The sequence below is a fragment of the Sminthopsis crassicaudata genome, chromosome 3, assembly GCF_048593235.1.
Source record: "Sminthopsis crassicaudata isolate SCR6 chromosome 3, ASM4859323v1, whole genome shotgun sequence".
NCBI classification, from domain to species: Eukaryota; Metazoa; Chordata; class Mammalia; order Dasyuromorphia; family Dasyuridae; genus Sminthopsis; species Sminthopsis crassicaudata.
The window spans coordinates 119,235,473-119,379,651 of NC_133619.1; the positions used below are offsets into that span (position 1 = coordinate 119,235,473).

General features: G+C 33.9%; 2 protein-coding genes across 8 annotated transcripts in view; one reads left to right on the top strand and one right to left on the bottom strand.

The window, feature by feature from the left end:
* The window catches only part of COMMD6 (COMM domain containing 6), a 9,789-nt gene extending 292 nt beyond the window's left edge, over positions 1-9,497 (bottom strand). Inside the window, exons 1-3 of one of the 3 annotated variants that reach the window (XM_074299267.1) lie at positions 9,180-9,497; positions 9,072-9,083; positions 1,092-1,244 (exon numbers count right to left, since the gene is read on the bottom strand). In XM_074299267.1, the coding sequence (XP_074155368.1) occupies positions 1,092-1,244; positions 9,072-9,083; positions 9,180-9,257 (243 nt within the window). In that variant the 5' untranslated portion in view covers positions 9,258-9,497. Of the gene's footprint in view, positions 1-1,091; positions 1,245-9,071; positions 9,084-9,153 lie in introns of all 3 variants that reach the window. The other 2 variants (XM_074299268.1, XM_074299270.1) reach the window with 2 other exon arrangements.
* Positions 9,498-28,322: 18,825 nt separating this feature from the next.
* Positions 28,323-114,321, top strand: UCHL3 (ubiquitin C-terminal hydrolase L3). 5 transcript variants are annotated; one of them, XM_074299271.1, is made up of 10 exons: positions 28,323-28,492; positions 56,518-56,646; positions 66,301-66,457; positions 67,393-67,478; positions 71,241-71,288; positions 77,116-77,229; positions 98,986-99,177; positions 103,265-103,340; positions 111,110-111,168; positions 114,080-114,321. In XM_074299271.1, exons 2-10 carry the CDS (start codon positions 56,572-56,574, stop codon positions 114,161-114,163), a joined length of 891 nt encoding a protein of 296 aa, XP_074155372.1. In that variant the 5' UTR covers positions 28,323-28,492; positions 56,518-56,571; the 3' UTR covers positions 114,164-114,321. The 5 variants fall into 5 exon arrangements, with proteins under 5 accessions (XP_074155372.1, XP_074155374.1, XP_074155373.1 ...); XM_074299273.1 differs by lacking the exon at positions 98,986-99,177; XM_074299272.1 differs by lacking the exon at positions 98,986-99,177 and having other exon boundaries at positions 28,323-28,481.
* Positions 114,322-144,179: the final 29,858 nt, after the last annotated feature.

Genomic DNA, 144,179 nt, shown 5'->3' on the forward strand with positions numbered 1-144,179 from the left:
CTGAAACTTAGGTAGGGACTTCTGCTAGTCTAATCTGATAGCATTAAAATTACATTTTCTGATGATATTTAACCTAAACTTTAACTTAAGGGTACACAAAAACATAATCTATTATCTTAATCCAAGGATTAGTCTTTTTTTAAAAAGAGGTCAACATTAATAAAAATGTATTCTTGATCAGGATGTTTTGTTTTGAAATGGATCTATAAGATAAATCCATACTATGAAAAACATGGTTTATAAAAAGTAATTAAAGTGACATTGGAGAGTATGTGAAAACTTGTTCTTGAAAACAAACCTTTGGAATCATTTTTCTTAGTTTGATTTGTAATACTTCAGTGACTTTAGTTGTTTTGCTCAGAATTACTGATACATTTACAAAAACATATACAATGTCAGCAAATGTTGCTAGAATATGATCTTTGCATTTACCAAATGGATTTTTAGAAATTAAATCTTAAAGACCAGTGGTAAATTAAAAAAAAAAAAAAAAAGCCATCCAAACAGTTGAATGTTGATGGGAAGTCACTTCAAACACTTTGAAAGCATATCCTCAAATTCATAGTGATCATACAAGTATTTAATAAAAAGCCACTCAGATTTTGATGCTTGAAATTGGCACAAGCTCTATCAGAAAAATGTTTAGTCGGTACAATTTGAGGCGAAGTTGAATTCTGCTTAGATTTCCTGCAGAAAGTCTGGGAGGAAAGTCAATCTTTGGTATATCTACCCCATACAAAAAATGAAAATTAGTTAAATATATCCACAAAAGATGAAAGTGTTTCAAATTTTGGCCAGATGTCAAAATTCAATTAAGACTTCTTTCATATAGCACATCGTTGTAAATATATTTTGTCAAATCCCTAGTTAAAAATATTTTGGAGATTCTGTATATTAATATATCAAATATATTTTAATGAATACTTTAAAATAATAAACATTTATATATATATATATATATATATATATATATATATATATATAAATCAAAACAATACTTCCTTTTAAATGAAAAAAAAAAAATCCTGTGCTTTTTAAAAGCAACAACATCCTGGAAGAAAACTCAAATTCAAAATAATTTAGTGACAAACCTGAAATTGTGGAATTGTCATTTCAAAGGACTTGTTTGTAATCTGGCCTGATTGATCTGCCACTTTAAGTGTAACTGCAACATAAGGAGACTTAAGAGATTTGCAACTGTCTGAGCTCACTGCCATACCCATTTTCCACTGAAGGTCCAGAAGCTGTAACAAAAACAAGTACATAGCATCAACAAGACTGTTTTGAAAGCTGCTTAATTCTATTTCTCCCACAACAACTTTTTTTAATTTCAACTCAATATTTATAAAAATATGGAAAAATTAACCAATGAATAAACTTGAAACTTTATATTACACAAACATTTACACTCAAAAACAATCTCCTTTTTTGAGCTAGGAAAAAATGTAAATTCATTTATAAGCCCCCAAATGCAGAATTACTATTTCAAACAACTTACTGATTATTATAAAGCTTTTTCCTCTTTTTAACTTAATTAAAAAAGAATACTGTTCAAATCAAAGTAAAAATCTGGAGAGAGGTGATAAGAAACATAAGGAAAAATCATTGATCTTTTTAGAACTTGGTCATTACTTTGCCCAAAGCTTTCATTTTACAGTTGAGGGCATGGAGTTCCCCAGAAGAGAAGTTGCATGAGTTAGTAGCAGAACTGGAATTCTCTGACAGCAATATTGTCAAAAACAGACACATACACACAAAAGCCTGTAGTAGATGCATTAGTAATTGAGGTGGGAAAAAGGAATAGCCTTGCCAATTTTTATAATTTGAGCTTTAATTTTGCTTTTGCATTTGAGTATCACTTAAGCTCAAGGCGTTACAATGGGAAACAGGAGAGTTAGTTTTGGATTTCTCTTCATTGAGAAAGTCTCATTCTTTACCAAATTTTTATCAGTCATACTATGGCATTCCCTTAGTTACAGTAAGCCAGGGTAAAATGTAGTTCTTATTCCTGGGTACATCAAATATCTCTGCTTGCTTGATAGACAAGCACTATTTCTGCATAAAAGGAAGTAACACTCCTTTTCAGTCCAGCCATTGCCCCTGCTTTCTCTGAGATAATCTGAGTCAAAGCTACTGCTGAAGTCCTGGGTCCTATTCCAAATCTACTCATTGAGTTTTATGTGGACTTGAGGAAAAAAAAAAAAAAAAAAAAAAAAGAACATTAGAGGTGTCATATTTGTTAGAATATAGGATCAATCTTATCCCCAAGTACCAAACTAAGATAGCATTCTATATCTCATTATATATTCCTGTTACATATTGTAATAGTTATTTGTTGCTGTCTTACCTCAATGACAGTATTCTAAACTCTATAAGGTCTGGGACTGTTTGTCACTATGCAGCAATAGTATCTTGTAGAATGTCTTGCACATAGAAAGCAGATGTTCACCCAAATTTTATTGCACAAACTGGCACCAAGAACTACCAGAGGTGAGCTGTGGCAGTTGCTGACAACAATGTTGACACCAAAAGTTTACAGATAGTCTCCTAAACATTCAATTTAATTAATATTTTACCTATTATATTCATAGCACTGAAGATAAAAAAGATGGGACATATAGTCTGTCCCCATAAACTTACCATTTAATAAGAAAAAAGACAGTTTACTACAGTATTAAAGTTATCCAACAGACATTTAGATATATAGCATTAGAATTACTTGTAGAGGTTGAAGATAGAAAGTCATCTTAAGAGATGGTAATTGAAACAGGATAATTGAAGGAATGGATGAGATCCCCAAAGAAGAAAGTATAGAAAAAAGAGAAGCCAGTTTAAGAGAGAACTTTAGACAATGCCCACTACATTTCAGCAATAGAATAATGAAGAGCTAGCAAAAGAAGATAGTGAAGGAACAATCAAAGAAAAATTCTAAGAGTACAATATCATGGAACTCAAAGGATGTATCTTCCAGAGTTAAATGCTGCAGAATTATAGATGAAAACACAAAAAGAGATTGCTGGATTTGATAAGAATGGTACTTTTCTTGGGAAGATAGCAGTTTCTTTTATTAATTTATATCATAGGGCTCTAGTTATAAAAGAGAGGGCTTTACAATTTTGGACTATCCCCAAAGGGCTAAAAACTGTATACTCTAATCCAGCAGTCTCATTCCTGGGTTGGTACCTCCAAAGTGATCATAAAAAGGACCCACATGTGCAAAAATGTTTGTAGCGGCTCTTTTTGTGGTGGCAACAAACTGGAAACTGAGTAGATGCCCATAAGCTGGGGAATGGCTGAATAAGATATAGTATATGAATGTAACAGAATATTACTGTTCTATAAGAAATGATCAGCAGGATGATTTTAGAGAGGCCTAGAGAGACCAACATTAACTGATGCTGAATGAAGTGATCAGAACCAGGAGAATGTTGTAAACAGCAACAAGTTTATGTGATGATTAACTATTACTGACTTAGGGATTATTACTGACTTAGGGGCAGCGAGGTGGTGCAGTGGATAGAGCACCAGCCTTGAATTCAGGAGGACCCGAGTTCAAATCTGGTCTCAGACACTTAACACTTCCTAGCTGTGTGACCCTGGGCAAGTCACTTAACCCCAGCCTCAGGAGGGAGGGGGGGGAAAAAAACCACAACTATTCTGACTTACTGACTTACTGACTTAGCTCTTCTTAGCAATACAGTGATCCAAGACAATTCCAGCAGACTTGGGACAGAAAATGCCATCTCCATCCAGAGTTTTGGAGACTGAATGCAGATCGAAACATACCATTTTCACCTTTAAAAAAATTTGTCTGCTTTTTGTTTCGTGGGTTTTTTTTTCCCTTTTGTACAGATTTTTCTTTTACAATATGACTAATATGGAAATATGCCTAAAATTAATGTATATATACACATACACATATATATGCATAGATGTATATTTATGTATACACACATATACATAAATTTATCCATACATAAGCATATTTGTGTGTGTGTGTGTGTGTGTGTGTGTGAGCAGGGAGGAAGGAAAGGACAGGGAAAGAGAGGGATTTTGTTTTTCATTTTTGAAGAAATGCTCTAGTAGAGGGGCAGGGTAGCAATGAGAGGGACAGACTTATTGTTATTTGAAAATGACAATAATAAACTTTTTTTAAAGGTTAATTGCTTCACCCCACCCCATATAGGCTCTCATTAAAGAATCATCCCAGGACTCTAAGTATCCAAATGGATGGCTCCTCCTGTAACTCTCTATTGAAGAAGTGAGTTATTGTTTAAATCACATTTCTAAGCATGCTTAATTAAGTTTGATAAGCACGATAACAAAATTATCCTATTTACAATCAGAGGCTTTAAAGATTAAAAAGAATAGGCTTTAGCCAACAAAACTTACCAACAAATTCTTCATACAGCAGTGAAAGGAGAAGAGAGAGCTTTATTGTGATATAACTGTACACATCCTATTTTCAGAAACACTACCCCCACCAAAGGAGCTCAATTATATCTAAAATTATTCTTAATGCAATTTTTGTCGGAAGTTGTGCTGAAAACAAACCCTAACCTATTTTAAAACAGATGATATCATACATTAATGTAATCAAATATTTCTGTGCTATAAGAAATCACAAATACACCTTTATCCTGACATGAAAAGTTAAGATTCTGCCCCTGGAAAAACTCTGGATTTTGACAGGTGAGCTTTTACCTTATCTTGCTGGGCCCTTGAGGCTGCTCTTAATCACTTCTCTACCTTCTACTCTCTCCTTTCAGAATTCATTATGCCTTGCTTTCCCCCATTAGAATGTGTCTTAAGGGCAGAGGCTCTAATTTTTCATTTAGCACTTCCTGGCATATATCCAATATATACTCTATCAATCAATCTACTCTCTATATTGAGAAAATACAGAAATGAGGGATGAAACATGAAATGATGCATAGAACCAGGAAAACAATAACCAGAAAGACATGAGAGAAATAGTATGATGTACTTGAGCACTAAAGAAAAAAAATTACTTCTAAAGTATATCTCTGTATATAAGACATGTCCATAGTGAAAGAGAACTTTTACTATGTTCTTCCTTATGTCTGCTTTCTCACCCTTCTCTAATGTACTCTGAAAAACTAGAAAAGATCATTAAAAAAATATATTCTTCATCTTAGTAGATCCATGGTTTTGCAGTTGTAGGAAAGTGAGGAATCTATTCTAGAAATAGAAATAGTAATAATTTTTTTTGAAGTAGATACTTACATAGTTTTTGTTTTAGGCTCCCCTAATATTAGCTTGTGTGTAACTTGTATGGTTCTTTTTACATAAAAAGAGGATAAGAAGTAGGAAAACAATAGCAACATTACACAAAAAATGAGAAAATCTGGGTTGCAGTTTTGATTTCATGAAGCATTACTGGGACAAAAAAAAACTACACAGAACTGATCTCACACCAGCCTTGGAAATCTATGTTCATCAAGTGATTTAGGAAGAAGTAGCCTTAGTAGGAGAATTTGAGGGTCCAAAGATGATGCATAAGCAGTTGGAAGATAGAACTGAAAGATTTGTAAAGGAGGTGGGTATTTTACTCTTGCTGTATAAAATCTGAAGCTTCAAAAGCAGAAACATGTCTGCCATATGTGACCTAAGTGCTATGTGATTTCCTGAACAATTTTAAGACATATTCATGATTCAACAATTGTAAAAAGAACAAGCTCCTTTTAACATTCAACTTGGAACTCTGGGGATATTAACTGTACACAAAGAAAAAAAGATCCATTTAATTAACAACCTTATCACAGTACATGCTATCTAAAAATTTTATAATATTAAAAATATAAGAAAAGAAAGTTTCAAATTTGTAAATGGAAAGGGGAGAATAAGCATTTATACAGCACCTACTGACTGTGTGCTAGATAATGTGCTAAGTACTTTGCAAATACTACATTATTTGAGAAATACAACTAAGCAAAATATTGAGTTATATAACTAGGCTTAGCTCTGATAACAATATTTTATAACTTGTGAAAATGGCTAGTGGCATTCCAAGAAAGTGACTATCATTCTTGTAATCATATACTATCAACATTATCAAGCTCAAAATATCACCTTCTACAATAATTACAAAGAAACTTAAACCAGTATTTGACAAATTGGAGCCATGGGTAAAAGGGCATTACTTTACTTCAAAAAACATATAATATAGTCAGATTATTATATTATTATATAAATGTCATTATATTATTATATATTATATATACTATTATATTATTACACTAATATATATATATTATATATGATAATATAATTATATATACATAGAGCATTATATTATTATAGTATTATAATAGAAAGAACATTGAATTTCATCTAACTTGAAATTAGTATAATATATACTAAGTATACTTAGTATAATATATACTAAACTCACAAGACTGTTGTGAGCAAAACATTTTGTAAACTTTAAAGCATCACAGTGGGAATTACTATTATAAAAAGGACATAGTCAACTTTTCTACAGTCAATATTTGCCTATGTAAACATGTTTGATAAAGAGAACAGAGAAAGCTACTGTCTGTCTAAAGCTATTCTATTACCTAAAGAAAGTTGCATAGTGGGAATGAGCTCTGGACTAAGAACCTGAAAACCTGGGTCCTAATCATGACTTTACAATTAAGTAGGAGTGACAAATAGTCATCTTGTGCCACAGACGTTTGCTACCATTTTTGGCAAACATTCTAGGAATGACTGGCTTTTTTAAGACTATGCAGCAAATAAAAGACGTCATTTATTAGAGAAATAAAATTTGTAGCCTTTTCTAAAAGACCTATTCAGATGCTTTACAAAGTAGGTGAATAAAAATGGAGAGTAGAATATTTATTAAATATAAACTACAGGATGCTCTTCAAATATAGTAGAACAGATGGCCAATTTTCCTGGAATTCTTCCTATGCTACAAGGTCCTCAAAACAGTTGAAGGACAGGCCCGGGATCATTTTATCCAGTGCCTTTATTTTTTAGATGACAAAACCAAAATTCAGAATTGAAATATTTATCCATGAGTCACACTGATAGTAATAAGAGCTAATATTCTATTGTTCTGTAAGAAATGACCAACGGATGATTTCAGAAAGGTCTGGAGAGACTTACATGAACTGATGCTAAGTGAAATGAACAGAATCAGGAGATCATTATATACTTCAACAACAATACTATATGAGATCAATGGACGTGGCCCTCTTCAACAATTAGATGAACCAAATCAGTTCCAATAGAGCAGTAATGAACTGAACCAGCTGCACCCAGAGAAAAAACTCTGGGAGATGAATATGAACCACTACATAGAAATCCCAATCTCTCTATTTTTGTCTGCCTGCATTTTTTACTTCCTTCACAGGCTAATTGTACACTATTTTAAAGTCTGTTCTTTTTGTACAGCAATACAACTATTTGGTCATGTATATATATATTGTATTTAATTTATACTTATACATATTTAACATGTGTTGGTCAACCTGCCATGGGGGGCAAGGAGGGGAAAAATTGGAAAAAAGGGTTTGACAATTGTCAGTGTTGTAAAATTACCCATGCATATATCTGGTAAATAAAAACTATTCCTACTCACTTCAAAGTTAGTGCTTATAGACAAATAGGCACAAACATGGACACTGTAAGGAGTCCGGTGAATTCTTAATATTTTCCTTATCTTCCTTCATACCTGCCTTCAAAATGGAGTACCTTCTTATGAGTAGCTTCTGTGAATTCAGCTAAGTTAATTTCTTAGAAAACAGACATGATTTGCCACTAGGACTACATCTGATGACTTCACAGTTTGGTAAGTCCTGCCAGAACTCATGAATTTATTTTCATATGTAGCCTTCCAAGACAAAATGGGTTATGTCACCATGTAAGAAAGAAACTAAGCCGCATGGAACTCAGTCTTACTAGGATGTGAGATAAGGACATCAAAGGCTTAAGAAAAATCACAGTCTTGCCTGTTCTGTTTCAAGTCTTGCTCTCCTATGAGTCTCACATTAAAATGAAACAATGAAGGTACAGAAAAACAAACAATTGTGCTGTGCTGACAGGAAACAAGAAAAACTATCAATAAATAAGAGAAATTCTGCTAAAAAACAAGGCAAGGAATGACAAGTTACTTTCCAGTATTACACACTAGAAAAAGTTTGTAATAATTTCTTCCTGTATGAAAGGAGGCAGTTGAACTGGATAGTCTTCAAGGTTTCTTCCAGTTGTCTATCCTGTTAGCCTATGATCTGTGCTAAGATCAAACTCACTTTAAAAAACCCATCCGTGTGTGCCTTTTCAAAATTTAAAAAATAAATGTGCAAGATTATAATCACAAGGCAAGTAATTCCAGAACATTCCAGAATAGATAGTTCAATTTTACTTCAGATTTTATATTCTGGAATCCAATAGGTTATTCGATACAGCCCAATAGTATTTTTAAATTTTACTTATATGCAGAATAAGCTGCAAAATCAGAGCTAGAATTAAGATTGTCCCTAGCCCAACAGTATTAAAGGAGGTGTCATACACTAAACTAAGAGGGGTGGGAGAGGGCATTTTAATCAGAGTGTAATTCTAAATGAACTCTAAATTGGGGGGTGGGTTATGAATTGAGATGAGAGTAACTACATATTAAGGCAGGAAGAAATATCACAGAGGTCTCCACTGGTAGTCAATGAACAAGTGCTCTTTCGTGAGAGGTCCCAAGCTATGGGGATACAAATAAAGAAAAGCGCGAGTTTTACTGGGGGAGACAAGATGTCAATAATTTAAACATCCAAGGTGCAGAATAGATGGAAGAGAATTTCGATAAGAGGATTCTAACAGGTGGGGGGGGTAAGAGAAGGTATGGGAGCTAGGGCTTGGAGGAAGCCAGAAAGGAGGGGGATGGGGCACAGCGAGGGTAAAGGCTCAGAGGCAGGAGACAGAGAGCATGGACTTTATAAAGGGAGGTCGGAAGCCAGAGCGAGGCCTTAGTCGGACTCCTAGGGAACGGGGATGAGAGGGGAGGAGACAAGAGGGGAAGGCCCGAAGTGGGTGGGGCCGAGAAGACTACTCACCTGATTAGTCACCTGCAAAGGAAACAAGAAATAGTTTAGAGATAACCAGTCCGATTCCCGAGCCGGCCAGGCTCCCCCCCACTCCCCTATTCCCAGTCCGGTGCTCACCTCGGATCTGTCCTCCTGCGCCGGCTGGCACGACCCCTCCATTGTCAGTTCTAGGGGGCTCTGACAGTCCGCAGCCATTTCCGCTTTCGTCACGGCTCTGGACGGACCCAAGATGCAGGAGGAATTCAACGTTCCTTGTCCAAAAGTTTTTCTTTTTCTTTTTTTTCCCTCAGCAAAATCCCAGTGAAAAAGAGTTAGTAATTAAGTGTGTGTGAAAGAAAAACACTTAGGCGTTATCCTCCCGATAAAAGGAGAAAAAGGAAGTATTTGAATGGGGTCCCTCCTCACCCTTCTTTATCCTTGAGTACCATACTTGAATTCGTCCTACTCGGGGAAAAGAAAGCTGATCCTGCGCCTGCGCAATTGAAGAGCTCCTGTGAAAAGACTGGTACAGGCTTCGTTCCCCTGCTTCTGCCGTCCTCCCAGTCGTGCTCCCTGAAGTTGGCGCAGCTCTCGCCGTAGGGCTGGTGCCCCAGACACGGCTGCGGAGGCGCCCATTTCCAAGGCTCATCTCTCCTAACCTAGTGCCCATGCGTAGTTTCCATAATGTTCTAAATCTGTCGCCGAGAAAGAAGTAGTAGATTTCCTGGAAGTTTATTTCCTAAACTATTTACACGTTAGAGACCAGTTGCCTAGGCTCAGTGGGTGACCTTAGAGATCATCACTTAGACAAAGTCCACTTTTCGTGGCGAGAGGTAAATCACTATCCCCAAAGTCTAACAAGTTGTATGTAGCAGTGCAGAGATTTCTGCCTAGAAACGAGAGCAAACAAAAGTTTGGGAACTAACCTGCTCCATATATAGTCAAGACAAAACAAGTTTGCAAGGCACTTTATAAATGTTAACTCATTTTATTCTCAGAACAACCCTGGGAATCTCCATTATCCCCATACCCTCAACCCTCTAGTTAGAGATCTTCACTCAAAAGACGCTTAAATGTTTACTGACTGACTTGCCTCTTGCACACAGCTCTTATTTGCTCGGCTATATTTGAATTTAGGACTTCCTGACCCCCCCCCCCCCAAGTCGAATGCTGCCATCTAGCTTCCTCTTTAAGCTCTCCTAAGTGGAGATTGCAGTTTTCATGTACCATTTTTATTTTCTGTTCCTCTTTATGTATTTCCATACTTACGTTTGCTGGTATTAGTAAAGTTTAAAATAGCAAAAAAGATATAAAATACAAATTTAAAAATATAGTATTTTATTTCCCTCCAATTACATGTAAAAATAATTTTAACATCCTTTTTTTTTTTTTAATTTTGTGTTCCAAAATCTTTCCTTCCTAACCCCTTCATTGAGAAGGCAAGCAATTCATTATAGGTTATACAGGTATAGCCATGCAAAACATTTTCATAATAGTCATGATGTAAAAGAAAAGACAAAAAAAAAAACTCAAGAAAAATAGAATTAAGAAAGTATTCTTCAATCTGTACTCATATACTATTAGTTCTTTCTCTGGGGGGGTGGATATCATTTTTCATCATAAGTCTTTCAGAGTGGTCTTGGATCATTATATTGTTGAGAATAGATAGGTCATTGGTAACTGATTATCTTGTACTCTGGTACATTTCATTTTGTATCAGCTCATGGAAGTCCTTCCAATTTATTCTGAGAGCATCCTATTCCAGCATTATGATATAACAAAAGTTATTCAAGTTATTCAACCATTCCCCAAGTAATGGGCATCCCCTAATTTATGGGCAGCCCCCCAATTTCCAATTCTTTAGCCATCAGAAAAGTGCTCTTATATTTTTGTACATAGAAGTCCTTCCTTTTTTGTTATATATTTCTTTTGGGATAGAGAGCCAGTAGTGATATTTCTAGGTATGCATAGTATTATAGCCCTTTGGACATAGTTTCAAATTGCTCTACAAAATGGTTGAATCAGTTCACAAATCCAATAAGGATACATTAATATATCATTTTTCCCACATCTCTTAACAATAGTTGACATTTTCCTTTTCTGGCCTGTTGGCCAATATACTAGGTATGAAATAGTATGTCAAATTTTTAAAATTTGCATTTCTCAATCAATAGAACATTTTTTTATTATGGCTATATATAACCATGATATATATATATATATATATATATATATATATATATATATATATATATATATAATGATGCCTCTATAATTAGCTTTGATTACTTTCTATATATTTGAGAAATGAAACCTAAAAGAAACTTGCTTCAAAATTTTTTTCACAGTTACTATTTCTAACTATTTCCCTTCATACTATTCCCACCCCTCCCCCATGTATTCTAGTCACTCTCCTTTTAACCAGTCCCTCCTCAAAAGTGTTTTGCTTCTGACTACCCCCTCCCCCAATCTACTCTCTCTTCTATCACCACCACCTGTGCTCTTATTTCCTTCCTAGCTACTTTCTTGTCAAGTAACATATTTCTATACTCATTTGGCCAACTGTTTGGCCCCCTTAATCTGGGAGCTGAAAGCTCCCTATGTTTATAAAGTGCTGTTGATGATTCAGGGGCTCTCAAAGCCTACCTCTGGTTTGTCTGGTTAGTGCTGGACTGTGCTCCATTCTTATTCTGGTGTGACAGACCACTCCTACTGACTTAAATTGTCTTTGACTGGAAAATTATTTCACCCCGTCTTTTTTTGGTTCTTCTGCTCTAGGAATTGTTTTATAGCATTATTTAATGGTGTTCAGAGGGATTTGGGGGAGAGCCTATTAGGATTCTTACAAGGTGCTAAGTCAGTGGAATTGATCTAATTTAGCCTGGTGCTTAACAGTTCTCTAGGTCAGTGCATATACTTAGTACTTACTATAGTTCCACAAAATTCACGACTTTAAGAGAGCACATATAAGAGCTAGGAGCCTCAACCAGGATTCAGTCAGGGAGAGAACTAAGGAAGACAAAGAAGTGGTGGCAGCCTGTCCTGTGGAGAACACTGAAACTGAGATCAGGAAGGCCTCCAGAAAAACTAGCTGAGCCCCCAAGTGAAGGAGACAAGACTTTGAAGGAGACAATAAAGGATGTTTAAATTATTTTTACATGTAATTGGAGGGAAATAAAATACTAAATATATTTTTAAATTTGTATTTTATATATTTTTTGTTATTTTAAACTTGACTAACACCAGCAAATGTAAGTATGGACATACTTATATGGAAATATAGATATAGATATAGATATAGATATAGATATAGATATAGATATAGATATAGATATCTATCTATATATATATATATGTAAACAAAAACATTCTTTCCATAAATTGTATTGCTGTCCAAAACTTGCCTTGCCACATGGATACTGGTACTTGTATTCAGTTTGGAAAAGTCCAATATAAGAACTGTGACTCAAATCCAAGGCTTTCTCCTCAATTGTGGGGGGGAAAAACAGCAGAAAGAAGCAGAAAAGGCTATAGATAAAACACAAGTACTGGACTAAAAGTCTTTATCTTCATTTTTTTTTTTTTAGATTGCTTATTTCTTTCTCCAAGAATAGATGAGTGATCCTGATTTGGACATTCCCAGTCTTATTGATATCCTTGTGGATATGGCACGTCAGAATCTCCGGGTCCCTTTATTTGGGCCAACCAACAGAGGAAGAATTTCCTGCTTGACGAGGGTGGTCACTGAACATCAGCTCTAAGATGATTGCCCAGAATCCTTCAGAGTTGCCATTCCGGGGCAGTTCCTGACCTTGTTGACTATGGTGAACTAGCTAGGGGACAGGGGACACTCTACAGCAGCCAGTGCCAGGAAGTCAATGCAGAATTAGGCCCCTGCATTAACAACATACAATCCCTAGCAGAGGAAGGCCATGGCAAAAGAGGCCAAGATAAAATTGATAGGTCTTGATGAGATTGAATATGAAGGGTGAGAGACAATGAGGAGTTAATGCTGATAAGTGAAGGTTCAGACTAGGACGATGGTGGTGTTCTCAGCAATAATAGAGAAGTTAGGTGGAGAAAGGTTAGAGTTAGTGAGTAACCATCCTAGACTCAATTAAGTGATGGAAAGTCCTCTATAACTGGTACAAACTAAAATAGAAACAGGTGCCTCAAGCTTCCTTAGAAAACAATTGACTTTGTGGTAGTGTAACTTTATTTTTTAAACATTTCCCAATTACATTTTAATCTGGTTCTGGGTAGCAATGAGGACTATGTTTTCCTCTATTCTAAATCATAAGGCCCTTACCCACAAAGGATGGAAGGTAATGGAAATAATGACCTAATCATTTCACTCATGGAAGCTAGGCCAAATTTTCCTTAAAAGGTATTGTAGCTATCCTTGACTTGATTGGCCCAGGCAACAAAAGACTCATGCTGTTTGAATTCATTTCCTGACTACTTGAATACAAAACAGCCCCAAGGCACTCCAGATGCTCTTTGATGCTTGTAGAAAACAAGGGAGTGGGAACTTTCTGCTGAATCACTAGAGCATCCTTTTTATACAACCTTCATTTTTGTTTGTTTGTTTTTATAAAACTTTTTATTTTCAAAACACATGCATAGATAGTTTTCAACATTCACCCTCGCAAATTCTTGTGTTCCAATTTTGTTTTTTCCTTGCCTTCTCCCCCTTCATATGGCAAGTAATCCAATATATATTTAAACATGTGCATTTTTCTACACATTTTCCCACAATTTTCATGCTGCACAAGAAAAATCAGATCAAAAAGGGGGGAAATGAGAAAACGACAAAAAAATGAAAATGCAATGCTGTGATCTACACTCAGTTCCCACAGAGCCTCTCTCTGGCTCTCTCCATCATAAGAACATTGGAACTGGCCTGAATCACTGAAAAGAGCCATATCCATCATAATTGATCATCGTATAAAGTTGTTGCTATTGTACAACATTATGATGCCATGTCAAAGTAATTCTCCTTTTTACAGCTGTTTTATCTTCTTCCAATATTGGAACTAAACTATTAGGAGACTGACTTGAGTCAGGTCCATCCTTAAACACTTTTCTTTGGAAAAACTTTCAGCAGCTAAAGTAAAGTGAAGTGAGAAAAATCAGGAAAATATTGTACACAGAATTAGCAACATTGTTTGATGATTAACTATGATTGATTTAGGTCTTCTCAGCAATACAATAATCCAAGACAAGTCAAAAAGATTCTGAGATAGAAAATGCTATCTACATCCAGAGAAAAAACTGATGGACTCTGATTACAGATTGAAGAATACTGTTTTCACTTTATTTATCTGTGTTTTTTCCTCTTCTGTTTCTTCTTTCACAACATGACAAATAGGGATATATATATATATGTGTGTGTTTTACATGACTGAATATATATGTGTGTGTGTGTATATATAGATATATAAATTTATATATCAAATTACTAAGGGAGACAGAAAAATGTACAACTCAAAATTTTATATAAAAAATAATTTTTAAAATTGTCTTTATATGTAATTAGAAGAAAATCCTATTTAAAAGAAAAATAAAAGGTAATATAGATAATGAACAAAACAAACAAACAAAAAAAAGAACCCAAACCCTACAACTTTCAGCAGTTACCCATTGCCTCTGGATCATACATAGATTCCTTTGGCTTTTAAGATTTCATAAACTGGCTCCAAGTTTCCTTTCCATCATTAATTCTTATTACTCCCCTTCACATACTTTACATTCCAACCAAACTAGACTATTACTATTCCTGGAATTTCATATTCTCTCTCTCACATCTCTACTTTTATGAATTCTTCTTTTCCTTCAAATTCTTATTTTCTTCAAATATTCAATTTTCCTTTCCAGGTCAGGTATCTCTCAGGTCCCAATGCTGACCTTACTATCAGGTAATCCAGGAACCACTCATCCTGATCTATATTTTACCACTGGACCCAGATGGCTACTAGCCCTCCCTAACTTAAATCTCATTGATTTTCATGTCCTGGCATAGCCTCCTTGATGTCATGGCCCTTTCTCTTTGCCCCATAAAAGTAATTCCCTCCCTCATTTATCCTTCAGCTGTCAAATTTAGTTGTCTCCTATCTGATTGACATTGTTGTTTTTATATGTAGCCCAAAAGTCACCATCTTCTTAGTCAATCAGAAACTATTTTTTATATGCCATCATCAGTCTTTATTTAGTGACCCTTTCAAATTAAAATGCATTCCATTTATTAATAAGGAAGCAAATATTTTAAAACTAGCCATATTTGTTAAAGTCCCTGTCTCTTGACATCTTTCCTAACTTCAAGAGCCTGTTGTGATTGAATTAAACTGTTTAGCAACTAAAAAAAAAAGAATGAAAAACCCTTATCTGTCTTGAATGACTTTTTATTTGCCTTCAAAAATAAAAAATAAATAAAATTTGACAACTAAGATAGGTAAGAAAAATATATGCATATGTTATATCCACACTTTATAAAAAGTTTTTGTACAATTTTACGGGAACTTTTTCTATGCTGTTAAAATACTGAATGTCTTGCACATGAGTTTTTCATTCTTCCTAATTAGTTCTTGCTTTCTCAGGACAAAATCTATCTTAAGGGGAAAAAAAATGTTTGTGTCTGGGCTTGTTTTTTGACCAAAACTTGCTCAGTGTGGAATTACTAAAGTATACAGAGAAATTTTACTAAGATGTTAATTATTTAAACAAACTTTATTTTATATAGTACCTGCTTTGGCCTGCTTTTACTCTTTTCTTCCATAATTTAGCATTCACAAGTTTGCTAGTTAGGTTTCCCTAGGGGCATGCTAATCACAAGATCTAGACTTTCCAAAACTATAGCTAATGAGCCCCTATCAGTGACTTTACCTTTAATAGTTAGGAACCAGCATCAGTTCAAAGCAAAGGCATTTATTAAGATGATACAGTGAGAACAATAGATTAAATAATATTTCCTTCATAAACCTGTGGCATATTTTCCTATAAATATACACAGCATTCATGGGACGATTAAGTACAAACTTAGAATCTTTTTATAGAGCTTAAGAGTTTTTTAATAGCTGCATTCCATGGGGCCAGAACCAAATTAAAATATAATTGGGAAACATTTAACAAAATAAATAAAAATACAATAAAACAGACATTTAAAAACTAAGTCAATGGGTAGCCTAGAGGGACTGTTATGTTCTGAGTAGTGGCTATTTGCCACTATTTTTGTTAGACACCACTGGAATAAGCCATATGGAGGAGAACATAGGTGGTAGAAGGTAGGATGGTCATTATAATGACTGTTATTTGCACCAGGAGTCAATAGAAGCATATAAACAGGGAAAACTGGACTGAATAAGAGGTACTATAAGGAAATCGTAGTCCCAATGGAAGCAAATATATCAGGAGAATGGGAAAGCAGAGACTTTGGAGAGCTATTAGCATGGAAATGGAAGAGGTCATGCAGCTATGAAGTTGTCATTTTGAACATGTCTGGGTAGATTATCTCTTTGCAAAATTCATATGGAGAAAAAACTGCTGATTTCTCATTTCCTTCTTCCCCATCCCTCCTTTCTGGAAAGAAGTATACTGTCTCCTAATTCTCCCTCTCCCCCCTCCCCCAATCTTCATTTCCTAATATTTTGTTTGCTTTTTTTTCCTTTTCCTTTTCTTTTTCTTTTCATTCTTTTTTTTTTTTTTTTTTTTTTTTAGTATATATGGTTACTAGTCTATGTGTTTCATTACTCAAATGAAACAAAGAAAGATAATGAGGGAAAAGGGAAACCTGACAAAGAAATGAATTTTTTTCAACTGTAATACACCTTCATCAGGGCAACTTTTCCAGCATGAGTCCCATTTGGGAAAATTGTTGGTTCCGTTTTATCATTCACCTGAAGTAATAAGAGAAGACTTCAATCTAGATATTTCTAGAAAAATAAGTCAATTTTTTTTTTTTGACAAAGGAGGCTGTGATGAATGGGGGCTGGTAGGAGAGATGAAACACTTTTTCTTTCTAAATCAACTGAAAGGAAAATCAAGCCAATCATGAAAGACTGAGACAAGAAATAACATACACAATAAGAAGGAGAAACAGTGACTGCTTGCAGCACAGCATAGCAACACCCCCTCACCCCCCTGCTAGACTCCTGCCATTTGGATTCCCAAGTGGCTTCCCTGAACTCCATGAGAGTTTTTTTCTTTCCTTCCTTCCTTTTTTCCTTCTATGTGGAATAGAGAGAAGGTGAAGAACTTACAAGAATGTGTGAATTCTTTTTCTGTATTTTATTTTCATTATTTCTGTGTTTCCCTTATAACCTATATAATATGTGCAGGCCCATATTTACTTGAGCCTTGGCCAGCTATAAATATATTTACTTAACCTGAGCTGATGATATTTATCAGTATTTGATATTTATCAATATTTAGTTATTAGCTTGACCACTGTCTGCTGAATTATCTGAAGCTTGAAGGCCTGATTTTCTGTTTCCTAGAAATCGGGTGATTTTGGGGAAACAGAAACCTTCCATTCCAATCTCTCCGGATAGCAACAACCAATTAGATGCTTCCCCTCCCCTTCTCAATGCTCTCTTACTTGTGATGTAATCTCTTGTATAAAAGCTGTGTATCTTTACTATTTCTTTAGCCCTCCTACCATGAGCTTTCTCTTTCCCTTATCTTGTGATGGGACAGCTCATTCTCTGGAGATTTAATAAACAACCTTTCTGCTTTTATCTCTGAGTAGTCATTTTGGGTAAGGGTCTTCTACATCTCTCACAGTTGGGGGCTCTCCAGGATGGGGTCTTTGGGTGAGGTGGTTGTGTGCACCCCAGACAGGGACAGGGGCCCACAGTAGTTTTCTTTATGGTCTCTGGCTCTGGGTGAGCATCCTCCTTCCCCTCTTGGACAATGACCTGAAGCAGAGATACTCAGTGGAAAGCAGAATTGAAGACTGAAGGAAGTAGAGTCCTGATGTCCGGCATCACAGCCTGAAAGATATTTACACATGTACTCAAGATAATGCTCTTGGTGATCTGGGGGTCCATTGGCTGGTCAAGGGAGACCCTCCTAAATTTGTTTTTGTGTTGGGACTGCTTTAGACCCCAAGGAAAGGACTTTCCTAAGGAAGGTTTTGGGTGGCTGTGGGGCATGAGGGTAACAAAGGGCCTCCACCAACACCTGGATTGGGTCCAAGGTGGTAAAATGGGATAGAAGGAGTCCAAGAATTTGTATTAGCAAGTTAGCTAGGGAATTCAAGACTGGGATGAACTTCCCAGATATAAAAGGGAAGAAAACTGGGAGGATATTCCCAAGACTATTTGGGTATATCAGACTTAAATCTGTACATGAAAGATGGAAATAGCATGTGTCTGTGTGTGTGTATGTCTGCTTTGTTCTGTGTTCTGTGTTCTGTGTTAAAAGTTAGCAAGCTTGTAGAGATAAACAATTCAGCCTCTGTGTTACAGGCTTAGAAAAATATCAGGCTGAATTATTGGAATTGGAATTCATTCAGAGTAAAAACTCCTGTAAGCAAGAAGCCTGTTATCAGAACTCAGGCTTGTGGAATCCTGCCAGATTAAAAAATCTCAAGGTAAAGCAAGGATTGGTGCTTCACTCTTTCCTGGCTTACTAAAGAAAAGAAGTTTGAATGGAATATCTAAGTAGATTCTAGGAAATTTCACAAACTAAAGTACTGGTTAATTTTAAAATAACTTTAAATTGGTATGTATGTTAAGAATGGAAACTTAAAATTGGAAATAAGAAATTGCAGATATTGAAAGGTAGAATAAAAATAGAGTAAAAGAGGTAAATAGCTGAACATGAGGGCTCTCTGACTTGTTGGATCTGTGGAAAAACTAGGCATGCTTCTAAAAAGAAAAGAAAAAAATTGTCCCAGAAGACAGAAAAAGACAAAAAAAAAAAAAAAAAAAAAGACAGAAGAAAGAAAAATCATTATTAGCAAGTTTGCTTTCATGGAATTAGAGAACAGAAAGTTTAAGAAGGCTAAACTTGGTACTTGTTGGTCTGCAACATTTGATTAAGAGTTTTGGGAACTTACTATATTTTAAAGAGGTACTATAATTTTGCAATCGGGGGAAATAATTTTACTATTGCCTTGCACATGTTAGATTTATTATGAGTATAAAATCTTAAGAATTGTTTGAATATTGTGGCCTTTACAACTGAAGAGAAAAACTTTTTTTTTGCTTTATTATTTGGTTGGACTTCAAATTAAAAATATAGGTTAGTAAGCAAAATGCCAGTAGCTTACCTTAAGGGGGGGTCGTTTTTGTATCTCCCTACTTAAATGGTATGTTGCTTTCTAGAAGTATTGGGTAATTTGCAAACTATATTATAAGTTTTATGAAATTTGGTTTAAAGTTAATTGTGAATCTTGAAGTTTAAAATTTTAAAAATGTGATTTAAAGGACAGGGAAAAGAAAGATTGATTTACAAAAGCAATTAATAGTTTAAAGGGAGCATGTAGTCAGAAGAGTTATTGATTTGGGAGTGTTTAAAGTATGTCAGAGAAGGTTTGAGCAAGTAGGTATCTGTAGGAGAGAGACAGAAAGATGGAACAGGAGAATGAAAGTGATTTAAGAAGGATTGATTAATAGGAGCAAATGATTTCAAGAAGAAATCAGTGGGAAAAAGAAGGAACTGGTTGGAAAGGGCAGTCACAGAGAGACAGCTGTGAAACAGGATGTGTTTTTCAGGGGAGGGGGGAAAGGAGGAAGAGCAGCAGTGAAAAGATGCTGCAGCTACTTGGTTCCTTTGGCTGAAGAAAGCAAACTGTGATTTAAAGGAACAGGCTGCTCTTACAAGATGTTAATTGAATGAAAATTTGTTTCTTTAGATACATAATGGTTATCAATATTAAAGAATATAATCAGAAATGTGATATATAGTTTGAAAGTGTTATTTCAAAAAAAGTTTAACTGATGTTTTCAAGAACTTTGCAAATTCTTTTATGTGAAAATAGGAAGTTTTAATTAACTATTGCTGCCAGTTATCTGAAAGGGACTCCAAGAATGATAGTTTTTGCCTTCGTCCTTTTGAAAATATTTTTGTTAGGAACAATATGTAGTTTGGGATTTTTCTGTGTATTGGATATTTTAAAAGCAAGATGATTGGTATAATATTCAATTTATTCAAAATTCAACATTTACTTGGATATGTAAGAATTGTGTGAATTTTCTGGGATAAATTTCTTACTGTTACCGATATAAGGTCATGGTAAATAACTGTTTGGGATTTATCTGAAACTTTGGAGACAAAATTTCTTGGGCTTATAGTTAATACTATTTGGGAGTTTTAAAGCTCCATTCTCTGATGTGCTAAAGGTTGAGTTTTAACTGCTTATGTTATGTTATAGTTATGTTCTTGCATTTTTTCTTCCTGTGACTGATTTCTATGATCAGAGCAATGGTCAATAGAAACTGTTAATGCAATTCAATTATGTTATATCTTGTTGTTTCCAACCTGGTTATATGTAAGCATTATATCCTAAATGCTTAGGCAAATGAATACTGTTACTGGATAATAATAATAATAATAATAATAATAATAATAATAATAATAATAATAATAATAAAAATAAATCTGTTACTGGATATTTGTGTTTTGCTTTTAAAAGGTTTCCAACCAATGAAAGGACAATTAACAATGGTCTGTGAAATCTAACTGCTGTTTTATTTATTGGGAATATAGCTGAAGGCTGTTTGCCTGCCTTGTGAAGCAAACTTAGCTGCTGGCTCTTCACGTTTGGCAGCAGTCTGGTGAATCAAGTCTTTCTATCTTAGACTGTTCTAATCTTGTTAGATTTTTTTTTTTTTTTTGGTTCTATATCTTGGTCAAATTACAGATTATTGAACCTCTTCTGAGACATGGATCAGCCCATCTGCAGTTTTGGTAGCTGTTAGCACGCCACACCCACCCCCTGGATGGATTGAGAGCCTTCGCCCATTTCTCAGCCTGAAGTATCTTAGATTGAGACCATCGCCCCTACTCCTGATGTAATTTGGACTGATAAGGGAGAAGCGGAAAAGAGGTTGATGAATTATTGTTAAAATTATAACTGTGTGTTTAAGATTTGGAATGGAAAGTGTTAAATTGTATAACTATTGCTGTTATGGATGTATAGGAACTTTATATGTGAGATGGTTATTTGATGCTTTAGCTTTGAAATCGCTTATTCTGTTGGAATTGCTCTGACAGACTATTCTCTGATTTTCTGTTTTTAGGAAATCTCCAAGATATAGACACCTGACTTGGGAGTGGCAGTCTCCAGCCCTCTAACTCCAGTTTCTTAATTGGTATTTCAGCATTCTCAAAGGATGATATTGCAATTTTGAGATCAAGCCTCTAAAGTTCGGCGTTTGCCTGCCTTCATGGTCTAACTGTGCATGGTCTGATAGTTCTGCTCAGAAATCTGTGTCGTAGTAACAGCCCTGTCTGACCCTCTGGGTGGGGACAGTTAGAGCTACTCCAAGCCTCACCCTTCTTCCCTGGAGTGGGGTGCCCCTCCTGGCATGGGCAGCATGACTGTCTTGAGCACTATTACTCCCTATATAAGCAGAAGCTCAGTTAAGTGCACAAATGACTGAAGACCACCTAATACCATGAACTGTCCATCTTAAACTGGATTCTCTTTCTGAGATGTGGGCTGATAACTCTGGGGTTGCCAGGAAGAGACTTGCCCTTGCCATTAGTCCTTGAATTTTCTAGTTTCATTTTGATTTATTTACTTCACATTGGGTTGGTCAAAATTATGGTGCTGAGACCTCTCAGGTCTCTAAGGGAGGTAATTTAATAATTCAAATATTCAGGAGAGTGTGTAATGTTGTGCCTCAGTTTCCCTAGATTGTCATCTTTGTTCATTTCTCTTTGTATTTTTGTCTGCCAAATGCCAATCTGTTCTGTGATAACTGTTTCCAAGACAATTGGTGGAAGTAATTTTAAAGATATGGATTTATTGCAATCAGTGGTGTTATCCTGTTGCCACTATGTCTACCCTGTATAATTGCATTAGTAACTAGAATAGTTCAACAATCCCTATCAAAAACATTGCATACAGAAGATGCTATTAAAATGATGATTCTTCAGAGAAAAGGCTGGAATGTATTAGAAAGGGATGGACTTGATATTGAACTTAATAAACAATGTATAGATATGTTAACTGATTTTAAACAGTGTGTAAATTTTTCATAGGAATATGATAAAATCATGTACATATTACAAGGGGGAATGTATGGAATAGAGAGATAAGGTGAAGAACTTACAGGAATGTGTGAATTCTTTTTATTTTCACAATATATGCATAGATAGTGTTCAATATTCACCCTAGCAAAACCTTGTGATCCAAATTTTTTCTCTTCCTTCCCTCTACCCTTCTCCCCGAGAAAGCAAGTAATCTAATATATACTAAACATGTGTAATTCTTCTATATATATATATATTTCCACAATTATCGTGCTGAGAAATCAGATCAAAAAGGGAAAAAATGAGAGAAAATAAAATGCAAGCAAACAACAACAAAAAGAATGAAAATACTATATTGTGATCCACACTTAGTTCCCACAATCCTTTCTGGATGCTGATGGCTCTCTCCATCACAAGTCCATTGGAATTGGCCTGAATTACCTCATTATTGAAAAGAGCCACATCTGTCAGAATTGATCATCACATAATCTTCTTGTTGCCTTGAGACATAAATTTTAAAGGGGCAAAGGGTAGGGAGTTGAAATCCCATTAAAAAAAAAAAAAACAGCAACCTACATTAGAAATAGAACTTTTCTGCTTATAAGAACCATTTTGCAGCTATCACTGGGCCCACCTGTTGTACTTGGAATTGGGCAGCCTAGATCACATTGGCACTTTACGGGCTAGAAAAGGACATCATCAGGAAAGGAGGCACAGAGAGAGCTAGCAACATGGCCTTATCAGCCATGATCTAGTCACTTGTGTATCCTTCAATAAATTTGGCTTCAAATGTACAAATTATGTACATAAATGTGTTTCTCTAGTATGCTTGCTGGCTCCCCACAAAATCACCCATTTAGAAAAAAGGCAAAGGAATTTAATTAGTTGTCTTCCATCCTCCTCATGAATTACAACAGTAAAGTACCATAATTTCAAAGATAAAAATGAACAGTTCTTCACCTTCTAGGCACTTATAGTTGTCAATAAGCATTTCTTAAGTGATTACTGCATTTATTTATAATCTAGAGAAAAGACCACATGCAAGCCAGTGAAGTCTTTTGAATAAAGAGTTGATATGGTTGGAGCCACACTTTAAGAAGATCATTTTGACATCTGAGTTAATAGAGATGTCAAATCTGGATTAGCAGTGGGCTGTGAGGGGTAATCAACACCCCCAAGAGTGTTTAACATTAAATATTTATTGATATTTATTAAATCTTATAAATATTTAACAAAGCAAATACAAATACAATAAGACAAATTTTAATGTTAATATGTGGTTTTCTAAGTAAATATACATCAGTGAAAGAGTCTTATGTAGGGTTTAGTAGCCTTGTAGCCTCTGAGGTCCTCTATACTCCCAAGAGCAGCCTGCACTAGATTCAGATGTAATTAGAAAATATTTAAATATATAAATACAAATACAATAAAATACAGATAATGTTAATATGTAGTTTTCTAAGTAAATATACACCAGTGGGAGATTCTTATGTAGGAGACCTCTGGTTTTACTTGTTTGACATCACTGGAGTCAGAATGGAATGGAATAGGGAGAGTTTAGTGACAGGGTTATTACTATAGTCCTTATACCAGTATAAAATACTTTCTATATTCCAGGTATAAGGTAACAAGACCCTGTATCAGGGCCCATACCAGAGTCGTTGCAGAGTCAGAGGAGAAAAAGGGGGCACATATATAATGTGTCTTAGAATTGGTAGAATTCACAGGACTTGGGAATTGTTTGGAGAGCGAAGAGACAATGAATTGAGAAGGACACCTGGCTTTTGACCTGGAAAGGATGATGGCACCTTCAACATAATAGGGGACTTAAGAAGAGGGGAGGTTCAGGGGAGTAAAAAATAAGAAATTAATTTTGGACATGTTGAGTATAAGGTAAGCTAGTGATATGATTCTAAAGGTTTAGAGAGGGGAGGATGAGAATCACCTCAATGACAGGTAAAACCATGAGAGATGAAAGCTCATTAAAGAAAAAAGTATAGGAGAAAAGTCAGAACCTTGGGGTGCACTCATGATCAGTGGGAGTGACTTGGATAAAGATTCAAAAAAGGAGATGAGCAGTCAGACAGGTAGGTAACTAGGAAAGAATGGGTTCTCAAAATCTAAAGAGAAGACGTTAGTTATCAAAAGAAGGTGACTGACAATCTCAAAGGATACAGAGAGGTCAGTGCTGAGAATTGAGGAAAAAAAAACCCTTAGTTCTGGCATTCAAAAGATCACTAGTAGCTTTGGAGAAAGCAGTTTCAGTTAAATTTTGACACCGGAAGCCAGACTACAATTAATTGAGCAGAGAGGGAGAGGAAATAAAGTGGAGGCAGCAATTATAAATGGTCTCAAGGAGTTTAGCCAATAAAAGCAGGAATGATAGTTGACAATAGTGATCAGAGATGAATGAATTAAATGAGGATTTTTTGAGGATGGAGAATACATCTGTATGTTTGTAGGTGGTAGAGAAATAACTGGCAGATATGCAGAGATGGAAGGTGAGTCAGAGGCTAAACTCCGAAAGGCTAAAAAGAGCCAAACTGTTGGAGATAGTAGGGAATTAATTAATCAGCATTTTAAAAGTATGTAGAGGATTTGCCTTGGCTAAAATACAGCCTTTTTTTTTTTCACTCCATACAGAAGGAGATGGAAGGGAAACATCTGAATGATGTGAGATCACATCAAGAGGAGAGAGTTCTATTTCTTTTTCTTTTTCTTTTTTTTTTTTTTTCCCTGAGGCTGGGGTTAAGTGACTTGCCCAGGGTCACACAGCTAGGAAGTGTTAAGTGTCTGAGATTAGATTTGAACTCCGGTCCTCCTGAATTCAGGGCTGGTGCTCTATCTACTGCACCACCTAGCTACACCTCGGTCAACTTTTTCAATGAAATATGTCAGAGTTCTCAGCTCAAAGGATAGAGGGAGGGTGAGCCATGGAAGATTTAAAGAGGGATGAAAAGATTTGTAAATGTATTAAGGGAGGCAGACTGGTCTATTTAGGGAAGTGGAAAAGAATTGCCTTGTTGATAGCCCAGTTGATAATGTGTGACAAATTTATAGTGGACCCAGTCAGCGGAGTTTCATGATTTTTGCCCATTTTATTCAGTTGAGTATGAATAGTAGTGGAGGCAATTGAGTGCAATACAAAGTTGGGGTTTGATACAGCACATTGTTGATAGAAAAAAGGGGCAGGAGACTGGAAAAATGAGAAGTGTGTAGAGTTCAACTGCTTTTCCAGGGATCAAGATGGGGAACAGAGATGAGCATAAGTAACACAGGGTGACTCTGGGAAAGAACTGAAGGATGGAAAGCGTAGAGGAAAATAGAGGAGTTAAAGGTTGCAAAGCCAAGGAAGAGGTGGAATGATAAAGGAATTTCAGACTTTATGAACATGAACTTTTCTGAGTGAAGGGAAAATCAGGAGTATGACTTTCTGCTGAGGTGGAGTCAAGGAGTAAGTTATCAGTAATGAATAATTGGTAAATTAGAGTGTTTGAGGGATGAACACAATGTATATTGAAGTCTTTTATTATTGAGGAGAAAAGAAAGACTGAACAAGGTACTGAATTTATAGAGGAAGGAGAGAGAGTCCTGGATGTCAGTTGGTAACAGCTACTAGAATCTTGTTTGAGTCATAAATATGTTTTCAAAGAACTTCAAAAGAGGAGTGGTAATGGGAGATTCTGGAAATGGCATAGGGTAGCAAGACATCTTCAAGCTGTGGAGGACGGCAGGTCTTAGTGAGTTCAAGAACATGTAAGACATGAAAAAGGAAATGGTTTAAGTTTATTAACTTCAGAGCAAGCAATCTAGAGCGCATAGTGGAAAGAGTGAGAAGATTTAAAGTGGGACTTGTGGGGGATTGAGGAAGATAGGAATAAGTGGGGAATGGAAAATGAGGTTTAATCAAATGAGATGGTGTGGTTCAGAATTACTGGGATGGGGGGTATGATAGAACACAAATGTTAATTATTGAAGACTGAGTTCAGGTAGGTTATAGTCCCTAGAAATTTCAGTCTTAGGGTGGACTCATTGTTTAGGCCTAGATTACTAGATAGCTGCAAAGGGGATTTAAGGGATGAGGCGACCATTGTGGAGCAATAAGGGACAAGTCTGAATGGCCATTACATTCTCTCTTTTTCCTGGGATTAGGAGGGAACATTAAAGCATCTTGATCATTGGAATGACTTGGTCAGACATATATTGTAGTGTTAAACTATTGATTTGTCATTCCTGTGGAGATTGGATTGGAGAGGGGAGGGTTTAGAGCAGGGGTTCTCAAACTACAGCCTATAGGCCAGATGCAGCTGCTGAGGATGTTTATGCGGCCTGCCGGGTTATGGTAAATGGGCGGAGGGGCAGAGAGAGTGTGAGGTTTTGTTTTTACTATAGTCCTGCCCTTCAACAGTCTGAGGGACAGTGAATTGGCCCCCTATTTAAAAAGTTTGAGGACCACTGGTTTAGAGGAAAGGAGAAGCCTTTCTCAAGTAGTCTAGCAAAGGTTATTTGGATGGTGACTGCCCCACCATAGTAGAGAAGAGAGCAGATGAGATAGATATATTGAGGTAGAAAAAGATTTGACAACTGACTGGGAGGGGGCAGGACAGGAGGGAGAGAATGGGAAAAAATTTACTGAAGTGGGGAGAAGTGATGTCTGTGTCTTGGGAAGAAAAAATTTAAAAAAAAAAAAAGTCACTAAAAGGATCATCAGAATTTGTTAGCCTAAACTGACAAATTCTTACTTCTTTGCATTTTTCTAGAATCCCTGAAAAGAAATTGCCACTTGTGTCAAGGAATCTTCTTAGACGACTTATAATTGATTACATTTCATTTTATATCAATTACATTTAAATCCTGATCTCATCCTTCACAAATTCTCCCTTAACGGTGAATTACTTCTGCAGACAATCTCAATTAGTTTTATGCTTATTTAATCTTAGAGAATGGCATTTCTCTGGCCTTGTGTCCAATTTGGTGTTGCAAGAATATATTAATATGTCCTGAATGTACCCAGCATCCTCTTGCTAATGCACAGATGACAGATTTCCTAATTTTTCAGGGTTAAGTCACTTTGTAGAAGGTCATTTGGGGTGATGAGGCAGATTCCTTTAAGGCAGGTTATGTAGAAGTGATTTTTTTTTAAAAATTTCATTCTTTTATTTATTTATTTATTTATTTTTGGACAGTACATATGCATAGGTAATTTTTTACAACATTATCCCTTGCACTCACATCTATATAAAAGTGATTTTTAAAATTTCATTTATTTATTTTTGGACAGTACATATGCATAGGTAATTTTTTACAACATTATCCCTTGCACTCACATCTATGCAGAAGTGATTTTGAATACGATGGGGAGCAGCAATTTTGGAAGCCATTTTTCGCTGGATGACTGACTTCCTTTATGTCCCTCTCCTAGAACTCCGGGGCACTGAGACTTGTTTCCCCCTCTCCCCATCCCCCCTTTGAGGATTTCTGTGTAGGCTGACAAAGGGCGCCTCCTTCTGCGGTGTTTGTTAGGAAGCACCCCAGTTCCTTTTGTCAGTCGTTCGGATTCTCCAGGAAAAAATGATACACACAATAGTGTAGCGAGAAACCTGGGGCTCAATGCGCCTAGATCCAACCTGTAACAGATATCGGCTATTCCTTCTTAAATTCCCCACGAGGAAAGGAAAAGTCAAAAAGGAACGATCGCCCCCTAGCGTCTGCAGCCTATTCCGGCAAGCAGATTAGATCCTTCTAGAGACAGAAGAGGACGCGCGCGCCCCCTAGCGCCTCCGAATGTGGCTAGAGCAGAAAAGAAGAGGGAGCCCGAGACCACGCGGCGCAGGGCAGGCGCGTGCGTAGAAGCGGCTTACTCTGCCTCGGGGACTTGGGAGAGCCCAAGTAGTATATGCCGAAGGGGAGCGATCCACGAATTCAGGGTCATTTTTCCCCGTCGCTGAGCTTCGACTTTTCCTTTCTGATTTCGTTGCAGTAAGAGATTTCAGTCAGACCGAGAAATCGCGCAGGGAACCAAACGCGGTGACGAGAGGCTTACGTAACTCAGGCTTGTTTTTCTGCATTCCCCTCCCCTCGAAGCGGGTGGGTTGGGCTGGCCCCGGGTCAGGAGGCGCGGGGGCGGAAGCCGCGAGGGTGCCTGTGGCTGTCAGAGCTTGAGCCGGGAGACGGAGGCGAAAGCTAAGCAAGCCGGCCATGGAGACTCACCGCTGGCTACCTCTGGAGGCCAATCCCGAGGTGAGCGACGGGCTGGCGGGTCGGGCTGGGCCGGGCTGGGCGGAGGGGGCCTAGGAGCCCGAGCAATGGATGCCTGAACCACGTTTTCTTTTTCCGTTTCAGGTCACCAACCAGGTGAGTGAGTTGTAGCCGGGGAGCCTCGAGTGCTTCGTCCCTCCGCCCGGCCGGTCTCCAGGCTGCTCCACGCCTCCCCCAGTGGTTGGGACTTCGTTCCGCCGAGGCCTCCTCCCGCTGGTAGTCCCCTCGGAGGCTCCTCTTTCCAGCCTTGACCGCCCCCTTCCTTGGTCTTGGCAGTGACCGGGCCCCTGAATCTATCCCCCGGCCTTGGCCTCTCTTCCCCGATAAACCTGCCTTCCCGGCTCCTGTGATCCCCCTTTCTCCGCCCCATCCTTCGTCACCTCTTGCTGGGGTCGGACTCCGTAATTGCCTTTAAATGTCTTTTTTGGGAAAGGGGGAGTGAGTTTCCCACTCTTCCAAGCCCTGTAAACTCATCTCCTGAGTCACCTCCGACACGGTGAAATCACCTCTCCATCATCTTCCCTTCCCCTCATCGACACACCTTGTTTTCTGCTCCGCCCCACTCTTCTCCTCCCGAGTGTCTAAATTAGTAAATTTGGTTTTAGCACTTTCTTACCGAACCTGGATTGAAAACTCGTCTGTTCCTAGGAGACTGCCCCACCCCCTTTTTTATTCATTCAAAGGGTGAGGACTTGGAGCTGTTAAATCTGTGAAGTAGGGTAGTTTCTGAAAAGATTCTAGAGCATGTGGAAGTATGAGCAGCCAAGGCCCCGTTTGGCTTCTGGAATAGGTGGTCAAAAAGTGTTTTTTGCCGTTTACACTATACCTAACTATTGTTTTATATTAGGAGGGTGAATTTTATTTTTAAATCAATTTTTTAAACGGCTCAATGCCATGGCTTTTCATGCATTTAACAACAGTATTCTGGTGTTATTTGAAAACTTACATCTCTCTTTGTAAATATTACCAGTGAGAAAAATTTTACATTGAATAATTTTCATGCATCTTAGTTTTTGTTTCCTGATTTCAAATAGCTGAAGTATTCAGAATTTTAAAAAATTTCTTCAGAAATTATATATGAAAATATTCAGGACTTATTTTGTAAAATATCCTCCCATGATCTATTTTTTAAACTCCTATTTAAAACAACTCCAGTGCATGGATTTAAAAAAATTTTCCCTCATCCCCCAAGACAGTTATATTTTCTATAGATTATCTAGGAAAACAAGAAAAAAGGTTTTGTTTTGTTTTTTTCTGTTCTGAATCAGCATAGTATCCAACAAATGATTTTTTACTTCAGACCAATTCTGACCCGTGTTTCATAGCTATTGAAATTCCTAGTTCATAGAATTTTAGAATTGCTACAAAGCTACAATTTTGTATTTTTGTCTTTTTTTTCATGACAGGATTAGAATAGAATCATTCCTTGACATTACTGATTTTAACATGCTATTTAAGACTGAATGTGAAACTATTTTTTAGCTCCTTACAATTAAGCATGATTATATAATTTCTGAATCATTTAATGTCATATAATGAACACTTGACCTTTTTCTTAGGTGATCTTAATTATAAAACGTCTTAATTTTGTAATAAGGTTATAACTTTGAGGAAATAAACCTGGTGGGAAAAGATATGTGAATAAAGATGAGGCTAGGAAACCTGAAAATGGCTTATTTTGTCTCAAACTCCAGTGTTGGGCCAATGTACTTCTAGTTTAGGGAAATAATAGTAATAATTTTTATGTCAGGTATCAAGAGCTGCTATTTTTAAACAGCTTGTATTTGTATCCATAAAATCTGCTTTATTAGTCTTAGTTCTGTTACATAGAATATATAGACTCTTCACGTGGCATACCTTTTTTTTTTTTTTTTTTTTTTTGGCTGAGGCATTTGGGGTTAAGTGACTTGCCCAGGGTCACACAGCTAGGAAGTGTTAAATGTCTGAGGCCAAATTTGAATTCAGGTCCTCCTGACTTAAGAGTTCTGCTCTTATCTACTGCACCAACTAGCTGCTTCTACATGACATACTTTCAAATAAAGATAGGGACTCTTCCTCACAGTCTTATAACGGCCTAGATTAAAAAAAAAAAATCTTCATGTAATGTTTGTTGGCCTCTCAACAATCCAAGTCACTTCTTAATAGAAAACCTCCAGATTTTTAGTAAGTGTCCAGAACTGACCCTATTCATTCTCACATATTCTGTGATACACTGACTCTGCTATTTCTTTTCCATTCTCTAGGCATTTTCATGTTCCTCTCGCCATTTCTACCTCCTAGTTTCATTGATTTTCCTCAAATGTCAGTTTAAGTTCCAACTTCTGCAATATGGCTTTTTCAGTCTTTCATAATCTTAGTACCTTCCCTTTAAAATTATCTCCAATTTATCTTGTTTGTACACACTTAGTAGGTAGTTTTCCCCCATTAGACTGTGAGCTTCTTGAAAGAATGGACTTTTGTTTTTTGTTTGTCTTTTGTTCAGACCTTTCTATGTCCAGGGCTTATTAGAACAGTACCAGGAACTTAGTAGGCTCTTAATAAATGCTTGATTTGATTGATTATAGTATTCCAGATGTGCCTGCATAGTATAAGTGAACTTTCAAGACAAAAAAAAATTTTATTTTAATACTGCATTGTTTTTCTTTTTTAATTTTTTTTTACCTCATCCACTTAATTATAATCTACCAAAACTCCCAAACTCTCAAGAGTTCAAAGATGAACTATCTTTGTCATTTTCCTCATTTTGTATTTCTATAATTATTTAAAAAAAAAACAAAAAACAAAAAAAACCCAAAAAACTCCAAATGTGGGCTTTGTCCTTGTTAGTTTTACATTTTCTCTCTTAGAAATTTTGAATCCATATTTTTAAAAAAATCTAGTTTATTAACTATTCCTTTGACTTTCGTGCTGGCCTAAGATTTAAAGAACATGCTTTATCTGAGATTTTGATAAAAATGCTTGAGAGAATTGGATTAACAGAGGTTTGTGTCACACTAGATATTTCTCTCAAGGTAGACATCATTCAACTCTTTGTGCACACTGTTCTCTTCCTGCAAATCAACCTGTTAACATTCATATTCATCCCCTCCTCCATTCTCTTCTGCCCCATGGTCTCCTTGTTCTCTCAGAGAATCCTAAAGAGATTTTGTTAAATGAAATCCAGGTAGTGTCAACATTTGCCTTGTCTACTTTTTTCACACCTCAATAATTTATAATTTAATTTTAAAAATTATTTTTAAATTACATCTAATTAATTATTTAATTACTCTAGTGTAATTAAAAAAAAATCATCAACTTCTCTCTAAAATATGTTGCAATTACCATAAGTCTAGAGGCTTAAATTAATTTACTGTTCTTTTTTTTTTTTCTCCTCTTCCCCCATGTAAAATTTCAGTTATTTTTTGACTAAATGTTCTCAACTCTCATTCATATCTAGTCAGTTCCCTTATCCTGTTATTCTATCTCCATAATTTCTCTAGATTCTTAATCATCCTTGTGTGGTATGTGGTTAGTATTTCCTACCTATCCATTCTATAGATTACAAAATTAATTTCCTTATGCTCAGCTATGAACATGTTACACCTCTGCCTAATCTTTTTCAGGCTTATTTTTAAGCCTGGCTAGAAAAACCTCTGGTTACCTCCCTGCTTCTAGCCCTGTTTCTTTATATTTCTGTACATACTCCATTCAACCAAGCTACACTATCTTTTCCTTATAATAGTTTAATGCTTGCCTGCCTCTTTTTTTTTTTTTAACTAAATTTAGAATAATTAACATTTATATAATGCTTACTTTTTATCAGGCACTGTTCCAAGTATATTTCAGTTACTGTCTCATTTGATGTTCACAACATCCCTGAGGTAGAGGCTGCTATTGTCCCCATTTTATAGATAGGAGAATGAGGCAAATGGAGTTGAGATTTATCAAGAGATTATACAACTAGGAAGTATCAGAGGTTGGGTTTGAACTTGACTGATTTCAGGGCTTGCACTCTATTCATTGTGTCACCTAGCTGCCAATACTCTTAAAATAAATATGTGTGATCACAGAAAACAAATTCCTTCATGGAGCATATAAGAAATCTATATCTATATTTATATCTATATATCTCAGTATCATTCTATATCCTGAGTTTGTGGCAAGTAGCATGCCACATAATGAAATTGTTGGTCATTGTGTTTAAAGTTCTTTTCTTTTCATAGTTTGTCTTTACAAAGTTGTAATAGTGTAAATTGTTCTCTGGTTCTGCTATAGGTTTTTTCTGAATTGTCACTTTTATCATTTCTTTTGGCACAGTAGTGTTCCATTCTATCTACCATAATTTGGTCAGTCATTCCTCAAAATTGATGGACACTTAATTAGTTTCTAGGTCTTTGCCATCAAAAAAGAAATGAGCTGCTATAAATATTTTGTAAATATGGATCCTTTTTTATTCTTGCTTAATTTCTTTTGGGTATATAGCTCTAGTTAGTGGTATCATTGGGTCAAGGACAAAGGGTATATGCATAGTTGAGTGAATTTTTGGTTATAATATCAGATTGCTTTCTACAATGATTTGTGACTTTTTTCCCTTGCCATTTCCTTTGCCTGGATTACCCTTTCCCATCTTTGCTTCTTGAAAATATGCCCATATATCAAGTGCTATTTCCTTCATTAAGATTTCTTTGATTGTTTAATCAGAAATAATTTTTTCTGTTTTTTTTTTCCATCTTGCTTAGGATTTCTTTTATATTCTGTATAATATTACATATTTGTCTATTTTATTTCTTGCTATTAAATAATAAGCTAGGGCAGGGATCATGTTTCATTTATTTTAGTTTCTTCTAGTATATAGCAAAATGTTTGTCATATAATAAATCATATTGAGTGAATTATATAGAAATTAATTTGGAATAGCTAGAATCTTTTTACTCATTTTTGGCTTCAAGTCTTCCTCATCTTATTTACCCTTTCTACTCTGAAGATTAGAAGGTTGCAATGGTTTTTGATCCCACATGACCCAGTATGGAGAGACCTTAATTTTGGAGAACAAGCAGCTCTAAAGTTACTGCATTATGATTTATTGAAAGGCAACACTTGATATGTGCTGCTATTGCTCCCCTTCTTCCCTCTTTTCCCCCCATTTAAAAGTTTAGAACTGAAATTGGAGGGGAAGAAAACTTTTTGATTTAACTGTTAAGCTAGATAGGACAGAAACAGATTTTGCAGATCCAGAATAGTAGATGCATGGCAGATGCAGCATAGTAATTTGAAAAGCAGTGAAGATTCATAGTAATTTATATAACATTGAGAAAAAAGGACAGCAATATGCCTTGGCAGTCTACAGATGCACAGATTTTGTGTAACAATGTGAAAGAGGTCTTTGCACAAAGGAGGTAAATTCTACATGATTGGTAACTGACTACAATTTGGTTCTCAAAGGTCAATCTTTGGAACATTTTGGTTAAAAATATAATTAATATATAATTTTATATGGAAATTTTTGAGGGAAATTATGTTAAAGAATATTTAAACAAGGTTGTAAAAGGTAGAAGTAATACTATAGTAGAAATAATGAAATAGATCACCCAGATAATGAATTCTGGGAGTAAGATAAAGAGCTGGTTCAGATGTGGTATAGTAGTGATAGGGGTGTTTAAATTATCTGTTCAGTTATATAGGGGTGTTTAAATTATCTGTTCTGTTATATATATATATTCAGCTATATATTGGAGTGTTCTTTTTACTAAAAATCACCATTTGTTCAGCCAGCTGAAAAATAAAGTTGTCTTGAATGATGATGACTTCTTCCATGTTCTGAAAAATGAAATCACAAAGGGAAGTGCAATTTTGGATTTGAGTTCAAACTAGTGGATAAAATAGAAGTGATAGGAAGTTCCCTGTTTAAAAAACAAGAACAACATAAAAACAAATCATAGGTTGGCACTTATCTTAAGACTTGAGGCTGGGTCTCAAAATTTAGAGAAATGATAGATATGGTTGCATGCTGTAAGATTCTGTAAGGTAAGTTGATTGAAGAGGAATGGAATGTGCTGAGGAAGGTAGTTATTAAAAATGAGTGATGGAGGAAGAAAAGAGCTCCTTGTCTGAAGAAAGTATTAAGGATACACAAAACACATTGAACAACTCTTAAAGTTGATGTACAGACAATGGAAATAAACATAGGTAACTGAAAATGAATACAAAAGAAGGGACATGCTTTTTAAAACAAGTAAGAAATAAGCATAGAATTATCCTGAGGCTTATCTTAAATGCGGAGGTCATTAAAAAAATCTTTTAAAATTATGTTGAAGATTAAATAATGGGATAGGTATGTTATCTGGAATTGATTGAATGAGGATAGTGGCAGAAAGAATCCAGTATTACTCAACTAGTTTGCTTCTGTTAGTCTTACTTTACAACAATATCCTTCATAAAACAAAAATGGTTCATAGTACATTTAAACTGCAGATAAATGAAGTGATGAAGTATCATATTGCTTTCAATGATTTCAAGTCATCAAGTCAGGATGAATTATGCATTTCAGGATATGGAAATTATAATATGTATTAGTGTTGAACTCATGGTGATGTTTAAGAAATCATGGAGCATAAGAGATTCGTGCTGTGCTGCTGGAGAAAGCTAAATGCCATTCCAGTTTTTAAAAGGTGGGGATAAAAGATTCTTTAAATGGTAGAATTGATTCTTGTTTAAACTCTAGAATGGATTATTAAAAGGATGGTTTATGGACATTTGGAAAGAAAGCATTGATGGCTTATGAGCCAGAATAGCTTAATTAAAGAACAAGTTAAACTGGACTGACTTCTTTCCTTTTTCTTTCTTTTTTTTTGACAGTGTTGCTAGACTGGCAGATCAGGGAAATTCCAAAGACATAGCATAATTAGATTTTAAGAAGACATTTCATTGTCTTGTTATTTTTGTGGACAAAATTGAGAAAGGTAGAATGAATTTTAGATTTAGATTATTTCTGAATTGTATATTGATGTCAATATTTATGACATCTCTAATACTTTAATTTTTGTACTTGTCTTCTGTTGAGCATTTTTCCTAATTTGATGAAGGCATAGTTTGAATGTTTGAATGTTTTTTAGATTTGGTAGACTATAGGATGCTTGGAGGGATAACTAATTTTTGAATAACAGAATCAGGATTTAGAAAGATCTCCATAGATTACAAGAGTAGAATGCATCTAACAAGATAATTTTTAATAGGGATGATTACATATTTAGAAAAGCAACTGCATGCTCAATTCATTGATCTTCCCTTTATTGATATCAGATTTTAGAGATAAATATTTTCCCGTAAGTACTGCTTTGACTACATCCCCTAAGTTTTGGTAAGTTGTCTCATTGTCATAATTGTTGGTGAAATGATTGTTTTTATGATTTGTTCTTTGACCTATTCATTCTTTAGGATTATATTTAGTTTCCATTTAATTTTTAATCTATTTCCACAGCCACTTATTTAATGCAAAATTACATTATGATATGTAAAGGGTACATTTAATATTTCTGCTTTTCTGCACTTGTTTGTGAGGTATTTATGTCTTATTTTTGTGAAAGTGCCATGTATACCTAAGGAAAAAAGGTAGACTCCTTTCTATTTCCATTCAGTTTTCTACGGAACTCTATTATGTCTAACTTTTCTAAAATTTTATTCATCATCATAACTTTTTATTATTTATTTTCTGGTTAGATTTATAGAACTCTTAAGAGGGGAAAGTTGAGGTCCCCCACTAGTATAACTTTACTATCTATTTACTCCTGTAACATATTAAACTTTTCCTTTAAGAATTTGGCTGCTCTGCCATTTGGTACATATATGTTTAGAATTTATTACTTCATTGCCTATGGTAACTCTCAGGAAAATGCAGTTTCCCTGATTATTTCTTTTAATTAGATCTACTTTATTTTTATTTTTCCTGAGATGACTTACAGCCCTTGCCTTTTTTTCCTACTGAAGCATAATAGATTTTGTTTGAACCCCTTATGTTAACAGTGTGTTTCTGTTCCAAGTGTGGTTCTTGTAAACAATATATAGTTGGATTCTGGTTGCTACCTGCTTCTGCTTTAAGGTTAAGTTCATACCATTAACATGTCATTCCATAACATTAACATGATTACTAATTGCGCATTTCCCTCCATCCTGCTTTTCTTTTGCTTATGTTTTTCTTTTTCTTTTCTTTTTTTTTTTTTACCCTATCCCTCCCCAAAAGTTAGTTTTGCTTCCAATCACTGCCTCTCTTCATTTTCTTCTGTTACTCTCTTACCTTTCGTTTATCCTGTTCCCCACTTACTTACCTTTTGAGTAAGATAGACTTCTGTCTCTTTCTCCCCTGTTCCTTTATCTTCCTTCCCTTCCTCCTTTTTTCCACCTTCCTTTCTAGAAGCAAATTGAGGTTAAGTGATTTGGCCAGAATTCTCCTTACTCTACAACTAGTGCTCTATCCACTATGCCTTTAGTTTCCCCATAGATAGATTTCTTTAACCAATTGTGTATATATAGTTTTTCCCTTTGAAGCAGGTTAGTTGAGAGTGGGATTCAGGTGTTCCCCTACATTTTCTCCTCTACTGTAAAAGCTCTTTCTTATATGTCTTTTATGTGACATAATTTCCCCCAATTCTTCCTCTCCCTTCCCCTTCTAGAACATCCCTTTTTCTTGATTTTTTTTAGATCATCACAACCTAATCAACTCACTCCCATGTAACTCCTAAGGAGTTACATGTCTCATATCTCCATAAAGTTTAATATTACCTGATTTCTTGGTGAATTCTCTATCACGTTTACCTTTTTTGGGGGGGGAGGGGGTGACTTGCCCAGGATCACACAGTTAGGAAGTGTTAAGTGTCTGAGGTCAAATTTGAACTCAGGTCCTTCCGACTCTAGGGCCAGTGCTCTATCTACTAAACCATTTAATTACCCCTACATTACTTCTCTTGAGCCTTAAATTTGAAAGTCAGATTTTCTCTTCATTTCTTGCCTTTTTATCAGGAATGTTTAAAAGTCTTCTATTTCATTGAATGTGTAACTTTTTCCCCTTAAAGAATTATACTCAATTTTGCTGGGTAGGTTATTGTTAGTGGTAATCCTAGCTCCTTTGCCTTCCAGAATATCATATTCTAAGTCCCTTACCCTGTTACTTGCTAAACTTGACAGTTTCTTTTTGATCTGAGAACTCTGGTGTCTAGTTTACATTTTGGGATCTTCATTAAGAGTTGTTCAATGAATTTCTACTTTACTGTTTGGTTTTAGAAAAATGGGGCAGTTTTCCTTGATAATTTCTTGAATTATAATGTGGACTTTCTCTGATCATGACTCTGGTAGTCTAGTAATTCTTAAATTATCTCTCCCCAAACTATTTTTCGTATGAGATCTTTAACATTTTCTACCTATATTTTCATTCTTTTGATTTCATTCCTGTGCTGAGTGCTAGCATAGGGTCTCCCAAAATCTTTTTCCAACTTGCACAACTTTGGACTGAAAGCTTCCAAGGCTTCTGCTATTTTATTGCTTCTGCTAAGTCTTACAGAGAGTTCAAATCTGGCCTCAGACACTTAACTCCTCCTGGACAAGTCACTTAACCCCGATTGCCTCAGCAAAAAAACAAAAAAGAAATAAGGCCTTTATCAGAAATAGTTTTCCCCCCAGTTTTCTGCTTCCCTTTTAATTTTGACTGCATTGGCTTTGTGCAAAAAATTTTTAATTTGATGTAATTAAAATTATCCATTTTTGCATTTCATAATATTCTTTAGTTCTTTGGCCATACATTCTTTCTCCACACATGTGAAAAGAACCTCTATTCCTTGTTCTCTTAATTTGCTTTATCCTTTATGTCTAAATCATGAATCCATTTTGACCTTATCTTGGTATAGAGTGTAAGATGTGGGTCAGTGCCTAGTTTTTGCCATACTATTTTCCACTTTAACCACCAACTTTTGTCAAATAATGAATTCTAGTGCCAGGAAATGGAATCTTTAAGTTTATCAAACACTAGATTATTATAGTCACTGACTATTGTGTCTTGTGAACCTAATCTATTCCCCTGATCCACTACTTTATTTCTTAGCCAATACCAAATGTTTTTGTTGACCACTACTTTGTAATATGCAGTTTTAGATCTGGTAAGGCTAGGTCACCTTACTTTGCATTTTTTTCTCTTAATTCCCTTGACATTCTTGACCTTTTGTTCTTAGATGAATTTTGTTGTTATTTTTTCTAGCTCTGTAAAGTAACTTCTTGGCAGTTTGATTACTGTACTGAATAAGTAGATTAAATATTTGCTCGGCCTACTCATGAGCATTTGATATTCTTCCAATTGTTTAGCTTTAACTTTTTTGCGTGTGAAGTTTTTGTAATTGTGTTCATATAGTTTATAGGCTTGTTTTGGCAGGTAGAGTTCCAAATACTTTATATTATCTACAGTTATTTTAAATGAGATTTGGCTTTCTGTTTCTTGCTACTGAGTTTTGTTGGTAACACAGAAATGCTGATGATTTATGGGTTTGTTTCATATCTTGCAACTTTGTTAAAGTTATTGTTTGTAGTAGTTTTTAATTAATTCTCTAGGACTCTTTAAATACCATCATATGCTATGCCCAGAGTGATAGTTTTGTTTCCTCATTACCTACCCTAATTCCTTCAATGTGACTTTTTATTTTTAAAAAAAATTTGAAATATTAAGAGTCATGATATTAATTTGCACATAGCAGGCCAGTAATTCTTTCTCTCTATGAAAGCTATTGTCCTAACTTTGTAGCTTGCTTTGGCTCAATGATCTTCCTCTTTGAGTGAAAGAGAAACAGAACACAACTGACTCATTTGGCAGGACCCTAGGATTCCCAGAAGTTCAGCCCTCTCTTCAGCTTGTCCTTACCATGTCTGAAGCCATGATGCATGCACTACCAATCTAAAATTAAGAAGACTGGATCTTTTCCTCAAACTTCCTGATTTTGTTAAAAGGTTCTCATAAAGATTTACTGCTGTACACCATTCTCAAGTGACAAATAAATTGTGTTCTTTTCTAATTTTTGTTTGAAAATCAATTTCATATTCCCAGGGAAATTTTCTTTTTTTTTCTTAGACTAATCAAGAAATATTTGTGTAATTGAATATAGGTAACCTATTATAGCTGAATTTTCAAAGTTTTTTTGGTCATCCTTAAATTTAGCACTACATAAATGAGTTAGGGTTTTTATTAATCTTAACTAAAGGTTTTTAAGTGAGGTCATATAATATATAAAGAGAATAAAGAAAATACTTTCTTCCCTCTTTCTGGGAATTAGTTGGCATTTACTGTCCATTCCAAATCTGTACTGCTTTTTCACTTCCTAATGCCCCCTTTTTTTTTTTTCCTTTAAGAAAGTCTTTACAAAACACTTTCTTCCACATAAACATTTCTTCTGTATCACTTCAAAAAAGTCTAATATGTCTCTGAATTTCTCATATTCATTATCTTTTGGATGTAATAATATTTTACTACATACACATACCATTAATTGCTTAGTCTTCCCCCCAACTGATGGGCATTCACTTTGTTTACAGTTTTTGCTCTTACAAAGAGTTCTGATGCAAATGTTTGAGAATATATATGCCTCTTTTGTCATTTATTTTCTTAAATTGAACACCCAGTTGTGAAATTGTTGCATTAAAGGGTAGTAGCTTTTCTTGCCAAGTGCTAATTTTACTCACTCATTAAAAAATTTATATAGTGCATAATGTGTACAAAATACTGAGGGAGGCACTAAAACTTAAATTTAACTAAGGTTGGTTCCTGATGACAACATCAAGATAGTAGAGAATGCAATATAGAGCATGCAATATAGTAGAGTGATAAGACATAAAAGCAAATAATGGCATAATATACAATAATGCATGGTAATTACACTATGGATTTGTAAAATAAAAATTCCGGTACTCTCAATTTGCCTTAAACTCCCATTTTGGAACTACACTCAGTTCTACTCAACTTTTCAATGTGCTTCCTTTCTTATTCTATATATCCCTTTTCACAATCAAAATTTGTATTTCTTTAATGTAAATTATGATAGCAAGTTACTAGAGGGAAACGATTAGATTGAACTGATGCAGAAAAAATATGAAAATGAATAATTTTTAATCCTTTCAAGATTATTTGCTATTTGAGTTTAATTTTAATTTAATTAGTAGAAGTTTAAAGGGAATGAATGCATAATCTAGGAAAGTTAAAGAAAAAAAATGTTGAAGGGTGAATTTGAGGGTAGAGACTTAGCATATGAATAGATTCTTCTACCTTAAAAATAGATTTTGGGGGGTAAGAATTGATTGCTTGTGGTCAGCTCCCTCAAGGTCTTCTGTTTTCTTTGTTTTTTCTGCTTCTGATCTTAAAGATCATTGCTTGAATGACAGTATCAATAGGTGCTTTGTTTGATTGAATAAGGGAGACAGAGGTAGCTATTTCTATAATAATTATTTACAAATTATTTATACCTGTTTTTGATAATATAGTTTTATAGTTGAAATTAACTTACAGCTATCAAGAATTGAAAATAGAGAAATGTTTCTAGGAAAAGCCACAAGTTATGTGGGAAATAAAAAATCAAACATATTACTACTTTTCATTCTTGATTAAGGAATTTTATTGAATTAAGAAAATGGCATGTAATAAGTACTTACATGCACTTAAGCCATTATATGATTTATTTGTCAGAGGGTTTTATCTAAAAAAAAAAAATAGAACATTGTTTTACCAGCAGTATTTTTTTTAATAGAATTTTTCTTTCTCTTGCTGGATATTATATAGAAATGATGGTGATTACATGGTTTCCGTTCTCCAAGTAGCTTAAGTTGCTTAATTTAATTTTTAGTTGACTCTCTAGGATTCTTTAAAAATGCTCTTATGAAATGCAAAATGAACATTTTTTTTATGCTCTGTTCTCTAATTTCTTTTGTTTTCCTGCTATAGCAGGGAATTTCTAATATTGTCAAATAAAAGTGATGACAATGGGCTTCCTTTTTTCATCCCAATTTTAAAGGAAATGAGTTAACATTATATTTGATGTTCTTGAGACACATATTTACATATATGTGTATATGTCCTTTTATCTGTTTATCTTTCCATATATCTGTCTAACTAGAGAGATGTATTTTAAAGAAAGGTCCTTCCTATATTTTCTACTCTGTGTGAAAATGTGTGCATTTGGGAAGTTGTGTGTGTGCACACTTAATAGAAATGGGTGTTCTATTTTCTTCAGTATTTAGTTTCATAGTTTTCTTTTCCAGTCCAACTCCTACTTTTACACTTGGGGACTTAAATATTCATGTTGCTGTTCTCACAAACACTTTGATCTCCTATCTTCTCAAGAATGACTTTCACTTTTATCTCAGCCATACAAAATGTTGGTCATACTCTTAATCTGAACATGACTTAGTCTTTTATTTATATGATTGTGAACCCACTATAATCTCCTAACTTTACATCTTTCCTGTGCTTCATCCCTCCTAAATCTATTCACTCTCACTGTGATCTCCAATCATTCCAGCCCACTTGTCCCTCCCTCTCTTAGGTCATCATATTTGCTTTAATCTCACTTTCTCTTTTTTAAAATTTCTATCCTTGTAGTTAAGCAGTTTGAACATTTATTGTATTCAGCTCTCAAACCCCTTGCATGGTTGTTCTGTTACTAGTTATGTCTTGCTACCTTGGCCTTTGATTAATCCACTTTCTGCCACCTCTGCTACTTTACATGTTGCTTACTTTTGATAGAGAAAGTCACACAAGTGTTCCAATTGCATCCAATACAAATTGTTTTCTAGTTGTGACACAAGAGTTGTAATATGGAGTTCTGCTGTAGTTTACTTTCATTCAGTCAATAAATATTTATTAAACACTACTTAGCATATGCCAGACATTGTGCTGAGCACTAAGAATAAAAAAAAAAAAAAAAAAAAAAAAAAAAGGCAAAAATAGCCCCTTTCCTTAAGGATCTTATAATCTTAATAAAGGAAGCCAACACGTGGGAAGGAAAAAAAAAAAAAAAAAGCTGAAGGGGGAAGATAAGGGTGATGAGGTAGGGCATGATGAAGTGCTTTCTACAGGTGGGAAATGATTAGGTATCTGCTCTGGAACCTTCCTAAAATATTGAATCTAAAAGGGGATCTTTAGGGGGTCTTTAAGAGAGAGGGGCCCAAGGGACAGGATGTATTGAGTAAAATGTCTCAGAATTGATGTTGTTGCAGGATGAGTTTTTGGAAACACTGAGAACTTGGAGCCATTAGTACCCTTCTTTCTCCCTATTTTAAATTTGATTTTTATTTTAAGTTAAATCTTTAAGAGACTAAATTTCTCAAATATAATAAAGATTGGTCTAGATCAGTGGTCCTCAAACTTTTTAAATAATCCCTCAGACTGTTGGAAGACCAGGTTATAGTAAAAACAAAAACTCACACTCTGTCTCCACCCCTCAGCCTATTTGCCATAACCCAGGGGCCACATAAACATCCACAGTGGGCAGCATCTGGCCCGTGGGCCATAGTTTGAAAACCCCTGGTCTACATATAGAAATTTTATCTTATAACAAAAAATATAATCCCATCTAGGCCAAAAGGGTTGGAGAAAAGAATTGCCCAATATCTTAATTTTTACATTTATTATTTATAATTGCTAAATAAACAACCCATCCTAAAGAATTTTATAAATATTAAACTTAAAGTCTCATTCATTAAAAAATAAAAAAAAATCTTCCTTCCCAATCTATTGGTTTTTCTCTGCTACCTACAAACATATTTAGGTTTCCCTTTCTTAAAACACTCTTATTTGGGGGCAACTAGATGACACTGAAGAGCACCAGCCCTCAAGTTAGATGACCTTGGACAAGTCAGTTAAGGCCAATTGGTGCCGCAAAACTCAACAACAGCAACAAAAACTCACCTTTATTTGAGCTTCACTTCCCTTTAGCCTTTCATCCTACATCACTTTGCCTTTTCACAAAAGCCAAACTCCTAGGAAAAACTTATACTCTAATCACTTGACTCAAAGTGCTCAAGGTTTAAAAGGTTTAAAAAGGTTTAAAACCTTTTTGCTATCTTCTTAGTCAACAGGTGCTGTTCTTCTATACCATTAGTTTTTGGTAACTAATAATTAATAGTTATCTTTACATTGCAAAATTTCTTTATTTAGTAAATTTTATGTCTTTTCTCAGACAATTTTTTTGTAAACTGTTTAACCACTAAATTAAATTATAGGTACTTGGATATTATTCTAATACAGTCATTTTATATCTGGTTTACTTCTAGTTCAAGTCCCTGATATTGTAAATGAAAAAAGTTGAGGCCCAAAGATAGTGATTTGTCTGAATTTACATATTGTCAGAATTAGGACTAAAATACTCTTTCCATTATGCCACATTGCAACTAGAATCTGCATAATATTTTAATCCATAGAACTTGTTAATTATATATAATGAATATCATAGTTTACTTAATAGCTCCAGTGTTTTTGGTCTTTTGCAAGAATTCACTTAACTGTGTAAGTATTTTTTACTCTTGAGAAGTACTCAATTTCTTTATTTTAAGTTTTCTGGTATAATCTTAATTTTATGAGAAAAGTAGATATAACAGTAGAACTTTACTTCTCCGCCTATTTCTCTTTTACCTTATTCTCATTACCTTCCCATGTCTATGATGATGAATGCCACCATCAGCTTCTTCCTTTATTATCAATTATTGAGCTCCTTGTGAAACTGGTTCCCTTTTAAGTGTTTATTTCTTGCTTGGTTTTATATTTTGAAATAGGGATAAGTGAAAAAGGAATAAACGTAATTTCTTTGGTACAGTGAACTCCTAACTAAGCAAATTCTCTTTGCCAATATAGTTTGCTACCTTCTCTAGCTTAAAATCTTAGAGATATCTAAGGCACTTGGAAGTTGGTGACAGGTAGTATGTGTGAGAAGAACTTGAACACAGGCCTTTCTGACTCTGAGGTCAGACTCTGACTCTACTTGTGTCTCATGTTATGAAAGATCTGTGAAAATTTTCTCTTCTAAGAATTTTTGGATTACCAGAGGCCAATATTTTGATATACATGCACTCCCCCTACACAAAATATGTACACACACTTTACAGGTGAAGCTAGAAGTACTGAATTAATGTTTTTGCTCTGCCCTTTACTGTATATAGACTTGGTGAAACAATTCATTTCACCTGAGGCCTCACTTTATACTCAGAACACATTGGTGGTCGAGGGTAGTCTCTCTAAGGTCTTTTTCAACCCTTTTTCAATGTGCAATCATTACATTATCTTTTAGCAGTCTGAAGGGTAGTGTGGAGGTCCATTAAAAAGACTCTAGCCTCCAAAGTTAATAGTTGAAGAGAATGTTTTTATACCTGAGATGAATTCATTGAGATGTATTATATTCTAAAGAAAGGTGCTAATCTACTGCCTTGGACTGGGCCAGCCTCCACAAAAGTCCTACTTTTGGGTCCTTTTGTGGCATAGAGGTTACTTGTTTTTCAGAGTCCTTGACAATAAAGTGTAAGCTTGATGGGTTTTGCTAATCTGGGAAGATTTTGAATTATAGATTTAAAAACAGTATGTCCATATATTGTATTTAATTTATACTTTAACATATTTAGCATGTATTGGTCAACCTGCCATCTGGGAGGGGGGGAGGAGAGGAAAAATTAGAATAAAAGATTTGGCAATCATTAATGTTGTAAAATTACCCATGCATATAAATAAATTAAAAAAAAAGTCTCAGGCTGGTCAGGAGTTGGACTAGGTGTGGGAGTGGTCATTACACTCCAACATGGATGAAAAGGAGAGATGTAGTCTCACAATAAAACCATGCAAAAATAAAACAAAACCAAAAACAAAAAAAAGAAAAACACTATGTCTGCATATTATCCTTGCTAAATACCAAGAGACTTACCAGTAGTAGGTTAGTGAGGTGATGCATTCTTTGTACATGATAATCCATGAAACAAGGAAAAATACATTATGACCCTCAAGCACTTTATTTTTTTCTAGTCTCATAATATTTGGTATAGCCCTCAATCTGTAAATTTATTTCATTAGCATTGCCATTTTGTTATATTGTACTCTAACCATCTCTCCTATTATTTAGGCCTATTTTTATTTTTTTTAATAGTTTGTTGTATTCACATATGATTGGCTCTGTGGAGAGTCCCATCTCTCCTCCCCTATGATCATCAGTTGTGGTTCTTGTTTCTAATACACCACTGCCTACTTTTACTTGCAGTACTCCTTCATGGTGCTTTCTGTCTTCCCTGTACAAACTGCCTCATGCCACCTTTCCATATATTCAGTCGCCAAATCTTGCTATCTTTATTTCCACATCTCTCATGGGTCTCTTTTATTCACCCCCTACTCACATCTCTAGATTATTGCAATAATGTCCTAATACATCTTACTCAATCCTCTTCAAAAGTACCAAAATGGTTTTCTTTACATATCTATGTCACACTTTCTCCCTCTAGGAAATTCCAGTGACTCCTCCTTATTGCTATTAACATAAAATGTAAACTTTCTTGTTACATTTTACAACCTGATCCCAACCTACCTTATAAACCAGCATGCCCCCTTTATGTGCTCTATGATCCAACAAAACTGGCTTTCTTGCTATCTCTCAGACATGAGATTTTATTTTATATCTTTGTGACTTTGTACTGATTGTCTCCTATGCTTGCAGTGTCCTTCCTTCTTGTGTCTATCCTTTGTATCATGAGTTTTTTCCAGGACTGCTTGAGCACCAGCCTTTCTGCATGAGAACTTTCCCGAACCTTCCAACTGCTTGTACCATACCCATCTTTTGTGTGTGTTTTATGCATACCCATATATGTACCTGCTTTCTCCCTTGTTAGAATATAAGACCATTAAGGAGCAAAGCTATTACTAGTTTTATCTGGCACATATTAGGTCTTAATAAATGCTTGTTGATAGTTTATTTTTCAAGAATTTCAGTTTAGTAAACATTTATCAATACTAATTTTTATTAGGATAGTATGCAAGGCATTTAGGATACAAAGACTATAATAAAAGTGATTTCTATTCAATATTAAAAAATAATGAGGGAATCACATAAATTCCTGTTCCCTTTTAGAGAGTCTACCCTTGACCCCCAATGTATACTGAGGAAAGTGGGGGCTCAAGTGAAATGAATTGATTTATCCAATTTATCTACAGTAAAGGGCAGAACGAAAACATGAAAATAAAAAGTTCTTTAAAAAGGTACTTGATGAGTATAAATAAATATTGCTGAATTCAGTTAAAATTGATTGTAAAGGTGGCATAAGAAGAGTAGAAAAGTTCAATTTTTTTACTGAAAAGCAGATCTGATTTAACATTTTTCCCTTTAAAATGAGTGGATTACTATCAAAATTATAAAACAGATTGACAGCTATCTCCTAGCCTCATAGAAAAGAATTAATGGGTTATTTTAATGTCTAATTAAAAGAAGCACATTGGAGAAAATGATTGGGAAAGAAGAAAAAGACATCAGGTAGTTCCTATTATTTAAAGGTGAATCTTTCTACCTTTCTACCACCTTTTCTAAAGATGGTAGATTATACTCTAGATTGAATAAATAGAAAAGACAGATATGGGTGAGCAATAAAACAAAATTAATGTTTATTTTATTTAGTAGAAAAGAATTAAATAACTACAAAAATGAAAGGAGTTACAAGTTGACTTAAAAACATAACTCATATTGTCTCTAGGAATTTTTTTTGTCAAAAACAATAGAGACGTTTAGAATGAGAACTAGGGATCAAATTGAATATTTCAGCTACCTGCAGAAAATCAGGAGTTAAAATAATGAGATGTTTTTGTTGTTTGTACCTGGGATTTCATTAGACTAAGAAACTTCTAGTAAGTAAGGAAAACTGAATCTGTTGATGCAAATCTGTCTTCAGCTTGATCTTCTAAAATTACTATTACACAGATTTCTAGATTTAATTCTATATAACCTAAATATCAATCTAATGTTTTATATATTAAGATAAACCAATAGTAATAACATAATTCATAGGAAAGAATATTAAGGGAAATAATGAAACAATATTTGCACTTGAATAATTGTTTTATTAGATTTCAAATTACAATTAAAATCATAATTACGAAAGTGATCTGATAGTGTATTTTTTAAAAGTATTTTAAGAATATAGGTTTGATAACTTTTTTGCCATGCTTTTTAGAATACCCATTCCCCCATCCCCAAAGATAGGCATTAAAATGGCTTTTTAACACAAATCAGCTCAATATTAATAATACTTTTTTAGTTAAAAAAGCTATTTAGATGTTGAGCTGCAGTAAAAGAAACATAGTTTTGAGAAAGAGAAGTGGTTTTCTAGTCCTTGTCAGATCTCATTTGAATTGAGTTTTTGGCATCTGAAGGATATTGATAAACTGGAAAGTGTCCAGAGGATAGCAACCAAGATAGAAAAATTTTGTGTTCATTATACATGAAAATTTGCTGAAAGAACTAAATATGTTTAGCCTAGAGCAGACTCAAATGGGAACATGGTAGTTGTCTTCAAATATTTGTGGAAGAGGGATTTATTTTGTTCTGTTTAACTCCAGTGGACCAACGCAGGAGTCATAGCTATAAGCTTCACAAAAGCCAATTAAGTCTTGTTATCAAAGAAAACTTCCTGTTGATCAGAACTAACCAAAATTGGAATGAGCTACTCCCAGAAAGAGTGGATTCTACCTCCTTAGTTCTAAAGACTGAATGATGTTATTATAGTAGGGATTCCTTTTGTGTATAGCTATGATCATTGATAAAACAAGTTTCAACTTTTGTCAACTTTTTTTTTGATACTTTTTAAAAATGTTAAACATGTGCAATTCTTTTATATATATATTTCCACAAATATGCTACATAAGAAAAATCAGATCAAAAGGAAAAAAATGAGAAAAAATAAAATGCAAGCAAACAACAAAAAATGAAAATACTATATTGTGGTCTGTACTGTGCTTTCTAGAGCCCCCACACTGTGGTGCCAAAATATACCATCTGGACTAGCTCTATGGAGGATCTCTGGTCAAATATACAATTCCTTTATTTCAAGTTCTCTCAGCCCTAATTACCTTAGTAAAATTACATCACCACAGCACACTGAGCATGTGTTAACTATAAGCACCCGGTTATTATTATGTAAATGCATCATTTACTGCAAGTGTCTCTGCTTCAAGTAGAACACAGGTTGTCACTCCCTCTGACTTCTCTGGAAGGGTGAGACACCCAAGGGGAGATAAGAGCTGAATCAGACATGGTCAGCAGGTTCCCTCTGGACTAAAAGGTCTTATACCTCATTGAGAGTTCCTCCACTGTCTATGACCCTCTACAGTGGACCACATTCAGTTCCCATTGTCCTCTTGCTGGGTGCAGATGGCTTTCTTCATTGCAAGGCCAGTGGAACTGGTCTGAATCATCTAATTGTTGATGAGAGCCATGTCCATCAGAATTGATCGTTGTATAATTGTGCTGTTCTCCGGGTTCTTCTGCTCATTTCACTTAGCATCAGTTCATGTGAGTCCTTCCAGTCCTCTCTGAAATCATCCTGCTGATCGTTTCTTACAGAACAATAGTATTCCATAATATTCTTAGACTGTAACTTATTCAGCCATTCTCCAACTGATGGGCATCCATTCAGTTTCTAGTTCCTTGCCACTACAAAAAGGGCTGCTACAAACATTTTTGCACATGTGGGTTCTTTTCTCTCCTTTATGATCCCTTTGGGAAACACTGCTGGATCAAAGGATATGCAGAGTTTGATAACTCTTTGGATATAGTTCTAACATACTCTTCAGAATGGTTGAATCAGTTCACAACTCCAGTAATAATGTATTACTATCCCAGTTTTCCCACATCCCCTCCAACATTTGTCATTATCATTTCCTGTCATCTTAGCCAATCTGAGAGGTATGTAGTGGTATCTCAAGAGTTATCTTAATTTTCATTTCTCTGACCAAAAGTGATTTAGAACACCTTTCAGCAATGCAAATCAGAGTTTTTGTAATTTGAGTATACTTAGCTGTCTAACTAAGTCTTAAGTGATTTTCCTTGGCTTACAAAACTAGTCAGTCTTTCTAACCTTCCCTCCCAACTTATCCCCATCTAGAAACCACATAATGTAAATACTTTTACTGATATTAAATCAAATAACAATTCCTGTTTTATTTAACAGGAATAAATATAAAACTTCAAAATTACAATATGACCAGATAATAGTTCCCTTAAAAAAAATCTGACAGTTTAATGGACAGTAAATTCAGTATGAATAAGTAATGTGACATGCCGACAAAAGGCAAATGTTGTTTTTGGCTATGTTTAGAGAAGCACCCTAAAGGACAGACAAAAATGACAAATGAGAGCAGTTATAAAAGAATTTGTATAGTGATAGATATATAAAGTTCAGTCAAGGTGAAGAAAGTTCAGAAAATAGTTTAAGTAGAAAAAGTTTTGAGGAGCAATATAGATGAAATGGGATTTTGATTATTGGAGCACAGCTTAAAATATAGGAATGATGAGTCTTTGGCTAGAAATGGAATGTATTTCAAATATTGAAGGGGGAAGGAGGGGAAGAGACCATTTTGAAACTAATCAGAAAGGCAATTAAATTAATTTAAAAAGTCAAAGAGAAGGAGAAAACTGCCAGCAAAAAATCTTGACAGTCCTGTTGTCATGGAGAAGAGTAAATAAAATATTAGGAGGAATACTACCACATAAGAGAGAACACAAGAGAACACTAGTACATTGACCTGATAAAAATGAATCGAGCAGAGCTGACAAAAGCACAAGTGGCCCAAGATGCTTATATATTAATAAAAGAAAAGAAAAATCATCTCAGTGAGATTAACCACAGAAGAAAAACAAGGTATTGTGTTTCAGAGTGTATTATACATTATATAGAAAGAGCAAATTGATTAGTTCAGGAACCAGATTAGAAACCTTTCACAAAGAAATGACATAGAAATGAGGGGGTTATGGACATTTCTTGGATTCCTCTGCTCAAAATAAAACAAATAATTTCTTGGCTTATATGAATGACAATTCTTTCAGAAGGTGAAAAACCAATGAAAGGAAATTCTATTGTGGATCTGATTTTTTTTTTTTATTAAATATTTTTTATTTACAAGATACATGCATGGGTAATTTTTCAGCATTGACAATTGCAAAACCTTTTGTTCCAACTTTTCCCCTCCTTCCCCTAGATGGCAGGTTGACCAATACATGTTAACTATGTTAAAATATAAGTTAAATACAATATATGTATACATGTCCAAACAGTTATTTTGCTGTACAAAAAGAATTGGACTTTGAAACAGTGTACAATTAGCCGGTAAAGGAAATAAAAAATGCAGGTGGACAAAATTAGAGGGATTGGGAATTCTATGTAGTGGCTCATAGTCATCTCCCAGAGTTCTTTCGCTGAGTGCAGCTGGTTCAGTTCATTACTGTTCTATTGGAACTGATTTGGTTCATCTCATAGTTGAAGAGGGCCACGTCCATCAGAATTGATCATCATATAGTATTGTTGTTGAAGTATATAATGATCTCCTGGTCCTGCTCATTTCACTCAGCATCAGTTCATGTAAATCTCTCCAGGCTTTTCTGAAATCATCCTGTTGGTCATTTCTTACAGAACAATAATATTCCATAATATTCATATACCACAGTTTATTCAGCCTTCTCCAATTGAGGGGCATCTACTCAGTTTCCAGTTTCTGGCCACTACAAAGAGGGCTGCCAGAAACATTCTTGTACATACAGATCCCTTTCCCTTTAAGATCTCTTTGGGATACAAGCCCAGTAGCAACACTGCTGGATCAAAGAATATATACAGTTTGATAGCTTTTTGAGCATAGTTTCAAATTGCTTTCCAGATTGGCTGGATGTATTCACAATTCCACCAACAATGTATCAGTGTCCCAGTTTTCCCATATCCCCTACAACATTCAACATTATCTTTTCCTGTCACTCTAGCCAATCTGACAGGTATGCAGTGGTATCTCAGAGTTGGTGTATCTGATTCTTAATAAAAGGGAGAAATTGGGAGGTAGAATTAATGAGAACCTTGCAGGGGAAATTATTCTTTTTTTTTTTTCTTAGTCTTTGTGATAGAGAAGAGAAAAGAAAGGAATTAAACAAAAACACCCTATTTTGGAGAACAGATTTCACGTGAAACTCTTCTCATTTTGTTATGAACTCCCTATCCATAGATGTAACATGTAATTTCCATGTTCCTCTAATTTGTTTATGATGTCACCTTTTATGTCTATATCATATGCCCATTTGGAGCTTAAGTTGGTAAATAATGTGAGATGTTGGTCTATATTTAGTTTTTGCTGGACTCTTTATAAAAAGTTTTTCAAGTGAGTTCTTTCCCAGTATCTGGGTTCTTTGTATTTAATCTTTTCCACTGAACATTTTTTTTTTTCACCCAGTATTAAATTATATTAATGATCATAGTATTTAGTTCGAGATCTTGAACTACTCTTAACTCTGATGTTATTGACTTATTTTTTTCTTCAGATGAATTTTATTTTTTATCTCTATAAAGTAATCTCTTACATTTGATTTGAAAGATAGCAAAAAAAAGTAAATTAATTTAGGTAGTATTGCCCTTTTTATTATAATGGCATGGTCTACCTACAAAAAATTAACATTTCTCTACTTTTTTAGACCTGCCTTTATTTGTGTGAAGAGTGTTTTGTAATTGTGTTCATTTAGTTGCTGCCTGTATCATGGCAAGTTAATTCCCAAATATTTTGTAATGTCAGGGATTTTAAGTGGCATTTTTCTGTCTCTTTTTTGCTAAATTTTGTTGGTATACAGAAATATTGTTGATTTGCGTGGTTTTGTTTCTTATCCTACAACTTTGCTGAAGTTATTTGCTTTCATTTATATTTTTGGTTATCCCTGGAGTTCTGTAAACTATCATCTGCCCAAAAAAAAAAAAGTGAGTTTTGTTTCCTTTGTGCCTGTGATTGTTCCTTTAATTTCTTTTCTATGGGTTTTTTTTTTCTTTTTTATTGCCATTGTTAATATTTCTAGCACTATGTTAAATAGTAATAAGGATAGACATCCTTGCTTTATTCCTGATCTTACTTGAAGGACTTCTATTTTGTTTCAGATACTGCCTTTGGGTTTTAGATAGACACCTCTGTTTATTTCTATGCTTTTTAGTGTTTTGAGTGAGTATTGTGGTTTATCAAAAGCTTTTTTTTTTTGTATCAACTGAAATAATTATGATTTTTTTTGTTTATTTATTTATTTTTTTTTAGTGCTGTCTCAATTGCATTTATAGTTTTTCTAATATTGAACCAGCACTGCATTCCCAATATAAATCTATCTTGGGAATAATTTATAATCTTTGGGATATATTGCTGTAGTCCCTCTACTAAAGTATTATTTAAAATTTTTATCAGTTTTCATTAGGGATTTTGGGTTTTATCTGTTTTGACTTTCCCTGGTTTAAATAACAAAACTATATTTGCATCATATGAGAAATTTGGTAAGACTCCTTCCATAACTATTTTAAAAAATATTTATATAATGCTAAAATTAAATTTTGGACAATAGAAATTTGATCTTTTTTTAAAAATCAAATCAACTAATCAATTTTTTATATTTATTTATACTTTTCCCAAAAAAGACTGAAGAACAACAAACAATCCAGTTTCTAGTTTTATTTATTAATTCAGTATTTTTCGTTTGTTTGTTGTTGTTTGTGAAGATACCTTGCACACCTGAGAAATCGACATAATGCTATCTATTCCCATTCAGTATTCTTTAGAGGTGTATCTTTTCTAAAATTTATTCATGTCCTTGCTTTCTTTTTTGTATGTAATTATTAGGTCTGAAAGTAGTAAATTGATGTTCTTTTTTATTACACTGTTACTGTCTATTTCTCCTTGTAACTCAAACTTTTCCTTTAATAGTTTAGATGCTGTTCTATTATGTGCCTATTTGTTTAGTATTAATATTCATTAAATATGGTACCTTTCAGCAAAATGGAGTTTCCCTTCTTACCTTTTTTAATTGGGTCCATTTTTGCTATTGTTTTTTTCTAATTGTTATTTCTGCCTTTTTTTACTTGAGTTGTAGTGTAATAGATTCTGTTCTAGCCTTTTAACTTCATGGGTTTTTTCCAAATAATATTGTATTTTGGTTTTTAATCCATTTTACTAACTGCTTCTATTTTACAAGTGAGTTTATCCTGTATAAACGCACTGCTAATTGTATATTTTGATCCATTCTATTCTCTTAAATTTTTTTCCTTTTCTTTTTCCCCTGCCTCCTAGTTTGTTTTGTTTCTGACTAATTACCGTTTCTCTTCTTCCCTCCCCTCTTTTCTCTTGGGCCTCTTTAACAGTGTTTTACTTCTATTTCCTTCCTCATTTTATTCTCCCTCCTATTTTCCATTATTTCCCTGTTAGATAAGATGTATTTTATAACTAGCTTTGTGAATTTGTTTTTTCTTCCCTTTGAACAATTTTGGTGAGAGGTGCAAGTATAACCTATTCCCTTCCTTTTCTCGTTGTATAGATTTCTACTTGCATACATTATTTGTGTGAGATAATTTTCCTTATTCTTTCTCTTACTCACTCTCAGGATGCTCCTCTTCTTCATCTTTTTCATTCTTTTTTTTTGAGCTAATTGGAAGGTAACAAAATCACTCCCAGACTTTCTAGCTAATTTCAAGGACTTCTTTGGTTCTTGCTTGATGATAGTAAAGTTCTGATCACCTCCCCATATGGGAATGTAAGCAGTCTAACCTTGTCTAGTCTCTTATGATTTTTCTTGTGTTTACCTTTTTTTGTTTTCTTGATTCCTGTGTTTGTAGTTCAGGTTTTCTATTATGATCTAGTATTTTTATTAGGAATATTTGCAAGTTCTGTCTATTTCATTAAAGGTTCATTTCTTTCCCTGTAGGATTATAGCTTATTATTTTTAGTTATTATTATCTTATTATTATTTTGCCGAATAAATTATTTTTCATTGTAAACCTAGATCTTTGCCTTTTAGAGGATCATATTCCAATCTGTCCTTTCCTGTATAGTTGTAGTTAATAAATCTATCATCCTGACTATTGCTTTTTGCTACATGAATAATTATTTCTGGCTGCTTGTGATACTTTTTCCTTGATTTGGAAGCTCTGGATTTGGACTCTAATGTTCCTAAGAATTTTCATTTTGGGATTTCTTTTAATGTTTACTTTTTCTTCAGGTTCTAAATTTTTTTTTTTTAAGGACTTTTTCATGATTATTTTTCCAATTCAAAGCCCGATTATATTTCTAATGAGATTTGTGATTTGAGGCAAATAATATCACTTCTTTGGGTTTTATTTGTGAAATGAAAGTACTTTCTAGTGCTGATTGTGAAGAAAGCATTTTGTGACTTTTTATCGTGTGTGTGTGTGTGTATGTGTGTACACATATAAAACCGTATATATAATTATATATAAATGCATGTTATTTTTGTTATTCTCTAGATGTGATTTGAATATTTTTCCTTAATGCATTGAATGTACATTTAATTTGCTCCCACTTAGGAATGTTTTCTCCCAACTTCTTAGCTAATCTATGTCAAAAATCTTTAAATCTGCCTCTTCTAGGATATTGTGGTAGCCTCTGTTCTTTACTCTATCTCTGCCGTCCTTAGATTGTTTTTATTACCTGGACCTGATAGGTACTAGGTTCCTACCTTAAAAAAACAAATACTTTCAGTGGGTAGGGGATTGGGGGAAGCAGTGGGATTTGAGAAAAACTAGGATGTTGGAAATGTTGGTGAGAAAGTTAATACACAAGCTGGTGATTGAGAGAGGATTGCAGGACTAAGAGGACTAGGATGAATCTTTAGTTTGACAAAAATAAGGAAGTTAGGAGGAGTAGCTGATGTGAGAAGATGTTTGGTTTTAGACATGAGTTTAGACTAAGTAAAAGTCAGTGATTTCTGAAGTGTTGGAAAATCATCTTGCTTTATTTATATTTGGAAGAGGACCTTAGACATTTTTCTCTTATTTTTCTTGAAGTTTAACTTATACCTTCTGTGGCATTTCTGGGTTTATTCCCTCTTGCATCCTACCCACCTTGCCTTGAAACAAAAGAAAATGGTTAAATAAATAAATACAGACCATATGACCATATTTAATAGAGTACACAACAATACAGACTAGTAGCTTCCCCCACTTTTTCCAGCAAAAAGGAAGAGAAAGGTATATTAATCATCTCCTGTGATTAAAAAAAATTGTTCATAATTATGTGTAATGTTCAGTTTTGTTTTTTTTATTATTGTAGTTATTTTATGTATTATTTCCCTAGTTCTATTTATCAGTTTTTACATGTTTCTTTGAATTCCTCATATTCATTGTTTCTTACAGTACAGTAACATCCATTGTCTTCATATTATTAGTTTGTTCATCCATAACCAATCCACATGGTTTTTAGTTACTTGCTACCCCAAAAAAAGTGTTGCTATAAATATTTTGATATTTGATATCAAATATCAAACAAAAGTAAAATCTATAGCAGGACTTTTCATCTTAATACATATGCCCAAGTTCATACTCTTCATTTGACAAATGAGAAAAAGAAAACTAAGATCCAGAGAAATTCAATAATTTGTCTCAAATGAGCCAGCTGGTTCATATTAGAGCTGAGATATCTTATTTTGAGAAGGAAAAAACTTAAAAGATTACTATCACAATAACATTTAATGTTCTAGAGAGAGAAGCTTGTTAGGTTTTAAGTGTAATTTAAAGCATGATTTAGAAAAAGGTGATGCAGAATACAAAGGTAAGTTGTTGATGGTGTTAAAAATTGATTTTGATTTTCATTCATCTAGCTCATCTTAAAATACCCACATGCTACTGCTTTGGATACAATAGGATGTGTGAAGCTGAACATCTTTCTTTCTATTATATACAGTGCCTAAATCATGATCTTGAAAGTTTAAGTAATTTTTTTGAAAATTTCCCTATTAATAACATACTTTTTTTTTTTTCCCTTTTTTAACAGTTTCTTAAACAATTAGGTCTACATCCCAACTGGCAATTTGTTGATGTGTATGGTATGGAACCTGAACTCCTTAGCATGGTGCCACGACCAGTTTGTGCAGTATTACTTCTCTTTCCAATTACAGAAAAGGTAAATGTTAGCTATGACAAGGGTACTGGTCAAAACAAAATGCTTCTTTATTGTGAAATTAAAATTATTTTTTAAAAATAGATATCATTTATTTCCCTAAAATTAGCAGTTATCCTTCTGAGAGGCAATATGTAATAATGGGATAGAATGGAAACCTGAAATCAGGAAGATCTGGGTTCACATCATTCCTTCTGATACATACTAGTTTTGTGACAGTGGTCGAATTCCTTATCTTCTGTGAACCTCAGTTTTCTCATCTTCAAAGTGTGGATTAACTTGTAATAACTCATAGAAATAGAACATTTAATGAGAGAATGTATATAAAATGCTTTGTAAACTTTAAAATGTTATGTAAATATCAGCTATTATATTTGAACACATGAAAATTAATTCCAGGTGGACACCACCTCTGCAATATAGAGTTTTAGAGAAATTACTCAGGGCCTTAATAGTTTTATAACTTTTGGGTCATTTTTATAATACGTAAAATTGTAATTTTATAGATTTCAAATCTATGTTCAAATTTTTGATAAGGTATTCCATACTGTATTTACCAGTATGTGCTAAAATCAAGAAACAATTCAAAACTGGAGAATCAAGGTCAAGGAGGCTGAGGATCAAGAAAAAATACTGATTGAGAGATCATTGGTGACTTCTCAAAGTGTTTTTATTGGTGTTATGGTGGTAATTAGATTATAGGAAGTTGAAGATTTAAATTGGAAGACAAAAATTGGGACAAAGTTCTGTAGAGGCTGGAATTAATATATATGATGGGATTAGTCTTGGAAAGGAAGCAGGGAGCTTTTCTCTATAGAGACAGAGAAATTTTGAGAGAGAATGTGGAATTTGAAGGAACTTAACCTTGATTTTTTTCAATGTAATAGTAAGGTGAAAAGTGGAAGAGGAGAACCAGCATAGCTATTGATTGAAAAAAGTTTGGAATGATTGCTTAGGTTTTGATAACATCAACTATAGAAGAAAGAATTACTGAGACGTTTAGATATATAGCATTCATTTGTAATAGGCACATTTGCCTTAATTTTCTGACTTTTTCCAGTGAAGTTCTTTTGAACTACTTAGAATCAGAGTAAATAGATAGTAAACTTCATGAAGGTTGTGGCTATGTAAGGGAGGAGTGTATAGTGAAAGCTAGAAAAACATTTTGAGATGTCTAACTATGGGGCTCATATTGGATGAAGAATGGAAGTGAAGTCAAAATTGGAGTTATATAAAAGTAATTGGGAGAAGTCAAAGAGTTGGTGTTCTCAGTGAGAGTGAAAAAGTGAGACAGAGTGGGAGGAGAAAGGACAGGTTGTTGTGGTCAGACAGGAGAATGTTAGAGATCAAGACCATGAAGATAGAGTAGTTTTGAGAGATATCAAATGTGGGATTCTTGTGGGCAGAAGTAAGTGTAGGTGGAGAAAAGCAAACAAGTGTAAAGTCTGGATTCCAAGAAATCATCAACACACACATATTTGGTTTCTTGAATGCAATCTGCTCTGTTCTTCTTTGAGAAGATCCTTAGCAATAAGAAAGTAAATTTTCCACATCTAAAGGAAAGCAGTTCTTTACTTAAACAACTAAACTGAAACTGCTATTTCTTTTTGTTGTTTCTTAGAATTTCATAAGACTAATCATAAGGGAAAAGAATGATTCTGCATCCTCTAAGTTAGGGGTTCTCAAACTGGCCTGTGAGCCAGATGCGGCCCACTGAGGACGTTTATGCGGCCCGCCGGGTTATGGCAAATGGGCTGAGGGGCGGAGACAGGGTGTGAGTTTTTGCTTTTACTATAGTCCGGCCCTCCAATAGTCTGAGGGACAGTGAACTGGCCCTCTATTTAAAAAGTTTGAGGACCACTGCCTTAAGTTATCCACCCTTCACAGAGAGTAGCAACAGTAGAGGAAAAAGAATAGGAGTGATGAAATCCACAAGTTTGCATGTGGAAAGGTCCAAGAAAGACACTTGGAGTAAACCCAGATGCTTAGATATAAACGCACAAAGTACATGGAATAAGAATAATCGAGTTCTTCCCATAAGTGACACAGATGAATTATACTTTGTTAATAAAAGAATTGGTGAATACCACTGACAGCTTAGCCACTGTCAGTGGTTTTTGAAAGAAAATGGAAATTGGGACAAGCACTGGAGTGGAGAGAATGACTAATATTTTCCTGATTTATTTTTTATTTTATTTTATTTTTTTTAGAAAGAGAAAGGAAAAGAAAGAAAGTAGAATTTACAAGCTGTATAACATTTAGTTTTACTGTAGTTTTTGGCAAAGTTCTAGACTATATTAAAGAGATGGCTAGTGAACATGTAAAAAGGAAGCTGGAAATCACAAGAAATCAGGTCATGCTAGACTAACTTTAATGCTTTTTTTTTTTCTCTTCTTTTCTGAGGCTGGGGTTAAGTGGACTTGCTGAGGGTCACACAGCTAGGAAGTGTCAAGTGTCTGAGACCAGATTTGAACTCAGGTCCTCCTGAATTCAGGGCTGGTGCTCTATCCACTGCACCATCTAGCTGCCCCCTAATGCTTTTTTTTTTTTTTTTTTTTTTTTTTTTTTTTTTTTTTGATAGTGTTACTAAATTGGTATCTCTGGAAAATTCTGAATTTACTGAAATTTTTTGAAGTCTCTTGTTCTTTTAAAACTATTTAAACTTTTTTTTTTTTTTTAGTTAAAAAGTGCTGTCATTTTATAATTGATTTGTCCTCTTTGAAATAATAGAAAGCTTTCTCATAACAATAAAGCATCAAGTGTGTGGTGTGTCTCATTCTGTCCCTAGAATTTGTCATTTCTTGTCCCAAGAGTTGAAAGGTTCATTTCATCATTAGTCCTTTGAATCCAAAATTGGTCATTCATTGAAGTTCTAATGTCTTAGTGTTATTTTCCTTTATGTTATTATGGTCCTTGAATAAAGTTTCTTTTTATTCTGCTTATTTCACATTGCATTACCTCATAAAGTCTTCCCAAGTTTTATTGTTTTTTTTTTTTTGGTTTTTTTTTTTTTTTTTTGGTTTGTTGTTGTTGTTGTTGTTGTTGTTGTTTCTTACAGCACAATGTTTGATGTTTCGTATAGCACGCTTTGTTCTGATATTTTTCAGTTGATGCTTAACCTCTGTTTCCAGTTCTTTTTTATTACAAAAGTTGGGCTACAGTAGGGTGTGTATGTTTAAATAGAATAGCTCTTTCCTTTGCTCAATCCTCTTGAGGGACCTCAGAAGTTTAAAAAGTAGATATAGTCAGTGATTTCTAGGATAGTTCCAAATTATTTTCAGAACTGTTGTGTTACTACATTAGTGTATCTGTCTTCTTATAGGTCTTTTAACATTTATTGTTTTAATCTTGTCATCTTTGCTAATGTGATGGTTATGAGATGAAGCTTCATGGTTGTATTTTTTCTTCTCTAGTTATTGATGAGTTAGTGTATTATTTAATATTCATAATTTGCATTTATTTTCATTTCTATTTGTACAAAAGATGAAAAGCTGTGAACTAAGACAATAATACAGTTTGTTGATTTAGAACAGGTTGAATGATAGTGATTTGATGTTGACTTGGAAAGATATCTTTAGTGGCATGGCTCTATATTTCATCATATTTGTATCCATTTCCTTGATAAAGGCTTATTTGACATTTTTTTCAGGTGAGCAGAGACCATAAGGCAAAGAGAGAAAGCTACCACCTTGAGTACTAGAATCCTAAAAGATTTTGATAGGCTAGAATATTGGGTCTAATAACATATAAAATATGCTTAGATGCCGCTGCAGTCTTATTTATGAACTTATTCCCTCTAGAATTAGACATCACAATCTACCTAATCCTACCCATTTGCACAACTCTTGTCCATAATGTGCTATAAATTCACCACAAAGCTTCCACTTAGCGCAAGCTGTTTGTCACCTTCTCTTGACATCTCAAGAATGCCAACAGAGCACTGAGAGGCTCTGGACTAACCTTTATGCTTGCTATAGAACTGGTCTACCTTAATTTTTAACTCATATTTCTTTGATGACATCTTTTATTCTTTTTCTCCTTCATAATTTCTTGGCTCTTGTATTATGTTCCATTGCTTCTGGGGTAATTTTAGTTCTTTGGAGACTGTAGCATTCTATAATTCACTGTCAGAAAAATATTTTAAAAGCGGGTTTTTGTTTTAAAGAGAAAATTACAGTCATGAAGGAAGTTTTACAATTTTCTAAAGACAGTTTAGCAGTTAACACCAAGGTTATCTTCCAACAAAAACATCTAGATGATGACAAGTTCCTCCTAGGAGAAATAAACAAAGGATTTGGTGGGATTTGTTTTTGTTTTAAGTCCAAGTGTAGCAAGAAACATCATTTCTTAGATTATTTAATATTACAGTACTAAATATTTACAAAAAGACTGCCATGAAGATAACTACAATGTGCTAATATATTTCAGAGAAAGAAGAGGTAGAGAAATCCTATTAAGAACTTGATAAGACCCCCAAATTAAGTAAAATATACTTTGATACTATATGATTTTACTGCAAAGATATGAATGTTTTAGGCAAAGGCAGCAAAATATGTATGGAAAATATAGATTAGGAGAAGGGTGAAAGTCTTATAAATGATGCAGAAGCTTCAAACTTGTAAAGTGCTCATTATAGTAAAAACTGAATAACATCACACACATTAAAATTGTATATATATATATATATATATATATATATATATATATATATAAAATCAGATAGGAAATTACTCTTTACTGGTAGATTTCTTCCTATATTATCTTTCTGTATATAATCAGACAAAAACTTGTCAAAGCAAATATAAAAATGAACATAGAGCTAAAATAAAGTAAAAAGTAGAGATAAATTTGTTTGGATGCAAAGAATTGACTTTAAATACAATAACTTGTCTGAAAAAAGATGAGATTATTGTACCCTCCAAGTTCATTGAGTCCATAGTGATGTAGAAGCTAAAAAAGCTATTGTGATCTCTAAGGCAGAGCTTTTAAGACTAAGGAAGTGACAGACCTGCTATTACTTTTGTACCTTTCTTAGGTCTTCGCAAGAAAGCGTATTGTGTTCATTACATTGACCTGTATGATTTAAGTTGGTTGAATACAGGAAATTTTTATATGTATATGTAATTTATATTTTTATGTGGATCTGTGGGTATGTGGATACACAAATATATATACATCTAATTGGTGTGTATATGTCTATCTCCAAGTTGTTTAACAGTGGCTCAGAGAGAGTTGTTCATTCATTTGTATCAGGTGTGTCCATCTCTTTATGACCCCATTTGGGGTTTTCTTGGTAGACATAATTGAGTGGTTTGACTTCTTCTCCATTTCATTTTACAGATGAGGAAACTGAGGCAAACAGGGTTAAGTGACACACTCATGGTCACACAGCTAGACAATGTCTGAAGCCAGATTTGAACTCAGGAAAATGTCTTTTCAGACTTTAGGCTTTTCACTCTATCAATTGAACCACCTGGTTATCTCTGTATAATAAATATTCTTTGAAAAATAAGTCTGAACATTCTGAGGAAGACAGTGAATGTTCTTTAAGGATCAGTTGAAGGAAAACTGACGCACAACAAAGCAAAACAGTTCCCTGAAGGAGTGACTGAATTTGGGAGGATCCCAGGAAGGACCAAGGCCTGAGTTTGTGGTGGGCGATTGCTAATTTTTAAAAATTTCATAGTGAATTCTTGCAAAAAAAAAAAAAAAAAAAAAAAAAGATCATAAGCAGCAACTGTACCAGGAACATCAAGACTGTAGAAAAGGCACATACTGCATGGTCAGTGATCCTCATCGCAGGCCATGGAAAATTAACCATATCACCACCCACTTAGTGTTCCCTGGCCATCAGCCAAGACTTCACTTCTCTGGGAGCTTCATTGGTAAGGGTCAGGAGAGGAATACAGTCTTCTTCATAATAGGCCTCTTGCCTTCTCTTTTTCTTTAGGGCTTGGGGGACACATACTATCCTTTTATTTTAGAAAGCAAGCTACCTTCCCCCCCAAAATAATTCTGTTTCACTTTGCTCTGCATTGCCCATGCTCTCTTTTAGCAATATCATGCATTTCTAGTCCTACATGATCATACCAATTGTTCCAGTTGTTCTGGGTTTGACCAGTGCTCTGGTAGTTTATGTTCCGTTTTTGGAACAAAATGAGACAGATATTCTTAGATCTTTCAAAAATTAACATTAGATTTACTTACCCATAGCAGGAGGATATTTGACAAGGTTACTGTGAGGACACCTTGAATTGATTCAGTCCAGTGAAGCTCACTTGTCTCACCTGCCAATTGTTTTCCATCAGTCAAGCATCAGAGAACTCCTGGAGTAGATTTTTTAAGACCTCTTGAATTCAGAAGATTAGGAAGTGATGTCAGCCATCTGAGCTTGAGTCCTTTTCCTGAGAGGAGCCTAATTTTATGGGGCTATTTCTTCTACCAGAGCCTTCCTTAATAGAATTCAGAAGTCTTGGTTTTAGTAAAGTAGACATTAATCTCCAAATAATCTTCTTTACCTCAAATAAACTTCATTGATAATCTTAATACAATTGAGAAATGTTAGTTGGTTTTTATTCCTAATAAGTATATAAAATTATTTCCATTCCAGTTTTAAAAGACTTTGATAGGAATCTTTTGAATTTTAGAGATTGGAAACATTTTGAAAATTTGTTTTTATGTATTCATCTAAAGAAAATCTACCTCATTAATTGTAGACAATTTACTGACTTAGTGAGGAGTCCTTCCTTATGTTGAGAATATAGCTTATTAAATCTAAATGAAAAAAGGTTTCAACTTTTAAGGGAGCTTGACACTTTTTTTAGACGTATTTTTAAAAGAACTTTATTGGAAATTTCTCTGAGCATAAAGAAAAAAAAACAAAACTCGATTCAGATACCTTTCATTTCCTTTAGGTTGAGATTCCAAAAAATTTACAAGTTAGGTTCTGGAGTCAGCTTCAACAATTAGATTATGTTGATCCTAGATTAGGATGATTGGAACACTTGGCATTATTTGGAAATCTCACTCATTAATAATCCTCCTTTGACCTGTGTAATTTTTCAACTTAAGAAAATTCTTCAAAGAGAAATATTTTTCTTAGATACATTTAAATCATTTAGGATTCTGAAATAGGCATTCTACTGTTCTGGTCTAGAACTAAATTAGATCAGTTCTCTGATAGTTTATGTTAAATATTGGAACCTGTAGGTGATTTAGCAATTAACAAAAGGACATTCACTTAGCCATTGCAAGACCATATTCAACAACCTCACATTCATCAGCTGAGTAAAACTTCCCTGCTTGAGTTATTATCTTGGCCTGACCAATCCTCAGATAGCCAGCTGTAGTTTTAGGCTCTGCCAGCTAGGAAGTATGATGAGCCTTTAAGGCCCTTGAGCCAATTAGATCCCAAGGGTAGCCTCACTACCTTTCAAGGAAAATTGGATAGAATGTTACTCCTACAGCTACCCTCTGCTTGTGTTTTGAGATTATATATTACTTCCTTTTCTAGTAAATTTCTATGTAAATCTTCCTAGTTTTCTCCAAAACAATTATTTCTTAGGGAACAATATTTTTTTTCCTGACTTTTTTTTAAATAAAGCTTTTTTATTTTTAAAACATATGTATAGATAATTTTTAACATTGATCCTTGCAAAACCTTGGGTTCCAAATTTTTTCTTTCCTTTCCCTCATCCCTCCCCTAATAATCAAATATGTTATACATGCAATTCTATATATACTTCCAAATTATCATGCTGCAAGAGAAAAGGGATCAAAAAGGGAAAAAATGAGAAAGAAAACAAAACACAAGCTAACAACAAAAAAAGTGAAAATATTATGTTGTGATCCATACTTGGTCCCCACAGTCCTTTCTCTGGTATAGCTGGCTCTCATTATTACAAGTCTGTTGGAACTGGCCTGAATTGTCTCATTGTTGAAAAGAGCTAATTCTATCAAAATTGATTATCATGTAATCTTGCTGTTGCTGTGTTCAATGGGGAACAATATTTCATAATATTTCTGTGCCATGATTGTTTAGCCATTCTTCAATAAATGGGCACTCCTTAGTTTCCAGTTTTTGGATGCTATATAAAAGAGTTTTTATAAATATCTTTGTATGTATGATAGAGGTCCTTTTCTTCTTTGTTTAATCTCTTTGGGTTATAGACCAATTTGTACTATCACTTACCCAAAAGATATGATACAGCTTGGTACTCCTGGATCACGATTCCAAATCTCTTTCCAGAATGATTGGACTAATTCATAGCTCCACTAACTGCATTAATGTGCCTGTTTTTCTATAGCTTCTCTCCTCTAACATTTGTCATTTTCTTTGTCATCTTTGCAAATCTGATGGGTATGAAATGGAATATTGGGGTTGCTTTAATTCACAGTACTTAATGGTTTGAAGGAGCTTTTCATATAGTTGTTTATAGTTTAGGTTTCTTCCTTTCAAAACTACTTGTTAAGAGTATAATAACTTAAACATTTTATTTATGAAAACATACATTTATTATTATAAATATTGCAACATTAAATTTTTTTTCTAGGTGATATGTGTATATATAGCCAATAATGATGATGATGATGATGTTCAATAAAATGGTATATATGTATGTTCAAGGAATTTCAGCTTCAGTTCACCTAATGTTTCTTAAGCTTTATTTTCATAGTACCATGCTAATTTCTGGGAGAAAACAGTTCTAATATGACAGTCATATCTTGATTAAATTAGGGCAGCTCTCAACATCAGGTATTCTGATAGTGTAGGTAAATGGCATAGTGGATAGTGGACAGGGCTTGGAGTTAGGAAGATCTAAATTAAAATCTGACCTCATACATTTAATCGCCATGTGACTTTGGAAGTCACTTATTTCTTTCTGCCTCTGTCTTCTCATTTGTAAAGTGAATATAAGAATATTCTCTACCTCTCAGGATTGTTATGAAATTAAATAACAATGTTTGCAAAGCATTTAGGATAGTATCTCATACATACTTGTTTCCTTCCTTTCTCCTTCCCTTTCCCCTTTTTCCTTTTTCTCCCTCTCTGTAGTTTGCTGAAGAGTTATTGAGAGGACAAAACAAGTTAATGCAGAATAAGTTTAACGTCACCATTTCAGATTTTCTCTCGTCAGTCTAGTCAATGATACTTGGCCAAGCTGAGCTGCCTCTAAGCCAATTGATGATGACATTATTTCACTCCCTACCATATGTACTTCAGTGTCCCTTTTCTCCTTTCTTATTTCTCCTTTTCTATTTTCTAACTTTTCCCCTTGTCACTTGCTAAGCAGCGTGCTAGGTCACTGTTTAACTTTACTAGTAGCAACTAGGAATGAAGGGGTTCCTGAATTTTTCTCTATAGATTGACCTTTTTATCCTTTTTTAGATTAATCCTGTAAAGGCTAACTTTTAACTTTAAAAATTTGTGTGAATTTTAAATTTTTTTAAAAATAAGTTCAAAATAGCTTTCCTAGGCTCTTACATTTTGAGCGTAATAAAGGGTTGAATCTTAATTTGTTTCAAGAAATTATTGATCCATGGCATAGAAATAATTGGTGAATTTCTGTGTTTAATATGAATGTAATATTATTTTCTATCTATAAAATGTTGACCTTTTTTTCCCTCTCCTTTTAAAAAACAACAACAAAATAATAGTATGAAGTATTCAGAATAGAAGAGGAAGAAAAAATAAAATCAGAAGGACAAGACGTCACAGAATCAGTATATTTCATGAAGCAAACCATCAGTAATGCCTGTGGAACAATTGGACTGATCCATGCTATTGCTAACAACAAAGACAAAATGAATTTTGGTAAATAATCTCTCACTCCTGATATTTTTTTCTTTGTAGTTTTTAACTTGATTGCTTTGAACAGTAGGTGGTGCTCTAATTCTTCTTTATTCTAACTTAGAACTGTGATTAGACAGAATAAAGTATTTTTTTTCTTTTTTTTTCTAATTTTTTTTTTTTTTTTGCAAAAGGGAAATCAATGCTTGAACATCACTTTATTTTTCCTTCCTAAAGTTCTACAGATAAACATGTTCTTTCAAAAAACAACCTAAAGAGAGAAAGAAGGAAATAAGTATTTATTAAGTATTTACTGTTCTGAACAACATAAAAAGGTGGTATGATGAATTTAACCTAGAATTCCATTTTCTTTTTCAATGTGTTCTCTATAGTTTAATATTCTTTTTTTTAAATTTTATAGTTTAATATTCTTTTGAAAAAGTTCTGGTATTATAAAAATAATGTGTTATTTACCTTAAGTAAATCATACTACTTTTAAGAAGCTTATTGTTCTCTCAGAGCAATTGAATATCAGTGGTAACAATGTTAGGGACTAAATTTTTACCTTTTGCTTATGTTCTATTAAAAGTAGATTTTTAAAAATATATGCTTATTTGCCCAGTTGGCTTATAGAAGAATTTAAGACAGGAAGAGAATTTCATATAATAGCATCACCAAATTTAAAAGTTAAAAAGTGATCATTCATTCTCACCTTCTGCCTGATTTGAACACCTCCAGTAATACTGATTCATTTACCTTATAGGGTAGCCCATTTTACTTTCAAACAGCTCTAATTGATAGGTAATTTCTTCCTTATAGTGACCTAAAATCTCCTTCTTTTTAATTCTATCTTCTAGAAAATAAAGAATTCTTCTATCATTTTACAACTATGTATGCTACATCTCCTTTCCAAGTAAAGGCTCATAGAAATTTCTCATTGTCATTTTTATTATTTTTAGAATCTGGATCAACATTGAAAAAGTTCTTGGAAGAATCTCTAAGTATGAGTCCTGAAGAAAGAGCCAGATACCTAGAAAAATATGAAGTCAGTACCTTTTTATTACTATTTTTCATGTACTGGTAAATTCTTCCAAAAGGACAATATATATCTCTGTACAAATGATTTGTAACTATATTCAAGAGGTATTGCTCTTACCTACCAATGGCCATGCGTAATACACCTTTCCTCTCTTCCCCTGGCCACTGTCAGGTACTACTCCAAGCCAAGGCCTGAGGCAACAACATTGGTGGTGGTATTGAAGGAGGGAAAGGTAAACTCCTAGTTCTTTCTCTCTTATTTGCTCCTTACCACTGCTACTGGCAACTTCAGTCTAGCATTGGTCACCTCAGCAGTATTCCTATTCCTTTCCCATTTTGGCATACTTCATCTAAACACACTATAGCTCTTTGATGCTCTTGGCCCTACAGCTCCCATCTTAACTTCTGTAATAATGCTTAAGAGAACATGAATCAGATTTTCCTTTAAAATGTGGTTAAACTTGTTCACTTTTATATAAATGCCCATAATTTAGGGCATTTGTTTTTCTTTGGTGGAATATAAATCACAGAAAAGGAAGAAAAAGGTCCATACGAAGGTGCCTTTTTATTCCATTTCTTTGTGGATTCTGTTTCTTCAGTAGGCCAAGGAGAGTTGGAAGCAACCCTGATTGGAAGCAACAAGTGGTAGGAATGCAAAATAAAACCAGTAGACCAGTCCCTGGGGCCCAAGGAAGGAGAGTAAGGAAGAAAGATCAGAAACACAAGATGGGAGAAGCATGGTTTGATAGCAGTTCATTTGAAAAAGACCACCAGGTTTTAGTGTATTACAATCTCAACATAAGTCAGCAAAGTAGCATCGCAGCCTCCAAAGAGAATGTAAATCATAATTTTATTAAAGTGGTATTAAAAAAAAGGAAAGAGGAGAAAAATCGGTACCAAGACCTGTTCTTGAGGGTTTAGCTCCATTTTTCCAAAGCTTTTATTTATAAAACCCTCTTCTTAAATGTGACTCTACCTCACACCCACCCACCCACACACAACTTCCTCTCTCTGTCTCTGTCTCTTTTTCTCTCTGTTGCTGTCTCTTTGTCTCTGTCTCTGTCTTTCTCTCTCTCTCTCTATTTCCTCTTTTTCTCTAAACCTCCCTCTCCTCTCTTTCCTCCCCCCTCTCTCTGTCGTGTCTTTCTCCCTCCCCTCATCCTCCTCTCTTTCTCTCCCCCACCCCCTGGTCACATTTCTTCTTCTATATCAGTTGAACTCTTGCACCACTTTAGCTTGATCCTGAAATAGTCTTCATGCCCATTGCTCAGTGGATAGAAGTGAAAGAAGGGGGGGGATTCTGCAGACCTCTTCCAAGGATACATGTATATTGTGGGGAAAGGGTAGGTAATCATTTATGCTAGGTAATGCTCTGTGTTACAGAAAATGTTTATTTTTGACCCAGTCTAATACCTTAGAGAGTTGTAACTATTTCATGTTCCATCTAGCATTAAAAAAAATTTTTTTCTCTATTACTGGAACATAAAAGCAGCTTGTTCTATTAAGTTTTAGTACATGAGTATTTTCTTCTTCCCTTCTTCTTTTTACCATTCCTCTTCCTTAAACAAAGATATGCCTGACAATATTCTTCATTTTCAATAGCATTTCATACCTAATCTGCAGAAGAGAGATAGAAACATTTTAAAGTCAGATAGTAGACCATATACTAATTCCCTAATTAGTATATATTCTCAGTTTTTCCTAGACTATTCCTATTTTTGTTTGAAAAAAATGGGTCATATAATTCTACTTTTTCAGTATTTCAGTGATTTATGTGATTTGTAGAACTTAAAACTGAATCTTTTTTTTTTATATACAACTGATAAATTTAAATTTATTGATAGTGCTTGAATTTTCTTAGTTATCATATAGTATTAAGTATGTGTTGCCTTCGGAACTTATTAACACACTTATTAACACAGATTACAAGTTCCTTAAGTCCAGAGACCTAGTTCTGTGAATTTTCAACCTATCATAGCATTCATAATAATCACTCAGTAATGTGTTGATTTGATCATGTTATTTCTGAATGCCAGCATACTTATGATTTTTTTTAATTCTGAAAAAGCTGCAAATAGCATGCTAAGCATTTTAAATGTTTTTTAATAGTTAAATTAACATGGTAGTTCCAAAGTTTTCCTGCTTGTCTATGTCCTCTTTAAACCTTTTGTCTTTTTATGTTTATTTTTTAAGTGATTCATTGATGTTCTTTTCTATCATTTTTCTTTTATAGGATTTGCGTGAATTAATGTAATAATGACACCTACGTAAACTAAGTTCAAGTGTACAGCATTTTCCAAATCAAAACATGTCCATATTCTGTATTTCTTTTTTCTCTTCTTCCTTTTTTCAAAATAAAGAGAAATGACAATGACCAAATTGTCATAGGGGGTGCAGTGCACTTAATGGTGGGTTATTGGCATAAAGAGGTCTTTTTAGAGTTTTCATAGGATCAAGAGCACAGTGAGACTTTATAGATCATTTAGTCTGTACCACTTGTTTTACAGGTAAGAAAGCAGAGGTCCTAAGAGGTTAATTGGCTTGCCCAAGATCATGAAGATAATAAGTTGCAGAGCCAGGATTAGAATTCAGGTCCTTTGCCTTCCAATCTATTGTTCTTATTGCCATTCTGGAGTTTGTAAATAGTCTTGAGTTATTGTTAAGAGCCACTTTTTAAGTTTAAATTCAGCACTACCAGAGAAACATATATTTACACCACCACACTAGTGAGGTATCTGATGACATTTCATTTATAAGAACAAATATATCCTGACCTGTTTTGGAGCATAGCTTGTGTATCTTTAATGCAACACAATGAGGTGAGTTCTTTTGGCATCAACACCTCTCTTATGTTTCATTGAGTAGGGTGTAAAATAAGCACTACCAACTCTGCTGTAGTATTCAGAATAAGATGAATTTGTTGATGAAGTAGTTTCATTAATGTGAGATAAGTATATGTTACTTATGTTTAAAAATTATTAAAGATTTTATAGTTTTTTCTGATTTCCAGTAAATGACAGCTTTTTCTCTGGGTCTGGGATGACCTAATGTTTTAGCTAAGATACTTGTCTGATGCTGTAAAGCAGCCTTTTAGATTTTAGGAAAGGTCCTCAAAAGTCATCCAGTATTACAAATGTGAAATGTCCACTAGAATATACCCAACAAGTTTATTCATCCTGCCTCTGCCTAACAACACCAAGTTTATTACTTTATTTTTTTGGGCTTCAACTTTTTTACCTGTGAAATGAGAGGGTTGAATATGGTACAATGGAAAGAGAACCTTAATTCAAATCCTATCCCTGTTACTTATTACTTGTAGTTCCTTCACCTCTCTGGGGATCAGTTCCTTCATTTCTAAAATGAGGGTGCTCTCTCTCTCTCTCTTTCTGTCTCTCTCACTCTCTCATCTCTCTCTCTCTCTCTCGCTCTCTCTCTCTCTCTCTCTCTCATATCTCGCTCTCTCTCATCTTTCTCATCTCCTTCATATGAGTATGAGTATATCATGAGGCACTGTGTTTCATTTTTTGTATAGTGGTAATTGTTAGCAAAACTTTTCTTATGTTGGACTGAAATCTGCCTCCTTCCAACTTTTACTGATTAATCCTAGTTCTCCATCCTGGGACCAAGCAAAATGCAGTTATTCCCCAGTTATTTCCATGCCTACCCTGATTGAGTTTTGTTTACAAGTCTTGTAACCTTAACATTGTTTATCATTTACAAAAATAAAATGTGGTAATTATTCCATAAATGCCATGTGTTCTTATTTCAGGCTATTCGAGTTACTCATGAATCGAGTGCCCATGAAGGTCAGACAGAGGTATTTTATATTTCCTACATTATTCTTTCCCTATTTTTTGTCTTAATTTAGCTTCTGAACTTAACTATCTCTTGCCATCAATGGCAAGAAAATTGCCTTTTTCTAATTTTACATGTTAATATAACCGATTAATGACTATATTATCATTAATTTTAATAATTGACTTGTTATATGAACTGTAGCTGTAGAACACCACAAGTATCTTACATCATTTAGACTTGTTCATAAAGCATTACAAGTGCATGCTTCTCTAAGTAGCAGCATGATATTTTGGCATCTCATACTTCACATTTTTTGTCCAGTTGTTTAGACCAATTGTGGTAAGTATGTCCAGGTTCCATATAACTTTCTTCTCTGTATGTGAAAGGTGATTCCAGATATATGGTACCTTTGTAGGACTTTCTAGTAGTGATACCACGTCCCCTCAGTTGAATTCAAAAGAGCTATTATTAGACACAAATGAGATTGTGTCTTTAATGTGAGTTGTAAACCAAAAAATATGACTATTATTGCTAAATCTACTTTGAAGCACTCATTAATTTTCCCAGGCCTTGGGCAATGTGAGTATAAGATGCACCATTTTCTCTCCCAATTGAATAGTTTCTGAAACCTATAGTTTTTCTACTTTAAAAAATATAATTTTAAAACATGGTTTTCTAGGATAAATGATATCTAACTAAAACATATTGACTGACATAATTGTCATAAGTATACAATTTTTGAGTAGGTTAGGATTAAAATAACTCTTTCCCTTGAACAAAAATATGTCACGTTCATGTTCATGATGGAGGTTGATATTTTCTGGAAATCTGAATATTTGTCCTAGTTATCTCTTATGGATATAAGTCCTGAATTCTTAACATTTAGAGCTGGAAAGTTATCCAATCTAAGTCTTGCATTTTACAGATGAGGAAACTGAGGTCCAGAGAGTTTGTGACTTATACAAAGTTACTTAAAAATAACTTTGGACAAGTCACCCAAACTCTCTAGGCCTCAAATAGTTAGTGGCAGAATTGAAACTAGGTCTTCTAATTCTAAATCCAGGATCTTTTCTGTTCTTCTGTATTGCAATCCTTGGGAGTTACTTCTTGGGGTTTGCTTTCAAGTAGAGGGGTCTATTGCTTTTGACATTTTTTGTTTTTTCCCAGTGTTGGGCTTCTTTACCAATTAAATAACTTTGTTATATAAGAAAATATCAAATCTAAATAGCTTAAACAGAAGATAAAAGCATGGTGAAATGTGTAATCTCTACCTTATATTTCTTTATGTAATTTTAAATAGATTATATCAGTTTTTTTAAATTTTTGTTTTTCACCTATAATAGGCTAGGAGTAATATAGATAGTTATTACAATTATCATAGGATCATTTTTGAGGAAGAAAAAATGTAATGGCCTAATTTATTTCTTGTTTGAAGTGATAAAATTGCTTTCACAGATGTTCAATTCAACATATACTGAGTACCCAAGAAATTTAAGATCTAGCCCTTAGCCTTGAGAAACAAATTTGGGAGCAGATGGGGGAATTGAGAATAGAAAAGGGCTTGTAGATAAATACTTGTTTTAATGACACGGGACAGTATAAATCGATGTCCAAATAAGTAACATTGATGAGCGGTAAAATTTCAGCAAAGAGAAAAATTGCTCTAGATTTAAATAGGGGAAGGCCTTGAGCTGGAACTTGGAGGATTAATAGAGTTTGATAGACAAAAGTCCAGGGAGGAAGGGCATTCTAGGAAAAGACTGGCAGATAGCATGTGCGTAGACAAGGATATTCAGCCATACCATGAATACTGTCATCTTTGTATTTTAAGGGAGAGTGTGTACTGTATGTGTGAATGTATATGTATAATTATTTTATTTAGTATGATTTGATTTAACTTGAATTTTATTTGAGAGTAGTCATAGTTTATATGAAATTATATTGTTTGACATAATGGAAACTACCTGGACTCATTTAAGAGGTATGTTCAAATCTTACCTTAGACACTTATTAATTGTGTAACTCTAGGCAAGTTACTTAACTTTTCTGAGCCTCAGGTTCCTCCCCTCATATTTTTTTTCCTAGTCCTGGGTACTTAATAAGATAATATTGAAAACCTTGAAATACTATTAATATCATAAATTGAGAATTTAGTTCAGCTTAATACACATTAAGTAACTGTTTATGTGTAACACACTGAAGATGCAAAGATGTCTTTCAGAGGTATCCCTTTCAAGCATCAGACTTTATACAGAGGTTATGACACCCACAGCTATATAGGTAGTACAAAATAGAGTATGGTTGAGAGGAATGAGATAGATCCAGACAAATTGTTGTAGGGATATTTGAAGAGGGAGAGGAAGACCTATTCAGGAACAAAGGAGAGTATTTGTATGTGAGACATAGGAGTACTTGAAACATGGCTAGAGAAATTGTATTTTAGTGCTTAAGTAGAACAATAACCCTGAATACAATGGCTAGAGCGAAAGAGGAGGCTTGCTTGGAATAAAACCAGAATATTTTATATTGATTTTGAATTTCAATTTATATGACCTCAAAATTGGGATTACTTTGTATAACTAGCCATTTTATATATGTAATCACTTTTCTAAAATCTAATTTCTAGATTTTTTTGTTTTAACATTATTTTTCTTAGCAAGCTCTTAATCTGTCTTCCTCCTATGCTCTCATTAAAAACAAATATGTAGGACTCCCTTCCCTCCCCTCTCCCCCAACACATGAGGATTCTAAAGAAAAAAGAAAGATCTCTTAACATATATAGATATTCAAGCAAAGCAGATTCCCTTACTGATCAAGTCCAAAAATATGTTTATTCTGTAATATAAGTATCACAAATTTGTTAGAAGGTGAGTAGTGTATTTCTTCTTTGTCCCTTAGGATTGTGGTTTGTTATCAGGACTATTTTGAATTATAATATTCTCTTCTAAAATATTAGTTCCTTCTCACAATTTGGTATTATTCACAAGTTCAGTGAACATAATTTACATAACATCAAATGTTAATAAGATCTCTAAAGCACAGTCAATTTTTACATTTAAAAAATTTTGGGGGATGTCTTTTGTTTTTAACCATGGTAATTTCAGGGTGGCCTTGCTGTAAGTCAAATGAACAAGTTAGCAAATATTTATTAAGATCTTAATATGTGCCAGACACTGTGCTAAGCCCTATAGCATATATAAATGTTTTAGTAGAGGTAGTTTTATGACTAGAAATTTTTTTAGTATAGTAACTATAAACTTTCCTGAGGGCCCTATCCCAAATTTAGTGGATTGTATCATGTTGAAGTTACCTTATCAGAGAGAATATAATATTAAAAATGTATTTTTTCCTTATGACATGTAGAAAATTGGAAAAGAAACCTTTTCTTAAGAAAACTTATGTTTTTGTTACTCTGGATTTCTTCTATAATACATTTTAAAAGTTCATAGAATATGGGTCTATATAGACCCATGGGTCTCTATAGAATATTGTATAGACCAGGGGTTCTCAAACTACGACCCGTGGATCAGATGCGGCCCGCTGAGGACATTTATGCAGCAAGCCAGCTTATGGCAAATGGGCTGAGGGGCGGAGACATAGTGTGAGTTTTTGTTTTTACTATAGTCCGGCCCTCCAACAATCTTGAAGGACAGTGAACTGGCCTCCTATTTAAAAAGTTTGAGGACCATTGATATAGACTCATGGGTCTCAATAGAATATTGAGTAGTGTTGGCCTCAATTCTACTACTTTGGCTATATATTTCACTTTATGCATTCCTTATTGAAATGCTGTTTTGTTTTTGTCTTTTAATTTTTAGCAAAATAAAACTAGAGTGATCAAGGGAAAATAACAGTAAAAATAAGAAAATTTGCAGTTTTTTCTTTGATATTTGATGTATCTATAATGGTAACAATTTGAGTAATCCAATGATGCAGATTGCAGCCCATCCATGCTTGTCCATCCTGTGTGACTCTTATTTGTGTCTTCTTGCAACTCTGGTGCAAAAGGCCCATTCAACATTCTTGGATGCCATAGGATATTTTGACATTGCATGTTGTGCGCTATTAGTGGAGCATGCAGACTGTCCATTGGGTATTAGTATTAATATAAGAAGAATGACTTTAAAGCCCTAAAGTCTGAATTTGAATCCAAGCACTGCCCAGGTGATTGTGGGCAAACAATTTAACCTCTCTGTGCCACAGTTTCCTCATCTGTAAAATAAGTGAATTAGGTTTTCTAGGCATACATCCCTTTGTACAATCCTTTGTTGAAAATGTTTTGTATGGGGCACTGAGATGGCGCAGTGGTTTCAACACCAGCCCTAGAGTCCAATATATCTTCAGATATTTAACATAAGTTGTGTGACCCTGGGCAAGTCCCAAACCCCAATTGCCTCTCAAAAACAACAATAGCAAAAAAACAAACAAATCCCAAAAGCCTAAGGTGAATGTGTTGTAGTTAATGAACACTATACCCTTTCTATTGTCATTTGGATAATCCTAACCCTCCGTTCATTGGACACTAATATTTCCTAATTTGCAGCCATATAACTTTAATGGAAGAAGATTGTTTTAAAAGGATCTTGAGCTTCATTTCTGGGAGAAGCTTTGGGTCATTAATAGAAATGTTAAATTTTTCAAAGGCAATCTAACTTTTTTCCTAACTCTTATTCAGTTTTAGGACCACCTCATTGTTCATTAGATCCTATTCTGCTTTTTGGTTGTTTACTGTTCAAGAGTATCAGATTTAGTAGAAAATGATACCTTAATAAGGTTTTCTTTCAGTCAAATATCTCTTAGAGATATATATTGCAGAATCATACACAGTTCTTTTAAAAGGTATTACAATAGAGATAACTTTATTCTGATTAATAATATCAAATAAACTTAAAACTGGGAGAAATTTGCTTTGCAAAGATAATTTGTCATTAGCATGAGGGATGCCTAGTATAAAAAGTTCAGAATGAAGAGAGATTTCCTGTGCATGGTAAAATCTGTCATATTCTTCTGTTAATAGATAACATTATGTTGATTTCATCAAACATTTCAAAGGCTCTTAAATGAGACTTATGAGTGAAGAGAATTTGGCCCAACTAATCACACAGGAAAAAACTAATGAATGAAGAATATGTGTTTGTTCATGCTAATATGCGGTTGGATAGACAACCCACAGAACTAATCTATTAGTACACATGATTTGGATAAACCATGTAAAGGCAATCTTAATATTGCATTAGAATTGATAAAAACATAGTGTTCCCCAGCAGGGAGGTTAGTTCCCCTGCATTGGTCAGACCATGTCTGGAGTATTCTATTCTGGTGCCTTTGACATTGTTAAGATTAATAAATGTTTGCTAAAAGTTGGATGTCAAATTTTTAAAGGGGGAGGGAGTTGTCAAAATTAAAGTTACCAAAGAACAATTTAGGATGGCACAGAAGCTTAAAATGATGTCATAAGAAACAAAGATAAGGTAATGTTTATTCTAGAAAAGACAATGCAGTAGAAAGAATGCTAAATTTTTGTAAAGAGAAACAATCAATCAATGAATAAACAATTATTTAGCACCTACTATGTGCCAAGCACTGTGCTAAGCTCTAGAGCATAATCAAATAAAGATTTATTTATTACCTTATAACTTTACCTCTCTGGGCCTTCTATGTTTTGGGCCAGTTGAAAGAGATTAACTGAGGTCCTTTCTAGAATTGAATCTGTGGTCTTTATGAAGGCTTGGGGGGCATGGGGAACGAAGGAGAGGGATTGGGGTTTGGGGAGAAAAAAATATATACTGTCAAATATTTGAAGGCCTTTCATATGGAAGAGGGATTAGACTTCTCTTTGTTTCCAGGGGGCAGAACTGGGACCGAAGAGTGGAAGTTACTGGGAGGCAAATTTCAGCTCATTAGAAAACGTTCTTCAACAATTAAAGCCACCTGAAAGTCATATGGACTGCCATGTTGAGGTGTGTGTCACAGTCAGGGGTGGTTTTCAGATTGAGCTTGGGTGACTACTTTTGGGGATATTGTGGAGGAGATCCGTTCATTGTACATAAGGGCTAGACTCATAGTCCCTTCCAGCTCAGTTCTGCCAAGAACTAGCAGCGTGACCCCTAGACAACTCAACATTTCCTCCTTTTTCCTTAGTATCCTTATTGCTAGAAGAACGAAGTTAGAAGAGATGATCTCAAATAGGTCATTTCTAACTCTAACGAATGTAATTAAATACCAAAAAGATTCTTGGCCAAGAAGGCAATATGGTGTAGTAGAAAGCGTGCTGATCTGGAAGTCAGGAGAACTTCCATTTGAATCCCATTTCTAACATTTACTAGGACTATGACCAAAGGGAAGTCACTTAATCTCAGTTTCTTCATCCTTAAAAGTGGAGCTCATAATATCTTTAAATATTATTAAGAGGTTGGGAATAGATAACTAGAATTTGGCATTAAATACATCAAGAGTGATAAACTAGAAATTTTAGACTTCTCAGCTGACTTAAGAATCAGAACTGACATTTATGTAGTGATAGGTTTATAAAATAATTTTTATATTTTAAATTTAAGGTGGCTAATGCAAGTATTGTTATCACCATTTTACAGATGCAGAAACTGAGACTAAGAGCCCAAGAGACTGGCACAGGTGACTTACTAATGATCTAGTTTAAAAAGTAGGAAAGCCAGGATTTGAAGGCAAGATTTCTCCTGTCTCCAAGCTTGGGGCTTATGTCACTACAATCATTGCTTTATCCAACATTACAAAATTAAAAACAAGTTATTTTGGAGAAGAAATAGGGACTTGAAACATTCCTCTGAATAAAAGGGGGGATCACCTCTTTTGGTGAACCCTACATTTATTACTGATCCCCTGTGCTTATTGTTGGTGAAAGATTAAGGCAATTTAGTCTCTTTGGTCAGGAATCTCCTTATATCAAAATGTGTTGCTCAAAATTCATCTTCTGTTATAGTAAAGTTGCCAATAATATAACCATGTGGGTTTGTATTACTTTTGTAGCTGATCATCTGTGACAGATAACCTAATATTTCCCAGCCCTACTCCTTACTTGCTGTGTGACTTTGGGCAATAATAATAGTGACTGACAATTTGTATAATGCTTTAAGCTTTGAAAAAGCACTTTACATGTATCCTCAGAATAACTGTTGGGTGTCCCTGTTTTACAGATGAAGAAAGGGAGACGCAGAGAGGTCAAGTAACTTGCCCAGGGTCACAAAGCGAGTATCAGTGACTGGCACTCAGTAGGTGCTTAATAAACACTTACCAACTGGACTTCAGATTCTCCAGTCCTTCTGCTGTTACATACACGGCTTCTCAAGTCATTTCCCCTCACTGCATTCATTTATAAAACAACAGTGTTGACATAGGTGATCTCTGAAAGTCCTGTCCAGCTCCATAGCCTGTGATTCTGTGATATGAGAACATGCCGAAAGGCAGGATGAGGGGAAACAGACAATGGGATTTCATGAAGGAACAATTTCAGTGGTATGGAAATTGAAAGCATTATGGTACAATTAAGCTTACCATAGGTCTGTCTTGAATTTAGCAAAAAACAAGCCCCCAAAAAGCGGTACTGGAGATTTGGTATTTATTAATGTAATTTAGGAGAGGAGTGAGGATAATATGAAGAAAGTTGTACCAGATGTTAAAATGGTTAAACTAAGCCTTAAAAGCTGATTGTTAAATCTCCCGTCACCATTTTATGTGTATATGTATACATTTATCTATTCCTCCTAAAACGTTTCAGAATAGCTAGTGTGCTCTAGGCTTACACTTATGAAATATGTTCATATTTGAAAGAAATAATTAAGTAGTAAACTAGTCATTGCCTTAGAGACAAAAATCAGGATAGAGGAATTAAGCTTTTTAATCCTGGAAGCCTTCCAGTAAACTATGAAACCATTTTGTGGGTGACTTTGTATTTAAAAGTTAATAAATTGGAGCTTTAGTTATAAGGCTATTGCTTTCACAAAAGAAAGTTATTATTTAAAAATGCTGATTCTGCATAACCAGTATTTGAGAGCTGCAACATATATCTCTTGAAGGTAAGTTTATAAAACATTACTTGGTTTTTAACATACTTGACTGAGCATTGTATGTTCAGGTTATTTCTATAATAATACTCAAGTTGAAGTATTTCAATTATTGGTTATTACCTTTGAATAAATAATAATAGCAGCTAACACTTATGTAGTGCCGTACTGTTCGGCAGGTACTTGGATAAGTGCTTTACAAATATCTGATTTGAATCCTCACAGCAACCCTAGGGGGTGAGGAAAATAGGTTCAGTTAACTTGTACAGGATCACACAGTAAATTTTATTTGAGGTTGAATTTGAAGTTAGCTCTTACTGACTCCAGACTCAGCACTGTGCACTATGGTGCCACTTGGCTTTCTGAATTTTTGAGATTTCCCTGTTTAATAGGCATTTCATGAAAAAATGAAAATTTATTCATGTGTTATGTTAACAGAAAATTGTATATTCTAACAGTGTGATCTTAATTATAACTTAAAATACATCTTTGACATGAGTTATTGCAGCAGTAGTTGGTAAATGCTGCCATTTATGAGACCTAGATAACAAAAAGCTGTATATTTGTCCAGTGACTCAAGGGTCATATGTGTACAGAAGAAGGAGCTAGGACTATACTGACTAGAATGTGTTGGTATGGAAATAGGACTGATTGTTAGGAAGAATAAATAACATCTTTGTTGAGTAATAATATAATCTTAGAGCTGGAATGGAAATTTTCTTAATTTGAACTTTATTTATCCCTGAAGGTAGAGATGGTAAATTCTGACATCATAATACTGACATTTTTTTTAAAAAGCATTTTTAAGACCTTCTTTTAATACTTCTTTTAAAACAATCCTATTGATAATAGGTAATACAACTATCTCCATTTTACAGATTAGGAAACTAAGAGAAGTAACTTTCTCAAAAAGTTCATTCAATATTAGAGTCAGAATTTGAACCTAAAGCTTGTGTGTGACTCCAGATTTCTTTTCTGAGGCATTTAGGTGGTGTAGTGGATAGAGTATTGACCTTGAGTCTTCTTGACTTAAAGTTCAAATCCTGCTCAGACACTTCCTAGCTTTTGGAATTCCCTGAGCCTCAGTTTCCTAAACTGTGAAATGGTAATAACAGCACCTGCTTCTTGTGAGGTTCACAAGGAGTATTTATATAGAATTTTGTATACCTCCAAGTTCTTTACAAGTACTTGTTATTATTTCTACTCTGATATGCTGATTTAAATTATTTACCCTTTTTTTTTTTAACATGTCCACAGAAGGGAGTTTCATTACTTTGAATTTTAAGCATTTAAACAACTATCAATCTTCTTTTTAAAAATTGAAATAATTGATTTGGGAAGAAAATTATGATGAAAAAAATTTTAAATCCTTGGTCTTTCAACCTATTATTTTTTAATTTTTACTTGTTTTCATTCTCTTTCCTTTCCGAATTAACTGCATTCTCTCCAAAGATTAGTTTGAAAATTTTCAAGGTTTGCCCAACATAAAAACCTACTCAATGTGAAAATTACTATTATAAGTTTTTTTTTAGTTTCCAATTTGAAATACTATTCTTGGAGTTTTCTGATTTATTCTTTTTGACTCAAAACCTTTCATAGTTATCTGTCTATGTGGTACTGCCTTTAATTATGTGTTTTACAACACATCCATGTTTTTTTTCTATATTTATTCTTATTTCTATATTTTTCTATATTTATTCTAGATTTCTTTCTTCTATATTTCTTGTCCATATCTCCTAAAATATTTATTTTACAGTATAGATGAGGATATATGAACAAATCCAAAGATAAAATTTAAAAGTTAGTGGAAATAAGAAGGACTTACTATATACTTACTATAGACTTAGGACTATAGACTTAGGATGAGCATATGGCTATATAAAACTCCTTGATGATTTTTTTTTTTTTACAAGAAATGTCATCCAAATCTTCCTCATCTTGTATTTCTGCAACTGATTAAAAAAAACAAACCACCAACACTTTCTTTTATTATCTTTGTTTTTATGTATTATTCTTTCAAAAAATATCCTTCCCAATTAATGTACTGTTCTTTGTCACAATAATTTAAAAAGAGGAAAAAAGGAAGTTCAGAAAAACAACACATCAGCTTTGTCTAATGTGTATATGTGCAATATTTCATATCCCTAGTACTCTACCTCTGAAAAGAGTTTAGGGAGATGTGTTTTCTCAATTCTTTGGGACAGCTCAGCGGAGATAGAAGCAGAAAAATCTGAGTTCAAATGCAATCTTAGATAATTTCTGGACAAGTCACAACCTCAATTTCCTCATCTATAAAATGAAGATAATAATAACTCCCACCTCTCAGGATTATCATGAAGATCACATGAGATAATTTTAAATGTACTTAGCAGAATGCCTAGCACATAGTAAGTGCTATGTTATTAATTTCCCAAAGTTTCATTATACTGCTTTCAGACCTCTTCCTTTACCATCCTTCCCTGTTCCATTTACATTTATATACATTATATGCATTATTTTCCTGGTTCTGTTTACTTCATTCTTATCAGTTTGTGTTAGTCTTTCTACTTCTGGGTTAATATTTATAATTTACCAAAGTAAATTATTCATTAAACATTCATGTGTTATGATTATCCAGTCTTGAGTGGATGGGCATGTGCATTATGTTTAGTTCTTTATTACAAAATGCCGTTGTGAATATTTTTGGTTTACAGGGGACCTTTAGTCTCTTTATATGCCTAGCACTGGAACCAACTGAATCAAAAAGTATGGACATTTTGTTCACTTTTCTAAAATGTAATTTCAAGTTATACAGTTAGAAAAGCAAGCAAACCAGAAATGCAAGACTTCATATTTATCCTTGCTAAATTTCAACTTGTTGGTTTTGAGATCATTAAGAGAAAAGCCACGTAGTGGAACTGGCAAGAGCTCTGAACTTAAATTGTCTTATCATAATTTTAGATAAATTATTTAATCTTTTTGGTTCTCATTTTTCTCATCTGTGAAATTTGGAATGATCTCTAACTTCTCTTCATATTCTTACTTAGTTTATATAGTTACATTTGCTAATTAATGAAATACTGTTTGTAGCATTTCATAGTTCTCTGGCTCTCTTGTGTTCTTATGCCTATTTTAGTATATCTTAGGAATCCTAGATACATTTTATTGATATATAATTTCGCAACGGTTCAAATATTTGCTTTTGGAATGTTGAATAATTAAGTATAGTAGAATTCACTGATTTCAAAACATTTACTATGGATTTGTGGTGAAATTAATGAGTAACATCTCATAGAGTAGTGAGTAAATTGTTGTTACTTAGCTTTACTATTATCTGAGACAGTTCCTTCTTCCAGAAAGGTATTATATATAAAGAATTATATAGCTTGTTTGGTCATTTTTCTTTGTTACTTTTATCAAATTAGATTATTTAAAATATATATAAAGACCATCTGTTGTTAAAGATGAGAGAAGCTATTGGTATGACCTTTAAGAGATATCAAGTTAAAATAAGTTAATATTTAATAATTGCAGCAGTGATGATTTAACTTTATTGGATAGATAGGTAATTTTACCGTTCTTTTATACTTGGTTCTAGAGTAAATTGCTTTTTTCTTTTCTTTTCTTTCTTTTTTTTGGTAAATGAAGCTTTTATTAAGTACCTACTATATCCCAGGAACTATGTAATACTTGTTCTCACATTTGTTTTTCCAAAATAAATGGACAAGGGGGAAGGAAGGAGAGGACTGGAGCATGAGATGTTTATGCCAGTAGAATAATTAGATATACATTACTCTTTTTATTCAGTGTCATTTTACTCAAGTAATTTTTGTATTTGTAGAAAATTGAGCTAATTTTTATTAATTAAAAATTATTAAAATGGTCCATGATTACATAATTAAGTCAAAAATAGATAAAAATTCACAAATGAGTTGAATTTTTATAAAAATCACGTATTTTTGTCCTAAACTATTGAGATTGTAGCTCTAGAATTTCTCAAGTTACTTTTTAAAAAAAGTATTTGTTTTTTCCTCCTTTAGAAGCAAGGAAGGATGTTTAGGAAGAAAAATAGTCAACATATAATTAAATGGTTTTTTTAGTTCCTAATTATCCTGAGGGAGACAGATGGAACAATAAATAGAACTCTGATGAAAAGTGTCATATATAATTTAAATTGTTGTTATAGTTTAGTTTGGCAAGTACTGAAATAATCTACTTTTTTATATTTTTCTTTGTTTTCCTTCATTCTTAATTGTATTCTTTTTACATGCCATTGCATTTAGGACTTTGAGATGGGTTGCAATAGTTTGTATTTCTTTTTTGATAATTTTAATTTTGCTTCAAAGAAGTAAAATATTGTGTCACTGGGATAACTCATTAATTTTGTCTTTTATTCTCTTTTCCTGCTTCTTTGCATCTCTTCCTTTGGACTCCTTTTCTCTTTCCCTATAGAGTGTGAATTTCTATTTGCAATAGGTATGGATGCCATTTTATGGGAAAGGTCAGAACTGGTCAGAGTGTAGAGCAAGTGAATGGCTACTAGAATTAGTCTAGTTTACATTTTAATAAGTTTCTACACTTGTGTTTTACTATAATAATTCTACTCTGTGAAATAATACTTCATACTAAATTGATGATTAGTTACAATTTCTTAATTCATACAGCTTCTTTTTTAAGGTTATTTTAGAAAGAATTAGGAGCCTTTTCTTGCCAATCTTATGGTTTTGAAAATAGAAATGAATCATTGTTTTAAATTACTATTTACTTTAAAAGAAAATACACAGGTACATTTCATCAGATGTCCCCTCCAGACTTTGCCAGAAATAATTCTTGCACACAACGATTTACTTCAGGAAAAGAAATAGCTAAAAATAGTAAATTTTATGCCCTTTCTCCCTTTTTCTCTTTTCTGGACTTGGGAATGATAAAAGATCTCTAGAGACAGGAAATTGTGAAACTGGATTTACTTGGAATAAATGAGAATCTTGTAAGGGAGAGGAAGAGATTAGCCTAAAGTTATAAAAATGAATTGTGAGGAAATAGTTAAGCCACATTGATGACTGTAAGCTTGAGGAGGTTGTTGAAATAGTGGGGGGGGGTTGTTTTTGTTTTTGGGTTTTTTTTGGACTTGGTAATGGTAAATTGATGACAAAATTTTAAATGTCTGCAAGTAATGTCTCAAGAAATCTTTTTGAGTTTTGGGGTATTTTGATTAACTTGAGAAAAGTCAGTGGGAAAAAAATTTTGCCATTATCCAACTTTTCCATGGAATATATGGTGGTAGTTTATATATTTTGACATATATCCCATATTTGTTTATTTTTTTTTTCACTTTCTCTTCCATGGGCCTAATTTTACTTAATTTTAACTTAAACCTTAATTAAAAAAAATAATAATTCAGTATTTTGGACTAATACTTTCTTTTAAAACCAGAAAGTAGTTCAAAAGTATAGTTGAACATTTTTTGGATAAAAATCCTATTTTTATTCATTCCTTTACAAGGTATTTTTCAAAATAGTCATTCCCCTTCAAGATATTGGAATTTTTTTCATTTTCCTTTTATACTATATAGTATGTGTAATCTCATCTAAATAACAAGCCTACATACATATGTCATCATATTTGATTAGTAGCTGACAAATGGGACCAATACAAAAGTTAAAAACAGGTCAGAAAATGAAGGGTGAAATTGCTTAAATAACAAGTTAGCATAATTCGCTGAGTAGGACAAAAAACAGTGAAATGAACAGAATCTGAAGGAAATCTTAAAATACTTCACAGAGTTTGAGCTTTGGAAGGGACCAGAGTCATTTAGAATCTATACATAAAAGGAAATCCCACTATAATATACCAGGGAAGTCATCATCTTCTTAAAGACCTCCAAGGATGATGAACCCATCCTCCCCAGGCAGCCCATTCTATTTCTACACATTTCTGGTTAAGATATTTTTTTCCTGACAAGCCTAAATTTGTTTTTGTTTTTTGTAATCCATACTTGTTGCTTCTTTCAGACCACAGAAAACAAGTGTCATCTCTTTCACATGCTATCCACAAGCATCCTTTATATGCCTGAAAATTTTCAGATACTTGGAATTCCATTGGTGTTACTTTAATTCAAATTCCTTCCAGTAGTGTTACTTTAATTACCCTCTATGAAGATAAGTGATTAATTTTTAGGGGTAATCTGAATATTTAAGAGTAGTAGAAATAGTGTCCCCTCCCCATTTTAAAGGGAAGTATCAGAGAATGAGTTACAGTTCTCATCATGAAATATAATTTCATTAGGGGAAGTTTCTAGGCCCCATTTATTTTAGTGAGGCAATTGGGATTAAGTGACTTGCCCAAGGTCACAAAGCTAGTAAGTGTGAAGGCCAGATTTGAAGCCAGGTCCTTCTGATTTCAAGGCCAGTACTCTTATCCACTGCATCATCTAGCTGTTCTTGTCCCATTGATTTTTGAAAAAAGTTTTATTGATTCCTTTTTTTAAAAAAACTAATAATTTCCCATTATTTATCTCCTCTACCATGGAATTCTTCCTTATAAAAGTAAACCAGTTAAGCAAAATCAAGCAAGCATCCACATCTGACAATATAGAAACAGTTTACATCCATTTCACTTTAGAGAGGAAGGAACAGAGTAGAGTCATTTATCAAGGAAAAACATTTGCCAGTGCAGTTAATCTAGGTTTACCTTTTAAAGTTTTCATTTATATTTTTTCAACAGTTGCCCAATAAGCACCCACTCATTACCATTTTTTTTTCCTGTCATGAAAAAAATGTATTGAATATTTTAGGTGAAACCTTTCTGTCATTGAATTTCTTGGGGATATTGCTTATAGTAGGATCACTGAGTCAAAAGAAATAGTTTAGCTATTCTTCTCATAATTCCTCTAAACCGTAGTACCATTTAATTTTTTTGATTTTCTTCTTTATTCCCCCAACTTGGCACAGTACTTTTGCACATGACAACTTAATAGAAGATGCTTGATGGATGAATGAACAGATACTACAATGTAGGAGAATTTTTAAATAATATAGGGGAACTTCATGCTGTATGAAACTTCAGCTCCAACTTTTACTGACTCCAAAACAATTAGGAAATAAACAAGAATATACTGATTCCATCACCATTTCTTAGAGAAGTTTAACCAGTACAAAGTTTTCACCACAACAGAGGTCAAAAGTGCTCAGAGATCACCTCAGCCAGCAGACATTCAATCTCCATACCATGTGAAGAAACTTGGCAGCCCATTTAGAACGAAGTCTTTTTTGTAAAGAAAAAATAAAGGTGAATAAGGAGAGAAAATACCAAATAATAATACACAAAACATTGAAAAACATTTGAGAAGAAAAGAAGTATGAAGAAAACTTGGGAAAGAGCTAGCAATACTAGTAATTCCCAAAGCATTTTTAGATTAACAAGAACAGCAAACAAATAAGAACCAAAACATCTCCCAATGACTTCTTTTTATTATCAAAATGATGATCTCCTGTCAATTAAATTCAATTAGATATAGGAGAAATCCATCCTGGTTTTGCCATGACTTAGAGGAAATTGATTTTTAAGATTCCCTAAGGAGTAAGAGGTTCCAAAAGAAAGGAGGGAAAAATTACAAATGATTTTTTTTTTTTAACCAAAAAATAAAGGTGGTTGAGGTGATTTCAGCTGTTAGCTATAATGGTGCTTTCCTGTTTCTAAAAAAGCTTTCAAAAGTGGTCTGTAAAGGATCAAATAGATGTTTAATGAAAACAAAAGAAGTCCCTTGTAGATAACAGATCACAATTATATAATATTGACAGATGTAGTTGGTAAATCTCAAATATGTTTATTATTTGTTGATTTTTTAAAAGCCTTTGATTGTTTAGAACATTATACAACCTTATGAGTCCTAAAACACATCCATATAACATTTTACAAAATTAAATAACAAGTGTGTTTATATGGAAAACTGTTCAGAAGTACTCTTAGTGTTGATTGATAGCAAGTGAAGCATTAGATTGGGACACAAGCTCAACTACAGTGTATGCCACATGAACAAGGTATTGCTTTGAGTTCAGACACTTAAAAAAATGTTTCATTTCCTATGTTGCTGTTGCTTTCCAACTCTTATAACAAAGTACAGCTAAGCAGAACAGTTCGACACATTGGCTATTACTGACAATATGCCTCATTCTGCACCTATAGTCCAACACCACTCTGTCAAGAGGAGGGAGGCATGCATCACCATTGGTCCTTAAGATTCCAAGTAGAAGAATTCTCTATAAATGGTAAGGTTCTCCAGATATTCCTAATTGCAGATGAAATTGTTCTAATTGCATTGATCTCCAGCATACTATAAAGCTGTCTCAGTGAAATTTGTGGTTATCCAAGAGAGACTGGTCCAACCATTCACTGGAAAAACAAAGAAAATAAAGAACACATCTTGCACAGATTAAAATATTCAGCTAATCTAGCAGCCTATTGAATTGGTCCGTACTTATACATATATAGAAACATACAGATGTATATTCATGTACATTTCATGTAAATGAGGCTATTGACCTGGGACCAGAATTGAATAGGAAGATTTTAGACAGGTCCACTCTGGGGAAATTTTGTAGGACTTCCAGTTATCCCAGGCTGCTTGCTGCTGCAAACATCAGTATTCTCCTGGTGATGCTTTATGGCTGTTTATCATGAAACACCATGGATCTCAGAAGAATCAGTATTATATATGACTATGGGAAGATGTGTGATGGGTGTAATAGGCTACAGCCTTTTGCAAATAATGAGTTGCATGCAAGAAATGACACTAAAGGATTAACAAAGAACACATAATCAGAAAAGGTCAGCCAGGTACATAGGAAGAATCACAGACAATAGAAAAACAATCCTAGTATTTAGTTGGCCTCTATGAAATACTTTTAACGGCCAGAAATGATGCATTAGATGAATCATCTGTGCAAGATTTGTAATAAGGTTGGAATAAAAATATCCTGAATGAGATGTGATTTGCTACAATGTTGGAAGTGCCTACCTAAGTATTCAAGTATGGATGAAGAACAGCTGTTTGTTTGCCCACTTGCTGTCAATGATTTGGACAACAGAAAACTTGCTGCGAAGTATAGAAATTGGACGGAATAGTAAAGGTCTGCTAGTTCAACTACCTATTCAATGTAGGAATCTTGTCTCCAAGAAGTACTGCTCAAATACTTCCAGGTGCAAGGAGCAAACTATAAATAGTTCAGTCTTTTGTGTTTCAAGGCAGATCTTATTGTTTCAAAATTCTTCCTTACATCTGTTGTCTTATAATTTGTACCCATGAGATATGGGAATTTGACTTAAATTTAGGGACTAGATATATTCTTAAGGTTCATTCTAACTCTAGGATCTGTTATCTTCCACATGTTTCTTCTTATATTTGAAGACAATTCTAAATCTTTTTTTCAGTAGAGTAATTCCTAATTCTTTACAATGGTCCTCATATGACATGATTTTAATCTTTTCACCATTCAAGTTGTCCTGTTCTCAAATCTTTGTCACTGTCCCTTCACAGGTGCTATGTCTAGAACTGAACATAATAAATCTAGATGGAATTTTGCTATCATGGGACTGTTAGCTTTCTTAATATAAGCATAGTTTCACTAACATAGCTTAGGATTCTGTTAGCTGTTTTGAGGTGCTATTTCACACAAACATCAAGTTATTTGACTTATGATAAGCTAGAATCATCTCTGCATCATATTTAAGCCAATGTACTTATCAGATATTTATTGAATATTAAAAAGACAAAATGAAAAATAGAGCATCGGCAGAGAAGGTAAGGAGATGAAAGTAGAAAGTTCATAAAAGAGACAAGATGAAGGAGAAAGGGCCAATTTGTCGTTGTTTATGTTTAGTACTTTTATTTTCCCCAGTTATTTGTAAAACAACTTTTTACATTTGTTTTTAAAACTTTTGAGTTCTAGATTCTCTCCTTTTCTTCCCACTCTATTAAGAAGGCACATGTGAAGTTAAGCAAAACATGGAGATAGGACATCTTAAAAGAAGATAAAGATTAAAAAAATTTAGAAATGAGGAGAGAAAGAAATCTGAGCATGTGGACAGCTTGTTCAGACATATGGAAGCAGGAGTGAATGTTGAGTTCAGAGGATCACAGATAAGCTGGTTTGGCTGAAATGTAGAGTTCATAAGAGGGGAAAAAATACAATGAGTCTAGTCTGGAAAGATATCTGAGAGCCAAGTTATCAAATGGTTTTTAAATGCCCACTGATTTAGTATTTTGTTCTAGAAGTTATTGGGTGCCACTCAAATTTCTTGAGCAGAGAAGTAACATAGCCAGATCTGTGTTTTGTAATACAAAGATTATTTTGAAAGGTGGAAAATGAAATGGAAGATAGGAGAGGCCAGAAACCTTAAGAATAATTAAGAGACTGTTGGAGATGATTAGGATCTAAGCCATAGGTAATGCCCATATGAGTAGAGAAAAAGAGTAAGATTCTAGACAAGTTGTAGGTACAGAATTGGCAAGACTTGATAGCAGTATACTAGAGGAAAAAATTAAAGATGATCTTGTTATGAATTTGGGTAGCTGAAAGAGGTGGAGTGATAAAAAAGAAAGAAAAGTTTTGAAGAATTTAGAGGGGAAGATAAGAGGTTCCCTTCTGTTCAATCATGAGATCTCAACCCTAGTTCAGGACCTCATTGTTTTTTGTCTTGTCCTGTCAAACCTTAGGTTTGGATTACTCTCATTATCTTCTGTGTCTCCTCCAGTCCACAGGCTGCTGAATGGAGTTGGAGAGTATCATGAAACCCTGTTGACTGATCCCACTACAAATACACATTACATCCCCTCCCTCACCTTCCTTATAGCAAGGCTTTGTTCCACTTCCCTTAGCTTATTTTCCAAATATTTTATCTCTTCTCCAACATCCCAGGGCTCCTCTTTCTCCCACTCTCTTAGCTGAGGACTTGGCCTCATATTTCACTGAAAAAGTTGTGGCAGTTTGGAAAAATCCTTCCTTGATTCATCTAACTCAGATGTAGACTCAGCTCCTTCATTACTATCTCCCACAGAGAAATTCCTCTTTGCTGATGGAAAACCCTCTCCATGAACAGTTACCTTATTTTAACCTGTGTTCTCTAGACTGTGGCATCACCCCTGTCATCTTGTCTTGTTTCCTTGTCCCCGGCTGCTGAGCTGTTGCTGACAGCCACAGCCATGTCTCTAACCAGCTCACCTCCTGAGAAGGCATTTCAGAGTCTGGGCCTCCCCTCCTTTCCTCTCCTCTCAATATCTTTGCCACTTTTTCAGCCTGGTTTTTACTTCTTCTGTCATTCACCTGAGACTGCTTTCTCAAAACTTTTCCTGATCTAATGAGCTTTTCCTCATTTTGGTCCTTGACTTACTAGCACTCCTTTTTTTTTATTGATAGTCTCTTCTCTAGACAGGCCTGAATTCAAATTCCACTTAGACGTGTCGCCCTGGGCCAGTCATTGCACTTCCAGCTGCTTCACTTTCCTCAGCTGTCATCACCCTGTTTGCCTCCCTCTGAACATTCTTTTGCTTTTAATATTTCTTTTAAAATAATAAAACACAAATGAATTACTAATAAATGAATGTAACCATTTTTGCTATTATTGATATCCCTCATTATTATTGCTAATGCTATTGATATTTGTATTTATTAACAGTAATATTACTTTATTTTGAATAATAATTATCAGTATTATATGTCCTTAAGGATGTGTATATCTAACATTTGAATACTGTTACAAAGAAATAATAAGATTTAAGTGCCTATTTACGATTATACTGTAACTACTGTTCTATTTTCATAGTAATTCACAGTATTTGTTGTTTCTATTAAGCTATAAGCTCTTGTAAGTTATTTGTTTTTCTTACTTATACGAAGCTATCTATATTCTGAAAAAAATTTAGGTATCCTACCAAATAAAAATCCTTTATTGTACAGTAAATTACATATTTTCTAATGACATATTTTCTATTATTTTCTTAATAACAGGATTTGATGTAAATAAAGAAATTCTTTGGGGCTCGGCCACAATAAATTTCCTTTATTCTAATATTTTTAGAAAAATTTAGAGCCAAATTATTATAACATATTTATGGCCAATCAATTTCTTAGTGAAGAATATTGATTTTGTAATATGAGACAATCTATTTTAGCAACCACATTTCAGTGGGGTTTGTCCATACTGATATATCTGAAGAGTAGGTTTATACAATTCTTATTCCCTGTTGAAGTTTATGTATCTCTGTTCATGTTCTCAAAGAAACACTTATGATAAATTATATAATGGGTGAAACTAATTTTGCTTTCAATGGAAGAACTTACTGCTAATTGAAGAAAATTCAAGATGAGAAACTCTTCAGGAATAGGGACTCTGCTCTGCCAAGTCATAATATTAGTGGATATTTATAAATGACTTTTAGATTACACACAGTGTAATTAGTGTGAGGGAATAGAGGATAATAGAAATAGCACTGGACTAGTAAACTAGGTGCCTAGATTCTAGCCCTGCCACTATTTACCCATGTATGTGTCCTGGAATATCACATCTTGTTTAGGACTGTTTTTTTTTTTTTTTTTTTTTTTTTTTTTTTTTTTTTTTTTTTTCACTTGTAAAATGAACAGGTTGGACTGGATCATCTTTAAAATTCATGCAGATTTTAGGAAAAGATGCATATATTATCTTTTCAAATTTTGCTTAGAATAATACTTTTTTTTCCTACTATCTTTTGTAAGCAAAAAAGGAAACAACATCTGCTTATTCCTTTTTAAGAGTTTTCTCAACTTAAACAATTATACAGCCCATGGCCAAAAAGAACTATAAATAACAAGTTTTATGAACTTAACAGCCATTGGCCAAAAGAAAATCTGTATATGTACAATCTTTTTGGGAAAAAGCTCTTAATCATCACACATATTCACTAGATGTCTTTGAATCTGAAGAACCATTGTAAACAAAGTATCCAGATATCCTAGGCTACCAGAGAAATTAAGTCAGAACCAAAATACATAAAAATTACTCCTGAATGTTTTCTTGCAGAGACAAATTTTCACTAAAGGTTCAAATAATTGAACTGCATTTTAATATTCCTAGGGTTCTGAATAATTTGGCATTCAGAGGGCCTGTGCTATATATCTATTAATCCAAAATGGTTACTAAAGTTTATACTCTATTGAAAATTAATATTGCAGCTATAAGCCTGTATTATTGTTCTGCTGTGGCAGTATCTAGACATTTGGTGGGGAGGTGGGGAAGAGGAAAGGAGAAAAATGGTTCCACAAGTAAATTAATAAGTCCTTCACTGACATTATTTTAACTTTTGGTGCAATGAATGTTTGGTACATTAGAATTCTGTATCAATACTATAAAATTGACTCCCCAGAAGGTGAATACTTTTGTCTTCCTTCTAAAGATTATGGAAAGTTTAAGAATATTAAGCTCCCTCATTCCTTTTTTCAAAAAACCCAATAATTTTATTTTAATTTTATCAAAGAAAAAATAGAGGAGCAGTACATTTTATGACCCTGAGCTTTTTCACATCAGTACTTTTTGGTTGATATGTATGATTGCGATTCATGGAACACTATGTTCTCAGAAGAATCATAATTAGAATTTAGCTGAATTGTAGATGAACAAAAAAAGAAGCATATTAGGCATATGCTGTATCCAACATATTGCTAACAATGATTTGCATTTAAGAATTCCAGTAAATGACAGCATTGACCTTTATTATCAGATATTTGCATAGTGGGAATCTGATTTAACAAGTAAGTTTATGTTTTGTACTGGAAGTCACATCAAATAGTTATGATCTTTACTAAATCTCAAGCACTGCATTAAGCATTAGGAATACAAAGAAAGAAAAAAATACAGTCCCTGCCCTCAAGGAGACACTATGTAAAGAATTAGATTATATATGAGAGATATACAGAGTAGAGAAAGATCTTTTTGAAAGGGGAAGGTAGTAATAACTGGGGGATAGGTAGAAGTTCAAAGGAGGACTTTGACCAAAGGAGTTTTGAAAGTAATCTGGTAAACTAGGAGGCAGAGATAATAGTACTTAACATTCGGATAGTACCTGCTGTGTGTCAGGCAATAGGAGGGTTAACACAATTCTAAGTTTGGGAGAATAAATAGAACAAAGGTACAGGTATGGGATATTAAGTGTCATGTTCAAGAACTAAAAGGAGTCCAGTGTTGCTATAATATGGGATGTATAGAAGCAAGTAAAATATAAGAATACTGGCAAGTTAGAAGGAAACTAGATTTGCAGGTAATGGGAGTTCATTGGAAAAAAGGGGATTTGACATGGTCAGATCTATCCATTAAGAAAATTACTTTGTTGGCTAAGTGGAAGATGGCTTGAAGTGGGAAGAGAGTTTAGTCAGGGAAATGGATTAGAAAGCTGTTGCACTAATCTAGACAAGAGACAACAAGCACCAGAACTAGGATGGAGAAATTCTGACCAAGAGAGAAGGGAATATCCACATACAGTGTATATACACTTTTTTTGGTGTATGATACATATAAGAGAAGTTGTGAAGGTAGGAACTATAGATGCATCTTGGTACAAGTGAAGGGTTGAGAATACCAGCCAGAGTATGAACCTGTGGATTGGCAAGGTGTTGCCCTCAGCAATAATAGGAAAGGCAGCAGTAAGAGACTGTTTTTGGGGAAGGAGAATGAGCTTTTTTGGACTTGCAACTATGGAACATCTCTTGAAATGTGGGATTGGAAGCTGATGGGCTCTAGCTTATGTAAAACAATATAAAAAAAGTTGAGCAGCTAGCTCAGAAGAGGACCTTCAAAGACACCCTCAATAACTGGGCATGACACGGATAACAAAAACATCTAACAAAGGAAATTGAGAGAGAGCAATTGTTAGTGGTAAGGAATATACATGTTGAGGATATTACCATTCCATCAAAGGATGATAGTAACTGTTAAGTAGTGCATAAAGTTCTCACTGTATTTTTATGAATTAAATTATAATTTAAGCTTTTATCTTTGAAGATAATCTAGTGGCAATACTTCTGGTCACAATTATTGGTCTAATAATTAGCACAATCATCTAGTTGGTGTTTGAATTTAATTTTTGTAATTCCAAAAAAAAAAGCTTTAGAATTTTTAGATTCCTAAATAGCACATTTTGTCAGTTTCTTTATCTGTTGGAATGATGTTCACGAGTCCTTCCATACAGTATTATTCAGCAGATGAACTTTGTTCTTATTTTCTTTAAATCTGTGGTTTGTGGCATGAGTTTCAAATTGCTTTTGGAAAAGTGTTTCTTAAGATGTTAGTGATTTTTAAAATTTGCATCGATAGCTTATATGAGATGGTTAGGTGATCTAGTAAATAGAATACTGAGCTCATAGTCAGAAAGATCTGACAAATATTGCCTCAGATACATAACTAGTTGTGTGTTCATAGGCAAATTATTTAACCTCTCTCTGTCTGAATTTCGTTATCTGTAAAATGAAGATAAATAGCACCTACCTTCCATAGTTATTGTGGGGATAAAATGAAATAATTTTTGTAAAGTGACTTGCAAATGTTAAAATATGATAGCCCAGTTGCTATTATTACTATTGGAGCAAGTAGGTGGTAGAGGTGGATAGAGTAAAGAGCCCAAAATGTGGGAGACTCCTCTTCCTGAATAAAAATCTGATCTCATACACTACCATATGACCTTGGAAAGTCATTTAATTCTGTTTACCTTAGCTTCCTCATTTGGAGAAGGAAATGGCAAATTACTCCAGTATCTTTGCCAAGAAGACCCCAAATAGGGGCACAATGCTGAGTTGTGTCTAACTTATAATTTACAGTCTTCATTTAGCTGCAAGAGGCAGAAACAAAGGAAGCAGGGTTCTAGTAAAACACTGAGGAAACACTGATATTTAATTTTGCATCCCCTTTTCTCTTAAAAATATTTATTACACTAAAGATTCACATGATTTATATAAAGAATTGAATTTATATCCCAGTATCAGGCTTACTTAAATTTATAATGTTGATTGCTTCTGTTAATTTGCTTATAAACCACATCAAAACTTCTTTATGTCATGATAAGAGTTTCAGCTTATTTTATATAGCACATTACCATTTACAAAGTGCTTTCTTCACAGAAAAAATCTTTGTGGTAGTAATGCAAGAGTAAGTATTACCCTCTCTTTACAGATGAGGAAACTTATTTGGAAGGATACTTGTTTACTTTTCCTGTTGATACTTACACATTTTTGAATCTATGTCTTATAAATTAAAAGTTTCATTTCTTTCCACTATATTGGCATTTAAACTTTTTCTTTTTCTGTTAACTATTTCTTTTTGCCGAAAAAATTCCTTTGTGATCCTGTCTTGAATCTGAGCTAAGGTGTTTCTGGTGTGTTTGTGCAGAGTGTGTTGTGTTCAGAACCAAGTCTGTAGTGAAGTTGCGTAACATATCATAGGCAAGAACTGCCAGAAACCGCTCAGATTCATTATGCGGTTAATTTTTGGTTGCTGCATTCAGAAATCTTACTGTTGCCAAATTTTTTGCTACCTTATTCAGTTATGTGACTTCTTACGGAGTTGGAAACCACAGTTTTAAGAAGCTTTATACTATATCACACTGCCTTATAGTTATGTTTTCATTGAAAATAATATCACTTTAAAAAAGAGAAATTTTCACTATACCTGGGAAAATGTAGATAATCTTAAAGCACACAAATCCTTTAGTGCTATAGATAGGTACTTAATAAAAATGGCACACACAAGTATTTATAATTACAGTAGTTCTACGCGTGTTGTTTTCTAGTTTGGCTTGTTTAATACTCAATTCCTGAGACCAAAAACATTTTTATAGGCAGTCTGTTAAAATGCTAGAAATTTATTGTAGGTGAGTTGTTCTGATTCTAAATTGCATATGTATGGAAACAGAAGAACAATTTGGAGAAATGAGTAATGGACTATTTCAACTAGAATATTGGAAGGGGAGTCATGGAAATTGGGCTAAAAAAGAAGACGAACCCACATTATGAGGACCTTGTGGTTACACAAGGCTGAAGAGTTATGTTTTATTCTTAGAATAGAGGAGCCATTTAAGATTTTTAATACAGGGATGCCATGTAAAGAACTATTCCTTATGAACATTATTTTGACAGCTATATAAAGAATGGATTAGATAGGGGAAAGATTAGAACTAAGGAGACCAATTAAGAAGTTCCTGCAGTGTATGAGCGAGTAGTGATAAAGATTTAAAACTAGGTCATCACTGAACACTTACTTGTTTTTCCTACCTTTCTCCTTTTGTCATTGTTTCTGTTTATAATGAACTAGGCTTTTGGTTGCATCAGAAATAGGGGCAACACAGAAAAGTTCTTTCATACTTACTAATATGTAAGTCTTGCCCCAACCTTCACAAATAAATTAGATTAGGAGATGATAAAAGATTATGGGATTACTGGGAAAGTAAGAATGAGAATAAATTGTATCTTTGGTGACTATTTGAAGCCAATTTGACTAGGACGTATTAATAAAATCAGGGACAGTAATTCCTTTCCTGTAAAGATCATTTTTATGTTCTTTGCTGTGGCTGGAAGCAGACCCAAGTCAGACATTTCATGAATAGTATTTGATTAAGATTTGGGGGGTGGGGGTGGAGTAGGGTTGTATTATCACTATAGAAAAACAAAATTTAGCATGTTTTAACTTTTAACAGTCAGAAATGTTATCTTCATCATCTTATGTAGAACAGGGTAAAAATAAGCCATCCTTTAAAAATTTGTATGATGACATCATGCAATGGAGTATCTATTGTTATTTTGTATGCTAAAACCTGAGTTCCAATCTCCATTGTCCCATTTAGCATGTGTGTCATATTAGATAAAGTATTTCATTTCTCTGGGCCTCAGTTTTCTTATCTGTAAAATTAGGGGCTAGATTAGATAATGTCTGTAGTCTTTTCTAGCTGCAAATCTAACTTTTTATGAATCTGTAAATTATATGTTCTTGACAATAAGCATAAATGACATAACTTATTGTGTCCATATATCACAAGCATAATGCTCTACAGATTCATTAAATATTTGTAAGTAGAATCTTAAAAGTTTGAGATTTTAAAATCTAGTTCAACTCTTACCTGAAATGAGAAAAAATTCCCTCTCCAATAACCTTGACCATTTGAGGCCCTGATTTTATTAGCTCTATTTAATTGGAGAACTGTTTTGCCCATTTACTTTTTGGAAAGGACTAACTTTTAGGAAGTTTTTCTTATATAAAGCTAAAGTCCATCTCTTTATAACTTTGAACCCTTCATTTACATGTCATCCTTTAAACTATTTGAACAACAGTTCTACTCCCACTAAAGTTTTGTTTTTTTCAAAATTAGTATCTCCAATTTTCATCCAGTGATTGTAATTATGGAGCCTGAAAAATCCTACAGCTTTTCCTTGTGGCCAAAGTAGTAATTTCAAAAATAATTGTGTTGCTTACATTCAAAAATTTGTTAACTATGTTGTAGTTGGTGAAGCATGTTATTAGTATTAATCAATGGATTGTCAGTGTCAATACTGTTTTTTCATGCTTACTATAGAACTACACATTCATTATAAATTTAGTTTATAACTTACATAATATTACTTCTAATTATTAAACTATTAACAAAGTAATGATTTTATTAATAATTATTAATTTAATTGACTTGTTAAACTAATGATTAAACTTGCCATTAGGTCAGAAATCAAGCTTCTGTTAGCATATCAAGGTTAGCAGTTAAAACTCCATCTAATGAGTGAGTATTTTGACTAAATAAAAAGTAAGCTCTTTGACTACAGGGTCTAGTTTGTAGTTTGATCACTGGACCACAATGCCTTGTCCATAGCAAACATTTGATGATATGTGTTTGTGAAATAGATTAGGATTTTAGAATAAAATAAGGGAACTCAAGAGGCCATTAAAACCAAACCTCTCATTTTACAGATGAGCCCAAACTTAACTTCTTGCTTCTGAAAACATGATGGTCCTATAATATCCTGGAAGTAGTATTAGGCCTATAAAGATTGCCTAAAAGAAAGTGAAACTTTTTCCCTCATCAAGGTCTGATTCCATTTGGTAATAGTAAATTCTTCCTTTGGCTCTTATTTAACAAAAGTAGGCCAAGTTAAATGTCATGTGCAAAAAAGAAAGGGGCAGTTTTGTTTCCATGAGAACCTAAGCAATCATACTTGTACAAGACAATAATTTGTATATGTGTGATCTACTTCAGAAGTTTTATCTGGATTTTTTTCTTTAGAATTCTCACCTGCTTTGGATACCTTGCCCCTTTGTGCTGCACTCACTCCATCACAGGTGTGCTGTTGGGACTGAGGGGGTGGAGTTCAGTTTGATACAGTGTTTCTGTTTGGGTTACTTGTTTTTCTATTTCCTAGAAATCTTTATGCAATAGGCAAAGTAGAATTGCATAAATGCTTCATGTATATTCTCATAAAACATCTTAAAGAGAAGCAAGAGCACTTAGGTAGTCAGGTATTTTCCTTTTTTTTTTTTTTTTTTTTTTTCCTTTAACCAGAATCTTTTACTAGGCTGTTTGATTAAAAGTACCAGATCCTTTGAATTGAAGTGTGACATTATTGTTGCCTATTAGGGATAAAAATTGTTAACCCGTTAATGTGGTCTAAGTAAATGTTCTCTTTTTTAATATCTATGTAGTCGTCCTCGCCATCCTCATCCCAGCCTCATTCTAGCCACTGCAGAACGAAGGCCTCACCATTGTGTCACCATGCATCCCTGCCCTGGGTCAAACGTAACCATGTAGGTCCAGCAAAGGCTACCAGCCCATCTCTCCGTCTTCGTCGCTGGCGGCCCTTCTTACGCCTGCCGTCTGTGGGGCTTCATTCTGTTGTAAGTGTAGTCAATCTTCCAAATCTTCTTCCCGTGACCAGGACAGTCCATTCCCACTTACGCTCCTTCAGTCTTCAAGATGCTTTTCTCTTGGTTTTCTTAACCATTAGCTTCCCTTTTCCCACATGAGATTGCAAGCATACATCTGTTTATGCTTTGCTGTCTAGCTTGACTTTTGTGCCGTCATCTTGGTGAGCATCCATCTTTCCACTCCATGGCCTGCCAATATCTTTTGAAAAGTATTGATCGACATTCATGATATTCAAGTTTCTGTAAGCTCTCAAAAGTCAATCTATATTCTTCCGCACCTCATCTTTCTGGTTTCTTTTAGTTGACACTGATCAACAAATGCTTTGCAGCTTCTAAGTTCTTTGCCATCAGTAACTTTGTTTTTATTTTTTCATGTTATTGAACATGACTTTAGTCTTCTGCCATGCTCATCCTGGGGGTCACTTTACTTATTCTGTCCTCAGTCTGAATCCTTCATGGTGTAGGGTATTTTCATCTAAGGTATTATTCCCTGAGGTGCCTCAGGTACTTGATTTTATCTTTATCTGATCTTCCCTTCCTATTTAGTTTCTAAAGATCTTATCCAGGGTGGAGGTGAAGATTTTCTTCTTGTTAAATGTTCCCACATTTCAAATCATTTCCTCTTTGTTAAGCTGCTAATAGCAAAAAACTGTAAAAACAAAAAACAAAACCACAGCTGTTTATTCCTGCATTCTTAGGGAAAGTGACATACTCTGGCATAGCTATTAAAATAATATAGGAGAACTGAACAGTCACAATGACTACCCCTCACCATTGCCTTTCTGCATGGCTGACCCCTCCTTCGAAACTTGTATTTCAAGTTTTGGTTTATGTTACTATGTAAGAATGTTACAAGTAAACATAAATGATGATTCTTAGAAGTTAAATGGGAGAATTTAGGTGTTAATATACTTAGCCTAGACTTAAAAAATACATGAAAAGTTAATGTCAAACTTCTTTCCCTTGAGAGTTGGAGTCTAGTTATTTTCTGGCATGTGTCACCAGAAGAGTCATGCAGTAGAATTTGCCATAAACATGGGAATGCCCATCTTTGTTTAATGATCTATTGTTAGCATAGCTGCCAAGGACTGAAACAGGGTCCTGTTTTTGAAGCCAAGAACTAGGCTGGAGATTTAATGCTAAATGTAAATCAAATTCAGTATCTGGTGTGCTCAAACAATCCCTAAACCAAAATGAAATTTTAGAATTTGGGACCATTGCTTTATATCATATTGGATTTAATTTCATTTTACTTTCACTGAGATCTTATTTTCTCATAAATAAATTTTATTTAAAGTTTTCATAAACATCTTTCATTGCATATTTGCTTTATTTTCCTTTTGCTTAAAAGTATTTAACATTCATTTAAGTTATTCTGTTTTTAAATGTAGGAATTCATTGTATATTCTCAGAGAAGTTGTATAAAAAATATGATTAAAAGAAATTGACAAAATTATTTTTTGGCCTTTGACCAAATTACAACTTTTTTGAAACTGAAGGTATTCTAGAAGTAACAGTATATACATTTTCCTTATTTGCTTTTACTTTGATTGGTATGGTAAAATGTTTGATTCTTGAAATGAGATATTTGTAAAGTGCCTAGCACAGTACTTGGCACATAATAGGCACTTAATAAGTGCTTATGGTTGTAGATTTTTTTTCTCTTCAAAATTATTTTGGAATATTGTTGTAATTGAGGTTGGTCAGTTAGGGAGGATTTGATAGGCACTTAGGCATTGCTTTTTCACATCTCCTTTGTTTAAATTTAATTATCATCTTGAATATATTAGAAGATGTTTTGTCTTGTCTGGTTTTGGTTTTGAAATTTTAGGCCAGTACTTAGTGGAATATTAAAGCCATAGCTAAGTTTGAAAGAGATTTTTTTGTATATGAAGCATTTCCTCCTCGCACTCCTAAATTTCTTGGTTTTAATGCCTTTAAATGACAACAGATAAAAATTCTTTGGAAAATGCACAGCTTCAAGAATGAGAAGAATAAACTTGGGGTTGGGAGAGCAATTTTGATAAACAAATCAAGAAAAATTTTAAATTTTGGTAGCTTTTTTTCCCCCCATCAGCAGCTTGTAGCCAGCTCTGCATGTTTGTTGGCAAAAAAGCATTATGTTACAGATTCAGTGTCAACACAGTAATATACTTTGATGAAAATGTTGCTCACTTGACCATTCTGATTCTATCATTAAAGAAGTGTGAATCCTAAGATTTGGTTTAATCATTTTAGGAGTTCAAATACTGTTTCCAAGTAGTCAAGAAAATCTAGGACCCGGAGTAAGGAAACCTAACTATCATTAGACTGGGTTATGGGGCTGGGGGGAGGGGAGGGGGGGGAAGGGGAAGAATTTCCTCTTTTATATCTCAGTTTTGTCATTCATAAAGTAAAGGTGGTAGGAAGGAGACTCATAGGATGATGATGGATTTAGAGCTGGAAAGAACTTTAGTGGTCATATGGTCTGTTAACTAAGATTAATTTAATAATCAAATTAATAAATTATTTTTTATATAATAATTAATAAATTAATTTAAGCTTTTTTTTTTCTTACCAATCTAGATATTCCTTTTTTGATGTGACTATTTTTTACTTTAGAGTTATCCCTAGCTTTTGAGATAAGGGATTTCTTAAATGAGGCTTTTGTAAAATGCTATCTAGTGTAGTGCCTGGCATAAAGTAGTCACTCAATAAATGCTTTTTTACTTTCCTTTTTCCTTAATAATCTTAAATAATTTGATGATATGCTTATCATCATGAAATATTTAAATGGTATTCTCTTTTATTAACATCCTTATATCATTATAGGGACAGTGAGAAAAATAAAATACCCTAAAATGTTTGTGACTAATGTGAAAGATGCTGCATGATATTTTTTGCATGTTGCAAAGATATAATACTATCTGTACTTTTAGACTTCTATTCCCAAATGATTATTTAGTATAAAATTTTAAAATTATCAATGGAATTTAGCATATGGCTAACTATATCTTTTAGACCAAAGATATCAGAATTTACCACAAAATGCCTTAAATTGTATAAAATATATTTTTATTTGTCCATGTTTTGAATGTTTTTTCTTTTAACTTTTGTGTTCAGTATACCTTTAAAAGCAAAAATAATGCCTGTTATTCCATTGCAAATCATACAGTTTTGTCTAATAATACTTAACAGTCCTAAGTTGATAGTTACAATAGAAAATATGAACATAACAGTAATTGATTTTACATATAGTTGCATTTTAATTCCTTAGGGAAGCTGAAAATTAGTAATTTAGATTTAAATAGAGTGGAGGAATCATTGATTATAATTTTATTCTTGGATTTGTCATTGCTGATTTAGCATACAAATTTATTTAGTAGGCCAAATGAACATGTTACTGGTTTATTGGGATTGAATTTATTCTTGCCCTCCCCCAAAAGTCACAGTAACTACAACAGTAATAACATAAATTATTAAGTACTTTAATGTTTACAAATTTAATGCAGGTTTCTTCATTTTGTAAGAAATTTAGGTTCTTATATACCTATTTGTTCTTAATAGGATGACCTGCCTGGAGAATTCCTTTTCTCCTTGTGATCCTGATAGTTTTCTCTTAAGGTATTCAAGAAGCAAGATTTAAAGTATGATTAAGTGAAAATATAATTTTGTTTTATAGGTTACCTGAATTTTTTCCAAATGATTTCATAATACTACTTTTGCTTTATCTTTATTTCATAAAAATTTCTAATTGAAAAAGGATATCTAAATTCCTAGCACTGATCAATTTTCTAGAGAAAACCAAAGACTTTTGTTTGAGGGACCTTAATAAAAGACTAAATGGTAAAAGGAATACATTTTGGAGCAATTTGCCTTTATTGTAGTTAACCTCTTGCAAAATTGTATGAATACAGTAAAATTAAATAGAAAGATGCTCTTTCCATGTCTAGTTCTAACACCAACAAAATGCTCTGTTTTATGTCATTAAATATGTATTTTTTTCATATTGATGTTTGGTTTGATTGAATACTGTGACTACTCATGCACATAATATGTATTTTTCCTCTTATTTCAGGCACCAAGTATAGATGAAAAAGTAGATCTGCATTTTATTGCATTAGTTCATGTAGATGGGCATCTCTATGAATTAGGTAAGAACTACTTTAATTTATCTTGGCAAGGGAAAGGGGAAAGGGAGTTAAAAATATCTACATTCCTGAGAAAGTATCGCTATTGAAGTTGATATTTATTCATTGTTTATTTCAGTTCATTAATCGACCTATAACATTACCACAGTGTCTGCTAAGTTTTCCTTTTAAGTTTTTTTTTTCTATTAATCAGGAAAAAATAGAATTGTTTTAAGTCTAAGAAATTTAAATTCAAGGATGTCAGCACCGCCTTTGTACTACAGTAGATCAGGAAACAAAACACCATTACCGGAAATTGCTATGAATCATTGTAAAACTGGGATTTAAGTATTAGTAAGTTAACATTTCTTTATGGACATACTGGTTTAATCTTGACTAGTGATAATCCCAAGACTTTATCACAAGATAAATGAATGAATGAAACAAACTTTAGAATATAATTTTACATTAATAGGATTTTTATGTGTGGTGTTATCATATGGTATGACCTATTATCAGGATCTGTTTTTTTTTTTTTTTTTTTTTTTTTTTTGTTTGTTTGTTTGTTTGTTTGTTTGGTTTTTTTTAATTGAATTTTTAGGAGCATGAATTGGTGTTCAATAAGATTTGTGGTATAAAATCAAAAGAGCCATCCTTAATTACAGTTGTATTCTTTCCTTTATCTTAATTCACATTCTCATACAATCAGTTCTGTTGCAATAAGGCAATTCTGTTTAAATGCAGCCCTTTATATATAGGCATTTTATCTTGGTCCAGTTTAAAAAAAAAAAAAAGCCTCATAAAGCAACAGCCATTTCATTTTTATCTTTGTAGCCCCATTGCTTAACATAGTAATTAATGACTGCTTCACCTCAATAGGATAAGTACTTATTAGGGATGTTTTACTTTCTTATTCTATAGTATGTATTGAAATACTAGTGTTTTCTGTATCATCCAAATCTTAAAAAGATAGGGCTCAATATAACTCAAATATGACAATGAAAATGTTTGCATCATGCTTAAAAAAGAGGTCTTTAAGGGAAAGAAGAATATCTTAATGCAGAGTATGTAGCTATCTGGAAGTTCATGAACCTGAAGTTAAAAGCAAAGAGTATATTTGAGCGAGCTAAAAGGAGAAACAAACAAGTGATTTTTTTTTTTTTTAGGGCTCTATTATTGAAAGCCTATTCAGAAAGAAGATACAGATGATACAAAAGAGGAAAGCATTTAAGTGCAGAGTATTGAGATTTCTTAATACACATACAACTGGCAAGCTTGGTCTCATTGTTTTGCTACAAATTCCATTCTTTTTTAAAAACTAGCATCTCAGAGAATAATTTCTTGATTTGACTTACTGATGATTTCATCCCGTAGAAACATTTTTTTAAAAAAGTAATATAGAAAACTACTTTAAATCAGCTTAATTCTGAGCAGCAAGAAAGAACTGATTGGTGAAGTAGAAATTATGGAAATCTTGGGAGAAGGGGCTGTGTCATTTTAGAATTCACATTAGCCACATTAGCTGGGTGTAGTCAAAACTATACTCTAAGCTAGCATAATTCCAAAAACCGGGGGGGGGGAGGGGAATTCTAACAGTATAAAAATTAAAAAAAAAAAAAAAAGGTATATTGATGGAGAAGATAAAGAGAAAAATACCTAAAGAAATTTGCTTGTAGGAGATTTCTCTGATTAGCAAAGATCTTTCTTGAATATCAAAGGAGTGTCATAAAATAAAAGACAAATATAAAAGTGTATTACTGCACTAATGGGATCAAGAAAGCTAAATCTCAGAATGAAATCGGGCTCATGGAAAATTCTAAGAATGGAGAAATTTGTAAGCTCAAGTCCATGACTTAATTATCGTTTTCCCTTCTCAGTGCCTCAAAGTCATAGTAGACAGGCAATAAATGTTTATTGAAATTGAATAAAGGATTCTTTACAGAATTTTGGTTAAGCCATAAAGGCAATAAGGAATGCACCTATTGCTTAGAGTAGATGGTATATCATGACTAAGAATGACAAAGTTTTAAATGACTGATTACTAGAATTATGGAAAACTGGATTTCTGTCTTCTGTTTTGTTAATTTATTTGTGAAGTAGTGAACTAATCTTTAGTTGAAAAGATAAAATATTCATGGTAGATATCAAGAGAGGAGAGCAAGTAGCTCTTTGATTTTTGGTTTCTATCTTCTCATAGCATCTTAGGATATAGAAAGAATTTGTAAGTATGACTGTAGAACCATTATCAGCAATTCTTGAAGAATAGGAAAGATTCCTGAGGATAAAAAAATAGACAGGGATCCTGATTATTGAAAAAGAGAAAAAATATAAAGGAGAGGCCACTGGTAAACTTCTCTAGCCAGGTGTATCAGACAAATTTGCTTTTCCCTCTAAGCTCATCTCCACCATCAAAATACAGAGATATTCTTTCCTCCTTCCCCTCAAAGATGGTCTGAGGATCGTGATTTTCCCTTAGTCAGCATTTCTACTTTGACCCTACTGTTTGTCCTGTTGCAGCCATGCTCCATTCAAAACTCACAGTAGATTCAGTGCTTCCTGAGACAAGAATTCTTCCCAAAAGTACTTTTGACTAGTGTGTAAAGTAAAGATATCTAACAAGTTAAATCAACAAGAATTTATTAAATGCCTACTATGCCAGGCTCTGTGAAGCAGTGAAGATAGAGAAGAGACCAAAAAGTCCCCAATCCCAAGGAGTTGACAGTCTAATGATGGAAATATCTCAGTGCAAGCAAGATATAGACAAGATAAATTGGAGATAATCAGAGCAATAACTCTAGTGGTAAGCAGTTTTAGGAGGGGCTTCTTATAGAAGGTCAGATTTTGGCTGAGACATGAAAGAAGCTTTGAGAGCAATGATTGGGGGCCCTTAGAATTTATTGAATAAAGAAGGTGACATGGACAGATCTGAGTTTTAAGAAAATTGCTTTGATTAGAGGGTATACTTGTGGAGAAAAATTTGAATCAAGGAGACTAAACACTAAGTTATTGAAGTAATCTAAATCTGAAGAGATAAGGGCCTGCATCTGAGTGGTAGCAGTGTCATGAGAGAGAAGGGGGCAGAGGAAATGTAGATATCATAAAGATAGAATCAACAGAAGATGGTAACAGATTGGATATGTGGGTGAGGAAGGAGAGAATGAGGAGTCAAGGATAAAACCCTGAGTTACTGGAAAGTTAGGAAAAGTGGAAGGTTTGAAGGGAAAGATAATTGAGAGTTCAGTTTTGGATAGATTAAGTTTGAGATATCTGTGGGACATTCAGTTCCAGGTATCTAGTAGATTAAGGTTGTGAGAGAGAGATTCATTTTAAAAAGTCTATAGCTTTCCAGAGTTGGACTTTTGCACTCCATTGCAACATCAGTTCTGATATACATTTTATATTTAGAATTATAACAATACTATCAATATAAGCATTAGCACTTAAACAGAACTTGAATAATTAAATTTGTGTCCTGGTTAATCCCAAACAGATCCAAGTCGGTAAAAATGCTTTCATTCTTCATTACATTTCTCTGAAGCTCCTCTACCTGAGTGAGCTTATATTCTATTGGGGGAAGTGGACCCATAAAAGGAAGCTTAAAAAAGAGGAGGAGAAATGAAAGAGTATTCTCCTTTCTGGGCATGGTAGAGAAAGTCCAGATTTATGAATGCAACTAGAGGAGCAAAGAAGCCATGGTTGGCTTGGGTGTCCTTCAAATGGAAGTTCTGGGAGCAGCCAGCTGATTGCTGGAAGAGATTGCAGGGAAAAAGAAAAGAATGTTTGCAGAGATAGAAGAAACTTTTCTGGGTGTAGAGATTCTTTATTATAGTAAAGAAGGTAAAAAATGTTGTCTTGGAGGAGGCCTAACATAAAGGGAAAGTAAAGAATAGAGCTTTGAAGATCTGTAGTATTTCAGATCCCAGCTGGCTGGAGGTAACATCATCCAGATGTAAATAGAGTCCTGGCCTTTATTACCCTCTTTTCTGTATTAATAATGTATGTACCTTGAGTCCTTGTTTTGGGAAGGGTTGATAGTCCTAGGAGAGACTTGGTCTTCCTTTTCTTCTTTTTCCCTAGCTGATGTTCCTGGATCTCCAGCTGTGATCAAAAAGCAGGAGGTAGTACCTCACCTTCTTCATTGAAGGTGTTGGGGAAGAGGCTCATTTAAGATTAATTTGCATTTCTGTATAGCTCTAGACTTTTACCAATCAGTATCCTTTTTTTCAGGAAAGATAATTAAAGGTTATTTTCTCACAAAGTAATTGACCAAACTTTGGAATGAAGGAATTTCTTGTAATAAATTACCTCAATTGACTTTGCATTTTAAGGTATTTAGTCTCTAAGAGTAGAAGGAAACTTTTTGTGGAATTTGTGGAATTTCTGATACCAGTTACTAGATGGGTGCAGGAGACCTTGAAATCACAATCCATGGTCTCTTCCCTTACCCTTAGCCATCTCTCTGCTCCTCTAAAACAGCCAAGGACAAGTTCCTGCAGCAGAAAAGCTATCTGGTTATCACCAACTCCTTCCAGAAACTAGAGATTGCTCTTCTAAGCACATGTTCGTGTTCAGGATTCTGCCACCTCCTTTTATTTTCTATAAGATATCTTCATGAATTTTTCTGTATTCTGGTAGTTTTTAACATTTAATCAATATTTAATGATATTTTTACACTTTAAGTTTTCTATTTCTTATTAATTTCAGGCATCTTTGTAAAGAAACACAAATAATTAAATTTTCTTAGTCATTTAATGGTTTGCGACTAGAAACAGTTTAAGAATCAAATAATTGGGCTATTATTGATTTTATATATATAAATATGTATATATATATATATATGTATACATATATATATAATAGCTGATTATTGACACTAGAAAGTAGGCAGAATTTGCTGTGTATTATTCTGATTTAAAGAATCCATTTGTAAGCATTTCCATCTAAACTTTATCCATACTACTTGTTCATTTGGTGAGGGATGACAGATTTGTCTCTAAAGTTTCTGGGATGACAGTCTACCCTTTTTAATAATAAGGTAGTATATGTCCAACAGACAAATACATGATGTTAAAATTATTAAAATAAAGGTGATAAATCATGCCCACTTTATTTGATTTATTCTGCTGATAGTCTTTCTCACAAAGGCTCTAAAATTTCAGAATAAAAATATGGAATAAGATAGTTTCCTATATCCTTTAAGCAGTATGAACTGAGGTTTATCAAACAATTAGTTTTATAATTCTTAATAAGTAAATGACAGCAAAAAGTCAGCAGAATGAAATTTTGAGTCTTTGGGGGGAGAGATCAACATTATTTGTATTTCCTGTTTTTTTTTTGTTTTTTTTTTTTTTTACGCATTTAAAAACAAGAGTAAAAGATCATAACATACAGGCTGCTAATATAATAAAGCTTCTTATATGTTCAAAAAAATCCCTTGATATAAAAGGATATTTTATAAAGTTTAAGTCATATTGAAAATAACATTAGACAGTATCCCCCCCAAAAAAAATTGAGTAGGAAATGCAAACAATAAAGCATTTCCTGTTTAATAGTTATGAAAATTGATTCATCTTATGGATTTTACAAATGTTAACAATTCATCCTTAATAACTGAGTTATTAGATTAGTCAAAAATGGATTGAGTCCCATGGAAAGTAATTTGAACAGTTTTGACATAAAAACACAAAATCATATTTGAAAAATATATACTGGTAAAATGAAATATCACATTGAACTAAAATTGAGGAGCAACAGTGAAGTACCAGAAGTTTTAAACATGTTTTACATGTTGTATTTCAAGATCTTATTTTATATGTCAGTTTGTATAAAAGTATTATAAAATCACATGGAATTTGGGGATATTTTTATTTTTACATAAAGAAATTGAATTTGTCACTGCTGAATGAAGAATTTTGCATTTAGTAAAGCTAATGAGAGTATAAATCTGGCCAAGAGTCACCATTTAGTGTACTGATTTAAATTTTGCCTTAACATTATAACTGATATAGTACAAAGTGAAACCTTGGCTATTTTACTCTGTGGATATTGATTATGCAATACAAAGCAGAGAAAGAGTAGGTTCCCTGAGTTTAAAAACTAATAGTTTTTTCTGTCATATCTACTATGACAGAAACGTGAATAACTAAAAATCATATTGAATTATATGTGTAGGAGAAAGAGTGCTTTGATAGATTTGAGGAGGAAGGGTTTATTCAGGGAATAGCTTTTAAAACAAACACCCTCTTCTCCTCCTTCCCCCAACAAATCTGTCTCTTATAGTTAATATTAGGTTCTGTAGAAACCTTTCCTATTACTGAATTTACTGTTGTAAGACTCTTAGACTGTGCATACTATATATGTATATGTGTCTACATACATGCATATTGGACTGGTGATTTTACTGCTTTAAGGAAGCTCTAACTGATTCAGGTCAGCACCTGCTATAGAATATTTAAAAGAGCTTTCCTGAGGCACTCACTATGTGTCAGAGGCAAGACTCGAACCTGAGCAGGTCTTTTCTGACACCAAAGCACCATAGCCTCCTCTTGACTACATACATATGCCAGCTTATGTACACACATACGTATACCTGCCTCTGCGTCTTACATGCCTGTAAAAAGCAGTGCTTAGGGCAGAGACACCTGGACTCAGAGGCCAGAGACTTGGGTTATGGCTCTGATATACATCCTGACTGTTAAGTGATGGACAAGTCACTAATCCTCTCAGTGCCCTGGGTCCTTCTCTAACACGAAACTGCCAAGAGGTGGCTATTTCTTTACTACTATGTAGACAATCACAGGTCTAAAAATTTTTTTTTAAAAAACTCAAGAATGGTGTTTATTTAGCTATTTGTATGTAACTTGAACCCTTAAAGCTACTAGTGTTTTTTTATGCCTAGCTGTAGTTTTTTCCTTTATCCTCTTAGCTCTGTTGTGCTGTATTTCACTGGACCAGGTGATTGAAAATTAATTCTATTGTACACTTTTGGTTAAGAGCTACTAAGTTTGGGGTTTACTTTGTCTGCTTGATATCTTAGAGGCAATACTCTGATACTTTCCAGGACATAGTAAATATTTTTATTTGGATGGATTTAAAAATAAAAGGCCATTAAGTTCTCATTTTTCTTATTTTGGTTGGAGGTAGCCTGAGGTTCCTAGAGCTCTGGAGTTTTGGTTGATATTTTCTAACTGAAAGGGTTCAAGCATGGGCTTGATAGTGGTTTGCCAACCTATTTGAACACCAGCTAAATTCAGATCAGTTTAATACCAAAAGGGTATTACCAGTTTATGAAGTGGTATGGCTGCATCAGGGGAGACAGTGAGAGTCTCCCATGAAGAAACTTTTGGGGTCTTTTGAGGAGTTAAAGTAATATATTTTCTTACTGTAGACACTTTGGGGTCTTTTGAGGTATTAAAGTAATATCTTTGCTTACTGTGGACACTTTGACCTTTTGTGTAAAAACAATATACGTAAAGATAATATTAATGAATATGTAACAACTTTTTATTAGACAAACATATTTTGTTACAATGTGTATTTTTTTTCCAAAAAAGTTAAATTATTTTTCTAACAAGTTATATTTTTATTAATTGTCAGTTCTTAAATCAGGAAGAAAAGAACTAATAATTGTAAATGATAAAATGTTTTATTTCAAATGGCTCTTAGTTTTATTTTAACTATGCAGGATAAAATTAATGTTATACATTGTCTAGTTTTTTATAATTGAAGAAAATAGGAATTGAATGTTAATCACTGAGTATAGAGCTGAGCATTAAATACTTTTATTTTCTTAGATGGACGCAAGCCATTTCCAATTAACCATGGGAAAACTAGTGATGATACTTTATTAGAGGTAAGAAGACTTTTAAAATCAACTTAAAATAAAATGAATTTGAGAAAGATATGTTTTTGTAGCTTTTTTGTTATTCTGTCATGCTTTCAGGATCTTGCTATTTTTTGAAGACCAGAATGACATTGTCACTTGGCAGAGAAAGTATATTTGAAGTAAAAGAGTATTTGCAGGATCCCAAAGGGGGTGAAAATATTTGGAGACTTGCTTAACGAAGAAATCCTATTGTGTTTTTAAACATTTTTATGTTTGGCAGATGATAAACTATCAAGCAATACTTGCTAAACACAATGATGCATAGTAGGTGTGAGTATGATACAACATATTATCAGGAAAGAATTTTACCCAAGAGTGATATAAATAATTTCATCAGAAATATATAACTCAGAGGCAATGTAAGTTAGTCATCATGTATCAAGAAGAGCAGCAAATAGCAACAGATGGATAGCTCATGTACATCCACTGGTAACCATGTAGTATGAGGAAGTTTCAAGCACACTGCATGGACATGCTTGGAGGATTTGTGAGTGAAAGCAGACAAGAGGCTCACAGGATAAGGATTGAATAGGTTGCTGATTGTACCATTTAGGGAAGTACCTAAATGATGAGAACACATACTACTTTAGTATATTTTTATAATGGACCACCAGCCATTCTGATGTTGCATAGTTATTTTTCAATTTATTTTTTACTTTAAAAAACCAGAATGAACATTTATTGAGTGTCCATGCTAGATTTGGAGTGATCTGTAAAAGTGGACCTCTTTTGGTTGATATTTTCTAAATATCTACTTAATGTTCATTCTTTTATTTTATAACATTAAGACAAGCAAATCAGTACAGGTTTTAAAGTGAAATAATTTCTTTTAGAATTTTTAGATAATAGCATGTATAGCTTTATTTCTGGCCTTGGTAATTTATGGTAGCACTTTTTTTAGTTGCCACTTGGGTCCTGTGAAAATAACAAAGTTTGTCCTTTTTTGAATTTCTGCCTTTTCCCTCTAAGCCCTTCTACTACCTGCCTCTTCATGTCTAACCTTTGGACATATTGTGCCCTCGTGAACTTCAGTCTTTGGTGGTTCATTGTCCTCATCGCTACCCATTTTTATCCTCCTTTCCCCCTTCTTTTTAAAAGGAGAATTTATTGATCCACATGAGTTTCTGATTGGTAGAATTTTTTGTAGGAAATGTTTCAGAACAAAAAAGACCTTGCTTGATACAACATAGCCTTCTTTCCACAAAATGTTTTACCATCTATACACATGTGCACATTCATGCATGCTAGAATGAACTTACTTAGCTAATGTACATGGGATTATCCTTGCAGTGACACCAGGCCTCTCAACTTCAGCTCTTTGGGAATCAGAAAAACAGAGCATAAGAAGATTGGAATCTGGGAGATATGAAGAGTCTCTGTTGTATTTTTCAACTGTTATTATAATACTTTAAAAGATTTAGTAGTACTCAAAAAAAAAAAAAAGCTAATTGTTTTAAAATAAGTATTCTAAGATAGCAGTTCTTAAATTTTTATGTCCATAGACCACTTTGAGCCAAAGATGTTGTGGATCACCTAAATCAACTAAATCAAGTATAGGAAAACCCCACTTCACCAGACTTAAGAGGAAGAAAAACACTGCTTTTCAGGAGGTGCCACTGAGGTTTTGTTTCTTTCAGGAATAGTGGAGGGCACTCAAACTTCTAATTTCATCTATGTTAGGAGCTCCCAATATCAGATTAGCATCTTTATAACCAACCTTTTTAGATAGTTGTTGGGAGCTTTTTGATATGAAGACTCGTCTATAATCACATACCTAATATATGCTTGAAACAGGTTTTTAATCCAGGTCCTCTTGGCTATAGATAGGATTGACATTGTATTTACAGTATTACACTGCCTCTCAACAAGTGAGGAATATTATATGTAAATGTTTGTAGTCAGAAGATAAACATTTTGACATTGTGATAAATACCAGTACCTTAAAGCTCTGCTCACAAGGTACAATTTAAAGAAATTACATTTAAAAAACCCATTTTATTCATTTGATAAGTTTAACCTATGGTATGCTGGCAAATATTTAACAACTTAAGTTGCCCTCCCCAAAAAATGTATTCATAGCATACTTTTAAATTTTATCTGCATTATTGATACTTTCCCTCACTTTCTTAAAGCCTTGATAATCAATAAAAGCAAATAAAGTAGGCATAATTTTAAACTAACCCATGTCAGTTTCTAAAGTATAAATGCTCATACTGAAAACAGAGCTAATTTTTTAGGCTCCAGCATATCCTAGTTTAAAGTTTTTTTGTAACTAAGGACCCAAAAACTAGCATCAAAGGAATGAGTTACAGAAAGCTCTTAAGAGAATAAGTAGAGAGCATCATGTGATGGAGTGATAAAGTGGGTGCCGCAAGAGGAATTGAGTTTTTCAGGAATTTGTTGAAGTCATAGATTTACTAGTATTATTACCATTCACTATCAAAGATTATTAATCTAATTTGTTCTCCAATGTTATCACCCATTCAGCCCCTCATTCTTATACCAGTATGTAAGCTAAGTATAGTAGTCTCTGGATTTTGAATTTAAGTTAATAACATGCTACTAGAGAAAATCAATAGTACTAATTAAATCTCAAAAGTGCTGTTAGCTCTCTCTTGCTCCTTGCTGCTATTCTTCTCTGTATTCATAGAGCAGCTTCTGTTTTGACATTCCTTTTAACTCCTGTAGTAATTCTGTGGGGCTGTAGAAATACAGAAATAAGTCAATTTTAGTCTGATTTTCAGGATAACATGAGTCTACTGTATATAACTTGTGTAAATTAGAATAACATAAGTGTTTACTTAGCAGCTGCCTTTGTTGGTGAAAGTGTTTTTGTTTATAAACTGAGATATTGTATCTTTATATCTTTCATTTATAGGATGCCATAGAAGTTTGCAAGAAGTTCATGGAACGTGACCCAGAAGAATTAAGATTTAATGCAATTGCTCTTTCTGCAGCATAGTTTATGCATAGTGAAAACACCAGTACTGTATTATTTGTAACAAAAATAAAATTCCTCCTGCCATACGCCAGTACTCACAAATTTTGATATTTTCATGATTATATTGATGATACTGACCAATAATAGTTTATGTGGATTAAACTTTGAATTAATCTGTATTTTGTGTCCTTTTTTTCTCTCATATATGGAAGATTAGCTGTTTTACGTAAATCAAAATAACATAAGTGGCACTCACAGTTGCACTTTTGATGCCTCAGTATGATGAATGTCAGAAAGTTTATACAAATACAATATTTGAATTAATTTAAAGGCATATGATTTCATTACTGTGGATATCTCCTCCATTGCCACAGATTCCAGCCTCTCTATATGCCTTTTGAAAGAATAACTATCAAGCCCTTTAAGTGATTCATCCTGTGCAATGGTTTTAGTTATTATGTCTGTGCATAAGTCGCCCAGATCTAATCTATCTCCTGAGCTCCAATTCCATTTTACCGAATTCACATGAGACACTTCCCATAGGATGTTCCATAGGAATCTCAGATTCATATCCAAAATCTTCTCTTCCTATGTTCTCAAGCTCCACCTGCTCTTAAAATCCATTTCTAGTAAGATGATCATCACTCTTCCAGTCACTGTATTCCATGGCTCTAGAAGCATTCTCAGCCCCTCACTTTTGACTTCTTTCACATCCAGTCATTTGCCAAATTTTGTTTATTCTAGTACCAAGCATGTCTCACATCTTTCTCCTTACATGGTTATCACCCTAATTTAGGTTCTCATCCCTTCTCATCTGTACTGTTATAATAGCTTCCTAATCTTCCCACCTCAAAGCTCTCTTCTACAATCTATCCTGCACCCAGATGCCAAAGTAATCTTAACGCCAGATCCGACTTTATCATTTTCTTTCCCAGAAAGCTTCAGTGGGTACATATCTCATTTCTATGATAAGGTACAGCCTTCTTTTGTATTAAAGGCCTATTTATTCAGGCTTCAGCCAACTCTTCCAGACTTAATACACATTATTCTTTTTCTTCACACTGTGGTTCAGACAAATAGACCCAGATATGCTGGTTCTTGTACACATTATGTTGCCTATTTCTTTGCTTTTGCAGGGAAGTTTGGATTTTTTTGTCTACTGTCCCTTTGGTTATTACTCTTGGACCTGCTAGCTCCCTTTAAAACTTTCACCATGTGCTACTTATTGCATGAATCATTTCCTGACTATTCCTGTAGGTTACTAATGTTTTCCTTCTCTCCACTTTATTATATTTAATGCTATGTGTACAGGATGATATCCCATCATATAAGCTCTTTCAGGGCAGGGACTTTTTTTTTTTTTAATTGTATCTTGAGCACTGTGGGCTCAGTGCTTGAAACTCAGTAAATGCTTAATGATTATTCATCAGCTGTTTTAAAGTTACAAACTACTTAGCTCACAGCCAGAGATAGGTATTATAAACGTTGCCATCACCCCTGTTTTTCAGTTGAAGAAATGAACTTGGAGAATTTAAATGCCTTGCTTATGTTGTGAGACTTAGTTGGTCCTCTCTTTATAATTCCTATGCTCTTCTCACTATAGCAAATAACCTTATCAAGATAATATATGATAAGGGCATAAGAGGTATGAGGAGAAAATTTTTATGTGCTTCCTAATTGGGGAAAAATTATTGACAGTGGGGTTCAGGAAAGGTCCTCAGGGATACCCCTTTTTGGATGTTTTGCTTTTTTTTTTCCACTTAATTTTTTTTGTTTCCCTCACTTACATATAAAATAGTTTTTTTACATTTATTTTAAAAACTTCAGAATTCCAGATTCTTTCTCTTCTTCCCCATTACCCTCCCACTGAGAAGGCACATATGAAGTTATGCAAAACATTTTTATAAAAGTAATGTCTTAAAAAAAAATCCCTACAATCCCCCCCCAAAAAAAAAAACCCTCAAGAAAATAAAAGTATGTTTCAATCTCTATTCAGATAAAATTAGTTCCTTCTCTGGATAATCATTTTAAGTCCTTTAAAGTAGTCTAGGATCATTGTATTGAGGAGAATGCCAAAGTCATTCACAGCTTATCATTCCACAACATTGCTATTGCTTTGTACACAGTATATCTCATTTGCTTGATTATATGGATGACTTTACAAGTTTTTCTGAGCATCTTGCTCATTTCCCATAGAACAATAATCCCTCATTATCCCAAACCACAATTTATTCAGCCATTCCTCAATTGATGGACATCTCCTCAATTTCCAATTCTTTGCCATCAGAGTAGAGTTGCTATATTATATGATTTATATAGATAGGTCTTTTAACTTTTTTTTTTTAATCTCTTGGGATTCATGCCTAGTAGTGGTTATTGTTAGGTCAATGGATATGCATGATTTTATAGCTCTTTGGGTAATAGTTCGTGTCTTTTAGTTATCAATTGAGAAATGACTTTTTATAAATTTGACTCAGTTCCCTATACATTTGAGAATTGAAACCTCCATCAGAGAATTCTCTTTAAAATTCTTTTCACAATTACAGTTGCTATTTACTCTCTTGTTTATTCTATTCTCTCCTTTCATCCTGACCTTCCTCAAAAGTTACTGACTACCCTTTTCCTCAATATGCTCTCTCCTCTATAAGCCTCCTTCCTTGTCCTATCCCCTGCTCTTCCTACTTTCCTACAGGGTAAGAGATTTCTAATATTGGGATGTGTTTTAAAGGCTAGATTGGAAGGAATTCATTAGGTAAAGAGGGCATCTCCAGCAGAGAGAGCAGCTTCACCAGGGAATGAAAGCAAGAAACTAAGGAATATTTTTTTTAAAGGAGGGTCAGTGAGTAGCCTCCAGCTAAGGATAAATGAAATTGGTTGAGATAGGAATAGAAGCTAGGATGGTGCCAAATGGGCCTTTGCTTAAGGAAGAACAGACAATACCATGAGAGGTAGGGGTTGAATATCTATCCTTAGGTACTCCTTAGGCTCCAAGTCCTGTTCCTTTTTCTTCACCTATTCGGCCTCTTTCTACAGATCTGGAGCTCCAATAAAAGGTCAAGGTGTTTTGGTTATTTTTTTGTTTTTTTTGAGTCATAGGTATTAACCAAAACTTTAGAAGTGAATGGGATCACCAGGGGTATCATAATATTTTACCCCGAACCCATAAGATTGGCAAAAATAAAAGACAAATAGTGTTGGAGAAACTGTGGGAAGAGGCACTTTAATAACCATGAAATGATCTCACTATTCCAGAAAACTTTGGAATTTTATGTGAAAAGCTGCCAAGCTATTCAAACACTTCAACTAGGCAATACCCTTACTGGGCATATTCCCCAAGGGTATCAAGTATGTATAGGTATTGAGGATATCTAGGTATTCTCAGCTAATTAAATTGAAGTGATATGCATGTGTTTTAGTTTGATGTGCCCTTCAACGATGCAGGTTATAACCCATCAATACTTGCCCTTTTTGCATAACTGACAATTCATCTAAGATCATCCAACCAAGTTTACCATAAGAGATCCACTCAACATTCTAGAGGCCTTCTCCTCACTTCTGACATCACATATGTATATGCACACTGTACATGTGGAAATATTCATTGCACAACTTTACGATAGAAGAAAAAGTGGAAGAGTGCGTCCTTATTGATTGAGAAATGGCTGAATAATTTGTGATGTATTGTGTGATAGAACAACTATTGCAAACTATGGTAAATAATATTAACTGAAAGTAAATGCTTATTTGAAAATGAGGGAAGGGACCCATGGGTATAGAATGTTGTATGTGATCTTGGACTAGTCTGTTTGACTTAGTTTTCTTTGTTTATAAGATAAATTCCAGTACCTCTCAACTTCAGTATTCTGTATGATGGCTTACCTTCCTCACAGGGTTTTAAGAATCCAGAATCCAAATTCCATTCAATTCATTGTTATATATTTTTTAAAACATTGATTAAAACACTTTGTATAAAGTTCTATACCAATCACATAGGATGAAAAGACAAATGCTTCTCAGGATTATAGTTTAATGTGTATGTGAGAAAGAAACCATTTAGAGATAATAATGTAGTTGTTGAATTGACACTTGGTAACCCCATTTGTGGTTTTGTTGGCAAAGCTACTGAATTGGTTTGCCATTTCCTTCTCCAGCTCATTTTGCAAATGAAGAACTGTAACAAACAGTGTAATGACTTGTTCAGGGTCAAGACAGCTAGATAAGTGTAACATTTATGTAGCACTTTAAGGTTTTATGAAGTGCTTTACATATTTTTTCTCATTTTTTTGAGAAGAAAATAAGATTATTTTAGGAAGGAAAGAACTAACAATAGGGGCAAATCAGGAAAGGTTTTTAACCAAGGAAATGTTATTTGAGGTGAAACATGAAGAGGACTAGAGGCTTATAGGCTGAAGTTAAAAAGAGATAGCCTTCCAGACTTGGTGTCTACATGTGCAAAAATATGGAAATAAAAGATAACCAGAGTGAGTTCAGAGAAGAGCTAGCAGGGCAATTTGGTTGAAATGTAAGCTGCATAATAGGGAGGAGTGTGAAATAAGTTTAGAAATAAAGATAGGAGTCATATTTTGGTGAGCTTTGTATGCCAGACCAGAGTTTGATATGGAGATACTGAATGCTAATTTCCCAAAATGCTTTCATCTGGTAATTTATATGTGGATTGAAGAGCTGAATTTAAAAAAAAAAAAAAAAAAAGTTTTTTTTTTTCTGCTCCTTACCTTTTCAATTGTTGAACCTATCATGTTTTCATTGCTTTTGAAATAGGGTGATACTTTTGAATAGGGAAAAATCTTGGTTAGATCTGCATTTTAGACATAATAGTTTGGCAGATCTATGAAAAAATTAATCAAAGAAGAGAAACTAGAAACATAATTAAATCATAAAATCATGGATTTTTAATTTGAAGGGACCGTTGAACCCACAAATTCATTTGAGAGATGGAAAAACTGAAATGCAGAAAGGATAAATGATTATTTACACTGTTTCACAGGAGAAGTGATAAACACCTGAACTGGAGTAAAAGGTAGGAGGATAGATGAGTGACATCTTTTGGAGGTAGAATTAACAGACTTCATAATTGATATAGAGGTGTGAGACTGAAGCTCAGAAAAAAAACTCACTTGTCCAAGATTGTATATAGAACCTGTATTCAAATCTGTATCTTGTGGTTCCAACTTCAATATTCTTTCCATTAAATAATGTGGATTATAACAGGTAGAATGACTACTTTCAAATGTGATAATAAGCTGAAAGTATGAATGTGGAGAAATGTCTAGTAACATGTCAGAGCTCTGTCCTTGTCTCTCTATTAAACATTTCAATAGATGATTTTTAATAAAGCTGCAGAGTCTCCCTTATTTGGAAGGGGAGTAGTGAAATATGTGATTCTATATACTGTATATTTGACATACTGAATATGTTAAGCATTTGATCACTTGTAAAACCAGTAAATATAGAAAGAAGGATTTACTTCCTTTGAATTAAATGTAGAAAGATGCCTCTAAGGACTCTATAAAGCCCATATAAAAACTATGATTTGTTGTGGTCTATTTATAATATTTATAGAGTATACTATAACCAACATCTTTCCACCAGTGTAAGACCATGCCACCCCTTCTATATTCTCTCCCGTCCACTTTCCATCTCCCTCAATTTTAATGTAAGTTCTTTTAGGATAAGGACTTATTTTGATAATTGTATTTTTATCTCCAGTATACATATTAAGGACTTAATACTTTCTTCCCTTCTCTGGTACTATATAATTGGAAGTTATTATCTCTATTCCATAATTTAAATTTCATACTTGAACAAAAATTAAAACTATTTTTAAGTGTTGTGGTATGTTGTAGAGTTTGGGGTTTGGGGGTTTTGTTTGCTTTACAAAAATACATTTTAGCAAAAAAAAATTCATTTAAAACGATTGATTTTTATGTTGAAACAGTACATGTTGGTAAACTTCCTCTGCTAGAACAGAGGATAAATGGCATGGCTATTTTGTTTATTTTTTTTCAAGTGATCTTAAAGGCTGTTAATTTTTTTTTCCACTGCTCAAGTGTTCAAAATGCTTATAAAAGCAAACCATAAAGTATATTTGATAACTGGTCACTTGACCCCAAATTCACAAATTGACTATCCCTGGTGAGTTAGAGGACTTGGAGCCTGAAGGTTTTCTTTCCTCTTCTCATTTTACATTCACAGGAAATTACAAAGCCAACCCGTTTCCATAAAGATAAATATAACTTTCTGTTTCAATGGACCTCTTTTAATATAATTTATATTAAGGAAAGTAGATTTTTAAATTCCACATACAGGAAGAAAACATTAAGCAAAGGGGATATATGATTTTTTGTGTTTGACCAACAATTCATGAAATATATTTCCTGTATTTTTAATCAAAGATTTAATCAAGGATTCCAGATGAAATAAAACCAATTTAGAATGTAAACCTGTGTTCATTACAAGAGATTTTTAAAACTAATTCAAAGAGAAAGTGAATATTTACAATATGTAGTATTTTATTTTAGTCTAAGTGTTTTTCATCTTAGGACAAGATTCTCTGGGATATGCTTAAAAAAGAAAGACCTAATCATCTTAACAGTGAGTGTTTGCACAGTGCTCCTGGAAGAATACTGCCAGTGAAATTATTCATAATAACTAAGTGTGGAAAATGCTGATATCCTGATAAGAAGAAAACCAAAATGCTTTCATCTGGTGATTTATATGTAGGCTGAAAGATTGAGTTAAGAAAACAAAAATTTAGTTATTTTTTCTGCTTCTTAGCTTTTCAAATGTTGACCCTATCATGTTTTCATTGCTGAAAAGCTGCCTGGAAATAAATTATTCCTAAACCAACGTGCACAAGTTAACATTACTTTCTTGAGGTCAGCATCATGAAAACAGCTAAACTCCTATTGGACATAGATCAGGGAATGTTGGAGCTCCTCTTCCTCTAAACTATTGGATATAGATCAGGAATGTTGGAAGTGCTACTTAGAAATCATCTAATTCAATTCCCTCATTTTAGAGAAGTAGAAACTGAGCCTCAGAGAGGTCACATGGCAAATTAGTGGTAGAAAGAGCCTTCAAATACCAAGGGTAGTCCTTTTTCCATTTTGGAAAGAAATAGGAGAAAGTTGGATGCTTTACTCATGTAACATGACCAATATTTCTTGGAATTTTCTGGATGATGTCCTGGATTGTAGCATTTTAAAAGTCCTATATCTTATAGTTTTCTTATTTATTTTTACTTACATTATTAATTGCACTGCCCCCCCCAAGTCCTCTAAATTTCATGATATGAAGTATTTTCAAATTTACTGAGATTATGCTCTGGAAAATCCCTATGAAGTCTATAAAGACAATGAGCAACAATAATAGGCTATTTTCTAAAGCAAGGCTTTTTAAATTTCTTTCAATGGTGACCTCTTTTTGCCTGAGAAAATTTTATGTGACCCTGGGGAGATAGATACATAAAATAGGTATAAAAATCAAACATTTACTGATGATAAATGATAATTTCATGATCCCCACATTTATATGATACCCCTTAAGGGGTATGCAAACCACAGTTCAAGAAGCTTGATTCTAAAGAAGGGGTAGATCTGCATCCAGAAAGAGAACTATGGAGATTAAATGGAAATCAACACATGCTTATGTTCACTTCTTTTTTCTGTTTTTTTTTTCCCTTGTGATTTTTTTCCCTCTTCTGATTTTTTTCTCCCAACATGATTCATAAATAAATGTGTATTTTAAAAAGTTAGCATACATGTATAACTAGAAAAAAATAAAATTAAAAAAAATTAAAAATAAAGGGGTGGAAGAAAGAGAATAAATATTTTTTACTATTCAAAAAGATATTTTGTTAAGCATTTTACAAATAATAACTATATTGGGAGGTTGATGCTATGATAATCCCCATTTTATAATTAAGAAAACTAAGGTAAACAGGTTAAATAAATGTCTAAGGCCAGATTTGAACTCAGGAAGATGACTGACTTCAGACCAGCACTCTATCCACCGCTGCACCACTTAATTAAGTTTGGGCATGCTTCTCACCAAAAGGTTGGTTTGCCAGTATTTGAAATATTGAAAAGTAAATAAAGATACAATTATAGTGAAAAATGTTTTGGGAACATACCTGAATGCATTTTTTAAAAAAGAAGAGAAAGGAAATTAAAAGAATGAAAAGCAAATCCTCATTCACCAAAGTGAAAAACACATTCTGCATTATTTTACTCTTTTATCAATAACAACTCCGTTAGGAGGGAAAGTTCTTTTTCATCATGGCTTACACTTAGTTGGCTTGAAAGTTAATGGCAGGGCTCTATTTACTATCATTTATTAAATGAGCTAAAGAACATGAGCTCTCAGCACCCTACACATGCTCTGTGCCTTACAGGATGAAAGGCAAATTGCTGGAGGGTTTGTTCATATCTTAGACATGAAAGGCTAGAAGCTTAGTCAGAAGCTGTAAATCAGAGTGCTTTTAAAATGCTGTAAAACTTGTCTATTGGAGAGTTGTGCAGTACTATGCTTAGCTACCCATGGTGGACAATTGGCAGAAAAATAAAAAGTAATATAAAAAGGTTATGTTGGAATTTCCCTGAGGACTGAAGAAAACTCATTTTGAGGAAAAACCGGTACCTTCATTTTACTAGGGTGCTTTTTCCTTTCATATATAAAATAATAAGTACTTGAAACCAAAACATATCATTTACCTGTTCTCTCCCTTCCCCAACATACACATTTGGTTACAATGCACTTAGTTATTAGGGATTTGGGCCATTTGAGTTTCTTACTAATAGGCCTAAAGCATGGTCTGCAGATAATTTAAGAGGCGCATTCTTATGAGGAGATTGATTTCTTTTATGAACTAAACGCTTTAAATACTTATCTCTATTTCAAATATGAATCAACAAAAAGTGACTTTCTATGCCATATTCTGTTATGGCTGGTAATTGGGCACATATGAGGTATTTAAGATAAGAATACAATAATACTGCAATCGTTTTTAAAAGAACCTGGAAAAAATCTGGTTTTCATACAAAATAAGCTTTTAAAGAGTGGATGTTTTAAGCTAATTATTTATCTTTTTATTTGAGCCTTCATCTTTTTTTTTTCCTTTTTCATGTTTAGAATAGAGAATAGAGTTGCCCTAGTTCCTACAAATATTTCAGGATGGCTTTTAGCCCCTTTTTAGGGAGTAACCAGTGGTTGTCTTTTTTCTCTGCATGGAATGTTTACAGAATGTGCCTATTCTTCTCTTGCTAAATTAAGAGCAAATAGAGGTAGAAAAGAGATTTAGGCTGGTGCCTTTACCTTTTTTGAACTCCCTATTATACATGTTGTCATGAAGAGCTTCTGTGGATAAGATGATTTGGTGAGTGACTAACCTGGCTTCAAAGCGTTACTTTGGGGTCTTTCACAATGATTCAACTGTTATCCTTTTTAATGATGATAGATAGCAAAATTTGTGATAGGGGAAATTTCTACAGATACCCAATTGCAGTTGCATTTAAACTGTTGATAAAAATTTAAGTACCTATGTCTTTTTTTTTTCTTAAAGCTTTTTATTTTCAAAACATATGCATTAATAATTTTTCAGCATTCACCATTGCAAAATCTTGTGTTACAAATTTTCTCCTCCTTCCCACCCCCTTCCCTAGATGGCAAGTAATCCAATATATGTTAAAAATGTTAAAGTATGTTAAATCCAACATATGTATACATATTTCTGCAATTATCATATATACAATCATCATATATTATATGTAGCAATGTAAGAAAAATCAGATCAAAATGGAAAAAAAAATGAGAAAGAAAACAAAATGCAAGCAACCAACAACAAAAAAGTGAAAATACTATGTGGTGGTCCACACTCAGTTCCCACAGTCCTCTCTCTGGGAGTAGATGGCTCTCTTCATTACAAGATCATTGGAACTGGCCTGAATCATTTAATTGTTGGAAAGAACCATCTCTTGCTAAATTAAGAGCAAATAGAGGTAGAAAAGAGATTTAGGCTGGTGCCTTTACCTTTTTTGAACTCCCTATTATACATGTTGTCATGAAGAGCTTCTGTCCATCAAAATTGATCATCACCATATAATCTTGCTGTTGCCATGTATAGTGATCTCCTGGTTCTACTCACTTCACTCAGCATCAGTTCATGTACATTTCTCCAGGCCTCTCTCAAATCATCCTGGTGATCATTTCTTACAGAACAATAATATTCTATAGTATGCATATAGCATAATTTATTCAGCCATTCTCCAACTGATAGGCATCCACTCAGTTTCCAGTTTCTTGCTATTACAAAAAAGGCTGCCACAAGCATTTTTGCCTATGTGGGTAGTACCTATGTCTACACAGGATTGAATTCCACAACTCTTTTATCAATACAACTCCATTGAAGAGGGGGAAAATTTTTTCCCCTTTTGTTCTGATTTTTCTCTCCCAACAAGATTCATAAAGAAATGTGTGTATTTAAGAATGTGGATTACTTGCATTTTTGTCCCAGGTTATTTTCACCTTTCTGAATCCGATTTTTCTTGTGCAAAAAGAACTGTAAAGATGTGTACACGTATATTGTATTTAAGATATACTTTAACATATTTAACATGTATGAGACTGCCTGCCCTCTAAGAGAGGGGGTGGAGGGAGGGAAGAGAAAAGTTGGAACAGAAGTGATTGCATGGGACAATGTTGAAAAATTACCCATGCATATGTTCTGTTGATAAAAAGCTATAATAAATAAATAAATAAACAAATAAAGAAAGAAAAAAGGAAAAAAAAAAAAAGAAATGTGTATTTAAAAAGCTAATATACATGTATAACCAGAAAAAATAAAACCAATTGCCAAGACAAAGCATTATATTCTCCATGATCTTAAATAATAAGAAAACTTTGAGTTTTACAAAGTATTTTACAAATATTTTCTAATTCAATTCTCAGCAACTCTATGAAGTAGGTGTTATTATCCTAAATTACAAAGGGTAAATGACTTGCCAAGAATCACATAGCAGCCCTCTGTCTGAGGTAAGATTCAAACTCAAGTGTTCCTCATTCTCCTGTCCACTGCACCACTTACACATCAATGCTCCAAACATCAATGTGGCTAGTCTGTCATCAGCACAGATTAAAATACATCTGTGATGTAGGTGTCCTTTGGGAGTTGCTGTGGTCAAAAAAATTCATGACCTTGCAGCTAACCTGGTGAGGAGGTTTTCCCAAAGTAATCAGGCTAGTCTTCAAACAATAGACATTAAGGCTCTTTGAAATCAGATTGGTTTTAATAGCAGGACTGTACATGAATCTTTTCCAGTCTGGTAGGACCTGCCAGGGCTTGTATTCCACTGGTAGTAGTCTCAAAGAACTCAGGGATGAAACAAGTGCAATACTTTTGTAGATGTGATTTTAGAAACATTTTTAAATATTTTAAATGTTAGATTTTTTTATTAGACTCTTATACTTAATAGCTTATTTTTCTTTAGCTGTTGAAAATTTACAAGCCACTTTCCTTATAAACACTTCTGAGGTGATGTAGTTGGACTTGTATTTTAGAAATGTATTCATTTGGCACTTGTGTGAAAGATAAATTGGAAAGATGAAAGACTGGAGGCTATTAGAGTAACTAATACTATTATAAGAGTCTAAGTGTATTTTATCATGCTTATTTTGTAGATGAGACCATTAAGGTTCAGAAAGGGATAGAGATTTGTATGTAGTCATCCTAGTCAATGTCAGAGCCAAAAATCCAAGTCTGAGGCTCATTTCTCTATTCCAAAGCTTCTTAAATTGTGGATGGCAACCCCCTATGAGGTCACATAACTGAATGTGGGGACTAAAAAATTTGGCAACAGCAAAATGTGTCAAAAATTCTTCCAAGATTTAATTCTTTATGTAAAAATAACTATACCCATCTCATTAGCATATAAAATTTGAAGAAATTATTATTACATGAATACCAAAGAGTTGTTTTAAAATAAATTTATGATTTATTATCATTATTTTGTATTAACTATCTTATAAACCTATATACCCAGGGTGTGCAAAAATTTTTCAGGCAGAAAGTCATCACAAGTAGAAAAAGTTTAAGATTGGAAATGCTGGGAAGAAAAACTGTCTCAGCCCTTATAGGCTTATAACCTAATGTGAGAGAGAAAATATAAACAACTATGTATAAATAATATATGTGCATGTATCTTGTATGTATATATGTATATCTGACAGAAGGCATTTATTGAGAGTATACAGTGCTGAAAGTTGAGATCATAGATAGATACAGAAATATGTGATACAGTTCTCTGCTTAGGTTTTATAATTCTTCATTACCTGACCTCCTACTACCTTTCTAGTCTTCTTAAACGTTACTACCCTTCACATACTCTACAAGAGCCCATGCATATTCAATGGATGCCTAGAATTCTCTCCATTCTTAATTCTTTCTATCTCCTAGCTTCCCTGGCTTCCTTCAAGAATTAGTTAAAATTTTTTCCTTGTGCAACTAAAAAACTAATAGAAATAATTAACAATTTTAGCAAAGTTGGAGGACACAAATCCACAAAAATTATCAGCATTTCTTTATGTTATCAACAAAGTTCATTATCAAGAGATAGGAGAAATTCCATTTAAAATAACTGTAGATAATAAAAAAAGTTTGGAAGTCTAAAAGCCAAAACAAAGTCAGGAACTATATGAACACAATTACAAAACACTTCATGTAAATGAAATCAGATCTAATCAATTGGAAGAATATCAAGTGCTCATGGGTAGGCTGAGCTAATATAATAAAAATAACAATTCTACCTAAATTAATCTACTTATTCAATGCCATTCAAATAAAACTACTAAGAAATTACTTTATAGAGCTAGTAAAAACAGTATCAAAATTCATCTGGAAGAACAAAAGGTCAAGAATTTCAAGGGAATTAATGAAAAAAAATGTAAATGAAGGTGACCTAACTGTACCAGACCTAAAACCATATTTTAAAGTAGCAGTTATCAAAACCATTTGGTGCTGGCTAAAAAATAGAGCAATGGATCAGTACAATAGGTTAGGTTCACAAGACATAATAGTCTATGACTGTAGTAATCTAGTATTTGAAAAACCCAAAGACTCCAGCTTCTGGGATAAGAACTCACTATTTGGCAAAAACTGCTGGAAAAATTGGAAAATAGTATGGTAGACATTAAGCAATGACCAAAAACCTGACATCCTGTACCAAGATAAGATTGAAATGGGTTCATGATTTAAACATAAAAAGTGATACTAAAATTTCTCCTTGTGGAAGACATTTTTCCCAGTTCCCTTAACACTAGTGCTTTTCCTTTGTTAATTACCTCCATTTGGTCCTGTGTATATGTGTATATATACACACACACATGTATATATATTATTTATACATAGTTGTTTACATTTTCTCTCTCACATTATGTAATAAGCCTATAAAGGCAGGGACAATTTTTTCCTCCCCCCCCCCCAATATTTATCAAAGCATTAGAACCGAATATGAAACAACTGATGGTTTGATATTGGGAAGGAAGTATGACAAGTTTATATATTGTCACTTTATCTAATTTATACATAGAATACATCATGTTAAATGTCAGGCTGGATGAATCAAAACCTAGAATTTACATTTCTAGGAGAAACATCAGCAATCTGAGATATGTAGGTGATGGCAAAAGTGAAGAAAATTAAGAAGCCTCCTGTTGAGATTGAAAGAGGTGTAAAAGTTGGCTTGAATCATTAAAAAAAGAACTCTAAGATCATGGCATCTGGTCTCATCACTTTCTAGAAAAAGAGAGAAGAAAGTGAAATAGTGTTAGATTTTAAATTCTGTGGCTCAAAGATCACTGAAAACAGTGATTGCAGCCATGAAATTAAAATATGCTTGCTCCTTCAAAGGAAAACTATGGCAAATATAGATAGTGTATTAAAAAACAGAGACATTATCTGGTGGACAACGGTCTACATAGTCAAAGATATAGTATTTTTTTTCAGTAATAATGTAAAGCTGTGAGATTTGGACTCTAAGGAAAGCTAAATGCTAGAGCTGATGCTTTCAAGTTGTGAACCTGGAGAATACTTTGGAGGGGGTAGCAAGGGTAGCAAGGATATCAAATCAATCAATACTTAAAGAAATTAACTCTATTCATCAGAAAGACAATTACTGAGGCTGAAGCTTAAATACTTTGGTCACATCCTGAGATGTGACAAATTAGAAAAAAATGATTATTTTGAAGGCAAAGATTGAAGGCAAAAGGCAAAGGCAAAGAATGAGATGGATAGATAGTGTCATGGAAGCAATGAACATAAGATTGGACATACTTCAAGAGATAGTAAAGGATAGAAGGGCCTGCTGTGCTATGATAGTCCACAGAATAATGTAGAGTTGAACATGACTGAATAACAACAATAAATAGCAGTAGTTCTTAATGCTGGTGGAATTAATTGATGATTTAGTTGAGTAGACTAAGTGTGAAACAAATTAAAGAGCCTGTCAGGTATTGATTAATTAATTGTTCCATGTTACATCTCTCAAAACTGCTCCCTTCTTTCCACTCACAGTACCACTATCCTACTTTAAGTATTCATCATTCCTCGGTTGTACTGTTGCTGTAGCCTTCTGAATTAAGAAAAAATATTTATTTTAGGCTAGAGTGGTTGCCTTTTAAGGGAACAAGTTAGACAGGCCTCAGGACTTGATTAGTCAGGATGATTTGGAGTATAAAAATCTCATTCTATGTAGAGGTGGACCTCAGAAGCTTTAGCCAAATTTCTACTACTCTGTGGGGGAATTCCTTTCTGACCTGTCCTTGACATTGACATTGCTGTGGTGAATGAGAAATCATTCTCTCAGCTAGGAATTGTATCCCTTTTCACCTTAATCTGAGTAAAATTGATTTTAATTGCATTTTACGGTCCTTGAGAGTTTGTACTACATTCCAGTCCTGAACCTCAACCCTCAGACAATCCAGAATATTTCCTAGTTGTTTTCACTGCTTTCAGGCTCTCCATTTCCAATTTATCCTTCCTTCACACAGCTGCCAAATTAATATTCCTCTAACAGAGATCTAACCATATCACTCTTCTCAGAAGTCTTCATTAAGTCTCTATTGCTTCTAAGCTACAAACTTTCCTCAGTCTGGAACTTAAAGACCTGGACAGAATTATTCCCACTCACATTTTCAGACTTTCAACACAAAAGATAGCTTGCTAGCTGTATCCAGAAATTGATGCCATGTTCTATCTCTATCCCTTTGCAAGGCTGTCCCCTACACTGCTGATGTATTATCTCCTCATCCAAGATCCTTAGATTTCTTAACTTCATTCATAGTTCAGTTCAAGTGTCCCCCGCCCATATATTAAGCCTTTTTCTGATCTCAAAGTTGTTAGTGCTTATTCTCTTCTCTAATTATCTTGTATTTAATTATCCATTTATGTTTTGTACTCTCCTAGTAGAATGTAAAATTCTTGAGGTCAGAACTTTTATATATTTACTTCTCTACCTTCAAATCCTTGGAGAGTTCCTTGTATACAGTGGGCACCAAATATGTACTTATTGAACAAAATTGAATTGAATGTGGACTTTGTATTGCAAATTTATTGTACAACAATATCAGCCAAAAATTCAGAGGTAAGCAATAGAAGGGAAGAATATTGAACTAGGAACTAGAAGAACTAGGTACTTGGACCTCAATTTCCTTATCTATAAAATGAGGTAGATTAATCTCAGTTATCTCTAAAGACTTTCAGCTCTAACATTTGATAATTGTAATCAATGAGTATTCAAGCTTGCCTTTCCAGACTTATTTTACAATGCTCTCATGCTCCAGGTTAAACTGGTCCACTTGATTGTGTACCAAATCAACATCCAATCCTCTTCTTTCATGCTTTTATATAGGTCATCCTCCATACCTGAAATGCACTCCCTTCTCATTTCCATCTTTTAGAGCTTCCATCATAGTGTGACTCCTGACACTTAATTGAAAGCCTTTTCTGATCCCCCTTGTTGCTAGGACATCTCCCACCTTAAATTATCTTGTATTTGTTCTCTGTGTATATATTATATTCTTCCCATATCCACCTCACTAAAATGTAAGCTCTTTAAAGACAGGGGCTGAACTTTTTTTTTTTTTTTTTGCCTTTGCATCTCTAGAACTTTATATATAAACTAATCAGTGATTACTGAATAAATAAATGATATTGCAAAAGGGATTCTTATTTTTGATGAGAAGTTGATATCCTAACAACTTTAGCATTCTAAGTTCTATTAACTACTAAGAAAAGAATCACCTTCCTCCCCTTTAAAAATTGAATTTGTTATTAGAAAATTGACTTTTGCTAACAAGGATTGATGCTATTAAAATATTTCTGGGATATGATCTTAATGAATTTTGAATTATATGTGGATAAGAGAAAGAGATAATCAGTGAACAGCCCATGCAGTCTCATCATTGTCTTGGCATGTCAGGAGAACTACATGTGTTGAACTTATGTCAGGGCATAGGAATCTTATAGGATGGGAAAGTATGACGAGACTAATATCTACATCATTTCCTAACAACATGGATTAAGTCTACTCTTCCTCTTTCCTTCCTTCCCCTGTGCCAGGGGTTAGTTTTCTGTACAAAGCAACAAAATTGTACCAGTTTTTCTGGTAGCTTTCTCCTTACCTAGACCCAGCCATAGAACTACGACAGCTCCAGCCATATAGTCTAGGCCTTTGCACCTTGGTGGGCCACAATATCTTTCATGACTTCCTACTGCTGACCATCTGGAGATGAGGAGGAGCTACATCAAGAGAATTCCCTTGTTACTTGTTTGTTAGGTTAAAGCAACCCTGCTTTTGTTAACTATTCAATTATTTCTGAGTATGTCATTTAATCCCCAAATTGAACCTAAACATAGAGAGTGATGATGTTGGAGCTGTTTCCAACAGCAGGTATGGATGGCTTGAGATATGCATAATGAATTCACACCAATGAAATCACAGGTGTACCAGAGTATTTGAGTAAACATAAAATAATTAATTATGAGCTGACTATATGAGTATTGCTGTAGTTGTATGTGAGTACTATGGAATTTGAACCCAAGTCTTCTTGATTCCAAATTTAGCCCATTAACCAGTAGACCAGACATTCTTAATTTTAATTATATCGTGATAAAAATAAATTTGTTTAATTAATTTGGAATCCTTATTGTGGTGTAGGAATAGATGGTATAGAAGGAGTAACCTATAGAAGGAGTAATATCCTAAAGTCTTCTCCAATGTAAATTAGATTAGCTTTTCCTTAATTGTAATTGAGATTCTCCTAGAGACTTGGTTGATTCAAGGAGACTAAAGATTCAGACTTTTTACCATCTGTTAAGGCCTTCAGCCAGAACTCTTAGTTTAGGTTCGATTTTGGAATGAAATGAGACACTTGTAAGTCATTGAGCAGTTAGTAAGAGAAAATTTACAGCAAGGATATATAACAAGGAAATAGGGGCACTAAAAATATTCAGTATGTAACTCCCTCCTCCAATTCTCACCCTTTACCACACATACCTTATCTCTATATAGAAATATTTGTGATCATCAGGGTAGGATATAGTAACTAGGTGGTAGGGGCTCCAAACTCCACTTAGGTAGGACTTTATATATTCTTAGATAATTAAGAAGCTGTATCAAGGGAGAAAGGGGTCCATCAGTCCCAAGACAGTTTTGTGGCCTTTTGGGGGAAACAGTAGAAATCTTGGTTCTAAACAAGTCACCTGAGTAGAAAGCAACCACAAGGAGCTCTAGGCCAGCTCTCTGATGCTAGCTTTATAGATTGTGAAGGACCACTCAGGCAAGTGAGTTTTACCCAATTGGATCAACTCTAGGATTTCTTAGTATCTCTCCTTGTTAAATATCCTTCTTCTGTTATGGCTCAATAAAATCTCTTTTTGCTTTTGAATGACCTTCCAAAGTCTCATTTTATTCCATTATCTAGCCTAAACTGCCAGGGGACTGCCCCTGGTTTTGGTGCCCTCCTACATTAACATTAATTTGCTTTAACTCTATTAATAACACATATGCAATCATTTGTTCAAACTTTTGATCATAGATTTTGAGATCTGAGAATTTACCTCTCAGTGGTATTAAAAATATATATGTATACCCATACACCATTTTATTATTTTTTTATATTCTGTCTTCACCTAATGATTATGAACAAATACAGTTTTCTGAAATTTCAGTGCTTTGTTGTGACTTAGGTATCTTTTAGAAAAGTAAAATAATATAGTAGAAATACTCTGGATTTGGAGTTAACAGCCATGGAAGGTCAAAACCTCATTAGACTGATTTCACATTATTCCTCATTGTTCTACATTCCAGCCAAAATGTCATTTCTCATCTCCATGTTATTATACCATCTATCCTGAAAGTCTAGCATGTGTTCTTTCTCATCTCTTAGAACCTTTAGTTCTCTTCAAGGCTTCCCTGGTCCTTGGGGTTGTTAGTATTCTCTGTACAGTATTTCCATGCTCCTCTTTCCTCCTGATAGAATGTCAGCCCCTTGAGAACAAGAACTATTTCCTTATTGTCTTTATATTCTTAATGATAAGAATTGTATCTAGCACAAAGCAGCACTTAATAAATATTTACTCAGGGGAAAAATGTGAAATATAAAGAAAATGCATTGTAAGCTAGAATCTGATTATATAAATAATAACATACATTTAATTTAATGTTGGCTGATGAATAAAACTAATAAAATGAAAGCTCTGACTCTAATATTCCTAATATGTAGAATGAGTTGAACACCAGTGCTCAATAAATATTTATTAAGTGCCTCCCATGTGCCTGACAATGTGCTAAGGGCTGAGAATACAAGAAAAGGCAAAAGACAGCCTTTGTTCTCAAGAAGGTTCACAGTCTAATGTTAGGAAGATAAAATCTGTATCTGTTTCCTTCCCTCCCATTCCAATAAATGATTAGATAACTAATAAAAAAATGATTCCTTGAAAAATTTAATATTAGAATTTCTGTAAACTCACCTAAAGTTAGAAAGATATCATTTAGAATAAAAATCTGATTGAATTAAGTAATGTTATTGGGAAAGGTAACATAAAGAGCAAATTCCCTGTGGGACAATGTCTAAATCTTGCCCTTGTAATGAAGGTATCCAAAAAATTTAGTTACCTATTAACCAAATTTGGTTATGTATTACAGCTTTGGCTAATTTGAAAGTAGGTCTAAAGCGTTTTTCAGAGGAAAAAATAGCTAAGGCATATATTCATAATCTGAATAATAACTCAGATGCCCTACCAGAAATACTGAATAAACTGAACATATTTCATTACTACAAATAAAGTGTTTTTCTCTCTTTCTGGCTCAAAACTTGTTTGACTTGAAAAATCTCAAAATAGCTTTAGTAAGCAGACTACAATTCAACAAGAAAGACTGATTGGAATTTTTGTCTTTCCTGTAATAATACTATACCTCCATTTTACTGCTCATTAGGAAAAAATGCAGCATAAATTTTTATCTCAATCTTTGACTCAAAGGGGCCAGGAATCCTGTTTTTCTTTCTGAATAACCATGTTTACACAATCTGAATAACCCTAAGCAATTCTACCAGCATTCCAAATGATTATTATTCATGCCTCCTTTAGAGGTATTGAATTTTTTAAAATGCAGTTTAGTATGGTGAAATGGGGATGGAATGAGATCAGATGTGTTCCACATGGATACAGGGTAAACCAATTTAAACTTTTCATTTGCACTAAGATAAAATAGGCATAGAAGTAATCAATGCACAATATCTTCATTTTGTAACTTTCAGTCCCTATAGCTGAGTTTCCTGTATAAAGATCAGAGCTATTTCTATATATAATTCCATAGTATAAATATCTATATCTATATGTATCTATCTATAGTATAGAGAATAAAGATAACTGTAATGCTCTTTTCTCTAAAAATATAATCGTTCTCTTGGAGCAGGTTTCTTGGGGAGCTTCTGGAGGCATCCTTAGTTTCAGGTCAGTTTAATAATTCCAAATGCAGCCAGGAGTCCAAATTCTTTACTGTCTCTTTCCAAATCTTATCTCCTTCACTTGGGACTTGGCTAGTTTTTTGGAGGTCTTCCAGATCTTGGTTTCAGTGTTCTCCACAGGACAGCCTGCCATCACTTCTCTTGTCTTCCTTCTTTCTGCCTGAGTTGTGAATCTCCTTGACTGAATCCTGACTTCTGAATCTCCCAGAGTCTTCTTTGGCCCTGAGAGCTTCTTGCTTATATCTGCCCACTGAGTACACACCAATCATTACCTCACTAGGAAACCATTATTTGTTGTAGGATTAAATCAATGCTAAATTAGATTTAACCATTGTCTCCTCAATTCCACTTAGTACTTTGTTTCAAATTCTGGCCCATAACATCTCCTTGTAGGGTCAGATCAATCATACTGAACCATGCTAAATTAGATAATTATTGTCCCTATCCATTCCAGTGACTTAGTACCTTGTAAGAATCCTAACAGATAACTATATTGATCTTGTTGCTATTCCCTGTTTCTACCCATATGAGCTGCATGGCTCATGAAAATGAGTTACTCATGAAAATAGTCAAAAGGAAAGGGAATTAAAAGCATCTGAGACTAATATACATATAATCTGCTTATACCTATAATTAGCCCCCAATTTGGAGGAGAAGGAAATATAGGGACAGTCTTTTGCTTACATCCCACATTGCCATCTCCTTAATATAGTGGGGAAAAGTTAATCTATATGATTCTTCTTCCTTCCATATATACTTCAGGTTGATATTTAAGGCCCTCATCAAATTGGATCAAACCTTTTTAAAACTTCATATGACTCCTTTTTTAAAAAAATTAAAGTTTTTTTTTTAATTTTCAATACATATGCGTGGATAACTTTTCAACATTGATCCCTGCATGGCTTTATGCTCCAAATTTTCCCCTCCTCCCCCCACTCCCTCCCCTAGATGACTAGTAATCCGTACATATTATACAGTTAAGATATATGTTAAATCCAATATATGTAAACATATTTGTACAATTATCTTGCTGCATAACAAAGATCAGATCAAAAAAGAAAGAAAATGAGGAAGAAAACAAAATGCAAGCAAACAGCAGAAAAAAGAGTGAGATTGCTGGTATGATCCACACTCAGTTCCCACAGTCCTCTCTTCTGGTGCAGATGGCTCTCTTCATCACAAGATCATTGGAACTGGCCTCAATCATCTTATTTTTGGAAAGAATCAAATCCATCAGAATTGATCCTCATATAATCTTGTTGTTGCTGTGTACAATAATCTTCTGATTCTGCTCATTTCACTTAGCATCAGTTCATGTATGACTCCTTTTTTTCCCCAACAAAATATTTTTTTATTAATTTTTATAATTATAACATTTTCTTTGACAGTACATATGTATAGGTAGTTTTTTTTTTTTTTTTTTACAACATTATCCTTTGTACTCCCTTCTGTTTCGAGTTTTTCCCCTCCTTCCCTCCACCCCCTCCCCTAGATGGCAGGCATTCCCATACATATTAAAGATCTTATAGTATATCCTAGGTACAATATATATGTGCAGAACCGAATTTTGTTGTTGTTGCAAAGGAAGGATTGTATTCGCAAGGTAAAAATAATCTGGGAAGAGAAACAAAACAAAACAAGACAAAAAAAAAACACAATGCTCTCAGTTTACACTCATTTCCCAGTGTCCCTTTTCCGGATGTAGCTGATTCTGTCCATCATTGGTATGACTCCTTTTTTAAAAAAATTAAATTTATGTCTGTACTTTTATATTATCCTGAGTTCTTTAAAAAGAAATTTTCAATTAAAAAGATTTTTCTCTCTTTGAAAAGGAAAATAAAATAAAATTAAAACTCTTGTAATAAATATACATAGTCAAACAAAACTAAATCCCACCATAGCTATTGTTTTAAAAAAATATGTCTCACTATCTCTTACCTGTCTGTCAAGAGAAAGATTAACACGCTTCATCATTAGACCTCTGCAATTGTGATTGCTTATTGCATTGATTGGTATCCTTCCATCTTTCAAAGTTGTTAATCTTTATAATATTATTATTATATGTAATTGTTCCCTTGCTTCTGCTTACTTTGTTCTGCATTAAATCATGTCTTCCCAGGTTTTTCTGACAACATCCCTTTCACTCATAACTGTTCCTCATAGGTTTACTGCCCAGCCAAATGTGACCATTAATTATTCCCCAAATGTAACATTCTGTATCTTAGAACATTCTTTTTTTAAATGTTAATTTGTTTAATTCATATTAAATTGTTCAGCACATATTTCATAACATCAATTTTATGTATAAAAATGTCACATTGTTATTTCTTAATATTATTTTGTAAACAGTATTATTCTAGAACCTCTTAAAAAGTTATATTTCTTTTTTTAAAATATATCTTACAACATTCTTGAAAGATATCTCCTATGTTTAGAAATAGACTCCTTTTTCATCATCCTTTTAAACTCAGCTCAAATGCCACCTATTATGTGAAGCTTTCTGATTTCTCTACTACTATTTATCATTTACTGATTACTTCATTTTACCTATGGTGTGTTTTGTATCTTTTCACTTCCACAGTAGAATATAAATTTTTTGAGGGCAGGAAATGCCCTCTTTTTTATCTTTTTATTTCTAGAGCCAACCATAATGACTTGTAGGTCACAGGGACTTAATAAATGATTGTTGAATTAAAGTTGCAGAATGTTGCTCTTTTGTGACTTCTTTTCCTTTTTAAAGAAAAGATTATGAATTCAAATCTAATTTTTTCTTTTCTTTTGGAGGCAATTAGGGTTAAGTGACTTATCCAGGGTCAAACAGTAAGTGTTAACTGTCTGAGATCACATTTGAACTCAGGTCCTCTTGATTTCAGGGCTGGTGCTCTATCTACTGTACCATATAACCCCAATTTTTTTCTTTTAAAAATTTAATTTTTAATTTATATAATAAAACAAGCATTTCCATAAGATAGTACAATAAAATAACAATTGCATATAAAACTGCAAATTTATTATGCACAGCTTGCTATTTCACAACAAAATTTTGTGCAGGAATAAAGAAAGAAATAAACCTGATTTTTTTTTCCTGTGTAAGACTGGGGAGATAAGGAAGTGTTAACTGCTTTATACTCTTGACTCCACTAAACATGGCCCAGTGTGAGAACACTTGAAACAGAGATTTACACAATTACATGGGTAACAATGGATTCTCTTTATTTTGATAGACCATTTCAGAAAACAAAATGCTAAATTATTTCTTATAGCATGTAATAGGAAAAAATGGAAACATTATGGAGGAAGGAAAAGAGCACTGAATTTGGAGTTTAAATTTTAATTTGAGTTTCACATTCTAGATCTGCTACTTGCTGACTGCATAATCTTGGATAAGTCAGTTGACTGGGGAATGAGATTTTCTTTACCTGTCCTCCTTTTGTCTAGCACCTTCCTCATAAAATTTCATAGAGATTCCTAGACAATCTGTTTTCCTTGGTTATTCTGGTGGAAATTAGGGATGAATGCATAGATAGTCATTTTGGAAAGGGTATTGAGATATATTTTCCTATTGTTTGCTTTGCAATTTTGTTCTGATTAAATACTTTACTACTTCAGTGAATGCTGCCTGGTCTGTTCATCAGGTTCAGGCTGAATTTAGATGCCTTTGGTCAGCTTCTTCCCAGAGTTTTCTTTTTCCTTCAGAAATCTGAAGAGATTCTAGAAACAAGTGTCTTCTCTCTCAAAACTGAAAACCAGAAGGCCAGCATCTGTCCTTTCTCAAGCTCTCACTAGATCTGCCCTTTATTTGGGGTGGGGTGAGCATTGAATAATCAATATCCACAAATAAGAAGAGGCTCACACAAATGGGCTTTGTGCCACAGATTACCAAATGGAAACTGGATTACATTTTGTTAGGGCTCATCCAGGATATTGATGGAGTGTTGAGCTCAAGCTAAAACTATCTGTTTAAATATTGTTAGAATTTCAATAGTGGGTCATATTTGAACATGTTTTTTTCTGCCTCCCTTCTACTTCCACCTTCCCCTCACCCCCAAGCATAAATCCTGCTAACAAATCTAGAAAATGTGATCCAAGGAATCACTATAAAGAATTGACATACTTTTAAGTTTAATCTGTATTATTAACTTTTTTTATCACTTCCTTAAGTGACTAGACAACCAATAAAGCAATAAATCAAGCCATAATTTATAGTGTTTGCTAACTTTTGAAGTGCAATTGTTCCCTAAGGAAAAATTACCAAAACACTCTCAGAAGCTAGTATAAGCTAACTCCAACATACTTCAGTAGAGGACAGTAGTTTTTGATATCTACTGTATATGATGAGGAAAACGAATTGATTATACATTATGTTCTGGCCTCTTTCAGTGAATGTAAGATAGTGAGTAAAGCATCTACTGGATGAAAGATCAGTGATTACTAAACCATACTTTATTGCTTAAAATCTATGGAATTTTCATATCTCCAGAGATATTCCCTGAGAAGGGGGAAATTAATTGAATATTAATTGCCAAACTTATGTGTACAAAAATATTTATAACTGTTCTTTTAGGGATTTCAAAGAACTGGAAATTTCCCTTCAATAGGGAAATTATTGAACAAGTTCTTATATGTGATTATGATGGAATGCTATTGTGCTTTAAAAAATGATGAGCAAGATATTCTCAGAAAAACATGGAAAGACTTACACATATTGATGTGAAGTGCAATGGAGAAAATTGTACAGTTACAGCAATATTGTCTGATGATCTATTATGTATAACTTAGCTATTGCTTAACTTGTCAATGGGGGAGAGAGGAAGGAGAGAATTTGGAGTTCAAAATTTTTTTGGGAAAAGAATATTAAAATTGTTTTTACATGCAATTGGGAAAATATTAAATAAGATTAAAGAAAAAAATAAACCCAATTGTCAAACCCTTTATTTCTGTCAAGAACTTTCTAAGCAAACTGAGGCCCATTATAGGTAAGAAAAATAAGTTGTTGGTGGTAGAGGAGATAAGTCAAAATGTATATGGGCATGGGCTTAGATTATTAGTTAAATTCTATATGAAGGAATAATCTGATAGAGTGTGCCACAAATATCATCAAAGGATGACTGAGACCTGATGGAGAAAATGAACAATTACTAAAGAGCTTCAGGGATCTGTCCTTGACATTATACCTATATTGAAGATGCAAATCCTTATGTCATGGATAGAGATCAATTTGGTAGGGCTAGAAGCATTAAGAATATTTATAGGAGGTCTTGTCTACCTCCAACAGAAATGAGAGAAGGCTTCAGACTTTGGGCTAAGGCAGAAGTATATCTATGAAGTTCCCATGTAGTACATGGATCAAATCAACCATTCTCAGGTGATCAATGGGGCTGAGTGTGAATAATGTCATACTATAAATAATAAGACTGAGAAACAGTCCTATAGTTATACAGAAATTGCAAAGAATTAAAAAAGCATTAAGAAATATTGTTGAAGTTACCAGATTGCTGGTCTAAATTGACAAGTATCAGTTCCGAAAATCATTTTTTATTTTATCTTGTTTCGGGAATAAGTACTAATCTTTTCCATCTGCCTTGCATTGATTGATTGGTCGAGTAACCTCTCTGGCTTTGACTCCAGTAGTTCATATTTTTGGGTCAATTAAATACTAGTTTATTATATTTATACATTACTTCTGGGTTTTTCATTGCTAATCTATTCCTTTAGCCCATTCTTCCACTTCTTAAACAATATTAAATGTCTTAATTACTGATTTATAATATAATTGCTCAATTCAATTTCCTAAATTATAAATGCAACTTTTTTTGTTCAATGTAGAATTATCTTGGATGATAATTACAATGAATCTCAACTACTTCCAGTCTATATTTATTTTCTTAGGAACTTCTCAAGTCATCTAAATTCAGCTTGCATTTTACCAGGAACTCAGCATTGAAACAAACAAAAAAATTTTTTTTAATTTGGAGAGAATTATAAAACAATAGAAACACATATCTCAGTATTCATTCCAAAGTCAATGCAACCTCATTTCTGCTTTCCACCAGAGAAATCCAGGAAGGATAGAAGAATAATGACATAATAAATAGGGAATCATTTTATTGTCAAGAAGATTCGGATTCAAGTCCTCTATCTATGGAATTCTTTCATTTCTGGAAAAACTGGCTTCTATTGAAAGGTGCCAAGTTCCCTATTCTCATACTCTTTGGTTCATTGTGTTCCCAATCCTTGTGCCCTGGGGAAGATTTATTTATCACATATCTAGAATCTCCCCAAAGTGTAATACAAGGGTAATACAAAAGTACTCTACGTACAATATGAATGAGGCATGAGACAGTATTTATTTTTCTACACATAAACATAATGTTCAAAGACACAAAGATTCACAGAGCATTTGGATAGACAGCTTAAACCAAAATTCATTAACTTAGAACTACTGTGGTATATCTCAGGAGGGTGATACTTAAACCTCAGTAAAATATAAAGCATTTGTGGACCTAGATAAATGAGCAACCTACATTTTATCTCAGTTCTGTATCAACCAAACAACTCCAGGCATTTATACTTCCAGTTAGCCCTATCTGATAGATCTAGAACCTCTAGAATGCAAAGGATGCTTCTAAGCCTAAACATATCCCCTTTGAGAATGATGTTTGGTCACCTATTTGGGAAAAGAAACACAACGTGGAAAAGAGGATGGGGGGAGAGGAACAAGCTTGCTTAAGTGAGTTCATATTCACCTAAGAGAGTCAAAGGTGTTGGAGAGAAAGTGCTCCACTTATTCTCCAAATCCTGTAAGAGAAAAAAAAAAATCAGGTTATTAATGAGCAAGAAGTAAAAGGAAGAGAGTAAGCTGGAAATTGTCTCTTCCTTTAAACTGACACAAGTTCTACCTCACCTGCCACAGTCATAGGGCAAGGGAAGGACAGAGGGAGTACCCAGTGTTTGTTGGATAAGATTAGAGGAACATAGGGTAGTTTACCTCTCAGACTTGTGGAGGAGGAAGGAATTTATGCAAAGGAGAACTAGGGATCATTATTGATCACAAAATAGAAAATTTTGATTACATCAAACTAAAAAGTTTCTGCACAAACAAAACTAATGCAAACAAGATTAGAAGGGAAGTAACAAATTGGGAAAACATTTATACAGTTAAAAGTTCTGATAAAGGCCTCATTTCCAAAATATATAGAGAACTGACGCTAATTTATAAGAAATTAAACCATTCTCCAATTGATAAATGGTCAAAGGATATGAACAAACAATTTTCAGATGATGAAATTGAAACTATTTCCACTCATATGAAAGAGTGTTCCAAATCACTACTGATCAGAGAAATGCAAATTAAGACAACTCTGAGATATCACTACACACCTGTCAGATTGGCTAAGATGACAGGAACAAATAACGATGAATGTTGGAGGGGCTGTGGGAAAACTGGGACACTGATGCATTGTTGGTGGAGTTGTGAAAGAATCCAGCCATTCTGGAGAGCAATCTGGAACTATGCCCCAAAAGTTATCAAACTGTGCATACTCTTTGATCCAGCAGTGCTACTATTGGGCTTATATCCCAAAGAAATACTAAAGAGCGGAAAGGGACCTGTATGTGCCAAAATGTTTGTGGCAGCTCTTTTTGTTGTAGCTAGAAACTGGAAGATGAATGGATGTCCATCAATTGGAGAATGGTTGGGCAAATTGTGGTATATGAAGGTTATGGAATATTATTGCTCTGTAAGAAATGACCAGCAGGAGGAATACAGAGAGGCTTGGAGAGACTTACATCAACTGATGCTGAGTGAAATGAGCAGAACCAGGAGATTATTAAACACTTCAACAACAATACTGTATGAGGATGTATTCTGATGGAAGTGGAAATCTTCAACATAAAGAAGATCTAATTCAGTTCCAGTTGATCAATGATGGAGAGAAACAGCTACACCCAGAGAAGGAACACTGGGAATTGAATGTAAACTGTTTGCACTATTGTCTTTCTACCCATGTTACTTTTACCTTCGAATCTAATTCTTATCATGCAACAAGAAATTTGGTTTTACACACATATATTGTATCTAAAATATGTTGTAACACATTTAACATGTATGGGATTGCCTGTCATCTAGGGGAGGGAGTGGAGGGAGAGGAAAATTTGGAAAAGAAGTGAATACAAAAAAAATTACCCATGCATATGTACTGTCAAAAAATTATAATTATAAAATTAATTTAAAAAAAAGGATAAGACCAAAATTCCAAGTCCTTCTAGCATTGAGCAGGAAGCAGAGTTCAGTTCCAGTCTTATGTAATACATGTGATAGGATATATGGGGGGGGGGGGGTGAAAAGAGGAAGAAAGGGGAGAGGGGAAGGATAATTTTGCACATTTTTGATTCTCCAATCAGCTCGATTCAAACAGCACATGCAAAGCCTGCTTTCCCCTAGGCATCTTAGTAGGGGACAAGACAAGCTCTGAAGTTTTTCTCTCACCTCTGAGGCTGGCTGTTTTCTCGATTGTGAGTTATCTTCTCATGAGCTCAGCTGGGCTTGGCTCCTTTCAAAGAGTACAGGGGCAGACAGTTCATGTTCTGAGCCTCTCTTCTCTCAGTTCTTAGTTGGGCTTGTCTGAGCTCAGCCCTCTTCAAGCATGGGGTGAGAGGTGGATGGGGGAAGGGATAGTTGTGGCTATGCTTCTTTTGTCTGAGCTCAGATGATTCTGTTTTCTATTCTTCTGTCGCTTCTGTCCAGTCTGAAAGCTGGGTAGCTTTTTGTGAAGTGACTCATCTCTATCTTAAGGTGACAGACCAAAATTAACATTTTTGTCAGACATAACACAAATAGACTAATGTCCTATATTCATCAAAAAGTTTGAGTTATTGGGGTTTCAAAGCTATCAAACTCAAATTCCTAAAAGCCATTATTAGTAAATTAACTGCTGGGAAATAAGACACACTGGGATCTTTGCCTTGAATAAGTACTTTTCTCTGAGGGACTGCTTTTTCAGAATTGTCTGCATTTTGACTCCTTTCCACAAAATCTAAAAGCAACAGAAACACACCTAATTCTTTATTTTTTTTCTCTAAATAGTATTTTTCCCAATTACATGTAAAAATAATTTTAAACATTCATTTTTGCTCATTTTGAGCTCCAAATTCTTTCCCCTTTTCACCTTCCTTCTCCTTCTCAAAGACGGCAAGCAATCAGATATAAGCTATACATGTACAATCAACAGATCTAAATCTGAGATAACCTTTGACAGAGCACCTCCTCAGAGAAAATTACTTTGAAGAAAACACTGACAATTCTGAGAGGATCTAAGGTCAGCCCTCACAGAAAAAAAAATACTGAAAACAAAGGACATGATAATCAGAAAGCATCTGGTGAGAAAGAGGATTCACTTTAGGGGAGAAGAAAACAAATATATGTTTGGGTATAGTGAATTAAAGATACAGATGAGATCTAAGGAGAGATGTCTTATGATTGGGTTGTAAATCTGGAAGCCTCATCTTCATGAGTTCAAATTTAGCCTCAAACACTTTCTAGCTATGTGACTTAGTGTTAGGATTACTAGGTGCTAACTCGGTTGTCTAATTTAGCATAGTACTTAACAATTCTCTAGATCAGAATTCACACCTTTAATTTACACCTTTAAAAGGAGTTTACACCTTTGGAACAACCACAAGCCCATTCTCTGGGGGGATAAAAGGAGTCAGGATTCAAGAAGAAGAGAATTTGAGATTCTACCTTGGCTCTGGCTAGAGGCTCCAGAAGCCTCCCAAGAAACCTGCTCATAGAGAAAAGGATTTACAGAAAAGAAACCTCCTCCCAGAGAAGGATTACAATTGAGAGACAACAGGACATTACATTTGGTGCCCAAAGTGGGGCAAGGACTTATTCTGAGCCCTTCAGAGGAGCTAGCCCCTACTTGACAACTTAGGACAAGTCACTTAATCTTATCTGTGACATGAGCTGGAGAAGGAAATGGCAAGCCACTCCAGT

What these genes read in the sequence shown, in the direction of transcription:
- UCHL3 (XM_074299271.1), top strand. Translation starts at nt 56,572, where the DNA reads ATGGAACCTGAACTCCTTAGCATGGTGCCACGACCAGTTTGTGCAGTA. An exon ending in CCCATGAAGGTCAGACAGAG is followed by an intron (nt 71,289 to 77,115) that starts GTATTTTATATT and finishes CTTTGTTTCCAG; the next exon opens with GGGGCAGAACTGGGACCGAA. An exon ending in TGGGCATCTCTATGAATTAG is followed by an intron (nt 103,341 to 111,109) that starts GTAAGAACTACT and finishes TTATTTTCTTAG; the next exon opens with ATGGACGCAAGCCATTTCCA.